Raw genomic sequence first — 114,161 nt, 5'->3', positions numbered from 1 at the left:
GAAGCTTCAGTTTCCGTTGATGGTTCTGTTGTTGTTTCACTTGGTGAGGATACGAATGTGGTTGTGGGGGTCACATCTATGTTTGTGGAAGCTTCAGTTTCCGTATATGGTTCTGTTGTTGTTTCACTTGGTGAAGATATGAGTGTGGTTGTAGGGGTCACATGTATGTTTGTGGAAGCTTCGGTTTCTGTTGATGGTGCTGTTATTGTTGAAGAAGCATTTGTTTCTGTTGAAGGTGCAAATGTATTTGGTGAAGATATGAGTGTGGTTGTGAGGGTCACATCTATGTTTGTGGAAGCTTCGGTTTCTGTTGATGGTTCTGTTGTTGTTGCACTTGGTGAGGGTATGAGTGTGGTTGTGCGGGTCACATCTATGTTTGTGGAAGCTTCGGTTTCTGTTGATGGTTCTGTTGATGTTTCACTTGGTGAGGGTATGAGTGTGGTTGTGGGGGTCACATCCATGTTTGTGGAAGCTTCGGTTTCTGTTGATGGTTCTGTTGTTGTTGCATTTGGTGAAGATATGAGTGTGGTTGTGGGGGTCACATCCATGTTTGTGAAAGCTTCAGTTTCTGTTGATGGTTCTGTTGTTGTTACACTTGGTGAAGATATGAGTGTGGTTGTGGGGGTCACATCCATGTTTGTGAAAGCTTCAGTTTCTGTTGATGGTTCTGTTGTTGCTTCACTTGGTGAGGATACGAGTGTGGTTGTGGGGGTCACATCCATGTTTGTGGAAGCTTCAGTTTCTGTTGATGGTGCTGTTATTGTTGAAGAAGCATTTGTTTCTGTTGAAGGTGCAAATGTACTTGGTGAAGATATGAGTGTGGTTGTGAGGGTCACATCTATGTTTGTGGAAGCTTTGGTTTCTGTTGATGGTTCTGTTGTTGTTTCACTTGGTGAGGATACGAGTGTGGTTGTGGGGGTCACATCCATGTTTGTGAAAGCTTCGGTTTCTGTTGATGGTTCTGTTGTTGTTGCATTTGGTGAGGATATGAGTGTGGTTGTGGGGGTCACATCTATGTTTGTGGAAGCTTCGGTTTCTGTTGATGGTTCTGTTGTTGTTGCACTTGGTGAAGATATGAGTGTGGTTGTGGGGGTCACATCTATGTTTGTGGAAGCTTCGGTTTCTGTTGATGGTTCTGTTGATGTTTCACTTGGTGAGGATATGAGTGTGGTTGTGGGGGTCACATCCATGTTTGTGAAAGCTTCGGTTTCTGTTGATGGTTCTGTTGTTGTTGCATTTGGTGAGGATATGAGTGTGGTTGTGGGGGTTACATCCATGTTTGTGGAAGCTTCGGTTTCTGTTGATGGTTCTGTTGATGTTTCACTTGGTGAAGATATGTGTGTGGTTGTGGGGCTCACATCCATGTTTGTGGAAGCTTCGGTTTCTGTTGATGGTTCTGTTGTTGTTTCACTTGGTGAAGATATGAATGTGGTTGTGGGGGTCACATCTATGTTTGTGGAAGCTGCAGTTTCTGTTGATGGTGCTGTTATTGTTGAAGAAGCATTTGTTTCTGTTGAAGGTGCAAATGTACTTGGTGAAGATATGAGTGTGGTTGTGAGGGTCACATCTATGTTTGTGGAAGCTTCGGTTTCTGTTGATGGTTCTGTTGTTGTTTCACTTGGTGAGGATATGAGTGTGGTTGTGGGGGTCACATCTATGTTTGTTGAAGCTTCGGTTTCTGTTGATGGTGCTGTTATTGTTGAAGAAGCATTTGTTTCTGTTGAAGGTGAAGTTGTACTTGGTGAAGATATGAGTGTGGTTGTGAGGGTCACATCTATGTTTGTGGAAGCTTCGGTTTCTGTTGATGGTTCTGTTGTTGTTTCACTTGGTGAGGATATGAGTGTGGTTGTGGGGGTCACATCTATGTTTGTGGAAGCTTCGGTTTCTGTTGATGGTTCTGTTGTTGTTTCACTTGGTGAGGATATGAGTGTGGTTGTGGGGGTCACATCTATGTTTGTGGAAGCTTCGGTTTCTGTTGATGGTGCTGTTATTGTTGAAGAAGCATTTGTTTCTGTTGAAGGTGAAGTTGTACTTGGTGAGGATATGAGTGTGGTTGTGGGGGTCACAACAATGTTTGTGGAAGCTTCAGTTTCTGTTGATGGTTCTGTTGTTGTTTCACTTGGTAAGGATATGAGTGTGGTTGTGGAGGTCACATCTATGTTTGTGGAAGCTTCCGTTTCTGTTGATGGTTCTGTTATTGCTGAGGAAGCATTTGTTTCTGTTGAAGGTGCAAATGTACTTGGTGAGTATATGAGGGTGATTGTGGGGGTCACCTCTATTGTTGTGGAAGCTTCGGTTTCTGATGTCATTGAAGATGACATTGCTGTTTGACTTGTAGCTGTTGTTGAAGGTACATCTTCTGTAGAAGTTTCAGTTGTTGCATTTGATATTGAATAAGTAGTTGTTGGAGATGTAGGTGTGAAAGTCACAGTTATGCATGTATTTTGTTTGAGGGCCATAGCTGTGGTAATTGATGCTTTAGTTCTTACTACACAAACTTCACTGGCTGTTGAAATTGGTGTTGTTGGTGTTATGGAGGATGTACCTCCACAAACAATGCACCATACATAAACTGTTAAGAAAAAAAATCATTACTGTATTAACTTTTGATCATTTTTAATTCAGATTAGAATATTATTAAATTGCTTGAACATTTTCATAGCATTTGATTACGTCACATTTTTATTGAACAATTTCTCAACACATAATATCCAGATTAAAAGTATACGTACATATGGTGAGGAATACGGTCGATTTGGCCTCATATTTTGAAATGAAACACCACCTAAAATAGAAGATAAATAATTTATATTATGTCTTTAATAAATTACAAAACATTCATGTATTCATGCTACTGAAAGCAACTACTAAATCATGGTATTGTGTTTGTTAAACAAAGACTGTAATTGTATATAAGGAGTATAATAATATGAATAAGCATTGTTGACAAAGCTCTCAGTCATTCCAGTTTAGATTATATGTTAGAGATCAGCTGGACACTGCATTCAAGGTATATACATTTCTATCATCTATCATTCCCTAGGAATCAAACTTGTGCACAGTGTCATTCACACAAACACTAAAGAACATCATGGTAACACACGTGAAACTGAAATAATGGAATAAACATTAATTTAACAACATTAGATGTAACATACAACCCTTATGTACAAAACTGATATGAAGAAACTAAGAAGAAATTTCAAATTTGAAATATAACACAGGGAATTCTGGGAATGTCAATTTATGGTTATTCATTGTAAATTACACATTCTTTTTTCTCACTTACAAAAATGGTATACTGTAAAATTACATGTAATATCCAATTCAGTTTTTCATCATATATTGTAGGGGAACCTTTAAACAGGGTTTTACTTTTACGTAGGTCTTTAACTGTTAAATTCATGGTCTTTTTTTACAGTGTTCTTTAAGGTTAGATGAAAGCTGCTCCTGATTAATACAGTGGAAAATGCTGATCCAGATGACTGTGAATTGTTTTGTAACTTTCTTTTGTCATGAATTTGCAGTTTTATCATCTCTAATCAATGCTCATGAAACATCTGATGTGTATTCATGGTTTTACTATGACCGCCACATGCTAATGCCTGTGAAGTCCACAACATTATAGGGCAGTGGTTCCCAATCCTGGTCCTAGAGAACCCCCAACACTGCATGTTTTGATGTCTCTCTTATCTAACACACATTTGAAGTCTTGGAGTTTATACCAATTAACTGATAAGTTCAATCAGGTGTGTTTGATTAGGGACACATTTAAAATATGCAGTATTGGGGGGTCTCCAGGGCCAGGATTTGGAACCACTGCCATAGGGTATCCTATTTGTCATCAATTAAAATTAATTTCATTTATTTTAATTTTAGATTTCAAAAGTCTGCTCATGAGCACCCGCTAGTGACTGAATATGTAGCCATCTATTAAGTGTACTACCCAGCAACCTATACAGCATTAGCTCACCAATGTATGAATGCGATGTCACCAGTAATTATTAAAAATTACTGGTTTAATTATTATCTATTAAAGCTCAAAATGAGTTTGACATAATTTCAAATTTAATAACTGGGTTTCTTCAATTTGCAAGATGGACTTTTAATTGAATCCAATTGGCATAAATTATATCTATCTATCTATCTCTCTATCTATCTATCTGTCTGTTTCTCAATTTTTTACTCTACTTTTCATCAAATGAAATACTTTTCATCTAGATGAAAATTACTGATTTACTTTTAATTCAGTTTAATTATACTATCTTACTTGGTACCTCATTTGAAATTCAACTTTAAGAATTTAATTGTAATTTACATTACATTTACATTTAGTCCTTTGGCAGACGATTTTTATCCAAAGCCACTTATAAATGAGGACAATGGAAGCAATCAAAATCAACAAAAAGAGCAAAGATATATGCAAATCCTATAACAAGTCTCAGTTAGGTTAATGCAGTACATGTAGCAAGTTTTTTTATCATATAATAAATAAATAAATAAAGATAGAATAGGAAAATAATAGAGCAAGCTAATGTTTATTTTTAAAGAAAACAGGCTGTCAGTAAATAAATAGAGTGAAAGTCTAAAAGTGGCATGCTTTTTTAAAGAATAAAATTAGAATTAAGAGTGCTAGAGTTAGAGGGTCAAATAAAGATGGAAGAGATGTGTTTTTAGCCAATTCTTGAAGATGGCTAAGGACTCATATTGAGTTGGGCAGGTTATTCCTCCAGGAGAGAATATTTTATTTAAAAGTCTGTGACTTTGTGCCTCTTTGAGATTGCACAATAAAGCAAGTAATGAATTTAAGTAAAGGGGTGCAAATTAAAATGTTTGCAATTTTAATAATTCTTAATAATAAGTCTTAATAAAATCTGTAATTGCCTTAAAGTTAATACAAGTTTACAACAAATCACAAAAGCAGACACAGGGGCTATTTTAAACATAGAACATTTATACATAATATAAATGTTGTTGTAATGAATATTATGTATTGTTTAGTGCTATAGTGTTATTTATTTAGTGTTATATGCTGTTTGATTTCAATCATTTTATATGTAATTATTCACTTACCTCGTTCTGCTGTTTAAAGTCATAACCATGTACACCAAACGGTAATGCAAAGCTCTGTGTGATTTGTCTTCTTGGTTCAAAAGTAACACACTGAAAAAAGTAATTTTGTGAGATACTATATCAAAGGTATGTTGACGTGTAGGGTGTGGTAAAAAGTGTAGTTCAGCGACCGAACCCTGAAGTACGCAAAACTGAAGCATGTATTATGGCAAGGTATTATTTCCTATCCACAATGAAGGGTGTAAATACAATGCTGATTACTGCTAACATGAATGTCAAGAATTAAATTTTGACAGAACAATAAAAGGTGCTTTGGTGACAACAATGTGCCTATTTTGATAAAGCATAAAGAAATAAAAGGTCAACTAAAACTAGCCTTATAAAAGACTTAATGAAATAGATAAGCAATAGAATAAATTTACATTCATAGTCAAAAGGCCTATCTAATTTAAATTAGCCCACAATCATTTCATGTTTCAAAACTTGCTCAGTTGTTGTTGTTGTTTTTTAAAGCTGTGTTGTCAGTAACATTATACAATGTACATTTAGAATTATTTAATTACAATTTATTATTAATATTTGATTTGATTAGTAAATTCATGGTAATACTATAACTATTATTTTATAAGTTGTGAAGTTTTTTAAGATATTATTAGAGTATGTTTAATAAGAAAATACAGTTTTTTATGTTTAATTCAATGTGTTACTTGCTGTTTCTTTCTAATTGTGTGAAAACTGTTTCTACAGCAAATGTTTCGTTACTGTATGTTATCACAGGATCTGGGATCCCATCCCCTTTTCTCTGCCAACTGACAACCTTCTCTGAACAAACTTATCATCTTGAAATCTCAGAATTAATAGTAGAGAGGAAGTGACATTTGGTGACGTGATAATCATCAAACGTTCAATGAAATCATGATTTTGACTATAATATGCTCTCCAGTCAAAATCCTTATTAGGCTAGTAAATTAAATGCATTGTGTGCACATAGCCTATATGCTGATAGTGTGAAAAAGCTGCACAGCAAAATACTTAAACTAATCTGAGTATTTTTTCTTATTATAATAGATTTAGGGTGTGAAGCTTAATGTCACAAAATCTCTTTGATGCATGTGCATGAATAATGTCCATCACATAAGAATGTGTTCGCTCTAATGTTTTATTGTCATACTGGTATTGGGTGTGTTTTGGAATGTTCAGCAACGTACAAAATAATGACAATACGCAGCAGCTTACGTAGACAAACCTTTTGAGGTTATTCAGAATGAATCACTACAATCTTAATTTAGGCTATGCAGCTTTTTCAACAATACAAGATCATATCTCATCTGACTTCTAACCCAAAGCCCTATTCACGGTTAGTTTTTTAGCACAAGATTAATTACCGAATTACTATTAATTACTTATCTTTAACTTTAATCACTTTCAAATCGACCATCTCAGTACAGCGTCTTGTAATAACTATCTACTGTATGAAATGTCTATAAAATGAAAAAAATAAACCCATTACTGATATGTCAGTAAAAGCCAGTGCCAAATATAGAATTGCCAATTCTGAGTTGTATTTTGATCCATGTTCATGTTTAATACATCACACGTAACTAATTGCATAAATATTATTATTATTATTATTTTATATGCAGGCAGTTTGCCGTGAGGGAACTTCTAAATATAGGCTAAAGGCTGGCACACCCATCCCTGTGATGCCTTATCTCATGCAAATTTTTTTAATTAGTTTGAACTGACATTTCTGACGTCAATAACACTTATTTGGTCACAGGATATTTGTCCCGAAAATGAACTCCTTTCAAATAGGAAAGGCTTTTATAAGCTTGGTGTGCCGTATCTTTCAAATTTTCAAAGTGATTCAACATAATGGCTATAATATAAAACACAAACAACTATATGCAATATTATTTAATTGAGAAACCATAAGAAAATGAGTAACTTAGGTTTTATTTGTTAATTTTAGACTACAGGATATTGCAGCATGAAAACGTACAGTAGTTCTTGTGCGACAATTCAATACAAAAATAATTTTCTACAATCTAAACATAAGTTAGTGTCACATATACTTTTTAGTTCTATACAAGGTGTACATCCACTTATTTCACTGCTGGTTCACTGTTTGAGCATATGCAGACTGATCATTCAGTTCACATGTTATTACTGTTTAATGTTCACACCATTCAACTATTATGGTCTAATAACAAAAATAATAATAAATAAATAAATAATAGTAATAATGACATAAAATAAGATATTTTACCTATGATATCAAATTCAAAAACTTTGCCTAGCTCTTGACATATGGATTGCACTGGGTAGACATATCTCACTTGGGATGGGTCATATAGTGTGAAGAAATAGTTGCTGGTTCAGTTCTAATTATAGCTCAAACCTCTGTAAATTTGGGTGGGTTTTTTTCCTTTTTGTTACTTAATTTTATAACTGTTTATTAATGCATGTTATAAGTAATATCATTTTATTAAATCATATATAAAACTATAATAAAGACACTGACTCAAAAACTAAATGAGGATGCAGCTCCTATTGAGTGAAGACTGATTGAGTGATGTTTTTGTTTTGTTTTTTAAGTTCTCAATAAATGAAACGAGTCTGACAAGCTTTTGTGGTTTGTGGCATTGACTGCTATGAATGCAGGACAATGCTGAAGAGCTGAAGAAGAACAGGCTATGAATCAAGAGTGAATTGCTGTCAACATTAATTACAAGTTGACAATGTGACTTGGTTACAAACTGACAATGAGACTCGCCTATACTTAAAAATGAGTGAACAATAATAAAATGAGTAAACAGTGTCCACTTTGAAAAGGTAATATAAAAAAATTAGCAAGTCCTTATTGACTGGAAATTAAACCACCACGGGTTGCCACTCAGCCTTGGTAATACCAAATATTCTCAAATACTTTTATTGATAGCATTTCACGATAGCTATATACCTACAGAATAAACAACATTAGGCCTATACCAACACGACAACAACAGTAAGAATAATTTACTTTGATTAGAGTACATCAGGAGGTAATGTGTTTAAAAACAAAGAAAGAAAAAATCTTTTTTAAAGTTAAAGGAGAGTAATTTGAGAAGGCGTAGCTGAGAAAACAAAAGCTCAGAATTGTTGAGTTGTTTCTCACTGAAAGAAAACCTTAAACATTTCAACTTCACATTGAATAACAGATATCAACATTCTTGAGCTGTTTCACAATTCCAAAGAACGCAAAGAACAGCCTTTCGTTCTCGACTACTGTTATGTAATATTCAGTTCTTGTGACAAACTGTTCCAGCGAGACAAACAAATGGAACTGAAATATGAGCACAAGTTCCTAAAATCGCAACTTGATTAATGTATTATTTAAAAAAGTTGATGAAGTTTCAATGTTAAGCAATGATTTCAGCATTATCAAAACAGTGCATAGTTTGTATAATATGATAAACAAAAATAACGATAACCCGTTTTGCATGATATATTACAGGTATGTATTACATTGATTACAGCAGTGCAAACAATGAGTGACTAACCTATGCTATCTGGCTAAAAAAATTTACATAATCTCGCCAGGTGTAGTATTCTGTTATTCATAATTTCTTGTATAACCAGTTTTTCTCTAGCTTCAAACTTACGGAGGATAATGTTTTCTTAATCTTGTAGTCTTTATAATAATAATAATAATTGATTGCACAGTGCAAAGGACTGTTCTGATGGCACACTCTTCTTGGACACGGTTTAGCAGCTACTTCAAGAATATTCTTTTTAAACTAGGACACAGGATATGTAATCGTCATAATATGGCTTTTGTTTTGCTTTTGTGATGTTTTCCACATATATTCATGATCATGTAAAGTTGCTTTCTGTTTGTTTCAGATTGGATGAGAGCTTAAGTTAATGGTAAATGATCACGGTGTGAACTGGACACATGGAGGGTTGAGTGTCAAGGCTCTGATTTATCATCTAAGTAACTTTTCTTGTGACTGATTATGTCTCAATTGTTCAGTTGGTCTAAATTAATTTCTGTGAACTGATCTGTATCAGTGACAGCAGTCTGTTAACATATCAGAAACAACATGCTGAGCCAATGGTGGAACAATTATCAAACAGTGTTGTTAGAAATTAAATATTCTAAATTATAGGCTCATAGCAATTGTTGATTTCTCACTGTTTATTAATACATAAACACCTTAGACCTAAACAAAATACAAAACACAGACAACTGAGTTGACATTTTATCACTTCACTTATTAAAAATAAATTAGGCCAGTAAAAATACCAGAATACATGTGAGAGATCTTCTGGAACACGATGCCTTGATGAAGAAACTGTTCAAGCACTGTTTAAGTTGAAAACCTAATAATAAAATAAATAAAATAAAAAAACTAACATGAAAGTTTCCGTGCATCACATTTGACAATTAAGTAAAGAACACAAATTATTCTACTTGATAAGCATTGAAAAGCGCCTCCTGAATTTCATCCATTCATCCATTTATTTCATTTCGCTCGTCTCAGTAATTTTAAGCTGTTCAGATCTTGATATATTTACATAGCCCACATCTAAATAAACAATAAAACAACCTATCTCTTATTGGTCTCACTTGCCATTAGATTTTTGCGCATATGTGCCCAGTTTAGGCTACCAGCAGATGATAAACTGCAATAATGGGGTAACCGGGAAAAACAGTAGGCCTACCATGAAACCACATGAACTTGCGATTCTTCAAATTGCTACCAGTTCCCAAAGCAAAACCTTAAGAGAATTATTTCAGTGATCAATACTCACCATAACGTTACGGAAGCCATGCACACCAAAGAAAGAAAGAAAGAAAAAAAACCTGCTGCAAAAAAAAAAAAAAAAAAAATGGGTCAAAACAGCGCGCCAAAGACTTCGCGCAACGCTGCTCTGTCGCGGATCAATCTCACGTGAACTAATCTCAGCAGCTCGCTGTTTATCAATTAAAACACCGCAGCACGTATTCATAGTGCTCCGCAGACGCTCATGTGTTTACACAAGCAAGATAATGAAGATCTGTGATACATTTACATTTCGTCTTTTAGCAGACGCTTTTATCCGAAGCCACTCACAAATGAGGACAATTGAAGCAATCAACAAAAGAGCAATGATATGAAGTACTATAACAAGTCTTCAGTTAGCTCAGAGCAGTACACGTAGCGAGGTTTATTTGCATTATTATTATTATTATTATATAATAAATAATAAGAAAACTGATATAATATTATAAGAATAGAGCTAGCTAGTGTTAGAGGTCATTTTAATTGTTATAATAAAAAGACTACAAATGGAATACAAAAAGATGAGAGAAGCTAGTGTTATAGCCTCGTTAAGTTATTATATATATTTTGCTTATTATCTTTCATATTAATGCATGTAAACAATAATTAAATAGCCACTTTGAAGAACTGCACCTATAGGCCTATAGATGTGTTCAGAACTATTGCAACCATTGAGAACCAGCCAGAACACAGCTGCATCTATATGAGTCTGAGAATCTTAGAACCTTCGAACTTTGAGTTTATATGCTTTAGATTTAAAACTGCTTTAAACCACATATTATATGATATCTAGCCTATCATCTGATCCCCTCTCTCTCTCTCACACACACACACACACACACTCCGCTGAAAGCCTGGACTGACTGTTTCATGAAAGCATTCCAAACTATTTTGATTAAATTTAATCACAATATAAGATCCTGTCTGTCCAGTCTAGTGTGTTATAAAAGCTCTATAATCATAATGGGAAGTTAAATGTAAACTTTAAAGAACCACCATCACAATTGGGATTAGTAATATAAGTGATTAGTCATTAGTGTTAGAAAATGTTTCTGATGTGTCTCGAGTTCTCTAGAAAATGCTGTTTGGAGTGGTGTGTTGTATGTATGTCTTCATGACTACAGTCTTCTTAATGCTGTACAGCAACCACAGAGCAAACATTGGGAACAGCGAGAGTCTAGTTAGACTGTAGTTAACCTTTGTGACATTCATAGGTTTCGGCTAAGTTATTACTATCAAATACATATCATATTCTTGTTATCACTAATCACTTCAATTTTAATATGCATATCTGTTATTAAATCTTTACACAACTTACACAAAGAAGAATCTAGTGAGGTACAAGGATGATGGCAATAGCACAAGGGACAATGATGGCCACAAGCCATGCTGCTCTAGTGCTGTTATTTGTGATTGTAGAACTGCACTGTGGAGGAAAAAGGTGGCTCTTGCTGAAACAGGTGTAGTTGTGGTAATAGACAAGGTGTAAAAACTCAAATAATTATAAAACTAATAACAGTAACATTTCTGTGCAGAAGAACCAAGTAGGCTCATTTTAGATGTAGTGAGAAGACAATAAGAGTCACAGATTTTATATAATAATGAAAAAATTAAACTGAAGGAGATAAATGTGTTAAATACACCCTCAAACAAAATCAAAAGCACCCTCACTTAAAGCTTGTTTTTATTGCAGATATGGCAAACTATCCAGTTCGTCATGGTTTGTGCTTAGGAGATCGATTTCTGTTTCAAACTTGTTTTTGCTATGTTGAGCAATGTAGCCAATCACAGCCATGGAGATCTGTTGACATCTTGAATCAGAGGCGCTTAAGTTAGAATCCACTCACTGCTCAAATCGCCAGAGGGTTTTTTTTTTCAGGTATAGTGTTCAGCATAAATCATCTCATTACAGGGGTGTAAATCACTCACTTTTTCGGGCAAGTGTTTTCACATTGAGGTTTTCAAAAGCCGGTGTGAATAATATAGATTTAAGTTCAAAGAGACAGGATGGTCTGTGCATGATCCGATGTTTTATTCGGACCATGAATAAATCAAGATTAACATCACGCACTAAACACTGTATCATTTCATACTCGGAGCCCGAGGTTACTCTCGTGCAGAAAGTCAAACCAGGAAATTCCTAATATGGGCAACAGTGTCAAGTTATCGCTGCATAAAAACAGTTGTTTTCACACAAAAAAAAGGGGAACCCCGGAAATTTTTGGACACATGAGCTTCCCTTTCATAGGTCACTTCGATGCTGCGGTGACGTTGTTGAAGGAAACCCTCTTGTGTTCTCAGCGACTTCTCATCAAATAGTGTTTAACTCCTCCTCTTGGACGCGATGAGTTTTTGGAAGTGTAAGGAGCCGGTTCATCACGTGGGGAGATACTCTTGAAAGGTGCGTAGTGTGCTTGGGCCTTAATCATGCACAGGCAGTGCTTAGTGGTCTTTCTTCTTGCCCTCATTGTGATATCCTATGACTTAAAAACTGCGCTCGAAGGTCGCCCCCGCCCTGCCGAGGCACCGCAGTAGGTGATGGCATGGGGAGACATATGTGACATGGTCGCTCACTCTCCCGACTTGAGTGTAGGAAATGCACAAAACTTTGTGGAACCCATCGTTTTTGCAAATGAGGATTTACAGCCCACCCCGGAGGCTCTGTTCAGTTTAAATAGTGTCTGTGCATTTATATGCAATCAAGTCAACAATATCGCTGTAGATGAAGTGACCCCAACTAAACAAGCAGTAGGCGACAGCGGCAAGGAACCGAAACTCCATCAGTGACAGAATGGGGAAAAAAACCTTGGGAGAAACCAGTCTCAGTTGGGGGGCCAGTTCTCCTCTGACCAGATGAACCAGCAGTTTAATTCCAGGCTGCAGCAAAGTCAGACTGTGCAAAAGAATCATCTGTTTCCTGTGGTCTTGTCCTGGTGGTCATCTGAGACAAGGTCTTTACAGGGGATCTGTATCTGGGGCTCTAGTTGTCCTGGTCTCCGCTGTCTTTCAGGGATGTAGAGGTCCTTTCTAACATTTCTGCAATTGACATTGAGAGCATAGGCTGTAATTTAGATATATTTTTGAGATGGAAAAATGCAGTTTTACAAATGCTAGAAACGTGGCTTTCTAAGGAAAGATTGCTATCAAATAGCACACCTAGGTTCCTAACTGATGACGAAGAATTGACAGAGTAGCCATCAAGTCTTAGACAATGTTCTAGGTTATTACATGCAGAGTTTTTAGGTCCTATAATTAACACCTCTGTTTTCTCAGAATTTAGCAGTAAGAAATTACTCGTCATCCAGTTTTTTATATCGACCACGCATTCCATTAGTTTTTCAAATTGGTGTGTTTCACGGGGCCACAAAGAAATATAGAGCTGAGTATCATCAGCATAACAGTGAAAGCTAACAACATGTTTCCTGATGATATCTCCCAAGGGTAACATATAAAGCGTGAAGAGTAGCAGCCCTAGTACTGAGCCTTGAGGTACTCAATACTGAACTTGTGATGATACCTCTTAGTTCATTGCTACGAATTGATGAAGGTCATATAAGTATGATTTAAACCATGCTAATGCACTCCCATTAATGCCAAAAAAGTGTTCAAGTCTATGCAAAAGAATGGTCAGCACTAATATCCAATAGAACTAATAGAGATATATAACCATGATCAGATGATAAGAGCAGGTCATTTGTAACTCTAAGGAGAGCAGTCTCAGTACTTCCTTCAAATGGTGTGTCGAGTCACGTCCAGCCTTGGTAAATCCTATCTGGCTGCAGGTCAGGCCGCCGCCTAGCTCCACTTGATGGCGGTTCTTCAAGCCTTCCAAGCGGAACTCTTAAGGGAACTCGATGAGGGAGATGGCAGATACTCACTCTCTCAAGAAAGAAACCTGTAGTCTTGAACGCAAATGGAGAAAAACTAACTTGGAAGTTTTTAGAATTGCATGGAAAAACAGTATGTCCAGCTATAGACGGGCTCTAAAAACTGCTAGGGCAGATCATATACACAAACTCATTGAAATAACCAAACCAATCCAAGGTTTTTATTTAGCACATTGGCTAAATTAACAAATTACCAGACGCCACCCGATTCAAATATTCCACCAACGTTAAATAGTAATGACTTTATGAATTTCTTCACTGATAAAATAGATAACATTAGAAATACAATAGCGAATGTAGATTCTACAGCGTCTAAAACACTTCCGTTTCATCCATCGCTTTACAACTATAGGACAGGAAGAGCTAAATAAACTTATCACTATATCTAAACCAACAACATGTTTATTAGATCCTGTACCCACTAAATTACTGAAAGAGTTGTTACCTGTAGCCGAAGAACCGCTTCTCAATATCATTAACTCGTCGTTATCTTTAGGTCACGTCCCAAAACCATTCAAGCTGGCGGTTATCAAGCCTCTTATTAGGAAACCAAAACTAGATCCTAGTGTACTGGCAAATTATAGGCCTATTTCAAATCTTCCATTTATGTCTAAAATTTTAGAAAAAGTTGTGTCTGCTCAATTGAGCACATTCCTGCATAAAAATGATCTGTATGAAGAATTTCAGTCAGGTTTCAAGCCCCATCAGAGCACAGAAACTACAATTGTTAAAATTACAAATGACCTGCTCCTTGTCAGATCAAGGCTGCATCTCATTTCTAGTCTTACTTGATCTTAGTGCTGCGTTCGACACCATAGATCATGACATACTCATAGATCGATTACAAAACTATACAGGTATTCAAGGGCAGGCTCTAAAATGGTTTAGATCCTACCTGTCCGCTCGCTACCATTTCGTTTACTTAAATGGGGTGTCATCTCATTTATCATCAGTAAAATATGGAGTGCCACAAGGATCCGTCCTAGGTCCCCTTCTATTTTCAATATACATGTTGCCCCTTGGTAATATTATTAGAAAATACAGAATTAGCTTACACTGTTATGCTGATGATACTCAGCTATATATCTCAATGAGACCAGATGAAACCTCTCAATTATCTAAGCTAACAGAGTGTGTTAAAAATGTAAAAGATTGGATGACAAATAATTTTCTCCAATTAAATTCGGATTTGACAGAGATACAAATTATTGGACCAAAAAACACTACACAGAATCTTGTAGATTACAATCTGCAACTAGACGGATGTACTGTTACTTCCTCTACAGTCAGAAATCTGGGTGTTATATTAGACAGCAATTTGTCTTTTGAAAATCATATTTCCAATATTACAAAAACTGCATTCTTCCATCTTAGAAACATTGCCAAGCTACGAAACATGTTATCTGTTTCTGATGCAGAAAAGCTAGTTCATGCATTTATGACCTCTAGACTGGACTATTGTAATGCACTTCTAGGTGGTTGTCCTGCTTCGTCAATAAACAAGCTACAGGCAGTCCAAAATGCAGAAGCTAGAGTCCTTACGAGGTCAAGAAAATATGATCATATTACCTCAATTTTACAGTCTCTGCACTGGTTACCTATTAAGTTCCGTATCAGTTACAAATTATCATTACTTACCTATAAGGCCATAAATGGTTTAGCTCCTGCATACCTAACTAGCCTTCTACCACGCTACAACCCATCACGCACCCTAAGGTCACAAAACACTGGACTTTTGGTAGTTCCTAGGATATCAAAGTCCACTAAAGGAGGTAGAGCTTTCTCACATTTGGCTCCCAAACTCTGGAATAGCCTTCCTGATAATGTTCGGGGTTCAGACACACTCTCTGTTTAAATCTTGATTAAAAATGCATCTCTTTTGCCAAGCATTCGAATGTATGTAGTCGTATCTGATCAAATGTGCATTTTTATTCATTAGCTTGGGTTAAACTAATTTTACTTTGTTGGATCAGCTGCTATGCTAATGATGCCTCTATTTTGTTTCTATGTTTTGCCACTAGGATTTACACAAGCTCCAGTCTGGATCCAGAACACCTGAGAAGAGATGATGCTGACCCTCAGAGGACCTCAGATGATGCTAACCCTGAATCAACAAACAGAACTAACAATTATTGCTACATGTGTGACTGCATCATATAATAACTATTAATTAATAATATTAATAATGTAATCATTGTCTAGCTGACTACGTCTTGTATTAATTTTTTCTAAAAATCCTGTCAACGTGCACAAACTGACATTCACCACCATAAGCTACTACTAAATATTGCAGGAACATAATTTTCTGTAAAAATGCTTTGTTGATTTGTATTGTAAAAAGCGCTATACAAATAAATTTGAATTGAAAACTTGAATTGAATTGAATCATACCTGAGGCTGTGAAAGAGCTGCGGAGAGAGGCACCTCGAGCAGCATTGGATCGAGCTACCACTTCGAGCATCCCCTAGACACTCTGCTCAATCCAGCCTTCAGAGTTCGAGGGACAGCCTAAGGTTCTGGCAAAGACGGCCCGTTTCTGACAGCTCACACAACTGCCACGTTTTCACTAGCGACGTGGGCCCGATGTTCATCTTTTTGGATTAACTCCTGCCGTGGACATGCTTCAGGATTATACACAAAGAAACACAGTGCCTTGGATGCTTGCCATGTTTTGGAATGCTTGCCTGGCATTTCACAATGGGTGTTATGGGTGTTTCCTCCTTTCCACGGAATTCTTCCCATGGTTGTTAAGCCAAAGGAAATCGTGGTGCTGTGGCAAGAGATGTCATCTCTGCTGAGGAAAGTGGCTATAGAAGAAATACATCCCTCTCTGATGGAGTCAGGTTTTTGCAGCTGCTATTTTGTTGAGCAAAAAAAAGGTGGCGGTTTACGACAGAAATTGAATTTACACTGTTTGAATCTTGCACTCAGGACGAGCAAATTCAAGATGTTAACGTTTAAAGTCTATTCTGTCTCAGATTCAACCAAACAATTTGTCATGATCGATCTGAAGGATGCTTATTTTCATATTCAGAGCATCAACAGACACAGGAAGTTCCTCAGATTCGCTTTAGAGGGCAGAGCATATCAATACGTGTTCTTCCCTTCAGAATAGCCTTGGCTCCTCGAACATTTACAAAATGCATGGACACAGTTCTGGCCCATTTGGCTCCAGGGCATTTGTGGGTTCATCGTGGAAATGATGACGATCGGCTGGTGTTAGCACAATCACAGACTTAAGCACACTCTCATTGGGATCTTGTGCTGAATAATCTAAACAGCCTGGGCTTACATACAAATTTCTAGAAGAGTATTTTAATTCCTTCTCAATGGATAATCTTTCTGGGAATAGACTTGGACTCTTGCAAGATGACAGCAAGATTGTCTCTCCCGCGCGTTCAGTCGCGTCATGCCTGCGCCACTTCAAAACAGGTCGCTCATTGACAGTGAGTTTGTGCCTCAGACTTTTGGGTCTAATGGCCGCAGCATCCCCTACAATCCATCTGGGATTGCTTCACATGCGCCCATTTCAGTGGTGGACAAAAAGCCAAAGATTTCACCCCGTTGTTTTCTGCATCAGATGACTTTTGGTGACATGGAGGTGTATGTCAATAAAACCTTGGATGTCAGCCAAATTCTTTCGAACTGGAGTTCAGTTGAGTATTTGTGTTTCCCGCGAGACTGTCTCAACGGACGCATTTTTGACCAGTTGGGGAGCTGTTTGTCAGGGACACCCAGCTCACAGAGTATGGACGGCCAGACAGCGTGGCTGGAATAAAAAACAGGTTGGAATTGCTGGCAGTTTTTCTAGCTTTCCAGTATTTCTCAAATTTGCTGATCGGCCATCATGTATTAATCAGGTCAGACAACATAACGGTTGTGTCGTGAATCATCAAGGAGGATTGGCCCAGGACCAGATTATATGCTTTTCCTCCAATTCGACTAATTCTAGCAATGCTGTCCAGAATATGGCTGGACAGAGTGGAGCAGCTGCTGTTGGTGGCTCCGTGGTGGCCCACTCAACCGCGGTTTGCAGAACTAGCCAATTGGCTAACGGGCTCTCAGTGGGAGATTCCCCTCAGACAGGAATTAGTATCGCAAGCACGAGGAATGATTTGGCACCCAAGGCCAGATCTATGGAAGCTGTGGGCTCTGGTGGGGTGTGGGGAGTGGCGTGAGTTAAAGCTGCAGTAGGTAACTTTTGTAAAAAATTATTTTTTTACATATTTGTTAAACCTGTCATTATGTCCTGACAGTACAATATGAGACAGATAATCTGTGAAAAAATCAAGCTCCTGCTTTGCAAAAGCAGATGCTTTCCTTGGATCCCAGCCATCTCAGGTACGTCAGGCATTATGGTATAGGGTTTCCCATACGGTGATGTCACTGCAGCTTCAAAGTGACCTATGAAAGGGAACATCTCGGTTAAGTATGTAACCATGGTTCCCTGAATAGGGAACAAGATGCTGCAGTCCTGGCCATTCCGTACCTTAATAGCATTTTTCTTCAGTTCATTAAAAATCTGAGAGAAATACTGGTATACTATGCATATGCATGTGTAGGGTATTTGGCCAATAAAATTGGCGGAATGGTATAGGTCTTCAGACATTCATCACACCGAAAGGTGTTCCCATACAGTGAAGTCACCACAGCATCTCATTTCCTATTCAGGGAACCGTGGTTTCCAAGTAATTTCCAACTGGTAATAAATAAAGTATATGAACAATGCAGTGCTAATAAAAAAAGGCAATTAAAAGCTAGAAATTACAGAATAATTAAAGTTGCAGTAGAAAATATACAGTACCAGTCAAAAGTTTGTCAATGTTTTTTAAAGAAGTCTCTTCTGTTTACCAAGCATGCATTTATTTGATCCAAAGTACACCAAAACAGTAAAAAAATTAAATATTTTTACTTGGCTATTGAAAATAACATATATATACAGTTAGAGCACCCTCATTAATTTAAGAAGCACCCTCAGTAATTTGATTCTGTAGCCAGGCCTGGGCTGAGCAACTATGTCAATGGTTTAAATAAATAAATAAAAAATAAATTTGGACACACACACACACACACACACACACACAGACACCTGTCAGTTTCAGAACTGACTGAACAGCTCTATCTGGTGGAAAAAAAGTGACAATACAAGTGGGGTAGAGCTGGGTAAATTGTCAAACTTTTCAAACTGTCTAACATTTAGTGAGCACCATACATGCTCAGTTGTATTCGTTTCATTTTCATATTTTATCTAATTACCGAGCTGTAGACTGTTGAAGAGAAAATGTGCACTTGTGACAATCAGATCTGGCAATATAAACAATCATGTCTAGAGAATTTGGAAAAACAATTATTTCAATCCAAACAATGTGGAATGTGTGGATTATTTCAATCCAAACAATGTGTTTATTTGTACTGGGGCAAATTGTCACACGTGACCACTTGCCCCAAAATCATTGAAATAACTTTCCCCGAAATAACATGTGTGCTAATGTTGGCAAAATCTCCAGGTTAGCTTAACATAGCACATCAGGTATCAAAAGAAACGTTATTGTCTCCTCTATTTTGTACAAAATAATAATTTTTTAACATTCATACCTAACAAAATTGTATTGCATTAAAAGTGCAAATTTCTTTACTTTTTAAGACACAAAAATAAGAAAATTGTTCTAACCTCAGATTAGAGCGATCTTAAGCCAATATGAACAGGAAATTGACTATAGAAGAAGTCACACAAAGTGACTATTTGATTTTTGAGATAGAGCCTCTAGTGTTGGAGTTATGAACAGTGTAACTACTTACCCATGTGACAACTTACCCCGCTCTCCCCCTACTTTAAGTTTTATACAGCGAAGTTCTTACTTCCAACTCGTCACATTTTGACGCTTGGTCAGGACAACTTTTTAGCACTCAGGGTAACCCTTTAGTGTCACTTATTATTTGTGTGTGTATATATATATATATATATATATATATATATATATATATATATATATATATATATATATATATATATATATATATATATATATATACTTCACTGCTTTCAGTCGTTTTGCCTTATGCATCAGATCAACACGCATTTTAATGGTTGGCATGCATTTGTAAAAATATAAATAATTGTATATACATTCATATTTTCATAGATATACAGTACCTTTTCCCAATTGTGTAGAACCATAACATGAACCCTATTCTTCTTCTTAAGAGTTTAGAAGTTACTCCACTTTCATACGTTTGCATGAGTGGGAATTTACTGCAATGGCAAAAGCTGATTTAAATCACTTTTATGCTGAAGAACCATTCTTGGCTAAACAGGCACTTAATACGTTTATTATTATTAAATATTTATGATCTACAACTTTTTTTCCCCCATTTATTTCAACTCAACTCATGCCTAAAGAGGTAAAAAAATGGGCTCTACTGAGTTTTTTGGCTTATCTATCTACCATAAATATTGTAGTGCACTTAGATTCAGAGATGTGAACATCTATTTGAAAAATGGATATGAAAAACATTTAAAAGTATTTCATTAAAAGGCTGAAACACAAACAATAGTTGCTGCAAGAATATCAATTTCATTAAAAAAGACAAAAAAAAGTTTCATATTTCGTTATGCATAAAAAACTGCAGAATCAGATTACCATAAAAATATCCTACAGTTTTTTATGAAAATTAAATGACGCATTGAAGCAAAAAGGATTTCTCACTGTCTCTTTTTTATTTTTATTTTCATGTACAGGTATTATCCATTTGTCAAAAAGTCCCCCCCCCCCCCCATCACAATTTTTTATTTATTTTTACTTGATAAGTTGGTCGACTTCAAAGCTACCCCCACCCACCCAACTTCATATGAACTAAAATAGCATTTGTTGTGTAGACAGGCAAAAATAAACCAATAAACAGTTGAGGCTCATTTTTAAGTATAACATTTCTCAGTATGAAACATTCTTGAAACAAAATAAACTAAGAAAATATAAGAAAACATTAATATAAAAAAGAAATACAAACAGAAATGCATGAAGACAATTATGCAGATGAGTAACACCGTACCTCTGTGTTGTGGATGCATAGCATACACTCTTATATTTAATCAAGCACAAATGCAAACATACACATGTTGCACGGGCTCACACATGCACAGTACACACATACCAAACAATGGCACATTCTTAGAAGTATATCATTATAAAACAGGTCAATAATTGACCTAACATACAGACTGGCCTAAAAACAGGATACAAGGACTGTAAAGAACAGTTGAAAAGAGCTTTTTATGCAAAATCCTGGAGTTTGCAAAAATCATTTTGGCAAACTATTACTAAACTGACCCTTAGGGATCATTAAACTACCCATCTTTCTAGCCATGAAGTGCTTGCTATTCCTTCTTCCATCTCACGGTCTAAATTCATCTGCTTATAGCTTTCTTCTGTGTTAAAACTGAAAATATTTAATGCTGAAAGTGGAGTAAAGCAGCACTTCTTAGCTTAAACCACCAAATTGGTTTTCTGTACCGTGAAAATGTGATATTCTTCAATCTATAACTATTAGATGCATTAGAGACATCTTTTACCTCAATGAGCAAATAAAGTACTCAAATTATCAGAGGAAGAACAATTAGTTTAGTTTTCTCATGCTTCATTTAAACCAGAATAAATGAATTCAATTCTTCCATAAAAGTGATTTTCAATTAATATTGAAATCCTGCTGATTAATCAAAACTCTGAATCTTATGCACACGATATCATCTGTACCAAAACATTATATATTCTCAATACATAAAAACAAGGAATGATGTTGTATGACAATACAAATCATAATACAAGCATTCATATGCACTAAACTATACTCTGGAGTTCTAGTAAACAGATTGAGAGTAAGTAAGCCAGTTAGAGGTACCAGAGTTGACCAAATACACCCACACTTACAACGGTTTAAACACAACTTAAACAAACTCACACAGCAACATCATTTTAGCAGTTAAAACACGTCAGTGCTGCTTCAATAACCTGCATTTCCTTAGTCTTTCCATTCCCTCAATGTTCTACCTCACAAGTCCTTTCCACCTCCCGTTCTTGCTTTTCACACTTTCCTTTTTCTTTCAAACCTACCTTTCTCCTTTTACCAAATATCGTTCTCATGTTAGTTGTGTTACTTCATGCCCTAATTTGTATTGAGATTAGGATACTTGCTGACTTTACCTTATTCACATAGTTATTTGTACCATTTGGCCACTTTGTTTTATATCAGAGTCCTTTTTTATATGAATTCATATGTATTTCTGAGCTCAAATGCACTCCTAGAACATCTAGTACCATTTTTTTTTTCACTGCCATCAAGCACATCCCGTCCTCTTCACAGTAGCTGTTCCTCATCTTCAGTGATGCCCTGGGCTTTAAGCTCGTCTAGTAAATTGTCAATATAGGCAGAATCTGGATAGCCATGTCCAGTAAGATTGGAGCCAAATTCTGTCTTGTGATGGATCTCGTTCCAGATGACAGTGTCTGACTCTCCTGTGGTGCTGGAGGTGCCCACTGAGAAGATCAGCCGTCGATCCCACGCCACCAATAACAGCCTTAATGCCTAAGAAACAGATAACATTGATATCAATTATTATTGCAACAATAATAATTAAAACTACATTAAATTTTTTTTCTTTTTTTTTTCGGACTATAAGTCGCATTACTGCGAAAATACCTCATGACAAGGAAAAGACATATAAATCGAACTGGACTAAGTTGCATTTATTTAGAACCAAGAACCAAGAGAAAACATTACCGTCTACAGCCGCGAGAGGGCGCTCTATGCTGCTCATTGTAGACTACAGGAGCGCTGAGCAGCATAGAGCACCCTCTCGCGGCTGGAGACGGTAATGTTTTCTCTTGGTTCATTTCAAATTAATTTTGATAAATATGTCGCAGGACCAGCCAAACTATGAAAAAAGTGTGACTTATAGTTTGGAAAATAAGGTATATATATCAAGGTTTCTAAAAAAAAATATTGAACAGCAAATCTGTTTTCACCATTAAAATTGGCATATTAGAATCATTTCTGAATAAACGTGACACACTGAAGACTAGAATAATGGCTTCTGAAAATTTAGCTTTGCCATTACAATAAAAAAACATAATATATATATATATATATATATATATATATTATATATTAAGTAGAAATGGTTTGTGCTAATATTTCTTGGTGATCATAAAATACTTTAAAAAAAAAAACTTTAGAGTAGTTTTGAACAGGCACTGTACGGTAGGAGGACTTACCTTGCGTCCTTTTTCACTGTCTGGAAGATAGCAGTGACGGGGAAATCCTCTTGCCGTAAAAGGCTTCTCTGGATTTGGATGCTCAGGACCCTTGAGAGAGACAGCAGAGGAGATACACTATTAAATATATTAATAATTGTGTGGAGTCCACGTGTAAACGCAACCAAGATGTGCTGAAAGTGCTGACTAGAATCTAAGCATCTTTAATAGAACACAACTTATAACGTATGATATATCTATACCTGTATCCCGGGCGGTATGTTGTAGATGATGCGAATGGTTTTGCAGTCTGGGTGTCCTGGAAGTGAGTGCGGGATGACATGGTACTCCATCTTACCGGGCGGCTGGTTGCCTGTCTTTACTCCATATATTGTCTTGCACGTGGGACACTGCAGGCTGCCATCTTTGTTGCCATTGTTGTACATGGCCACTAGGCACTGCAGGTGATAAAGATGCCCACATTGTGCCAGTCTTCCAACCGACTCTGCACGCAAAACACTTGCTACACCAGGACCCTTATACCCAGAGGGACCCCCTAGAGCCTCCATACAGATAGTACAATCCTAAAAGGAAATACACAGGTTTTAATGCAATATAAAATATTTAAATTCTTTGAAAATATAAATATAATGTATGCATGCAGGTGAAGTAGTATGTAATATAGATCTAACTTTCAATATATTGTTGAGCGATAATATATTTTCCATTTTTCAACAATATACTGTTGAGATTGCAATATAGTTTGTCTCTCGGTAAGGATGGATAAACTTAATAGTAGTTGTATCATTTGTTATTTAATTTGTTATCTGGTAATATTGAAAATTATGTAACGATTTTGTTACATTTTACATCATTTTGTATTAATCAATAACTTTTATTATCATATGTATTATTTGCTTTACTAAAAAGTGTTCTTTAAACTATCTAACTATCTGCTTCATCAGTATGATTGAGTTATTTTGATGTGCTAAAAGACCAACAGGAAATGTATGTGTAGCTGAAGTGAGACGAGAAGTGTTATTTCAAAGTTCCCACATGCTCGCTTATAAGAAAATTATTTGCATTAAATCCTTCAAAACACACCCAGGGGACATAGTTACAGTAGATACTTAGTAAGATACCTTAAATGGACACATACGTTGAGAATTTGTTATGATTGGACAGAAGCATCTGGATTTGATTTGGCTATAAACGCTGAGTCAACATATTTCTCCTGGTCACACTCTGCAGCCATGACTGTAACGACTGTATGACTTTTCTTGCAAGAAAATAAACTTTTAAGAGAGTTATGTCTCATAACTAGACTGAAATGGAAAATTGCCAAGACAATGACAAATGAATTTGCCAAATACTAATACCAAAATACTCCAGAAAAATCCAGAATTGCATGTTTATTTAATTCAACTTGAGAGAAATGTAGAAAGAAAAAGAAGTTATTTCTTTAAAAAAATGAATGTGCGTTTGAAAAAGACACCAACTTTTGATGTCTCTTCATGTTTTCCAGGACTATAGGATTGGTTAATACAGGTCTACAATGTTACTTGGCCTGTGTGTACACTTTACTGCCGGCATGGATTTGCTGCCAGGTTTCGATTACATAAAGATTTAGGAAACAATTTAACAACGATGTCTTACTTCTTCTGGTGGATTCCTGACCTTCTGAAAGTACCTTTTTACCACTTCCTCAGGTGTTCTGCCTGGAAAACAAATCACTTATGTTTAGTATGCAGAGATTTCAAAGTTCATTTGGTGTGTATATAAATCTGGTGAATGGCAATCGATGGTGACAGCTGGTAGTGATTGGTGGCTGCTGCATTCATATTTGAGTGGTTTCCTCGAGTATAAATCTGTTATACCACTTTCGCCACTATAGTAAATAGTTGGCATGAATTGATAAAGTGCAAATTTCTTTAAGGACTTTGGTGATCGCTTCTGCAGTAGCAACTTTCAGAAACAAAATCATGCATCATCAATACGTACAAATACTCATGCATTCTTACCTTTGCGTGCTTGTTTCTTGGTGGACTTGCGGCAACACTTCCCAATGCCAGGGATTGGTGTTATGTCACTCTTGCTGACAGGAGGGGGGTGGAGAACTAGTTTTGGTGGACGGGTCAAACATACAGGTAGTCCTGCTGCACTCATCAGAATACCCGTAATACCTGCAAAGCATCATGATGCGTATGTTTTAATAAAGAATGTGAATTATGTTAGGTACAATCAATTTGTCATTTCTGAAAATGTATTAGGAATGTGTCTTATTTTCCTACCAGCTAAAGCCGGATGGACAGGGCTGGAGCCATTAAGATTAAGAGTCACCGGTACTGTCGGTACCCTGAGAGAGAGAGAGAGAGAGAGAGAGAGAGAGAGAGAGAGAGAGAGAGAGAGAGAGAGAGAGAGAGAGAGAAAAGAAGCTCTATAAGGCCAATGGACACACTGTATTACTTAATGTTCTCCTATACTGAAATATCTGAAACTAAAAACTTAGAAACTGCAATATCTTTAGCTCTTGAATCTGAAGATTTTTTAATGCATGGGTGTTGCAATATACTGTGATATTTCTTGTGATATTGTGTTAACGCTACACATTTGATAATGTACAGCGCAAGTAACTGGTATCAGGTTGACGCTCCAACATAGTAGGTGGCAGTATTGCCTTATTGATTGCCACCCTGCATACATTTTTTTTTTTAATAATAATTAAAAATAAAAACTTACACACACTCATATTTTGAGTGCATTTCTTTGGCCGTACAAGAGAAAACACGAAATAAAGTTAAAGATGAATTTGACTTTTATTTAAATTTAAACTTTCTATAGATGATAATGCTGTGTAAAACTAGGACACAGATATTCCACCTATTTCTTTATTACCAAGAATTTTCCCAGCAAACTACTGAATTTCTAGAGTACGACATGCAGTTCTTTTTCAACGACAAATGTGCACATAAAGCACTGTTCTGCCTCCAACATCAACAGTTATATGATACTTAACTGAAAATGCATTTTGACACTTAGGGTTAGTATCAAATGACTATTTACTATGATATAAGCACATTTTTGGTCAAATCAGTGTGAAAAATGAGGAACAAAGTACCAAACACATCTCACAGCTCGTTCTGCTGTCAAAAAAAAAAAATTAGAAAGCAACTAATGTAAAGCCCTTTTACTTCCCTCTTTACACACTCAAGGTTCTTTTATGCAGTGTTTTCTCACGCTTATTATATCTCCTTTTACTGCAGTCTGTTAGTTGCTAGTCTTAAAAAAAATTGCATGAATATAGAAGCTGTTTCTGATAAACACTTTCAAATGCACATAGACACGCTTTAAAAGTCTGCTGTCAGAACACATCAAATATTTTGAGGTGAACAGTCAATGGTTCACTACTAAATCAACAGGCGATGAATCCCATTTCACTTTGACTTTACAATAGAATAAAAGAGATCGGGGAGAAACTTTAGCTAAAGATCTATAGAAGCAAATTCTACACAAAATTATTAATCGTCTTTGCAAAAAAATGCTAAATGCATTATTTGGAATTAAGTCAGAAATGCTACATTTCAAGTTTAACAGTCTATTTAGACATTTTCTGACATTTTATTGTCAACAGGTGCATAGATGACCTAAATAGAAATGCCTCCGTTTATGGTTACATTTCCTCATTGTCATGCTCCCTTCCTTCCGAAACTCAAATAACAATACTTTGCTGATCCCAACAAAGGATACTATGTCAGATGACATAGAAAAAAATAACTGTGATGTCACGATAGGGACGGGAGAATCTGAAATCAACAACTTCACACAGTACCATTTATGAAAGATGGCACTACAAAGGAAAAAAGAAACAGGCTTTTGACACTGATAATTTAATTTGTTAACTGCCACATTATTTCTCTAGAATAGAAGTTCTGTTTGCCACACTCTTTATTTGCAGCATGATGTTATTCACACGAAAGAGAAAACTGAACCAAATATACTGAAGTGGTTAAGCGGTTAAGGAAGGACTTGTTGCATGTTTGTTCAAAATGATGACAGATTAGCTAACAAATTATAATTGGCTAAAACCATTTCGGCCAATCATAAACACTGCAGCAGTAGTTGTTATTTATATGCCTGTTTTGTTTTCCATTGAAATAATATAAGTGCCTGGCATTGGTGGGGAGATGACTGTTTGGGTAAGGCCAATGGGGAAGCTTTTGACCTTCACTGACCCTTGATCCTTCCTTTACAACAGAATCGTTGCTTTGTTTCGCTCAAACACATGCTCAACAACTGCTGCTCTATGCCTCCAGATGGCTTTACGTCTTAAACAGAACAAACTATTAGAAAGAGCACCAGACTCACACCATGTTCTCACACATGAATGTAACGCCTGTGTTCGATGATTTAATTTGTATTTGATTTATAATCTAGCCTTGGTACCATTTTTAATAATATATGATCCAGCTGTCTTTAGCATTTAACATCATAATTAGCCACCTGGCTGTATTCACACAGTTTATTCTCAAACTTCAATCCACTCAAGCAACATCCCAAACCCCCATCACCAAGTGTCATGTCTACTAATGCTTCAAGAAACAATGGGACACAATGGTTACAACAGTCCATGTCGAAACCCTTTTCTCGTCACCCCAAATCCTTCCTAACATAGACATGCACACACACTCTGCTATGTCGAATGATTCAGTGAGAGAGCTTTGTGTTGCTAATACAGACCAGCCCATGTCTTGTCAACAAAGGTTGCTGCAGAAACCCAGTGAGAACATGAAATCTCGACTGAGAGCTGCGGGAAAAGCCAGAGAAACAGTTATAGACAAAAGGGGGAGAGGAGGGAACGAATAAGACCATTCTGTCCCCAGATGGTCATCAAACAGAGCAGACATGGATGATTTAGCAGTGTGAGAAATGTGAGAAACACACTCCCACACAGAGGAAGAGTATAACACAAGAACACACTAATACATGAGCTGAACTCACACCTATTAACACTATACTATATTATACATACTGGTTATTTTAGTCAGCAAAGTAAGTTTCCTAAAGTTCACATGTAAAGTAACCACAAGTTAATATTCTTTGGCTATTGTCTGGTTGTCAGTAGAACATGTCGATAGCATCTGGAAAGTGCTACATTTGTTAATTACGAACAGTTTATTGTTTTATTAGAAATAGTTTTTTATTAAACTGTGCTTGTATCTTTCTTTAAACTAGACACCACCCACATTTTATATTTGGTTATCTAATGCAGTGATTTATTTGAAATAGAAATCTTTCATGACATTGTAAAATGTCATAAAATTCACTCAAGATCAATTTAATGCAACCTAGCTAAATAATCATTTAAAAATACATTTGAAAGAATACAGTAAAAACAGAAACAATGTGAAATAGAATTAGAAAAAGTTATATGAACTTGTATTTAAATATATTTTAAAATGTAATTTATTTCTGTGAAGTAGAGCTGAATTTTCTACATTTCAGCAGCAATAACCAGTCTTCAGCATCACATGATTTTCAAGAGTCATTTTTATATGTTGATTTGATGTATGTTGACATTTCTTATTATTATTGAAAACCTATATGTCCACCTTGAAAATTGTTGTGCTGCTTAAAGTTTTTTGGAAACCATGATTTTTCAAGATTTGTTTTCATTAGAGCCTTTATTTGAAACTACTATTTTTTTATTTTTATTTTTTTTATAAATGTCACTTTTGATCAGTTTAATCCATTCTTGCTTAATGTAAGTATGAATTTCTTCAAAAAAATAAATAAATAAAAAAAGATGTACTGACCCTAACCTTTTGAACGATAATGCATAATAAAATAAACTATAATGTGTAATGGCTTTTCTCACCCAGAAGCAATAAGGGCCTGTGATTGTGCCACTGCAATTCTCTGCAAAGCAGGACGACTGAGCCCTGTCAGACTGGCACGAGTTGGCAGAGGGGCAGCACAGGCAGCAGAGCGTTGAGAAGGCAACGACGATGAAGATGATGTCAAATCTGTGGATGATGATGGACTGGTTGATGTGTTAATAAGCATGGCGGTTGGCACAAATGTTGCAGAAGACGAAGAGCTTGGAGCGGATGAAGGCTGCTGATTCGGCGCGGCGATGGCAGAGTTGGAGGCGGTGGGTGGTGGAGGAGACTGAGAGATTGGCCGTGCCCGATGTGAGAAGAGACAATGACTGATCAAAACCAGCAGATTTCTTGGCTACTTCCGAGCATTTTAAAGACGTGCCATGTGGTAGTGTAGAATAGGAGTTTAAAACAGACATGGACTCAGAGGAGGATGGAAGGGTCCCAAAGTTGGATTTAGGACTTTTTGGCTTTGTTGAACGTCCCAGTGTCTGTGATGAGGTGCCATTTGCCTTTACACTCAACACCAGCATGCACTGCTGGCAGGCACATGGCTGTCCAGAAGGAGCAAGGGATGATATCGAAAGCGTCCCGCTTGGGTAAACCGCACTTCCTTTTCTACTCAAGGTAGATCCAGAAACACCTACCCCAAGAAGTGCCCCGGTTGAGCCCCCACCTGAAGCAAGTCCTTTAGCAATGCCTCCAGACCCTGAGCCTGTACCCCAAGCCTGTGAGGTTTTAGGCAGTGGCCCAGAGACTAGTGGGTAAACCATGTCTGGGCGTTTTTGGATGCGCCGCTGCCGCTGTGTTTGCCTGTTAATCTGGGTCATGGTCTGGAAGTCCACAAAGTAGCAAAAGCCCATCGATGTCAGGTCCAGCCAGGGTTGCTGTCGATCCCATGCCACTTGCAAGGCAATGATCACCTCCATGTCATAGGTCGTCCAGGAACCTGCGTCATTTTCCCACTCCCATATCCAACCTTGGCCTGGTGCTGAGGTAGGGTCATAGAAACTCCGTCGAACTGGTCTTAATGTACCTGAGAAGGTAAAGTGGTAGGGTTATGAATCAATTATAATAAAGTATATGTAATAAACCAGTTATAGGCACTGTGTACTTGTTTTCATGTTAAGAAAGAAATTCATGAACATCTGGGACAGCATGAGGGTGAGTAATTGATGAGAGACTGTTCATTTTTGGGTGGAGTGGGCGATCCCTTTCAATAAAGTGTTTTCTTACAAGAGAGGCAGCCTGTCAACATGTTATGCATTTTATTTCTATTTGATCATCAGTAGCCTTAATTCTTCTTCTTTTATAAGTGTCAGAACAATACTGGATCAAAGACACCCAAGTGGTATTATAGAAGGGAACAGGAGGATAATAATTGCACAATGTCTTCAACGTAAGCATTCAATTCTCCATTATATGCAGTGAATGCCTATTGTTGTGTTTGTTGCATGATTACATTTAAACCCATTCATCGGAACAGAAATGGTTTTAAACTCTTTCTAGATCAGATCAGGATCTGGAGGGTTTAGTGTAAGAATCTAACTAGGGCAATATGTGCAACATCCAGTTAACTAATGCAGGAAACACTTTTAAAGGGATACTCCACCCCAAAATGAAAAATGTAATCATTTAACCTCTTGAATATTACATCTGCCATCAATGGTTAAACCATTACGTTATGAAGTGACGAAAATACTTGTTGTACACGAAGAAAAAAATAATAAACGACTATATATGGTGATGCATTATTTTTGTTTTCTTCGCATAGAAAAAGTATTCTCATCGCTTCATGAAATTCAGATTGAACCTCTGATGGCAGATGGACTATTCTGATGATGTCTTTCATACTTTTCTGGACCTTGACAGTGCAATTTACAGTCAATAGGAAAGTCATAAGCCTCCCGGTTTTCATCCAAAATATCATAAATAGTGTTGCAAAGACGAACAAAGCTTTTATGTGTTTGGAACGACATGGGGGTAAGTGATTAATGACAAAATTTTCATTTTGGGGCGGAGTATCCCTTTAAGAATTTATGACAAAGTGCCGGGACACACAAAGAGTAAGCAAAACCCCATCTGAATAAACAGATTGGAGCATAAAGCAAAGAGTCGCTGAACACAAAAGACCCACTGAGGCATTAACTTTAGCACAAGAGGAAAACTAGGAATATACTGAGTTTAAGAAGCAATAAAACTAGTAAAAGAACATTTTCTCTTTTTAACAACCAGGTACACTGATTAGATTTTAAAAAAGTACAAAACACTAATCAAGTACACATACTACATTTTAAAAAATCTGTCATCTTATGTCAGTTTTACTCATTGCAAGATTTTGCAGATCTAATGCAACTTTAGTCAAATTATAAAAGGCACGTTCCAGAAATGAGGTGGAGTACAGCAAGACATCAATATGCTTTGATCACCCTTCATTGTGTCTGAACTCACTTAACCAGCTCTTTGCCTCAATCACAGTCATTCCCTTTCAGCCATTGTACCTAAATGAAACAATGTCTTTTGGGATAACAGATGAATGCCATGCTTTTTTCTGTTGCTGTTTACGAGAAGTCATTTCACTGAATTACAGTCAAGCTAATGATAAACACATGCATTATGGGTTCATGTGGTATTTAACTGCATATGAGCAGCACATACGCCTCGCTGGGGCACTCAAATTATGTATCTCAGTGGCTGCTTTTAGAAAAAGTGTAAACATTTTTTTTTAAAGAAGTATCTTATGTTCACAAAGACTGCTTTTAATTAAATGCTTAAAAAAGAAAAAAAATTGTTCATCATTCGTTCAATGATGAATAGAAAATTAAAAACGGCTACATTTATTTGAAATAGAAATCTTTCATAAGATTATAAAATGTCTTAAAAGTCACTTAAGATCAATTTAATGCAACCTAGTTAAATAATCATTTAAATTTCTTGTAAAAAATAAAATAAAATAAAATAATCCCAAACTCTCTGCATGTGCTTTTGCATCAAATTTATTCCAAAAAAGGACTTAATGAAATGTAACAAATTTTGTGAATTAATCAGATTATGCTACTATTAATGTAATTTTAGTTTTTGAACCCCACCTGTGCTGTAAGCAACATGGCATGACACTCTCATAAGGCTCTCAACAAGGCGGTCCACAACGCATTATAAACGGACACTAGACCGTTGTCATATTTTTCTACAAAGACACATTTTACAATGCTATGGATAGGTTTTTTTTAAGTTCAATATTTCCAGTCTTATAACGCAAAAAAATAAAAAAACTCTCTAATCACATACATCAGTAAATTAAAAGAAATTATTCCATCAGTACTGATCGTGACAAATTGAAATCATGCTATTTAATACTACATGCTTCAGTTCAATAGAGTCCTGTGTCCTGTGCCTCCTCTCAGCACTGAAGTACAGCAACAGATGGCCACGTCCAGTTTCACATGCCAATCATACTCCCTGCACATAAAATGTGCAAGCTTGTGCTAGTATGTGAGTGGAGAAGGCTGTGCTACAGCAGATCATTAACTGTGACATAGGGTTAAAGACCCCAGGACCTTTTCAGCAGCACAAAGCCCTACAGCAGGTGTACAGGGACTGTCCATCTGTTCCATTGTTGCTGGCCAAGTGCCTCCATCAAGATCCCCATTTTTATTTCCCTACCATCTTCAAAAGTAACAACTTAATTCCCCTCTCTTTTAAAAAAAAGATACTAATAATAATTTAAAAGACGCAATAAATGCAATGAACTATAAATGCAAAATTATTTTTTAAAACCCCTGCTATATGTTTTATGTAGTTGACTATATAGTGATTATATACTATTTGTGTCGCATTGAAAATGAAGTTTGCCACTTGCCATTCCAACTAGCCACTTTAGTGGGTTGAATAATTGCCAGTGTGAGTTGGAGGCTAAGTATAAGTTTAGCACAGATATATTTTCACTCGCAAATAACTTTGACTCTGACTGAGGGCTTCAGATTTTCTCTCTCCGTCAAGCGATCTATGATATTTCTCAGTTGATCTCAATGGATGCGCAGTCACCTGTATTAAACTGTGAAGGCACACAAATCGCCGTCGCTTTCTTTCACACACACGCAGAGGCAGAGACAGAGAGAGAGAGAGAGAGAGAGAGAGAGAGAGAGAGAGTGCATGCATCCACCACTTTTACTATGCAATAAGAAGCCACTTTTTATGTCTTTATCTTAATACCTGTTTTTAATTAAAAAAGGAGCTTTACATACAAACTTATCAGAGCTAATGATAATGACCTGTATTGTTATACATTTATGTAGTCTTGATTTGGTTGTGTACAGTGGTTTTACATTTAAAAGGGTTGCAAATCTAGTTCAAGTAAATATTAGCACGACATAGTAAACTTTTATCAGGTAATTTCACAACAACAAAATGCGGCTAGTATAAATGCTGTATGGCTAGTAACTTTGGAAAACAACTAGCCACATTGGCTAGTGAGCAAAAAAGTTAATGCCAAGCCCTAAATATATACATATATTCTTTGTATTACAGCAAAGCAGTTAGACTGGAAAAGCCTCCTTTAGAGAGACTCATGTCAATCACAATCATTATGTTTTCGTCGTGGTACATGCAATTATTAAATAATATTCTAGAATGGGGAACATTGTTAACTGTGATTGTGGTGTAAAAATGTCTACTCTACTACATTCAAAATGCCTTGAGGAGGCCCACAGAAAGAATCGGGGTCACCTCGCACCACAGGGGGTGTCCCACAACCCATTGGGCTTAAGCAAAACTAAGGCACACAAAGGATCCTTATAGCATGAATCCAATGGAAAAAGAGAGTTAGAGTTGTAGATAAAGAGGCCATAAACTATTTATAAAATGATTTTCAGCACTGAAAATGATAAACTGTTGCTTGCAGCTCAAGCAACACAAGCAGAAAGCAAACTCAAGAACTGCATTTACATTTAATCAATTAGCAACGCTTTTATCCAAAGCGACTAACAATTGAGGAAATACAACAACAATTCATCATAAAGAGCAAATAAACACAGGAAGAGTTTGAAATGCAAAGTTGCAGACATGGTTCAGATTAGAAAAAGCAAGACAGGGAGGGATTACGAAAGAGAAAGCTTTTCAACACATTTTAAAACATGTTGAAAAGCTCACCAAGACTGCATTTAACTGTAATATTGTGAAATATTATGACAAATTTAAAACAAAACAACTGCTTTCTATTTTATGGTTTTTAAAATGAAATGTATTACTTGTGATTATGTTTGTTTTTTCTTCATAAATTGTCATTCAAAACTTTGGCGTATATAAAAAAAACATTTATTCAACAAGAATGCCTTAAATAGTTTACAAATAACAGTAAAGCTATTTCTAATGTTATAAAAGATTACTTTTTAAAATAAATGTTGTTATTTTAAACTGAAAAAATGTATCAGATTGTCTGTATTTAAAAAACAAATAAAAATAAAATTGATCACCAATCATCACTTATAAATAAATAAAACTAATGACACTGAATACTCAAGTAATGGCTGCTGAAAATTAATTTTGGTCAGCACAGAAATAAATAACATTTTATTTTACAATATTACACTTTTAATAATATATTATGTTGCCATTGCTGTTATTACTAAACAAAAAATGCAGCACTGGTAAGCATGAGACACTCCTTTCAAAAACATTTTTAAAAAATCTTTATTACCGGTATTATTTGACTGGTAGTGTATGTGTACGTGTGTTCATGGGAGGGAGTGATACCAACAGAAATGATTCACAGAATGGTCAGCCTGAAAGAAATTATTTCAGCTCAACCATGTGAGAGTCACTGGATGAGGAGAAACACAATCCTGCCCTGTGTGTGTGGGTGTGTGTGTGTGTGTGTTATACTAATCTCCAGTCTGCAATGGAAAACAGAATAACTGACGGCACCCCAGGGGCCCAGAGTCGATGAAACTACACACTAGCCTGTTGCACAATAACATCCACTCCCCTTTTCTTCCCCCCTCAATCAATCTTTATAGTTTCGTTCTTTCACATGGAAGTGCGCTCATTTCCCTGGGTAGTCCTTTAAGGAACTTCACTCTCTGTGTACGTGTGTCTGAGCAAGTTACTTTGCAGGTTTTTAAGGCAAGTCTTGACAAGCGATTAAGGTTGCAAATGTCACTAACCTCATCTTAGTTTGGTAGCACAAAAATTACATGAGAAAAACCTGTATTTCAAAACTAAAAAATTTTGTGGGAGCTCCCTGGGTGTGTGTATCTGTAAAGCATTGTTCCCATTAGGCTTGTGTGGTAATGAGAGTCCTTGTGCACTTGATTACCACCAATGCACTTTATCCAGAGGGATATTATTTAATGTCACACTTCGAAACTCAAATAAGTGCATACGTACAAGAGTGTTAAAAATATGGTGGTGAAGGTGTGAAAACAACACATCAAAACCACTGAATGCAGACTGCAAGAGTATGTTTACTACAGAGCTTAGATGTGCTTTTGAGTTATAAATCCTTAATGATATGTTTGTCACTCACTTTTTATCTGTTTTCAACAAATATATTAGACACTTAACTCTAAAGATTTTTTATCAATTATTCCATAAAATGAACAGTTATCTGTTACTTAATACATGCATTTTAAATTACTCAATGACTAGTCTTTTCTTTAGTTTCACCAAGAGATCCGAGCACTGATTCCTTTGCTACTAGTAATAGTTCCAAAAGAGTACATTCTTACCACTTGATTCAAATGAACAATGTATTACGACTGATGCTGGATGCTATTCAAATTATATTCTTACGATTCAATCACTTATGTATGGAAGCTTGGCTCCACCACGGAATTTAAAAAGTGACTATTTAACAATTCGGACTTCTTCGTTCTTGCAGTTCTGGTGTTACATCTCACAAGTCTGACCTTTTTTCTCTGACTCAGAATTGCATTAAAAAAGTCAGGATGTTAACTTGCAATTCTTAGAAGAAAAGTCTGAATTGTGAGATATAAACTCGCAACTGCCGTTGAGAAATATGAATAAATAAATCTCACAACTGCGAGAAACAAAATCCAAAATGTAAAATACAAAGTAGCAATTAGCCTACCTTGTTTTACTTTATTTTGTGTTAGAGACAGGCTTTTATATTTACAGCTTGGTTAGGTTACTAGTAACTATTTCAATAGTTATTAGTACTGAATCTAGCTTTCCTGGTACTTGCTACTAGTATCCACTCCTAAATGTTACTAACAACAGTTACAGGATCTTATTGGTTAATTCAAAATGCAAGGACGACTCATAATTACTCACTGTTCAATTAAAAATGTAAATGTAATACAATTAAAAATGTTACTAATAACAACAGTTTTTTTTACTTGCCAATGCTGGGATAGTGATTAGCAAGCACTAATATCTATTGAATGCTTAATGAAGGTATTTCAATAGTTTACTATATATTATAAATAAATATGTATATAAAATGTGACCCTGGACCACAAAATCTGTCTTAAGGGTCCATTTTTTGAAATTGAGATTTATGAATACATAGACTAAGCTTTCCATTGAAGTATGTTTTTTAGGATAGGACCAATTTGGCTGAGATACAACTATTTAAAAAATCTGTAATCTGAGGATGCATAACAAATACTCTATAAAGTTGTCCAAATTAAGTCCTTAGCAACACATATTACAAAATTAAGTTTTGATGTATACTGTAAAAAATTACTGTTAACGGTAAAAAAAAACTGTGAAAATGCTACAGTACAAACCTGTTAAATGGTTTACGGTAATTTCCTGTAAAATGTACAGGGGAAAACCATAAACTGACATTCCCAGACTTCTCTCCATTGCGTTTAAATTTTTGTTTGAATTTGATGTTATTTCTTTGAAATAAGTATGTTTCTTCTTATTTTTTTCTTATCTGTTATGTTTATTAGGGTTGTATGTTACATATAATGTTGTTAAATTTAGGGGTGCTCCGATCACGATAGGCCGATCGTTATGCGCATCTCGTCAGTAAAGCCGGTTCTCTAATCAGCGGTTAATTCCATCAGGTGCGTGATTTCACATAGAGCAGCTGTTACTACACTGAGCCATTGTTAACTGAGAAGATGCGCCAATAAACGCTGAAAATGAAGTGGATTTGCGCATCTTCTCTATTAACAACGGCTCTTGTGTAGTAACAGCTTCTCTATGTGAAATCACGCACCTGATGGAATTAACCGCTGATTAGAGAACCGGCTTTACTGACGAGATGCGCATAACGATCGGCCGATCGTGATCGGAGCACCTCTAGTTAAATTAATGTTTATTGCATATTTCAGTTGAATGATTCTCACCATGATGGTGTTTAGTTTTTGTGTGAATGAAACTGTGCACCTTCTATGTGTCTTATTATTAGAAAGCTGCCTGTGATTGGCTTTGTTTCATCACGTGACTTTCCCATCACCACCTGCTTTTGGTGGTTATCAGTGTGTTACAAAGGCAAAAAAACTGATTTCAGTACTTAAATAAGTTGGTATATTAACATTATATCAGTTACTTTACAGTATTAGACTGTAAATTTAAGGTAAAACCGCAAAACCTAGAACGGAGTTACCATATTTTTTACAGTATACCTCTGGCAACCAATGGCTGCCTTTTTTAGTTTTTTCAGTATATTTTACAGATTTTTTTTTACAGTGTAGAAAATTTACAAATTATCTTATGGAACATGATCTTTATAACATCCTAATGGCATAAAAGAGAAATCAATCATTTTGACCCATACCATGTATTTTGGGCTATTGATACAAATATACTAATACTACTTATAATAATAATAATAATAAAAATAACATAACACAATCCTCAATTAGATCGTTATAAAGAATCAATGTAAAAGTGGCTTGCCACAGGTAAGTTAAGGTTAGAGTGCTGCGCTGCTGATCTTCATCTTACCGGTGTCCTGTCTGAACTGATGCATGGAGTGCAGATCGATGATGTAGGGCGACAGGCGGCTGTCAGCTCGGCCTAAAACGACGCTGCCGCCGCGGGGATCGCTTCTTATCACCTCCTCGATGTGGTGAGACACGGCCGGGCTGTACGGCCGCCAGCGCCCGTGCTCGTTCAGCCATTCCCAGACGACCACGGCGGAGGCCAGCAACATCGTGTCCCTACAAGTACAATAGAAAAACTAGTTACGCATCACTTAGCGTTTTGAGAAGGCATGAGGACAAATTTGCTAATGTTAAGAGTTTTGAACTGGTATATTGTGATTCCATTCATATTAAGTCGCATGTGTACTCACATTTTGTATGGAACGCTTACGCGTGAGATCGCAGCATCAGGAAAGAAATCTCCGTATCACTTCTTCCATGGCTGGGCTTGATGTGTCCAACTCCTTACGAGCGTCAACAAATAGTCGACGGACCAATATTCTTCTTCCTTATTCAACACAACCGGCATTGACTGTGCCTTGGTTTATGTTCTTCTTCGAAAATCATTAACGTCAGAGTTCGAGTAGACGATTTCTGGTGAACCACTCGTGGTTTTGAGTGCAGCGAACTGAGTTGAAAAAGTGACACCCAACACCTCCCCAGCGTTACACACACCACTGTGAGAAAAAAAAAACCCCAACTCGTACTGGAAATCCGATTCATTTCCTTGAATCGGTTCCTTCGAACAGTTCTTTTGAAAGAACCGCTTGAAAAATAGTAACAGTCGTATGCTGGTTACTTCGTCACAGCGTGATTTAAATATGCGAATATGAAAGTAATGGCATGGTGGCATAATTGTTCTTAATCGTATTCCAAATTTGTTATATAGTTTGAAAGCTGCATGCAGCCACCGAGCCACGGTTCTCGGTCCAATAAATCGGTGAGTTGGATTGAGAACCGGTCGGACCGATTCAGTTTGGTTCGGGAACAAGGATCGACTCGTGAACATATCAGACGTTGCTAAACTTTTAACGCACCGCAGATGACCATTTGGAGGGATGAGGAAACCTGTCTGGTTGGTCATGTTTTTTTCATTTAGTTTGAAGGTGAGCAAGAATTATGATTGATTTGTGTTGTAATATATCGAAAAAAGCAATAATTCATATATATTATCTAGTAACTGTATAAATGGAAAGCTGACCTCATTTTTGCTGGTAGGTTGTAAACTGTTGATTTTTATGTATCACTAAATATAATAAAACATAAGACACAGAACATCACCAAAACATGCATTTTATACAGAGACTGAAAGAAATTAAAACGTTGGTTGTTAACCCAGGCCAGAGTTAGATTAGTGGCACCGCTGCTGGTAAATATGTTTTGTATCATTTTTTTTATTTTTTTTTTTTTTATTTTTTTTATAAACACAAGTACAGTATTTTGTTGCCCAGTAAATGTTTTAAAAAACTGAGAATTAAAAACTGGAAATCCTCTTAGCAAAAAAATTGCTATGAAATAATCTATTACATACAATAATAGGTTATTACAAAATAATATAAAAATTGGAATCTTTTTGTTAAGAACATGGTCACATTTTCAAACACAGGAGGGAAGTATTAAATTCACACGTGATACAGATGTAGCTATGTCAACTTATGCGCTTACAATGATCTTTGGTTCAAGACTTTAGCGCCATCTGTCGTTAATATAGACAACCTCACCAGGAATTTTCGCTACTGAAAATAGTCGGCAAAGGATCCTGTTAAACTCCTACAATTATTATAAATTATTATTAAAAAGAAAATTATTATTATTATTAAAATAAATAACACAGTGATGTAGGATACAGGATACAGAAATGTTCTGAAATTGCATGAAATAAGATGCTGCACAACTCCTTGTTCAAGCTCTTGTTCTGTCCAAGCTGGACTATTGCAATGCCCTCTTTGGCAGGTCTTCCAGCCAATTCTATCAAACCTTTACAATTAATTCAGAACGCGGCAGCAAGATTAATTTTTAATGAGCCAAAAAGAATACACGTCACACCTCTGTTTATCAATTTGCACTGGCTTCCAATAGCTGCTCGCATAAAATTCAAGGCATTGATGTTTGCCTACAAAACTACCACTGGCTCTGCACCCATTTACCTAAATTCGTTACTTCAGACTTATGTGCCCTCTAGAAGCTTGCGTTCTGCAAGTGAACGTCGCTTGATTGTGCCATCCCAAAGAAGCACAAAGTCACTTTTAGGCGGAACTCCAATCGAGCAGCTGAGTCCTAAGCCATCTTCAAGAATCGGCTTAAAACACATCTCTTCCATCTTTATTTTGACCCTCTAACTTTAACACTCACTATTCTAATTCATTCTTAAAAAAATCTAACTACCTTTCTAATCTTTTTGTATTCTATTTTCTTTTCATTTAGTATGCAATTGTATATGTATTGTGTGTGTGTGTGTGTGTGTGTGTAAAGACCTCTAACTAGCTTGCTCTATTCTTTTATTTTTTTTATTCTATCTGTTTTCTTTTATTTATTATATTAGTTAAAATCCCATGCTACGTGTTACTGTGTTAACCTAACTGAGACTTGTTATAGCACTTATATATCATTGCTCTTTTTGTTGTTTTTGATTGCTTCCACTGTCTTCATCTGTAAAGTCGCTTTGGATAAAAGCGTCTGCTAAATGAATAAATGTAATGTAAATGTAAATTAAAGATTCCAGAAGCATTGGTGGTAGGATATCCTTAAAACAAATAGCAATACCTAATTGATTAACATAAAATTGGGCTACATTTAATTCTTAACTGCGACGAATGATGTTTTTATTTCATGGGCTCTCAGAAAAGTCGGCTGTTCAAAATTGATGTAAGGCCCCAGCGAGATTTGAACTCGCGACCCCTGGTTTACAAGACCAGTGCTCTAACCCCTGAGCTATGGAGCCTGTCGAGATTAATGCAATGAATAGCCTTAGAATTTATACTATAAAATAAAAATTATCACATTATAAAACGGTCTTTTGAGAACCATTCATTCGGACATGAAACCTTCGGCTTTTCGCACCCTCGTTAGGAACGTTCCATATCGAAATTCGGATATATAAGCGTTAATCGATGTCACTTGGCCATCTCCTCAATAGATGTCGCTATAACAGCGTACTGAAAAGGAGCCCGGATAGCTCAGTCGGTAGAGCATCAGACTTTTAATCTGAGGGTCCAGGGTTCAAGTCCCTGTTCGGGCGAGCGATGTTTTTGCAATTATGTGAGTGTGGTTGCTACGTTTCATGGATTAATGTGATGAGATAACTTTAATGAATTCAAGAAACACGCAACACTACAGTAAAGTAAATTTTATTTTTGTATATTATTAGTGAATATGAAACTTAATTTGTGAACTAAGCGCTAGTGATTCATATAAGTAATACAGATGAAAGATCTGTCGACCAGGGAGAAAAAATGCTTATAAAATTATTTATAAAATTAGCTGCTGTGCTGTCGACGGAAACACGGTACTTAAACGGCTGCTCGTCATTGCCTGTCGTACGTCACTACGTACAGTAGGTGGCAGAAACAGGTCGCACTGCAGTCAAAGTTCAATAACGCTCCACAAGAAGAAGATGCAGAGCGCCGCTGGAAGATTCTGGAAGTCTCTTGTTTGGTGGTACACGGAGTCATAAGACGAGAAGGGATTTCACCATCTTTCACGGTACTTTACGATTTATAAAAATAAAATGCTATGGAGGATCACGTGGTTGTTTTCTCTGTTTTGTTTCTTTTCGGTTGTTTTGATCTCAAATGCCGCCATTTAGTAACAGACATCGTATGGCTTGATATTTAATTTAACGTTATTTTGAAATCCATTTACACAAACTGTTTTTAAAACGGTTGGTCTAATTAAATCTGAGTGCATTTTATTATGATATAATGTAATTGATTTCTACTAACCGTGCTATTATATAATGTGACTGAAAATATGGGCAAGCTTCAGAGTAATTCTAACACGGTTAACACACATGACATAATTATGCAACTGTCAATGTTTTTTTTTTCTTCTTTTGGTTAGATAAACCTGTTGAGAGGGCAACTATGGTGAAAGAGACAGTTTTTTATGATATGCTGGGTGTAAAGCCTAACGCCAGCCCTGAAGAGCTGAAGAAGGCTTATCGTAAACTGGCATTGAAATATCACCCAGATAAAAACCCAACAGAGGGGGAAAGGGTAAGACTGCCACTATTTTATAAATTATCAAAGTCTAGTATTAAGTATAAATTCCCTAATAGTTTCACTCAAATTTATGAGTGATTTTGTCATTTGGAAATGTATATAGAAGTTTATAGATCATCTGGGTGGTCTCAAAGTGTGGTCCTTGAGTTTATTTGTATGTCCCCTTCACTATTCTGTATTTCCAGTTCAAACAGATCTCCCAAGCATACGAGGTTCTGTCAGATGCCAAGAAGAGAGAAGTGTATGACCGAGGGGGTGAGAAGGCGATTAAGGAGGGAGGAAATGGAGGGCCAAGTTTTGGCTCCCCCATGGACATTTTTGACATGTTCTTTGGAGGAGGGGGACGCATGCACAGGGAGAGGAGAGGTAAGTAGCTACAGACTGCACAACTTGTGCAAAGCCCAATAATCCATGTTGTTCCTGGAAGATTTGTGAATGTTCCAAAGAACAGCTTGTTTTTCAAAGGACTCCGACCTCTTAGTAACCTAAAATAGTTATTTCCAGATATTCCCATCTTTAACATTTGTTACCTCTTTTCAAGTAGATCAAATGTTCTAATAGGATAACATAGATGCATTCCACTTTGAATAATTCATAAATTTGTTATAAATCTTACAGTGTAATTTTGTGGTTGCTCTACACAGGAAAGAACGTGGTGCATCAGTTGACTGTATCTTTGGAGGAGCTTTATAATGGAGCCACCAGGAAACTTGCTGTCCAGAAGAATGTCATCTGTGACAAGTGTGAAGGTAATAATTGACTGCAATGTCTATATTTGCATAAGGGGTCCTTTCTGAACTTTACTATATTGCTATATATTTTACACTACTATTGAAAAATTTGGGATCATAAGAATTACATTTTCTCTTATGCTCACCTAGGCTTCATTTATTTGCCTTACAACAGTAATAATACACTTTAAAAAAAAAAAAAAAAAAAAAAAACTATTTTTCTATTTCAATATATTTTAAAATGTAACTTATTCCAGTGAGGGCAAAGCTAAATTTTTTATCAGCTGTTCCTTCCGTTTTTTTAAGATCACAGTCATCTTATAATTTTAAAAATTCATAAAAGTTGTACTGCCTAATATTTTTGTTAAAAAAATAATAATGAAAATGTTTTCTATATATATATATATATATATATATATATATATATATATATATATATATATACACTTTTTTTAATGATTTTATGTATGTATATATTATGATTCTTTGATGAATAGAGAGCATTTACTATCACTTTTGGTAAATTTAATGCATCCTTGCTGAATAATAGTATGATTTTTTTTCTCTAAAAAGTATCCCAAATATTCAAATAGTAAAGCATTTTACTACTTATATACTGTTTTGAATTTTCTGGGAGGATTCAAAAGTTGGATCTTATTTTATTTTTTACTTCAGGTCGTGGGGGCCGTAAAGGAGTTATAGAAGTGTGTCCTTTGTGTCATGGGGTGGGTGTCCAGGTCAGGCTACATCACTTAGCCCCTGGCATGGTGCAGCAGATATCAACAGTCTGTGCCGGCTGTCAGGGCCAAGGTCAGCGACTGGGTCACCGTGACCGCTGCAAAACATGCGCTGGTCGAAAGATACTACGGCAGAAAAAGATTCTTGAGGTGCACATCGATAAAGGTTAGAAAGTGACAGGAAACGCACGGTTCAGTCCAAAACATCTGTTCTCTGCAGCTTGTTTCTTTTGTTTATGCTTGATTATGTGTTATTGCAGGTATGAAAGATGGACAGAAAATAGTGTTCCATGGGGAGGGCGACCAGGAGCCTGGCCTTGAACCTGGAGACATCATCATTGTCTTAGATCAGAAAGCACACCCGGTTTTCACCAGGTAAAACCACTCTGTAGACATCAGTAAGAAGTTGAACTGAATTAAAATGACTAGATAATGCTGGGAACACTGAAGTTTGTGCTGATTACATTGCTTGTGTTTTTTTTTTTTTTTTGGCGTGCTGATTCTTAAAATAGTGCCTAGCACATCATATTTTCTGCATTTCGTAGCATTTTTGCTTTCAAAAATCATTTGTAAGGTGAAGAAGTATTAAGTATAAGTGTCACCTGCCAGGAAACTGCATATGAAAACTGCCACGATTCCTGTCTTTCTCTGAGCCAGGTTATAACAATTTTATCAGTTCTCTACTGATTTTCACATGTATGATTGATTCTAAAGATATTATTTTATGTGTATTCCTGATTTCAAGGTTAGAATCATGGCCAGTGACAAAGTTCACGTCTGTCTGTTTTACACAGAGGAGCGACAGAAAACTTTTTTTGAAATGGGGGGGGGGGCAGTTTTATTTAAAAACCTGTCTCTATAAAGCTCTTTATCATGTACATAACTTTTATGTACCAGAGTGAAATGTAATGTTTTAAACTAAGTTTTCGACTATACAGATTCTAAGTTAAATTATACTTATTTTTAAACTTCATATGTGACCACTTTCATTTTGTTAAATGCATAATCTGACAAAAAAACAAAAAAAAATTAAGTCACAATCAACATTAAGTCATATTAGGCTTTGTTTTTCAAGATGCAGGGCTGTTATTTTCAGAGGTGGGTCATTGATGATAATGTGCTGGAGACGGCAGTAAAGATTAATTTATTTCAGGATTAGTGTCACACTTCCTCAAGGCAATTAGGGAACAGAACATAGAATATATGTATTATGTATGAAACATAATGGTTAACATAGCATTTCTCCTCTCAGACAAGGAGAGGATCTCATCATGAACATGGAGCTACAGTTGGTAGAGTCCTTATGTGGTTTTCAAAAACCTATTAATACACTGGACAACAGAACTCTACTCATCACATCCCATCCAGGTGAACCATCCTACATACATATTGGGGCACTGCATGCAGGTTTCTATAACATTAGCACCATCAGTGCTGGTGGATAAGCAAGTCATTGTGTACAGCCTGATGGAAGTTTATGTCATGAACCTGGAAGCATATCAACTCTTAATGATGATCTGGCTGAGGGAAAGTGGCAGGAGTGATATTAAATAACATCCAGGCATTTCTTGTAGGCTTATGTTGGTCTACCTGGATTTGGTGTAACTGGTTTTGATGTCTTTCTCAATTATCCATTAATAGAGTAAAAACTACAAATTATAAACTTGGCTATTTATTAAATCAAATCTTAATAATAGCAGAACTGGCATTACTCTTAAAGTGACAGTGACATACAGCCAAGTATGGTGACCCATACTCCGAATTCTTGCTCTGTATTTAACCCATCCAAAGTGCACACACACAGCAGTGAACACCCACAAACCATGAACACACACCCGGAGCAGTGGGCAGTTAATTATGCTGCGGCGCCCGGGGAGCAGTTTGGGAGCTCAGTGCCTCAGTTGTGGTATTGCCGGCCCGAGATTTGAACCCACAACTGTAGGGTTAGGAGTTAAACTCTCTAACCACTAGGCCATGACTTTCCCAGTTTATTTTTTATATAAACTGTAGATGTGTAAAGTAAATATAATGTCTTTCTTTGTTGCATTAATAGGGGAGTTGATCAGACCTGGAGATAAGAAGTGTGTTCAGAATGAGGGAATGCCTTTGCACCGTCGGCCATTTGAGAAAGGCAAACTCATCATCCTTTTCAGCGTGAGTAGTAATTATTGAAAAAACCTTTTCAGTGTGGCGATGCCACTAACCCATGAACATTTCCTGATTATCGTCAAACTATTTTGAAACTGTAACATGAGGTGTTTTAGTCATAACTAACGTTAGCATGGCTTTTATCAAAATATGGACCTTTCTGGATTCTCAGTAGTTCTGAAAATTAAGTGTAAAACATATTTATGAGCGTGCACACACAGAGAGAGAGAGAGAGAGAGAGCTGGGTATGATCTGATTACATGTAATCTGGATTACATAATCAGATTCCGAAAAGTACTCACAATCAGAGTGTTACACTTTATAATGCTCACAATCCGATCACGGTTCCTTTTTATAGATTACATATTGTCACAATGCCAGTAAATCTTTCATAATTTCATATAAAAAAAAAATATATATATATATATATATATATATATATATATATATATATATATATATATATATATATATATATATATATATATATATATATATATATATTAGTTTAAGGTGAAGAACTCAAATGACTAAAGCTAATAAACTAAAATGAAAACTTAATAAAAAGTACCGTATTTTTCAGACAATAAGTCTGAGTGTAAGTCAGTCTATGCTGCCAGCATAGAGCGCCCTCTCGTGGCTGTAGATGGTAATGTTTTCTCTTGGTTCATTTCTCTCGGTTCATGTCAAATTAATTTTGATAAGTCGCACCTGACTATAAGTCACAGGAACAGCCAAACTGTGGAAAAAAGTGTGACTTATAGTCCGGAAAATATGGTATACAGACATTTGTAATGGGAATTTTTTTATCCATTTCAGAGAAATATATAAACACTTGAGCTACATTTTCTTGCTCTTCTCACTTACAGTAATAAATTACATAAACTAATTGTGCTCATTTTCTTCTTAAGGTTGTCTTCCCTGAAGAGAACTTCCTTCCATTAAACAAACTCAAGGAGTTAGAAAGGTACTTACCTGAAAAACAGGCTAATAATGAGCCTGACAGCATGGATGATGACCTCTATATCTACGCTGACCTTGAAGACTGTGATCTGACCCATGAACGCCACCATTACCACTATATAGAGGAGGAAGACTTTTACCCCTCTGGAGGTGTGCAGTGCCAAACCTCGTAGAGATTCCTGTTCCCTTACCCTCCCTTCCACAAATGCCACCTCTGCTGGAACACAAAGAAAAAGGACCAAGAGGGAAAACGTTATTAACCTCTCAAATAGTTCTGTGCCAAGAATAAGACCTTTTAGTGCCGACCTCTTGTGTCATTTGTTTGGAAGTAACTTCTCATCCAAAATTTTGACTGAATAATTTGTGAAATAAACGTAAAATGAGCTGTGAGACTGGTGTCATAGAGGTTGAGCTGAAGGGAGAATCTATGGCTATTTATGTAGCAGTTACAGTGGAAACAGAATGGATGTTCAAGTTGGTTGTGCCATAATCCCAGAAAATTGATTTTTCTTCATCGGTTTGAGACATTACGATCTTTGTGGTGTTTTGTTTATTGCCAATTAATTGTGGATTACATGTAAGACTGATCTTGATATTGTTGGAAATTTGGTATGTGCCAGTTTTTTCTAGTACAGTTTGAACTAATAAGAGGGTTAAAGGGTTAATCCACCCCAAAATGAAAATGTTGTCATTTCTCACTCACCACCATGTCGTTCCAAACCCATAAAAGCCCTGTTCATCTTCAAAACACAATTTAAGATATTTTGGATGAAAACCTCGAGGGTTTAAATTTAAATTAAATTAAAAAAATTAATTTATGCATTTAGCAGACGCTTTTATCCAAAGCGACTTACAGTGCATTCAGGCTATCCATTTTTACATATCATGTGTTCCCGGGGAATCGAACCCCCAACCTTGCGCTTGATAACGCAGTGCTATACCAATTGAGCTAAAGGATTTGGGTTTGGAGTGATTAATGACAAAATTAGCATTTTAGGGTGAAGTATCCCTTTAATAACGAAGTTGAAAATACATTCACAAAGAACATCTTATGTTCATGATGGCAGACTGTGATCCATCTCTTAAAAGCCTTATTTTGTAGAAATTGATATTAGTTAGCTGCTTCATTGGCTGATATTATTTAGAGTCTAGTTCCTGGTAACTTTTTATGTTACTGTTTTCACGTAACTATGAAGTAATAGCCAAGGATTTTATCAAAATTAAATCACGTTGTTTTTGTTTGCTATTTAAGGAACGAAGAAGATATCCCTTCTAGAAGGAATTCGTTTGATCTAAATAACAAAAAAAATAATTAATTGAAAGAGCCTTAATTGATTAATTAATTGAATCTACATACCTCTGCATAAAACCAGTCTTAAGAGCTTCTTGAAACAATACTGAAACTTTTTTGCAAATTAATTAAATGTTTACTCCACATACATTTGGAAGACACTTTTTTTTCGATATTGCAAATGCACTTTTATCCCATTTGTTATTAATTTTTGCTAGCAGATAGTCTTATATTTGATTATCTGTGTTAACTAAAGATTAATTGAAAAATGTGGAATTTGAATTATGACCAATAACTGCCATTTGTAGTTGTATTTATAAAATAAATCTCACAATGTTATTTGTTTAGTCTGTTTTGTATTTTTGTGGTCTTGTGGATTGAATCTTATACCAAAAAAAAAAAAAAAAGAAAAGCCATCTTGATTATCAAGATGAGCCTACAGATTTATTGGAGATCTACTGCAAATATCAAGCAATCCTAAATCTAACCTGTTAATGATGCATCTTAAATTAATGACACATCTTCTTGAAAAGATTGTCATGAATGATTCATGCTTGAATTTTAATTAAACTGCAGCAATATCAGCACATTATTTATCAACACTAAGTTACTCAGACCCTGTAAAGCAGTGTTGTACCAATATTCAAAAACATTTTTGAATATCCTCGATAAAAAATAATCTGTAATTATCCGAAAAGAAATCATGCTGATTACTTCTTACTGTATAATATGTTCACCTGTATGCAGTACAAGTAGATGTGCTTGGTTGAGTGTTAAAACACACTAAACCATTATAATCAACACAATATTGTACCATAAGAATTCTAAATGTACACAAGTAAACGTGAAAATGTCCTCATTGAGTCCAAGGCTAGTGCGAGGTCACATTATGAGCAAGCACACACAAGTTATGTGTCTTAGGCCAAAATGATCAAAGAAATTGCATACATTCACATATGATGAAAGAATAGTCTGGGGGAAAAAAACTACATTTACCACATTAAAGCTGCAGGAGGTAACTTTTGTAAAAATATATTTTTTACTTATTTGTTAAACCTGTCATTATGTCCTGACAGTAGAATATGAGACAGATAATCTGTGAAAAAATCAAGCTCCTCTGGCTCCTCCCAGTGTCCTATTGCCATTGCAGAAATACTCGCTCCCGTTAAGAAACAACCAATCAGAGCTGCGGTCCGTAACTTTGTTTGTGTTCAAAATGTAGAAAAATTTATACAATAAGCAAGTACACCATAACCATGAATCCATTTTCCAAACCGTGTTTTTAGCTTGTCCTGAATCACTAGCGTGCACCTATAATAAGTGTTTATATTCAGACTATTTTAGATTGCTTCGGGGGTACCGCGGCGGAGTAACCCAGTACCTTTGTGATTCTTCATAGACATAAACAGAGAGAAGTAGCTCCGGCTACAATGTTCTTCCGCAAGACGCAAGCAGTTCTGTTTATTAACCGCTAGAGCGGCAAAAGTTAACGACTGCAGCTTTAATGTCGATCGGGCTAAAACTCTGCATGCAGATATTATCACAGACAATCCTATAAAGCCCTTAATAATAGTAAAAGACCAGTACATCCATGCAGTTTTTCCTTGTTTTCCATAAGAGGCTTCAGAGGAATGTTAGTATTTTGAAATTGGATGTAGTTAGTTTCAGATGTCGAAGAGGTCCTTCATCTCAGTGCATGATGCTAAGGTTCAACAGAAACAAGAATGTTTTTGAGCGCTTTAAATGGAAAACCAATGTCCTAGCATTCGTATAAAGGCAGAGACATATATGTGCATCTCAATAAATGAAAATGTTGTGGAAAAGTTCAATTTATTTCAGTAATTCAACTCAAATTGTGATTCAAATTCAGTGCACACAGACTGAAGTAGTTTAAGTATTTGGTTCTTTTAATTGTGAGGATTTTTTCTCACATTTAACAAAAACCCAGCTAATCAACTAAAAACACTTGCAAAGGTTTTCTGAGTCTTCAAAATTGCTTCAGTTTGGTTCACTATGCTACATAATCATGGGGAAGACTGCTGATCTGACAGTTGTCCAGAAGACAATCATTGACACCCTTCACAAGGAGCCACAAACATTCATGCCAAATAAGCTGGCTGTTCACAGAGTGCTGTATCCAAGCATGTTAAGAGAAAATTTAATGGAAGGAAAAAGTGTGGAAGAAAAATATGCACAACCAATCGAGAGAACCACAGCCTTATGAGGATTCTCAAGCAAAATTGTTTCAAGAATTTGAGTGAACTTCACAAGGAATGCACTGAGGCTGGGGTCAAGGCATCAAGAGCCTCCACACACAGACATGTCAAGGAATTTGGCTACAGTTGTCGTATTCCTCTTGTTAAGCCACTCCTGAACCACAGACAACATCAGAGGAGTCTTACCTGGGCTAAGGAGAAGAAGATTTTATTTCACGTTTTTGTGTTTCATTTGGAAACCAAGGTCCTAGAGTCTGGAGGAAGGGTGGAGAAGCGCATAGCCCAAGTTGATTGAAGTCCAGTGTTAAGTTCCCACAGTCTGTGATGATTTGGGGTGCAGTCATCTGCTGATGTTGGTCCATTGTGTTTTTTGAAAACCAAAGTCGCTGCACCCATTTACCAATACATTTCGGAGCTCTTAATGCTTCCTTCTGCTGACCAGCTTTTTGAAAATGCTGGTTTCATTTTCCAGCAGGATCTGGCACCTGCCCACACTGCCAAAAGCACCAAATGTTGGTTAAAAGACCATGGTGTTGGTGTGCTTGACTGTCCAGCAAACTCACCAGACCTGAACCCCACAGAGAATCTATGGGCTATTGTCAAGAGGAAAATAAGAAACAAGAGACCAAAAAATGCAGATGAGCTGAAGGCCACTGTCAAAGAAACCACCTCAGCAGTGCCACAAACTGATCACCTCCATGCCACACCGAATTGAGGCAGCAATTAATGCAAAAGGAGCCCCTACCAACTATTGAGTACATGTACAGCAAATGAACATACTTTCCAGAATGCCAACAATTCACTTAACTATTTATTTTTTACTTATGAAGTTTTTTTATTTGTTGAGATGAATTGGAGGGTCTTTGTTGAAAGTGAGCCAAAATCATCACAATTAAAAGAACCAAAGACTTAAACTACTTCAGTCTGTGTGCATTGAATTTAATAAACGAGTTTCAGAAACCACCTAAGGGAAGGTCATCTGCATGCTTGTCCTCCTCATCGGGGTCTTGACCTGATTGCAGTTCGTCATCGTAACTGACTTGAGTGGGCAAATGCTCACATTCGATGGCATCTGGCAGTTTGGAGATGGTGATCTCTTCATGGTTGAATCTTGGTTTTTACTGTACAGGACAGATGCCAGACAGGGTATATGGTGTCATGTTGGGTGAGTGGTGTGCTGATGTCAACTTTGTGGATTGAGTTGCCCATGGTGGGGGTGGGTTTATGGTATGGGCATATGTATGTTTTGGACAACGAACATCGGTGCATTTTATTGATGTCATTTTGAATGCACAGAGATACCGTGACAAGATCCTGAGGCCCATTGTTGTGCCATTCATCCACGACCATCACCTCATATTGCAGCATGATAATGCATGGCCCCATGTTGCAAGGATCTGCGCACAATTCCTGGAAGCTGAAAACATCCCAGTTCTTGCATGGCAGCCATACTCACCAGATATTTCACCCATTAAGCATGTTTGGGATGCTCTGGATCGGCGTATACGACAGCGTGTTCCGGTTCCTGTCAATATCCAGCAACTTCACACAGCCATTGAAGAGGAGTGGACCAACATTCCACAGTCCACAATCAACAACCTGATCAAATCTATGTGAAGGAGATGTATTGGACTGTGTGAGGCAAATGGTGGTCAAACCAGATACTGACAGGTTTTCGGACCCCCAGTACAGTAAAACTGCACATTTTAGAGTGGCCTTTTATTGTGGCCCAGCCTAAAGCACACCTGTGCAATAATCATGCTGTCTGATCAGCATTTTGATATGCCACACCTGTGAAGTGGATGGATTATCTCAGCAAAGGAGAAGTGCTCACTAACACAGATTTAGACAGATTTGTGAACAATATTTGTGAGAAAGAGGCCTTTTGTGTACATAGGAAAAGTCTTAGATCTTTGAGTTCAGCTCATGAAAAATGGGTTCAAAAACAAAAGTGTTGTGTTTATAATTATATGCAGTTTTTTAAAGCACAGTTCATTTTTATATCCAGTTCAGTTTTGATATATCTCCAACTAGTCCTAATTAGAGTTACAGCCAATGTTCTGAATATAAATACCAATTGTTCTGGAAGCTGTTCTGAAGACAGCTTTAGCTGCAAACCTATCAATCTTCACCCGACTAAAACAAATCTCGTGGATATGCAGCATGTGCTGTGAGGGCGGACCGTACTGTGGGGGTTCTCTCTAGCTTGCCAGTGATAGTGCTGAAGCAGTATAGAATATAGTCTTCTCCCACACAATAAATCCACTCTCCACGTGGAGACAATGTGCAGAAAACAAAGTCCGCCCCCTCTCGTGCCTGAACATCACCTGGGAAGGAACAGAGAGGGGGCAAGAGATTGAGAGCGAAAAGTGCAACGGAAATGGATAAGGCATGCTTCAGAGTACCAAAAAGCATGCGAGAGTGAGTCATTAAGTACATCAAGAAAAGAGTGGGAGAGACGGCTGAACAGGGTACACCTTATACACCATCAAACGGTTTGAATAATAATTGCGTAGCTATTTATAGCAAACCTCACAAACTGCATTTGCTGCTTTTTTTTTTTTTTTACTTCTGCTGCACAATCCAGACTTAAATCAAGGTTTCTGATTCATAAATGGTGTTAATATGTGCCATTTGAAAGCCAGTTACTGTAGTGTTCACTCTAGTGTATGCATTTTAGAATAATCCTGAGGAGTATACAGAGTATCTTGCTGGTTCATTTTTGTTCTCACCTGGCCATGAATGTTTGTAACAACAAACGTGTTTGTCCTATTGCACACTACAAAGTGCTCTGTAGTCTTTGGGACAAGCACAACGTTGTTAACAGTGATGTCTGTACCCTCAGGACTGTCAGGGGTTTTTATTGTGTGGGTGCAATCCATTGTCTTCATGCTCCAGACCTAAAAAAAAAAAAACACACACACAGTGAAGCACAAATATAAACCACAAAAATAAAAATACATAGGCTATTATATGTGGTTCACCACAGTACGAACACTTACCTTTACTATGCCATCTGCTGATGCACTGATGATACGCTGGCCATCGTGTGAGAAGGTGACGTCATTCATATGAGCTGTATGGCCTCTAAACTCCTTTAGCATCTTTCCTGATTTCAAACAATGAAGCCTAATCAAAGAAATCCAAGAGTTAGAAATGTAACCACAATTCACAAATTCAAAAGAATTATTTTGAAAGATATTTTCCATCACATGCCCAGAGTGAAAGAGAGAGAGGGAGAAACTTTCACTCAGGGCATGGGATGGAATATTCCTGACGACTCTGAACACCTAGACCTTGATTCATTTCAGTTTTGTCCAACTCATCTCGCTCTGTCCACAAAAGAAAACAAAACAAAGATACAGCATGTTCACTGAAATAGTTCTATACTGTCATTTGTTTTGTGCACTTATCAAATCCCTTAAAGGGGGGGTGAAATGCTATTTCATGCATACTGAGTTTTTTTACACTGTTAAAGAGTTGGATTCCCATGCTAAACATGGACAAAGTTTCAAAAATTAAGTTGTACGTTTGAAGGAGTATTTCTGTTCCAAAAATACTCCTTCCGGTTTGTCACAAGTTTCGGAAAGTTTTTTTTGAGTATGGCTCTGTGTGACGTTAGATGGAGCGGAATGTCCTAATATGGGTCCTAGGGCACGTCTGCCGGAAGAGCGCGCACTCCCGTAGAGCAGAGCACTGAGAGGCTGTGCACAGCCTGATCAGAGCGATTCACTGATCAGAACGAGGGTGTCGCGAAAAGTCACAAAAGAAGTGTATTTTTGGTTGCCAGGGCAAGACAACCCTGCACAGATTACCAAAAAAAAACAGCATTAAGGGACCAGTGGATGGAGTTTATTTTTACAGAGCATCAACTGAGTTGTGCAAGTGTTTTTGTTTGATATTAGACCACTGTAAATATACATGTTTTTAATCATTTTGTTTAAATAATATTCTATACATTTTTATGGACATCTGAGCAACCCTTTGCAATCCCCTGGGGTTCCCTGGATCCCAAATTGAAAAGCCCTGACAATGCCAGCCTGCCTGGAGACACTCTAAACTGGCCAATTTTTTTTTAAAGTTTATATTAATCCAAACGTGTGGTGTTAAAGCAGGCAAGGTAGAGCACAGAGAGTGGAAGATACAGATGAAAGCCTCAGGTAACAAAAGCAATTAAATTTGCATATGTTGAGCCCTGTGTAGCATAGGATATTCAGATAAGATGCCTTATAATGCAGAGAGGAATAGCATCCATCAATGATTACTTCTATTCTATCCTATATTAAAACAATTGGACCACCTTTTCCCAACAGTAAGAATAATCATTTATAATGCACTGTTGTGTTTACAACACCTTTTATGAGGTGACTGAGCTGAGTAGGGAAGCGCTCTTCTTCCATGTCCCTCAATGCACCTTTTCCCCCGGAAACAGTTCCAAAGACAGACCTGGAGGTAAGAGGCCCTGGTGCTGCTGCCACTTCAGTGACTTCAAAGACAAAGTGTGGGAAACAGAAAGTTGAAAAAGAAAAAAACAGGTAATACTGCTCTGTTAATAGATTTTTTTTCTTTTACTCACCAGCATTGCTAATGAGGCAAATTGCCTTAGAGCTTTGGTTTCCTGTAACCTGTATAAAGCCCCCTCACATATACGGCCCCTACAAAAACAAAGGGTATGTGATACATGCAGTACAATAGATACATAGAATCCAAAAGGATAGGCCAAAAGAAAAGCTGGCAAACCTGGCCCAGAAGAGCCATGAGATGAGAAGGTGGCACCAAACAGACTTCTCCTGCAAGAGCTTGAGCGATAGCCAGCCTGCGTTTCTCTTTACTGCTGCCCAATGGATATGCCTGTAGGCCAGTGGCAAGACAAATAAAAGGGTAAATCATTTTTACATAAAAATAATATCTTATATTTAATTTGTAAATGTAAATGTATATATTGCTTGTAAATGTTACCACACTTTGAGTGAAGTTAACCTGTGGCAAATTCAATAAATGGGTATGATTTGGAAAGGCACATGTCTTAGTAAAAGCTCTAACCATTGAAAACGCACTTTAGAGCAAAGACCAAGCCCTGAGGTAATAAATAAATACTGCCTTTAGAGCTCAGAGACAGGAATGCATCAAACCACATATACAGTATTGTTCAAAATAATAGCAGTACAATGTGACTAACCAGAATAATCAAGGTTTTTCGTATATTTTTTTATTGCTACGTGGCAAACAAGTTACCAGTAGGTTCAGTAGATTCTCAGAAAACAAATGAGACCCAGCATTCATGATATGCACGCTCTTAAGGCTGTGCAATTGGGCAATTAGTTGAATTAGTTGAAAGGGGTGTGTTCAAAAAAATAGCAGTGTGGCATTCAATCACTGAGGTCATCAATTTTGTGAAGAAACAGGTGTGAATCAGGTGGCCCCTATTTAAGGATGAAGCCAACACTTGTTGAACATGCATTTGAAAGCTGAGGAAAATGGGTCGTTCAAGACATTGTTCAGAAGAACAGCGTACTTTGATTAAAAAGTTGATTAGAGAGGGGAAAACCTATAAAGAGGTGCAAAAAATGATAGGCTGTTCAGCTAAAATGATCTCCAATGCCTTAAAATGGAGAGCAAAACCAGAGAGACGTGGAAGAAAACGGAAGACAACCATCAAAATGGATAGAAGAATAACCAGAATGGCAAAGGCTCAGCCAATGATCACCTCCAGGATGATCAAAGACAGTCTGGAGTTACCTGTAAGTACTGTGACAGTTAGAAGACGTCTGTGTGAAGCTAATCTATTTTCAAGAATCCCCCGCAAAGTCCCTCTGTTAAAAAAAAGGCATGTGCAGAAGAGGTTACAATTTGCCAAAGAACACATCAACTGGCCTAAAGAGAAATGGAGGAACATTTTGTGGACTGATGAGAGTAAAATTGTTCTTTTTGGGTCCAAGGGCCACAGGCAGTTTGTGAGACGACCCCCAAACTCTGAATTCAAGCCACAGTACACAGTGAAGACAGTGAAGCATGGAGGTGCAAGCATCATGATATGGGCATGTTTCTCCTACTATGGTGTTGGGCCTATTTATCGCATACCAGGGATCATGGATCAGTTTGCATATGTTAAAATACTTGAAGAGGTCATGTTGCCCTATGCTGAAGAGGACATGCCCTTGAAATGGTTGTTTCAACAAGACAATGACCCAAAACACACTAGTAAACGGGCAAAGTCTTGGTTCCAAACCAACAAAATTAATGTTATGGAGTGGCCAGCCCAATCTCCAGACCTTAATCCAATTGAGAACTTGTGGGGTGATATCAAAAATGCTGTTTCTGAAGCAAAACCAAGAAATGTGAATGAATTGTGGAATGTTGTTAAAGAATCATGGAGTGGAATAACAGCTGAGAGGTGCCACAAGTTGGTTGACTCCATGCCACACAGATGTCAAGCAGTTTTAAAAAACTGTGGTCATACAACTAAATATTAGTTTAGTGATTCACAGGATTGCTAAATCCCAGAAAAAAAAAATGTTTGTACAAAATAGTTTTGAGTTTGTACAGTCAAAGGTAGACACTGCTATTTTTTTGAACACACCCCTTTCAACTAATTGCCCAATTGCACAGCCTTAAGAGCGTGCATATCATGAATGCTGGGTCTTGTTTGTTTTCTGACAATCTACTGAACCTACTGGTAACTTGTTTGCCACGTAGCAATACAAAATATACTAAAAACCTTGATTATTCTGGTTAGTCACATTGTACTGCTATTATTTTGAACAATACTGTATGGGGAAATGTTCAGAAAATATTCTGCTGCATTGAAGGTTCATAGAAGCATGTAGCCTCTATTATCCATAATGGAAGATGTTTGAAACAACCAGGACTGCTCATCACCTGCAGAGTACCATCCCAAAAGTAAAGTGTGCTTGTAGCAGCCTCATGCTCTGAGACTGTTTTTCAGTGGCATGGACTGAGGGACACATCAGAGTATATGAGAAGCTCAATGAACCAAAACATTCAAAGATCCCTACTAAAAAAAACAGTCCAAAGCGTTCAGAACCTCAGACTGAGCAGAAGGTTTACCATCCATCAGGACAATGACAATAAGCACACAGCAGGAGTGGTTTATAGACATCTCTGTGAATGTCCTTGAGTGGCCCAGCAAAAGCCAATCATATATTTCTGGAGAAACCTGAAAATGTGTGTCTGCCCTCATCCAACCTGACAGAGCTTGAGGGATGAAGAGGCGAGGAGAAGAATAGCACATAATTGCCAAATGCTGACATGCAAAGCTTGTCACATCAAACACTTGAGACTGTAAAGATGCTTCAGCTAAGCAATGAGTTAAGGGGTTTGGATATGATGCAATGTACTTCAGTTTACAACAAAGTTGTGACAGTTCTGTTTTTGCTTTCCATTATGGTGTATGTAGATTTGATGTGGGGAAAAAAAGTAATAACTTAAAATCTCAAAGGGTAATTCAAGTAAATATTTTACATTTGGGGTAGGCTACAGCTGACCAAAAGGTGTGGCAAACCCTGCACTAGAGGGTAAATCACCAATATGTATTTCCCAGCCATTTATACATCTTAAACTCTCATTAATTCAGTTACTGAATTATACGATTTAAAACACCTACTTCTTCTGACTCAAAAAATGGTTTTATGAGAAGGCTATCCAGGTGTGAGTATACTGAGCGCTCAGGTTGAGTGTGCTCAGCATGATCATGGGATCAGTTTGCTTTAGTAAAGACTGAGCAGCTCCTAGCTCAACACCAGCACAATCTACACAGACAACCAGACTTCACTCAGTTCGTTAAGAAAGCAGTATGAACACAAATTGAATAGTATTATAGTCTGCACAAAGACAAATTCTGCACTTAAGATATGCATGACAGTATTTAATTGTAATGACACTTTTATGACAAACTTTACCTGTTCGTTAAGGTCAATGAGCAGCTTGTCAGGAAGTTTCAGATACTGGATTGCTAGCAGCACTATATCCCATTGCCAGTTGTTGATATCGGAGATGAAGCTTTCGATGCTGTCGACTGTGTGGAGAGAGACTGCTGTCTCCTCTTGAAGCATCGCCAGAGTGCGATGAAAATGATTTTCATTCAGGTATTGCATGATCAGACAAATCACGCTGCAAAAAGCCGTGAATAGCTACGAGATGTCACCTGAACTTCACAAAAACGTTATCTCTCTATTTCACTGCAGGGTTACATTACTTTTACAAGCTGCTTGGGTTGGCGACGAAAAGAGGCCGGTAGCTGTTTTAATTATTAAATTCTACTCGAAACTTTAGTTTAGCGCAGTGACTGATCAAATGTTTATTTTATTCCCGATCCAGTATGTGCTATTGAAAAATAATCATTCCAAACACAAACTTCGTTAGTTGTATCAGTCCTTGTATGTATGAATGTATGTATCAGTACATTTGAATTTTGCTTTCTTTTTCTAGATCTATAAGATCATTAAATGTAGTAAAGGTTAAAATTATATCCATTCCATTAGAGGTGACTAACGCTTTTTACTTACTCTGCGGATTCCACTTCAGGGTCCATAGTAATCGACGCCGCATTGTTTTGGTCCTCAGCCACGTGAACACCGTGTGGCCGTGACAGCCCAATCAATACACGTGCTATTGTATTTATTGCTCACATCTGAAACCACAGAAACCTCTCACAAATTGTTGCGGATTTTTGGGAGGGAGGGAGGGGGGTAATAACGCGTCTCGAGGAATTAATGGAATCTATTCAGAATACACAGGGCTCGCACCCCAGCATGGGTCTGATATGGCAAGCCGTATTAACATACTATCTGTTATGTTATTATTAATAACAGCCTACGTATTTTTCAGTCAATAAAACGTAAATCCATGACTTTTTCCACTTTAACTATTTATTAGAGCTACTAGTTATTCCAATTGTCTTATCTATTCAAGTAGATGTTACTACTTTTTGCTTTCTTTTCCAAAGAATTTAGGATTACTCACTTTTAGCTAATAGTTTTATTAAACACACCAGCAACACTTATCAAATACTGGATAACCATGCACTGAATTCAGTGGCTAAAATACCTACATGCTATTAATAAGGTTATGACTACTAGCATATACACACACACATACAGTGTGTGTGTGTGTGTGATTTTGAAAACTTATTTTTCTCTCCATAGGCGGAGGTGGACCCAACTCCAGAGTAAGGCTTTAAATTAACCTAATGTTAGTGTAATCTGTTGAAACACATCATTTAAACCTTTGAGGGACTTAAAGACCCTTAAAGTCTTTTTAGCAAGTACCAAATAATGGGTCATGAAATATTTTTACTACGACGGAAACTGTAGGCTAACTAATGTGATCACAATTTAATAAAAACATAAGGACCATTATTTAATTTCCACGGCTATTCTACCTGCGAATCATTTATATAGGTGAGCAAAGACAATTAACAGTATCAACAGAGCTTTTAGAAACTCTGAATCAGTTGTTTCCCCAGACACAACACAACCTGTGTGTACACATATATATGTGTGTGTGTATATATATATATATATATATATATATATATATATATATACACACACACACACACACACCCTTGTTAATCTTATTTCCCACTGATTTTAGGAATAAATTATGGTTAGGTATTGACTTAGTATACAGCATTACTTGTTAAATGGCCTTCCATTTAAACTTGCTGGTTAAAGACAGCTGACCAAACTACTAGACAGCTGACCAAAAGTCATCTTGATTGCCAAACCTCAGTGTCTTACCTCAAAGTTAGTGTTGCAAAATAAAATATAGAATGGCCAAAATAAACACTAACAAAATTCAACTTGTTACAAACGTACCACTTTACGGAGTAATGGAAAAACAATACACAATTAAGAACGTTCAACAAAATCATATTTTATTTGTGAGGCACATGTCTCACTTCTGGCTTGACTCGGACTTGGATGTGGAGGCTCTCAGAGAGGAGAGACGACGTCTCTTGGCAACCTTTTCTTGACGTTTCTCTTTGGCCTCCTATAAAAAAAAGCATAGAAAAAAGAACATTGATATTCAGCTTTTACAACACACTTTTCATTTACACAACATGTGCTATTTCTCTAATGAGGAATCAATTGATGCATTTCTTTTTCAGTAGTCAACAAAAAACTATTCATTCATATAGCCAGGTTAAATTGTAGGAAGACACCCTCATTTGGAATCATCACTAAACAGCCTCGTACCTTCATCCTCTTGGCCAGCAGTTTGGTGTATTCTGCGGCCTCCTCCTTGTTCTTCAGTGTGCGCTGCTTCTTGAGAGCAATACGTCTGCGCTTGTGCTGCAACACGCGAGGTGTAACCAGGCGCTGAATCTTAGGGGCCTTAGTTCTGGGCTTCTTACCTGTCAGAAAGAGCATGTTCAGTCTCTGGATACATTTAAAATAGAATACAAGCTGAGAAGCCACTTGTGACAGTACAAATGGCAAAAAATAAGCAATTGTTGCATTTATGTATAACAAACCTAAAAAGCCTGTATTTCCAAATGAAACATCACTCTAGAAAGTTTCCCTTCAGCTTTTATTATTTAGAATTAGAAAGCAGGATCACCAAAAGTTAACTCCAATCAATTTGGACAACTTTTAATGAATGTAAACCCAAAAGGACACTTGCATAAAGACTATATCCTAGTTCTGTTAATGCACTGCAGAAAGTCTGACAGACAAATTCAGTACGACCAGCCACTAATAACATGAATGGGGTTATCTGGTTAGCAGTGCTGCTGTTGCTGTTGGCACTACATTATCCCCTGCTTTAAGCAGCTGATCAGCCAAATAGGGCTTGTAGTTGTGCCTCAAAAATAATGCATACCTTCATTCTTTTTTTTCTTTTTTTTTTAATAACAAAATATATATCTCTTTAAGCAACCATAATAAATCTATTGACTAAATATACAAAAAAAACCGGGTTCAGTCTCATGATGAAATATTACCTTCTTTAGTGAGAGGTCTCCTGACCACATACTGCCTGACATCATCCTCTTTGGACAGGTTGAAGAGCTTACGGATCCTGCTAGCTCTTTTGGGTCCCAGGCGGCGGGGGACAGTGCTATCAGTCAGCCCAGGAATGTCCTTCTCACCTGAAGGAAAGGGGGAAAATCTATCAAACAGATGATGTGGAACAGGCCACTTGTGGTGTAGACTGTAAAGAAACCAGTTTCTAGGGACAGAATCATCTAGCATAAAGCTTTGTCTCACTTGTGCACAGAGTAATTACACTTCATTTGAAAACATGGCAGAAAGCTAGGTTTTAAAAGAGTGCTAAGGGAATTATAGATGAATGAGTTAATTATATAAATGTAACTAAAGTTTCTGTCTTCAGAAAAGATTTAATGGCATTTTGTTTTCATGTTCGCTCCATGTAATTAAGTGTTTATTAAATCACAATGCTGCTTTGTCCATGGAGGTTATGGGAAACAGCATTAACTGCTGTTCCAAAACTGCCACCTAGTGTCAGAGAGTGGATTTACAGAGCGTAACATTCAAATTCAGACGGTTTTTGTCTGGTAAAAAAAAAAAGAAAAAAGGGGGCACTATTTGCATGCCCTGCCAACCGGTTGACGAAAAACGAGCTTCTATGTCTTAATTGATTAATCATTATTAAACCGTTTAATTGACATAACCCTTTAAAGGCTGAAATGAAAGCTCTACCATTTTATGAAACCTTTTCACAGTTTTTTGAACATCTCAGATGTTATTAGATAAACCGTTGTTAGAATTTATTAGTAATCTATTAAGCGTTTATAAAAACAAAAACAATTTTATCAGTTGGTTTGATTTTAAATATAAAAAAGTGAGAATACTGATAACCGTAACCATTTTGGTCACTATAATCCGAATTAAGAGATTTTCATACGGTTACATCTCTACCGGTTTCATGATTTCTATGTAGTCCCTGCTCCCATTCACAAACAATATGCAAAGCAATAATTTTGGCAGAGCAATGCAGTACAACCAGCCACTAAGAACATGATCAGGTCGTTATCCGTTAGCAGCTCCACTGTTGCTGTAGGCACCACACTGTCCCCCCTTTGAGGTACCATTCAACCAGAAAGGGTCTGCTGGTGTGCCATCTATGAATCATAAGTCCACCATTTGCACTTTTAATGAAATAGTTCTTAAACGCGCTGTACGTAGGATTGATACAAAGTGGTTGAACTAGGTTATTGCAGTATAAACTTAAAATATTGGAGCATTTGTTTTTAAACCCGGTCACCCCTTATCAGAATTTACCCACACAGAGGTTGCCAGATTGACAATACTAATGACGATTCGGGTTCACAAACCAAAACAAAAGACCCACTTTCCAGTCCGGAACACTCATATTCAAAGGAGAATAACTGACTGTAGTATTGTTTTTCAGAAAACAAGCATGTTAATTTAAGCTTGTTTCTTAAATATCTGCAAACATATTATGGTATTTGTATGTACTTTTTAAAAATTGTATTACTTCAGTAGAGTCAAAAACATTTAAAATGACAATTCTGCCATTACTCATCCCAGGTTTGGATCCCACTGACTTCCATTATATTTTTTCACCATACATAAGTGTCAATGGGATCGAAACTGTTTGGTAACCACCATCTTGCTAAACATCTTCTATTGTGTTCTGTTGAAGTCAGTCAGTCATAGAGACTTGTAAATGAGGGCGAGTAAAGTACTTTCATTTTTACACTATAGAACTTCAAGTAGCTCAGAGTATACTCACCCTTTCTGATAATGACCAAGTTGAGAACGCTGAGGTTGGCATCAACGATGCAGCCGCGGACAGACTTGCGTTTACGCTCACCAGTACGGCGAGGGCGGTAACAGGAGTGACCCTTGCTGAGGAGGAGACGCACACGTCCTTGGGTCAGCACACCCTGCTTCATGGGGAAGCCTTGTTTGTCATTGCCTCCACTGATGCGGACAACATATCCCTACAACAAACACAGTTATGCCAATGTTCAGGTCAGTTTTAAGATTTTCAAGTTACAAGAGCAGCACTGTAAACACTGCCATTGTCAAGTCCACTTAAATCTGGAATACACTACAAGACTTTTGTCCCAAATTGCACTCTGGAGAAGATGAAGCTAGTTGCCAAAAGTCAGAACAAGTTGCAGATTCTGGGAATTCGGAGTTCACCAATTTCACAGGAAATCACACAGGGAGCACAGAGCTTCAGATTATCATTCCATTTAGTCAGAGGACATCAAAAACGTTTGATATTTTGAGATGATTTTAAGGCTGGACACTACACGACTTCTGCCAGAGTTGGAGTGTGGGGGCAGTTTGCAGATTTTGAACAGTCAGTCAGATTTGGAGTCAACAGATTTATAAAAAAAAATAAAAATAAAAAAGAGCATGATATAAAACTTAAAATTTGACCAATAGCCTGAACAATGCACTGAAGAACATTTGACAGAGCGATGCAATACAACCAGCCACTAATAATATGAACAGGTTGTTATCCGGATAGCAGCTCCACTGTTGCTTTTGGCACCACTGTCCCTCCCTTTAAGCTACTGATCAGCCAAAAAGGACTTGCTAAAGTGCCACAAAAATAAAGTGATTTCAATACACTGGACGACTTTAAGAGGTTTCATGTTTTGAATCAATCTTATTGATGGAATGCACTACACAACAAACTTGTGTCATTGAATCATTGCTAGTTTAGAATTTCAAGCATGTCTTCAGATTTTGACAATAAACTGCATAGCGTATTAACAGATTTTAGTTTCAAGTCTATGATTTCATCCAGTTAGAGCATAGCAAGCATGTTTGATATTTGAGCCGATTTTGGAATGCACAGTTCTCATCTGGCATGTTAATTTGATGCATTTGGAATGACTTGAAAGTGTGAGAGCCATCGTTTAGATTAGCCTTGTTTTCTAATATAATCGGTCTTAACCTGAAGCACTGGTCAAAAGGGAATCTAAACAATCAAGACTTAATCAAGTGTTAAGCCTTTCTGCTTTACATGAAACATTAAAGTGTTGGATATATACACACGATTAAGGCAGCTATTACTTACCTTCCACTCATCGCCCAGAGAGTCTGCAGCCACTTCTGTGGCCATGCGCTTCTCATAGAAGATCCTCAGTTTGCGCTCATCATCGACTTCTATCAGCTTTTGGCAGCCAGTGGCGGGGAACGAGATATTGAGCTAGGTGGAATAGTAAAAGAGATAGATAATTAAGCTGCATGCTGCAGTTTGATATAAAAAACTGGCCTCTTCATCTGACACGTATCTGCTAGCTAACAGGCGCTAATGCTACAGCAGCGGATGACAGTTTGACACTCAACACAGATCTGCTAGAACGTTTCCCAAAGTAGTAACTCAAGCTAGGACAATGGCGACTTATTTCCCCCAGCTCGCATGAATTTTCTCTTTCACTAATGTGTTCACTGCATGTCTGTTGCGGGCGCCGCCATGTTGCCTCACTTCCACCGCTGTGCTGCTAACCTAACAAAATCAACATCCATCCCTCATGCTGTTTGGGCCTAACCCGGTTACCAAAAGCTTATCGGTTTGAATGGAGACTGTAAAACTGAACTCTTTCGGTATTTCCAGCACAATGTGAAATATAAACTTATAATTTGACGTTGTCCAGTCCTCCTACCTTCATTATGGAGGACTTTCTCGCCTGGAGTCCGCCACCGAAAAGAGACCGGATATCCCACTCGTAGTCTCACATAGACTTCCAGGTTATCGCGAGAATAGACGATAGGCATGACGTCACGGCTCTAGCGCAACGGAGAAAAAAACAGAGATAGATATGATAATAAATTATAGTAAGGCGGAGGTTAAAAGTATAATCAAAGAAGAAATGAGGAAGAAGTGGCAGGAAAAGTGGAATATGGAAACAAAAGCGAGAATGTACTACAATATGCAGAAGAAGGTAGGAGGAATGAGAGAAAATAATAGGAATAAAAAAGAAGAGGACATTATATCGAGAATGAGATTTGGACATACTGGTTTAAATAGTACGCTTAAAATAATAGGGAAACATGAAAGTGGGATGTGTGAGGTCTGTAATATTAGTGAAACCATAGAACATGTAATTATAATTTGTGATAGGTATAAGGAGGAAAGGTTGAGGCTGAAAGAAAGGTTAAGTAAAGAAAAAATTAGATTTGAAATGAATGAAATTTTACAACTGAATTCAGGGCATGTGGGGTATAGTGCAATATTTGATTATTTGAATAAAACAGGGCTCATTAGGAAGATATGAATTTAGTTGTCTTAAAATATTGGAGTTAATAATATGTGAAGGGTAAGGTATTAAAATTAATATTTTTATTAGATATTATATATTTATGAATTTTATTTTTTATTTTTTTGGATTTATATTTTTATGTATTTATGTATTTCTTTATTTAAAGAGTAGTGAGTGAAGGCTATTAGGATCCACACTCCATTTCAGAAGGTGGCGGTAATGCACACTTAAAAGTTGTTTGCCAACCGCCAATTTAAAAAAAGAAGAAGAAGAAGAAGAAAAAGCGCAACGGAGGCTGATGGTAAAACATCTTTTTCATTCAGGTAAGTTAAGAGTAAAAAATTCACTAAGGAAATGATTATGTGTTCTCATTTTGTTCTGTTTCCGAGAGGGATATACTTAGGTTCCTTTTCTGTCGACATTGCGGCACAGTGATCAAGCTAAATTAGACTAACGTTAGTTCAAATAGAGTGCGCTAAACCAATGCGATCAAAACAAAGCAATCAGCTGAGCCTCCCAGAATTTCTGAGGTGTAACTTAACTCATCCAGAACTAGAGAGCTTTTTTTGATCAAGGTGACTGAAGCTCGAGAAATTCTATTAACACTTGTATGTTTGCCAACTGAGTTAAGTTGGAACTGGAGTACATAGTATTCCCACTGTTGATTGCAATATTTTGTTTTCAATTTGGATTATTTTGTCTCCCCAAAGGTAAACCAGCATATGAGATGGACGAGTCTCATCCAGACTGGGCTCCAGCCCTGCACCTGGGTCACTCTGAAGACACAGCCACAGTTTCAGATCGGCATGCCCTAACACAGCAGAGACATAATTTGAGGGAATCTGAGGGAGGAGGCCACAATGAACAAAACATCATGAACGAAGATCAGAGAGACGGCGTACAAGGAGTTGCAGCAGAAGAAGAGGGATATATGGATCAAACAGAGGCAGCTGTGGAAGAAGAGGAATACAGGGAAACGACAGAAACAGACAAACCAGCAGATAAGAGACTAAGAGCAGAATGCCAGTTCTGTGCGCAAAGCAGTGCAGAAGTAACCCGCCTTTTGCAGGAAAATAGGGAGCTTAGGTCTGAGTTAAACAAACAGAAGATGGATGAAGAGTTTTTCAAAGATAATACAGAAAAAGTACAATATTATACGGGACTTCAATGTTTTGCCGTTTTGTTTTCAATGTTTACTACTGTTAAGCCCTTCCTGCCAGTTGCAAAGAAGCTGTCACAATTTCAAATGGTTTTACTGACACTCATTCGTCTAAGGCTTGATCTTCCAATCCAGCATCTTTCACACATTTTTAATGTGTCACCTAGCACCCTTTCTGCTACCTTTGCTGACACCATAGATGTGCTGTATGCACGCCTTACTCCCTTGTTGTACTGGCCTGAGCGACATTGTTTACAAGCCACAATGCCACATAAATTTTTGGAAACTTTTGGAAAGCGTGTACCGATTATTGTTGACTGTTTTGAAATACATACAGAGAGGCAAAATTCAATGGCGTGTGCACAATCCTTTTCCCACTACAAAGGTACACACACAATTAAATATTTGATAGGAATTACACCCCAAGGCCTAATTTCATTTGTTTCAAAGGGATGGGAGGGGCGAGCATCTGACAAGCACATAACTGAAAATTGTGGGCTTCTTAACAAACTGTTGCCTGGTGATGTAGTGTTAGCGGACAGAGGCTTTGATATTAAAGACAGTGTGGGAATGATGTGCGCGGAAGTTACAATTCCTCCATTCAATAAACGGAGATGTCAACTCGATATTAAGGATGAGGAAGACACACGTGCTATAGCACACATTAGGATACATATAGAAAGGATAATAGGTAGCTTGCGCAGTAAGTACACACTAATACATAACACAATACCAATTAGTTTGTTGCTTCCCAGTAAGGATGAAGAATTTACCCTGCTTGATAAGATAGTTAATGTTTGTTGTATTCTAGTTAACATGTGTCCAAGTGTTGTTGTAAGGCCAGATGAAACAGAAAAGTGTGCATGTTAAATGCTAAAAAGACCCCTGGAGAAATGTGTGTGTAAATTTGTGGTACCCTCCTGATATTGAAAATGTTTGTATTTGGTGTGTGTATGTGTATGTGCTTTCTTTAGGATGAACATGGTATGCTATTTGTACATTAAATACTTCAGATGAAAATGGATGACTATTTGAACATTAAAAAATGTTTAATACAAAAAAAAAAATCCTGCGAAGTGCAGTGTTTAGTTTCTTGTGTTGAACTACTTTGAAACACTGAATTTCAAGTAAGACTGAAATACTGTAACAACAGCCACTTCTTTACTACTGCTCTCTCTCTGTATATATAGTGGTCAAATATTTGAAGAAAATAATAAATGGGTTGTGGTTATTATCTTTATAATATCCCTTTTAAGTTTTATTTAATGAAAAAGTATCCTTATTAATTTAACTATTATTTATAAGCTCCTTTTTTCCCTTCTTGGGCCTGAAATGGAGGAATTTTGGTCAATATATTGACAATTAAACAAGATTTAGCTAAATGTGCTTTTGCCTAAAACCTTGCCTAACGACCAGTAGGTGGAAGCAAGCCCGTTTTGATAAATGATTTATTGAACCATTCAAATCAAACCAAACGACTCATTTAAAATGGCTGATTCAATTATAAACGAAACAAGCCTGCGTCCCAATTTGCATTGTGTACAATCCATCCTAAATTCTATGTCATATTAGTAATTTCAATACTATTTAGGGCAGATAGGCTGGATAGTATGCACACTGGGAGGCAGGAAAAATGTCTGTCTAAATGGGCGATTGAATACTGGCTCATTCGTTTCTTTCAAAACCTTTTTCAATCAAGGAACGAGACTCCATGTTACTATGCACTTTTGAATATAATTTATTGGCCATTTGTGATAGCGCATATTTCACTAGTTAACGCTTACATATAATTAGCTGAGGTATGGTATGCGTATTTGGCGTGCTGTCCGGGGAAGGGCTCCGAGCTCGGGAATGGCCCGAACCTAGAGTACCCCCGTCTATTTATAAAGTGAACTTGAAGTGAGGAGATGGGGTGGAGGAGGGATGCTGATAAACTGTCAATGGATAGAGGGAAGTCAGCGATATTTATACTATGGGATTGATTACTTGATTATGGTCCACCTGTGTTGATTAGGCTAAGTATCTGACGCGCTCCTCCCGAATCTTATTAATAAATTACATTAAATATTGTGTAAAGATGTGAATGATTTTCCAGTGTTGAAAAACGGTTTACAACATGCAAAGACCTGATTCAGCATGTGCATGGACCCACACACAAAGGTGGACACACTCTGGATCTAATCATCAGTAGGGGTCTAAACATTTCATCCATTGTTATTAAGGACGTAGCACTATCTGATCACTTCTGTATTTTCTTTGATATATTGATCTCTGCTACCACTGAATCTAGATCTGTCTCTGTCAGAAGGAGATGCATAAATGAGAACACAAATGTACTATTTATGGAGGCTATATCTTTAACACCAAGCATTTCTGCAGACTCTTTTGATATTCTCCTTGATTCCTTCAACTCAAAAGTTAAGAATGTTATTGATGATATTGCTCCAATAATAGTCAGTAAGAAAACAAACAGACAGAAATCAGTTTGGAGAAGATCAACAGCAGTTCAGACTATGAAAAGACAATGCAGAAAAGCTGAGCGGATGTGGAGGAAGACGAAACTTGAAATTCACTATAACATCTATAAAGACATCCTTCATGCTTTTAATGTGAAACTAGCCACAGCTAGACAGAACTTCTTCTCAAACATTATAAACTGTCAGGGTTTGGTAAGGGAGGAACTCAAGTGCAGACAGGATTCTCAACACGAAGGGTTTATTTACACAAAGGGGAAAACAAAACCCACGAGGGGGAAAACACTGACTAAGGTAGCTACAAAATAACCAAACAGGACTGGGCTGACAAGCTAAAGACTCTAAACACTAACAATAAACAAACACTCAAGGTAATACAAAGACATCTCAAAGGGGGTTACAAGGATAAACTTCTCACAAGGCTGACCAGTAGGAACACATATGTGGAACAATGAACCGACAAAAAACAGAGCACACTAGGAGATCTAAATAGGGGAACTAATTAAGACAGGACAGGTGACACAGATAGGACAATCACGACAAGACTAGGATAACAAGGGGGGCGGGGCAAGGGAACGAGACAACACAAGCACATGGCCCAAAGACAAGGCCATGTGCTTGTACGCAAAACACGGGTCTGTCATTATACTGCCTCAAGACTAGGGAAAAATCAAGGACACGAGGGCAGAATCATGACATAAACAGTAACTTAAATATCACTCGTACTCTTTTTGCCACTGTTGAGAGACTGACAAACCCCCCAAGTCAGATTCCCACTGATATGCTATCAGACAGCAAATGCAATGAGTTTGCTTCTTTCTTTTCTGAGAAGATGGTGAATGCCTCACTTCTCTCTGGGACATTTCCAAACTCCCTAAAAACTGCAGTTGTAAAGCCCCTCCTGAAAAAGACTAATCTTGATAACACAATTTTGAGAAATTTTAGGCCAATATCTAATCTTCCTTTTATAGGCAAAATTATAGAAAAGGTAGTTTTTAATCAGCTGAACAAATACTTAAACTCAAATGGATACCTGGACAATTTTCAATCTGGTTTCTGACCACATCACAGCACAAAGACAGCACTCATTAAGATAATAAATGATATTCACTTAAATTGTGACTCTGGCAAAATATCGGTGCTGGTATTGCTAGATCTCAGTGCTGCGTTTGACACTGTCGATCATAACATACTACTAGAGAGACTGGAAAACTGGGTCGGGCTTTCTGAGATGGTACTCAAATGGTTCAGATCATACTTAGAAGGGAGAGGCTATTATGTGAGTCTAGGAGAGCATAAGTCTAAGTGGACGTCCATGACATGCAGAGTCCCACAAGGGTCAATTCTTGCACCACTCTTGTTTAGCCTGTATATGCTTCCACTGAGTCAAATAATGAGTGTGAGTGCGCGTTTAGTTTCGGTTTTGGTTTCACTCGCTCCGTGTCCAATAAAACAATCCACGTAATCCGTTTTCTGATTAAATATCTTCCTTTAATCTTGATTGTCAGTTCAATAAAAAAATAAAATTAAAAAAGCAAAATATGATCTTAAATCTTCAATATCACGGATGCGGTAAAGAAAACTGTGCAACTCCACTGTATTCCAAAGAGCGCACTGCCGCAAAGCTTCACAGTCGTGATTCTTAAAGAGCCAGTAAACAATTTTAACATATTACATATTTTTACAGAATATTTATCCAAATGGTAACATAAATAAAGTAAGATTACAAATGAAGCAAATTCAAACAAAAATATTCAAAAACTGAATCTAATCAAAATAGGCTCTTACATTACCGGCCCCTAATTGTTCTCAAACTCTTTGAAACAATTACTTAAATGTATACAGAAGGAGCCATATTATTTTAATATCCAATGTAAATTCTTAAAGTCCAAAGCAACACAAATTTAGGTTCCTATAGACATATTGCCTTCACTACTCATTCTGCCTCCTGCAACAGGCAAAGTTTTGTTATGGGTCTTTCCAAAATGTTGTTTTTTGTTTTAATGCGGACTTGTCGAACGAGACCCTTCTTGTCAGGAATAGTTTCAATAACTCTTGCTAACATCCAGGAATTTCTAGGGGCGGAGTCATCAACTACCAGAACAATGTCTCCAACAGAGAAGTTTCTTCTTGTGTTATTCCACTTTTGTCTCTGTTGTAGTTGTGGCAAATATTCACGACACCAACGTTTCCAAAACAAATCAGAAACATACTGCACCTGTTTCCATTTGCGTCTAGAATACAGGTTGTCTTTGTCAAACAGTCCTGGAGGCAACGATGGTTTTGTCTTGAGTAACAACAAGTGATTTGGAGTCAAAGCTTCCAGATCGTTTACGTCGCTTGATGTTGCTGTTATTGGACGACTGTTAATTATAGCCTCTGCCTCACAGAAAACAGTTTGAAGGCATTCCTCATCAAGAACTTGTTCTCTGATTGTAGCATTAAGGATTTTTCTTATTGAGCGTATCAATCTCTCCCATGCCCCGCCATGGTGAGACCCAGTGGGAGGATTGAAAACCCACTTAATTCCTTGCTGGCTGAGATGGTCCTGAATCTTTTCGTTGTTCCATTTTTCAATGGATTGTCTTAATTCACGCTCGGCAGCTACAAAATTGGTCCCATTGTCTGACCTGATAACTTTCACTTGTCCTCTTCTGGCTACAAATCGACGTATAGCATTTATACAGGAATCAGTATCCAATGAAGAAGCCACTTCGATATGCACTGCACGAATTGCTAAGCAAGTGAAGATAACACCATATTTCTTGACAATGCTTCTTCCACGTTTAACCATGAATGGTCCAAAGTAATCTACACCTACTCTTGTAAAAGGTGGATCATCTGGTAACACCCTGTCTGATGGTAAGTCTGCCATTATTTGCTTTCCTGTTGAGGAATGTAAACGACGACAAATAACACATTGTGCGAGAATTTTTCTGATTGCAGATTTGGCACCTGGTATCCAGTATTTCTGTTGCAGTGCAGAAGTCATGTGATTTCTGCCACTGTGTCCTGTTTTCTCATGAATATTCTGGAGGATTAAGTTGGTGACATGAAGATCCTTTGGAATAATCATAGGACGCTTGCTTTCTTCCGGCATAGCAGCATTGCTAAGTCTTCCACCAACGCGTAAAACTTCACTGTGCAACTGGGGGTTTAACCTGTAAATCGAACTGTTTCTCTTTATGGCTTGCCCACGTTGCAGAGCTGATATCTCCTCAGCAAACTTCTCTCTTTGACAGTACTTCACTATTTCAAGCTCAGCCTCCTCCAAATCATCAACTGAGATGTTACTTCCTTTCCATTTAGCTTTGATGTCTTCCATCCTTTTGTTCACTATCTGCTTGTCGTTACTTGAATTGACTAGAGTCTCTGCAGCAGTAAGTGTCTTTCTCTTTTGTACAAGATCCAACAGCATGGTCTTAAATTTTAGAATCCATGCTACAATGCGCCGAAGCTTTATCCAAGAGGAGGAATGATCCATCAGTTGTCTAACAGAACTGTTATTATGTTGGGTCTGTACTGAATTGACCAACACAGACTTCTTGATCTCTGGATCATCTGCAGATATTATAATTTCTTCCATGCTCTTTGGCCACTCATCTGTGGATTGGTAAAGAAATTTTGGACCTGAGATCCATTTTTCATTTTGCATGAAAGTGTTGACCTTTTGCCCTCTCGAGGCACAATCTGCTGGATTTGAGCCAGTTACAACATGGTTCCACTGTTCGATCTTTGAGGCCTTCAGAATTGTTGTGACTCTGTTCGCCACAAATGTTCTGAATCTTGTGCTTTCATTTCTGAGATATTTAAGTACAGCTGTGCTGTCCGTCCAGAAGACTGAAGGTTTAAGTTTCAGCTGTAACTCTCCTTTTAACATCAGATCCATTTTTGTGGCAACTGTCGCAGCTGTCAGTTCCATTCGTGGAATTGTAGGCCTTTTTAAAGGGGCAACTCTGGACTTCCCCATCATCAGTGCACAGTGCACCTGGTCCTGTTGATTACGTAGAAGAAGATAGCTTGCTGTACCATACGCATCTTCACTCGCATCTGCGAAGTGATGGAGCTGTGCCACAACAGTTTCTCCGAAATCTGCTGGTTTAATGCATCTGCTCACCTTGAACTCTTCAAGCTGATGAAGTCCACTGAGCCAGTCTGTCCACCTTTGTTTTGCTTGCTCTGGAAGATCATCATCCCATCCTATTTTCAGTCTGCATAAATCCTGCAGGATCATCTTTGCTGGTAACACTACAGGTGCAAGAAACCCCAATGGGTCATAGATAGAGCTGACGATTGAGAGCAGTCCTCGTCGAGTGAATGGACGATCTTTAATGACTATTTTGAATTGAAATGTGTCTGACTCGACATTCCAGTGGATGCCCAATGCTCTTTCCATTGGCAGTGTTTCCTGATCAAGATCCAAGTTTTTCACTCCATCAGCCCATTCATTCTTAGGGATAGCTGCCAGCACAGCACGACTGTTGCTTGTCCACTTGACCAGGCGAAAACCTCCTTTGGAACATATTGCTCGCAGACCATGATATAACTCTATGGCTTGTGTCTCAGTGGCTGTGGACTTTAAACAGTCATCTACATAAAAATTTCGAAGAACAGCATCAGCAACATCAGGTTTGAACAGTGTGCCGTGATCTTCAGCACACCTCCTCAAAGCAAAGCTGGCGCAGCTGGGCGAAGAAGTAGCGCCAAATAAGTGGACAACCATTTTATGTTCCACCAAGTCTCCATTATAATCTCCGTGAGGCCACCACAGGAACCTAAGAAGATTTGAATCCTCTTCATGCACGCGAACCTGGTGGAACATAGCTTCCACATCTGCCATAAAGGCGATCCTTTCTTGTCTGAATCTTGTAATGACACCAACAAGATTACTTGTGAGGTTGGGACCTTGTAAAAGTTGTTGGTTCAACGATATCCCTTGATACGATGCCCCACAGTCAAAAACAACCCTCAGTTTGTGCTTGACGGGATGGTACACCCCATGGTGAGGTATGTACCATATTTTGCCATCGGTTTTCTTGTGGTTGTCTTTTGTGAGCTCAACAGCATAATCATTTTGATGAGACTGTTCATGAAAGATGTATACTCTGTGTGGAAATCAGGATTTCTGATGAATTTTCTTTTCAAATTCAGAGCCCGTTGTTCAGCCACCACACGATTATTTGGCATCTGAATAGCCTTGTTCTTCAAAGGCAGGCACAAGCTGTAATGACCATCTACAAGCTTAGCTGACTCAGACATCATTTTCATAAATTGGAGGTCTTCCTTGGACATTTCCACTTGATCATCCTTTTCTGCTTCAGGGAAATCCTGCTTGAATTGCTGTTGCCACAAGTCTTCTAATCTGGCTACTGATATGCGATTCACCGATACTGGAGCACACCTTCCTTTTCTTGTGACATCATTACTATTCCTGAGAGGCCCATTGACTGTCCAGCCCAACTTGGTTCTAACAGCAAAAGGTCCATTGTCTTTACTACTAATAACTTGCCAAGGCTCCATGACTTCAGGCACATTAGCTCCTATTAGTAGTCCAATTTTTGCTTCAATACTAGGGAGACAAACCTCTTTAAGATACGGCCATCTCTCCAAATCCTTTTGCTGTGGAATGTTACTCTTGTGAACTGGAATTGTTTTCTGTGTGAAGACGTCTGGAAGTGGAACAAACTCGTCACCATCTAGACTACTAATCTCCAACCCAGACACTATGTGAGTTTTGACTTGTTTTTCATCTCCCATGGTTTTTAGAAGTATATCAGTCTTTCTTCCATTCACTTTCAGCTCAGACATCAACGCTTCTGTACAAAAAGTATCTGAACTTCCTGGGTCGAGAAAGGCATACGTTTTGACCAGTTGTGTACCTTTAGTAGTCTTAACTTGTACAGGAACAATTGACAAAGTACATTCAGTCTCACAGGTATCTTCCTCTCCACTTGCGTCCTTTTTTGCACAGACTAGTGCACTAGTAACAGACTGTCTTTCACAGCTATCCATTTTGTCTTCCTGAAGACAAGCAGTTTCCTTTGACTTCATATGCAGTATGGTTGGATGTGGCAAAGAACATTCACTGCAGCTCATTCTATCTTTGCATTGTTTGCTCATGTGACCATGCTTTAAACAGCCAAAACACAATCCTTTGGTTCGCAAAAAGTCAATTTTCTCTTGATGTGTCTTGCTTCTCAATCTTTTACAGGATTCCAGATTGTGTTGCAGTACTTTACAAAAAAGACATGGTTTCTTCTGGTTGCTGGCATGTTTATTTTGCGATCTTTGAACTGCAAGTGTGTCATCATCTTCAACCTTTTTGTCAACTGGTACAGCACTAGTCGTGAAGACCCTTTTTGTTACAGCCTTTTTATAAGCGCTTGCTTCTGCTTGTGACTTAGCATGTCCTTTAGCTGCTGAAATATCTTTTATGTCTCCAAACACTGGATGGAGAGAAATCCTTGCCTGCTTATTAATGAAATCAACTAAATCTTTGAACTTCACTCTAGCATTTTGCTTCTCTTGAATATCACATGCCACCGATCGCCATTTTTCTCTTAATTTGAATGGAAGTTTCACCACGATGGCTCTTAGATTTGCTGCATTATCCATCTCTTCCATGTAACTTATATCTGACATTGCATTGCAGCATCCTGACAGAAACAATGAAAAGGAGTGAAGTGCTTCTCCATCTTCAGGTTTGATGGAAGGCCAGTGTAGAGCTTTGCTCATGTATGCGTCTGCAATCTGATACTCATTTCCAAAATGCTCTCTCAGAAGCTGCTTTGCCTTAAGATAGCCTTCTGCTGGATTCATATGTAGACAGCTACGAACCAGTTCCTTAGGCTTTCCAGTCGTGTACTGTTCCATGAAGTACAAACGGTCTTTATCATTATCGGTACGTTCTTCAACGCCATGTTCGAAGGCCCGAATGAACAGCTTATAATCGAGAGGATCTCCTTTGAAAATAGGTATGTCAATTGAAGGAAGCATGGACATTTTTTGATGCTTCACTAAGCACTCAGTGATGCTGGCTTGTCGCTCCATAGCATTACATAATGTACCAACTACGTTTCCCTCTCTACCTGTAGAAGGCTCATTTGGGATGGAGTTATTAGTTGACTGTGGCCTAAGAGGTTGAAAAACATTATCAAGCAGACTTTCCTGTTTCAGTACATCTTCACGAGGTGTTATGCTACCTGTTTCCAGATCCATTCCCTTGTGACTTACTGCTGAAGACCGACAACTTTCATACTGCTTAATAACTTTAATCTTAGCATCTGACACTGCAAGGGCAACTTCTAGCTCAAATTCTTCCCTTTTTGCTTTTAGTTCAGCCTCTTGTCGTTCAATAGCTTGTTTCTTCTTCAATGCAGCATGTTTAACAAGCAGTGCAGCTCTTTCTGCTTCAGCAGATATTCGTGCAGAAGAAGTTGTAGAAGCTGTAGATCTGCCATCTACTGACCCATGTTTCTTATGTTTCTTACTGGAAGTCACTGACACAGAGGAAATGCTATCATCAGGATTCACTTCTAGATCACACTGTATTGCTTGCTCAGCATTTTCTGCAACCTGTTTCATCCACCTGTTGACTGCATTAATAAATCTTTCACATGAGCTGACTCTTGGTTCAAACCATGTATGCTGGTCCTTTGCATAATCTTCATCAGACATGTACTCCTCAACAGCATGATTCAGCTGACAGAAGTCTTTATACAAATGTTTGTACTCAGTTTCCAGTTTAGTTCGAACAATGTCAATATGTGCAGAATCATCCATAAGTTGTTCAATTTCCTTAGATTTACTTGTGAGCTGAGCAAGTTTAGCTTTCCTTGACTGCAAAAGCCTTTGCAATCTTTCTTCCTTTGCTTTCTCCGTCATTTTTATTGGCCTTTTAGCACTAGTGCAATCCTCATTAATCTTCGTATTTTCATCCATTCTTAGTTTAAAGCATCAAAACGAGTGATTAATTGCCCTTATATCATTTGCTGAACTGTGCAGTATCACGTTTAAATTTTTTTTTTTTTTTTTTTTTTTTTTACCTCAGAAATCTTCTCCGCAGAAACTGCGCCATTAGATTGCGGGTAGATAAGGCCGCGCTTCCGAGGTAATCCTATAACGTCCTTTTCCAACGAAACTCCACATAACATGTACTGCAAGATCCACTGTTCCGTAAAACATCCACATATCTTCGTGTCAAACACGTCCTTATCCTTCAGGAGTAAGTTTTCTTTACTAATTGTGAGTGCGCGTTTAGTTTCGGTTTTGGTTTCACTCGCTCCGTGTCCAATAAAACAATCCACGTAATCCGTTTTCTGATTAAATATCTTCCTTTAATCTTGATTGTCAGTTCAATAAAACAAATAAAATTAAAAAAGCAAAATATGATCTTAAATCTTCAATATCACGGATGCGGTAAAGAAAACTGTGCAACTCCACTGTATTCCAAAGAGCGCACTGCCGCAAAGCTTCACAGTCGTGATTCTTAAAGAGCCAGTAAACAATTTTAACATATTACATATTTTTACAGAATATTTATCCAAATGGTAACATAAATAAAGTAAGATTACAAATGAAGCAAATTCAAACAAAAATATTCAAAAACTGAATCTAATCAAAATAGGCTCTTACAATGAGAAAGAACCAAATTGCCTATCACAGCTATGCTGATGATACCCAGATTTACCTAGCCTTATCTCCAAATGACTACAGCCCCATTGACTCCCTCTGCCAATGCATTGATGAAATTAATAATTTGATGTGCCAGAACTTTCTTCAGTTAAACAAGGAAAAAACTGAAGTCATTGCATTTGGAAACAAAGATGAAGTGTTCAAGGTGAATGCATACCTTGACTCTAGGGGTCAAACAACTAAAAATCAAGTCAGGAATCTTGGTATGATTCTGGAGACAGACCTTAGTTTCAGTAGTCATGTCAAAGCAGTAACTAAATCAGCATACTATCATTTAAAAAACATCGCAAGAATTAGATGTTTTGTTTCCAGTCAAGACTTGGAGAAACTTGTTCATGCCTTTATCACCAGCAGGGTGGACTATTGTAATGGGCTCCTCACTGGCCTTCCCAAAAAGACCACTAGACAGCTGTAGGCTCATCCAGAACGCTGCTGCCAGGATTCTGACTAGAACCAGAAAATCTGAGCATATCACACCAGTCCTCAGGTCCTTACATTGGCTTCCAGTTACATTTAGGATTGATTTTAAAGTACTTTTACTCGTATATAAGTCACTAAATGACCTAGGAAGGAAATATATTGCATATATGTTCACTGAATATAAACAGAGCACTCAGATCACTAGGATCAAGTCAGTTAGAAATACCAAGGGTTCACACAAAACAAGGGGAGTCTGCCTTTAGTTACCATGCTGCCCGCAGTTGGAATCAGCTTCCAGAAGAGATCAGATGTGCTAAAACACTAGTCACATTTAAATCTAGACTCAAAACGCATGTTTTTAGCTGTTCATTTGTTGAATGAGCACTGTGCAATGTCCAAACTGATTGCACTGTATTTTCACTGTTTTGTTTTATTATTGTTTTATTATTATTATTTTTATGTAAAATCATTTTCTAACTGTTTTTAAATGTTTTACTTGTTTTATTTTTGTTATTATTTTTCTTCATGATTATTTTACTTTCTTTTATGTAAAGCACTTTGAATTACCATTGTGTACGAAATGTGCTATATAAATAAACTTGCCTTGCCTTGCCTTATGTAAAGATATGAGTCCTACAGCAAACATTTACTATTCAACAATACTTATGAATGAAACAATCAAAAAACTTCTGATCTTATTAATTTTTTTTGTCAGTCATTCTTAGAAATGAGAAGCAAAAATTACTTTCTATTTTCATATTTTTTTGTCACCTACAGTGATATCACACAATGAACTCATATTATGAGACAGCATGTGTTAAAAAAGTATGTGAAAAAATCTTAAAAGCCTTAAAATCTCTAATAATAATAATAATAATAATAATAATAATGATAATAAAGATCTGCACTTTACTGACTGGTTGGATCAGCAACCAGGGGTGTGCTTGGCCTGTTGGTATGCAAACATACCTGTTTCCAGGAGGTCTCCACTTCATAGTGAACGTATGTGCCACATCGTGAGTGGAACAGAAGAGAAGAGCAAAGGACAGACAAGAGGTTTGTTTTTAAATGAGTATGTATGTAGGTGAATTTATCTTTTAGATTGTATTTCCATATACTCATATACTGTACTGAGTGTATATGAAGGTGTTTATGTAAGTTTGGGATCTACTTTATGTAACTGTCCTTTCTGTAGAAGTGATGACATGTTATTTACTGAGATCGTGAGATTCTAGCTATTTTAATAAACACAACATAGTGGTATTATTCATATTTTTGTTAACTTGCTTCTTATAAGAGACATTTGTCAGAAGATTATGGGTGTGTTCACACCTGTCTTGTTTGTTTCGACTGAATCAAACTTGAGATCGTTTCCCTCTTTGGTGTGGATCTTTTAGCCAGGTATGAAAACAGCAATTGCACTCTGGTGCGGACCACACAACCGTACCGAGACCCAGCTGAAGAGGTGGTCTCGGTCCGCTTCCAAACAAAATCTGGTACGGTAAAATGGATGAACAAATGAATGGATCACCTTAAGGATGTGTGGTTTTGTTTACGGTTTCTGGTTCACTTGCAAAAAGGGCTGTGTGAGAGTGAACCACACCCAAAAAATTTATAATATTTGGTCCAGACCAAAGTAAGGGAACTACTGGGCTTTCCTGGTGTGAATACACCCATAATATAAGCATGTGGTTGTACTTTACTGCAAATTTTCCTTTAAGAAGAACTAATTTTTAATGATAAACTAAGAAGATTTCAGAGTATTTTCCAGCTCTTGGTTTTCTTAGAACAGTTTTTACATTATGTTAGGGTAAGAAGGCTGCACCTATACCAGCTTTTTGTATCTGTGTAGCTGGTCTGACTTCATTCCAACATTGTAGTTACTACTTTAGAATAACTGTTCCCTTTTAACGCCAGTTTTAATAGTTGCATTAGGCCATGACTGGGGCAGTCGTGGCCTAATAGATAGAGAGTCAGACTTGTAAGTTCAAGTTCACAGGTTTGAGTTACAGGTCCGGCAGAAATTGTAGGTGGGATGGAATGAATGCACAGTACTCTCTTCCACCATGACTGAAGTGAGACCTTTGAGCAAGGCACCGAACCCCCAACCGTTCTGAGGGTGCCGCAGCAATATGGCTGCCCACTGCTCCATGTGTGTGTGTTCACTGCTGGATGGGTTAAATGCAGAATACAAATTCTGAGTATGGGTCACCATACTTGGCCACTTCACTTACTTGAAATTATTATATACACCACTAGTTACAATTTGGGAATAGTTTTTGAATGATGTCTCTTATGCTCACTGTGGATTATAAAATCTATTTTCAAATTTTATTTATTCCTGTGATGGCAAAGCTGAATTTTCAGAAGTCATTACTTCAATCTTCAGTGTCACACTGTTCCATCGGAAATGTGGTGCTCAAGAAACATTTAGTAGTAGTAGTAGTGGCAGTAGTATAAATGTTGTTTTAACTGTTTAATATTTGTATCACTTGACCACAAACCCAGTCTTAAAATCGCATGGGTATATTTTTAGCAATACCCAACAAAACATTGTATGGGTCAAAATCAACGATTCTTCTTTCATGCCAAAAATCATTAGGATATTAAGCACTGGTGTGGGCTACAAATCAGGAAACTGGTGCAAGTTAATCGCCATTGTCAGTCACAACATTTATTAAAAAAATATATAAAAAATAAATAAAATAAAATAGGCTTTTAAAAATTCATCTTTGTGAGGAAGACTGGCAATAGCTGATCATAAATTCTTTAGACACTGCATAGTACCAAACGACTTTAAACACAGACTGAAAACACTGAGCTCAAATGACATTCAGTAGTGTACGTCACGGGTTGGAAGTCACGGGTTTGACTGCCGTTCCAGAGCACTTTCACGGGTTTAAGGTTGGAAAAACACGGGTTACGGATTGGCTGGAACGCGGCATCATACTAGGCTGAGGCTACCTTTCCTCCACTTCTCCCCAACATGACGTCATTACCAAGTTGCATAAAAAACCCTGTTAATTCCAAAAACGTAAAAAAAAAAGGTCTTTAAGACCATGTTTGAGACATTATAAAAATGATATACATATCTTGAGTGATTTATGTACCCATTAATCGAAAGTGGTGGTTAACCTGCAACATGGCCTTTAATAGCTACAATACTATTTAATACAAATTGAACATCAAATCAGTATATCAGAATGATTTTTTTAAGGATCATATGACATTGAAGACTGGAGTAATGATGCTTTAAACTCTGCTTTGCCATCACAGGAATAAATAACATTTTAAAATATAAGATATTTTGGATCAAATAACTACAGTCTTGGTTAACATAAGAGACATCTTTCATTCTTTAAAATCACAATTATTCCAAATTATATATAATACTAATAATACTACTAATAATAATCCATATAGTGGTTAAGTGGCTGATGTGTTTGAGTGCACCTGTGTATTTTGCGTTTTTCAATCAGTCTGTTTCCTTTCAGATACACAATGTCAGTTCCTGGTGAATTTCTGTCAGAGAAGCAGTTTACCTGTTCTATTTGCTTAGATGTCTTCACCAATCCTGTCTCCATACCCTGCGGCCACAGCTTCTGCTCATCATGCATCACGTCCTACTGGGAGGGTCAGGGGAAAAGCTGCTTCTGTCCTATGTGCAAGGAAAGCTTCCGCAAGCGTCCTGAGCTCCACATCAATCACACGCTCAAAGAGATCACAGAGAAGTTTAAACGGATGGCGGACACTACGATAAGCGCACCTGCAGATTCACCATCCAACTCTCTTTCTGCAGTGAACCCTTTAGCGCAGAACAGACCAGTAGAGCTGCCCAGAGGCCTCCTACCAGAAATGAGAACCCGCTTCCAAAGTACATCATCCACCCATGATGCTCATTCTCTCCCTCCTGCCAAGACACCTAAGCAAAACTTAAGTGTGAGTGGAACAGGTTCCAATGGGCCACAGTGTCCCATACATGGGCATAGTTTGGAGCTACTCTGCAGGACTGACCAGACATGCATTTGTATAACATGTGCAGAGAAGGAACATTATGGGCATTCTGTGATAGATGCCAAAAGAGAGATGAATATTAAGAAGGTTAGTGTACGTATAATGCACATGAATAAGAAGTAAATTCAATGTAGGACTAAAGGAAAATGTTTATGTATGTGTTGCATCTGTATTAACAATTTGTATCTCTGCTTAAGTCCCAGTTGCGCATCTTGGAGGTGGAGGTACAAGGATTGATTACAGTCAGAGAGAGGAAGATAGAGGAGATCCAAACATCACTTGCAGAAATTCAAGTATGTATTTAACATTTTAAAGGAATAGCTCCAACACACTCACCTGATAATTAGTAGCTATTTTATGTTTGAGTAAATTGATAGCTAAGTTGACTGAATTCATTCAATCTCATTTGTATGTTTTCATACAATCTGCTTTCAAGCCCCACTGATGAGTGTATAGGGTTGGGGTTACCGGTAGACCTTCATGCTTACTTTTAAATGTTAATAAACTGTTATGATTCACAGTATATGAATTCATACAAAATCACGTTTTCTCATGAGCTTGGGTTGGTATTTCACACAAAATAAAAATAAAAATTAATTTAATTGTAATTTAATTGGAATTTTTGAAGAATCTTCATACAGCTATTATTGTTATTAAGCTCTACAAATTGGGGGGGGGGGATAAAAAAAAATTTTTGTTCACCCAAAAATGAAAATTCTGGCATTATTTACTTACCCTCAAATCTGTTGATCCTAGCCATTGACTTCCATTATATATATTTTTCCCTTTAGCAAAATGCACAAAATTGGCAAAACAGTTCTATTGAATAGTGTAGCAATGTATGAAGAAGCTCAGATTACACAGAAGAAAATGACAAATCCCAAACTTCCCAACTGAGCAGGTGACTGGGGCTTGCAGGGGACTGCTGTGGCAGCTGTGGCCTAATTGTTAGAGAGTTGGACCTGTGACCTTCAGTGCTACCAGGAGTTGTAGGTGGAGGGAGTAAATGAACAGCGGTCTCTTCCACCCTCAATACCCATGGCTGAAGTACCCTTGAGCAATGCACTGAACCCCCAGTTGCTCCCTAGGCACTGTATATGTAGCTGCCCACTGCTCCGGGTGTGTGTTCATGGTTTGTTCATTTCTCACTGCAGTGTGTGTGCACTTGGATGGGTTAAATGCAAAGCACCAATTCCATGTATGGGTTACAATACTTAGTAAATGTCACGACTTTCACTTTCAGTCGCTACCACACCAAGAAGTGAAAAGTTTCCACTTCAAGGTCTACAATTTTCTCGTGGCGGGAGCTCTGGACTAGAGTATGGTCTCAACAACCTCAGTTAAGAGACCAGATGCTAATAGCTATGCCCCCTCAGGGGCCACACCCACAGCTTCCATAACTCTGGGCGGGGGTGAATTATGGTGCCCCCCACCTGAGAGAGGAGGTCTCTCCTGACCGGAATCTCCAGCGGAGAGCTGTCAAGACGAGACACAAGGTCCGAGAACCATACTCAAGCTGGCCAGAACAGGGCTACTAGCAGAAGACAGACCCAATCTCAGTGTACTCTCTCCAGAACTCCTGGGAGCAGAATGATGGGCATCTATGGCATCCAACAGAAGCAGAGCTGAATGCATGAGGGAGAACCAGAGTTGACAGTGTGTACTATCCTGCAATGCAAACAGATCCACTCCATTCCCCGGGCTTCAGCTGCTGTCTTGACAGGACGTCTGCTCCGTGATTGAGGTGCCCAGGGATGTACACTCAGGGAGAGGAGTTTTTCCTAGGCCCACATGAGGATCTGTGTTCCCCCTTAGAGGAAATCCATTGGTCCTGAACCACCACTCCAAGGGATTCATGTAAAGCAGGCCAAAAGGTATCATGTTGGACGCAGCTGCCATCAGACCAAACAGTCTCTGAAATGGTTTGACAGTAAACCTTGAGTGACCTTCTCGAGTGAGAGTGACAGGCTGAACGGAAGAACCCAATACTGGTATGCTTCACCCCTGAAAGAAAGCAATAGTATAGAGAGAGAGAGAGAGAGAGAGAGAGAGAGAGAGAGGGAGAGAGAGAGAGAGAGATTAGGAACACATTCTATGGCCTCCTTCCTCAAGAGAATGTTCACTTCTTACTCCAATACCAGATCCTGCTCGGTGCCCACTAGTGTGGACATGATCCATTGAAATGAGGCAGGCAAGAACCACTTCTGGCATCGCCCCATATCCCTTCACACTCAGCCCCACTCAGAATAATTTGTGGCTGTCGGGCTGAAGAGTCAGGATGAATATGGTTTATCCCACAATCTCTACTATTTGTGTGGATATTGGGGAAAAACAGAAGGCCCCGCATGTAGCGCTCATCCAGTTTGGTCTTGGGATGAGTGTCTTGCTTCTTGGCTGGCAATTCGAAGTTTAATTTGGCTACAGTGCAAGTCACAACCTCCACAAGCTTCTCCCATGCGAAAGACTGTGGTGGCGAGTCCATAGTCTCCTCCGTGTCGACTTTCATCACAGTAAATTCCTTGTAGGTAGATAGATGAAGCACCTGGCACTCTCTCTGGGGAGAAGAAACCGCATTGCGTGCTTCCGAGCCCTGAGGGAGGGAGCCATGGATCTAATGGGTGAGGACTGAGAAAAGGACAAGCCCGTTTCGGATCCCTCTGCTAAATCCACTTGCGATCCTCACAGTAGCCTCTGCTGTGCCTTGGCTGCAGAAAGACCGGGCTTAGTGGGATTCCATCTCCTAGAGGGCGTATTTGGCCAATTTCATCAAAGACGGCCAGGCGGGAGTGGAGCACTCGGAGTAGGACAAGCTCACAATCAAGCTGATTTGAAATGTGGTCCACTCACCACTGAGTTTTATTTACACTTTGGCATTTTTCTCGCTCTCTATACAGAGGAATACTGACTGACCGAGTGCTTTTGCAGACACACACACACACACACCACAGATACACCTTAGTTGCTCACATCATACCTTTTATTTCCATAGAAAAATGGGTTTGAAAAAACGTGGTTTCCTCATTCCCTTAATTATCCTAATTATTTGCTATATTTTGTCCATCGTCTCATTTGTATGCTTTAAGGTAAAAGCAGACCAAGAGAAAGCAGGTACTGTGAGTATGTTTGCTGAGTTAATGAAAGCTGTTGAGAAGTCCCAGGCTGAACTTCTGGAGGTGGTGGAGATGGGACAGCGTGCTGCAGAACTTCGCTCTCAGGCCTTCATACGTGACCTGCAGATGGAGATCTCTGAACTTAGAAATAGATTTAGCAACATCAATCAGTTGGCCCAGTCCAAAGATCATGTTTCCTTCTTCAAGGTAAAGCCAGACTTAAACTGTTTTAATTATTGATATTTGAGAAATTGTCCCATGTATTCACCTTAAATAACTTAACTTGTCAAAAGCCAATTGTTTGTTTTATATTTATTACCCTGAAATATACTGTATACAGTATTTAATTAATGTATCGCTGTTTTTTTAGACATATCCAGCCTACAGTACTTTACCTGAGACAAAGAGCTGGGCAGAAGTGGTCTTGACCCCTGACCCCAGTGCAGGAGTAGTGCTGAGAAATGTCACTCAGATGGCGGAGGAGGTTCAGGAAGCATTAAGAAAACTATCTGCGATCTGTAAGACAATGTTCCTTCATAAACTGCTATTTAACCGATCATTTACCTATACACTTTCATTGCAGTTCCAAACCCAAATGACTTTTATTTTTCTTTAGACTGTAAAGTGCATAACAATTGAATTTTATTTTTCATATATTCCTTAAAATTTATGATTATTTTTTAATGTGTTTGAAAATTGTAAATGTAAACAAAATGACATCATCCTTGACTGAAGAGCATTTCAGAAACGTTTTTGTATTAGTATTGATACGTATTATTTGTTTAAAATCAAGGAGATTTGATATTTATTATTATTATTATTATTATTGGTTTGGTACTATTTTCAATTCTCTTAGTACAAAACTATATACTGATCACATTTGTAATACCACTAGTCATTCTTTTAAAACCTGATCTCATGATTTCATTGTAGTTGCACATATTTTCATTCCACATAATAATTGTGATATGTATTGCGAAAACACAACACTCTTCTTTTAATTTAGTACTTTTAACAATCAATTGCAATTGAAATTGAAATCAAAAGACCGTAGGATTATGTTTTATACAGCTAAAGCATAATAGGAGGGTTACATTACAGTAACATGCCCTTACACACCAAATGTCTGTCTTTATACACTATATCCTCCTGAGACACACAAAAAAGTTTTTTGAATTTAGTTTTTTTATTTCATGTCATCACGTTGTTTAGAGCATAAGAAACAAAATTTTTTTTTTTTTTATCGCGGCAGTGGTGCAGAGCATTATTATTTTTATTTTTTAACTGTTCGTGATGCCCCCCTATCTATCATGAAAAAATGCTGGCCCAGGCGGTTGCCCGGTTCGCCCGTGCCAAAAACAGCTACTGGTGACATTCCATAGGGCTAATGGGTTTTATACTGTACAAACTGTATATTCTAGCCTACTACACTACTCCTAAACCTACCCTTCAAAAATTCTGGGTTTTTCTCATAGAAAATTTTAAAATCTCCCACAAGAACAAGGATTTCAGATATTGCCATTTTTGTGGGGACTTTTGTCCCCAATAACATAGGGTTTACCTGAACCACTCAGTCACACAGACTTTCAAAATAGTGGTTATCATCTATAATAAATCACGTATAGTGTAAGAAAAAAAACAAAAAAACATTACATTTCTTTATCCCTAAATTGCAAACAAGTTCATTAGAAGGTATATCTATTGAATCTATATCTGTACCAAATGATTCACTGATTAACCATTAAGATGAGTCAGATTAAATAATAGAAAAATTTATTAAACTGAAGACAAAGACGACATGCAAATTAAGTTTGATAGTAAGAGCTTTATGAAAAGTAGTTATTAAGAATTATACATTTATATAGATGACAAAAATTATTTTGTGTAGTGAAAATGATATTTTGTGATTGTGTGTATTGTACTAAGACAATTGAAAATACGCTAAAATATTTTGAGGGAAAAACTGCACTTTTGATGATCTGTTGTGATATTAGTACTACGAGTTTTGAAAATGTAACAGCTGCTTGTGAAAATAGTACAAAACCAAAAAAAAAAAAAAAACTCGAAAAAAACTGTAACACTTTAGTATAGGGTTAAATTCTCACTAATAACTAGTTGCTTATTAGCATGCCTATTATTAACATATTGGTTGTTTATTAGTGCTTATAAAGTACATATACTGCATGACATCCACAATCCTACCCAATACCCTAAACTTAACAACTATCTTATAAACTATTAATAAGCAGCAAATTAGCAGTTAATTGAGGCAAAAGTCAAAGGTAATGGTTAGTTAATAGTGAGAACTGGATCTTAAAACTAAATCTGTAAAAGACTTGAAAGATTTGTGAAAAACTCTGTTAAGACCAGATTTTTGATCTTTACATGTCACTGTGTTCTCAGTCATGTTTATGGTATGTATTGTTTTGCTGTCAGGTTTGCGCCCTTCCACAGGAAACCCACAGGAAATATATCAACAAAGTACGTTTTTTATCCTCCTTTTTTCCGACTAGTACAGTTTTAGCTTCCCAACAGTTTCAGTGCTGGGGGCACAGTGCTTTTTTCTTTTGACTGGTATTGTGTATGATTGGAGTGACTCTATACAGTCTTGTACAAAGCCATTTAATTCTGCATTTTTGTTAATTTATTATTATTATTATTATTTTCATTTTAAAAGTAATATTTTTTTCTGCTTTCTTATACCTGTAGAAGTATGGAAAGTGCAGGAATATGCAAGTATGAGATCATTTTACATTATTAGATATTTCAAATATTTGTTATGTCACCTTTTTCATTTGTATGTTTGCAAACATATTGTTTTCAATTCTGTCCTGTTTCTCTCCTCAGTGGACGTGACCCTAGATCGAGACTCAGCCCATCCGCGTCTGATTATCTCTGATGATGGTAAACAGGTGCACTGCAGTGACCGCTACCAGACGGTGCCAGACACAATTGAACGGTTTGACCGTGTTGTGTGTGTACTTGGCCACCAAGGTATTAGCTCTGGCTGCCATTACTGGGAGGTTGTTGTGGGTGAGAAGACGGACTGGGATTTGGGCATTGCTAGGTGCTCCATCGGCAGGAAAGGAAAAATAGTTGCAAACCCAGCTAATGGATTTTGGTTTCTAAGTCTACGAGACAAGCATGAATATGTCTTCCGCACAGAACCATCAATGCCTATAGTTGTAAACCCAAAACCACAGCACATTGGCGTGTATGTGGACTATGAAAAAGGTCAATTGTCCTTTTATAATGCAGATACAAAGTCACTGATATTTACATTCACAGACTCCTTTGCAGAGACTTTATATCCTTTTTTCAGCCCATGCACAAACAAATCTGGCAAAAATGAGGCCCCGCTTATCATATGTCCTGCCTATCCAGCGAACCCAAGCTGGCATACTGAAAAATGAAATAATACTGGGATAGAACCAAAAATAAAGCTCACAGGGTTTGTTTACTTTATTATTTAATTCCAAAGGATGAAAAGTAATATGGTTTTAAATACAATCTATGAGATCATTCATTGGCTAAATGTTTTTTATATATATATTCAACAAAACATAAACAGCTAATCCTTATAGACTATACCTTATAGAATATATTATGATATACCTAAAACAATAAGACTTATATAGGGGAAATTATTAGCAAGGTTTGAAAGTTGGGATTTAATTTGACAATGAACACAAGATTGGATGGTGATGGAGATCTGATTGTAAAACAAATAACCTCTCATTAGTATTAAGCTTGACCAAGCATAAAAATGTATAATGTTCAAATATGTGTTCTGTACATTATAGTAAAACAAAAATAAATGTGAATACAAAATACTGAGTCCATATTATGAGATTATGGTCCTTTAAGTCAAACCAGAGACCAAAAGGTCTTTAAAAGAATTTGCACTGCAACTTTTGTAAGTTAGGGACTAGGGAGTAACTGTTGCTTTAAAGGTACAGCTCACCCATGAAGGTTCAGAAAGCTCTCAGATTTCTTAAAAAATATCTTCATTAGTTTTCCAGAGATGAACGAAGGTCTAATGGATTTGGAAAGACAAGATTACATATGCAATTGTGACTAATAATAATTATAATAACAATAAAATAATTTGACCTTTTACCATAATTGCAACTTTACATTTCTAAATATTTTTTTGTAAAGGCAGCTATATTTCAAAACTGCAACTTCTTTGTTGGCTTATAAAAACTGAACTGATGTATGTGTGCAGTGTGATAGCATGAACAGCTCTCTCTCCACCTTCAATACCACGACTTAGGTGCCCTTGAGCAAGGCATCGAACCCCCAACTGCTCCCTGGGGGCCGCAGCATAAATGGCTGCCCACTGCTCCGGGTGTGTGCTCACTGTGTGTGTGTGTGTTCACTGCTCTGTGTGTGTACATTTCGGATGGGTTAAATGCAGAGCACAAATTCTGAGTATGGGTCACCATACTTGGCTGAATGTCACTTCACTTCACTTCACTATAATAAAAGCAGTTACAGCATTTTATCCATTGCATATTTGATTTCCAGTTGACCATTTTTTGTTGTTCATTCTATTTTCGTTCATCTATATAAGTTTTACATTTGCAGTGCTAGGTGAGGCCAATGTGGTCACCAGCACAGCTCAGCCCCTGCTAAAAGCCAATGATAGTCAGAGAATGAGATTCTGCTGGGCTATGGAAAGCCATTTTAACATTTAATCTATAAGCTGTATGAGTATATATTTTCATGGTAATAGTACTTATTTTTTAGATACTAGTATCTTTTCCATTAAGTACTAGTACTTATTCATTGAGTACTATTGCTTGTTATTTAGCTACTAGTTCTTATTCTTTAGGTAGTGCTTATTCTTTAGGTAGTAGTGTCTTTCTATACAGTTAATCATTAGATACAAGTACTTATTCCAATAGTGACTAGTAATTAATTATACTCTTCTTGTTAAGAAAATAGAACTAGTACTTTATTTGTACACAAGCACATAGAAAACATATTTTTATCAGTTTTGTAAATACTGTAATTTCATAAACATAATAGCCTAATGTGTTTGTTGACCTCTGGTGGCAGGATGAGATAAGAAACCAATTGTATTATCTTTTATTTCCTTGTTTTCCTCCAGTTAAAACAATTAATATCATACCAGGGCTGTACACTAACTTATTATTATTATTATTATTGCATATATATGCTACAGACATTGAATGTTTTTACATGAATGTTCTGTACAGCACACACAATCCAAACCTTATGGTTTTCACACAAATATTTTCTTTATTTAGAAAAAAGGGCAAAAATTATTATTATAAAAAAAAATTGCTATACTTGTTGGGCTTCACAAATCCCTTATATGGACAAAGACATTCAGCTTTAGCTGTAGATGCCTAGTAGCTGAATAACATGTAGATAGATGTTTTACTGATTGAACATGAAGAAAATAAACAATAATTGCAACAATAAATGGTTTTATCTCTGCCCTTCAAGCCATCTCTGGTATTTTTATAAGAACTAATTATACTTATAATGCAATGCTAATCGACATAGCCTTTATCACTCTATAGAATAATATAAAGTGGCATGATTTCTCCCAAATTCTGTTTAATGAAACCACGTCAGATTATAAATAATACGTTATTTCAAAGGCTTGTTGTTGTGAAGTGAATTTGGACTAAAACATATCATTATACTTTTGTTGGACAACAGGTTTTAAATTTTTTCTTGTTTTTCATGCTTACCAATAAGCAAATGGGCTAACATACAAAGCCAGTTAGCCTTACTTAACAATCTAATTAATTCTGCATATTAATGTATTGAATTATCATGTGGACTCTGATTAGATGGCTGAGATGGACTCATGTTTATTTCATGAGTTCACATTTACTTTTAATTAAATAAAGGTTATGCGTATTTGGTGTGCTGTCCGGGTAGAGAGCTGCGAGCGCGGCTAAATTCCCGAGCATGCGTTCAAATAGAGGAACATTTACTACACAAAGCTTGTCTTAAGTTATGACTAGTCCAAATGGCTACAGTTCAATTTAAAAACAAATCGTACTAGTAACATTAAGAAATAAGTACTAGTATGTAATAAATGTGTAGTATCTATTTAATAGGCACTAGTACTAGTATCTAATACATAAGTAGTGTCTAAATAATAGGCACTAGTATCTAATTAACGAGAACTAGTAAATGAAAATTAAGTACTAGTCACTAGTGGAATACATATTAGTCAAAACAGAAAAGTTGATATCACATTGACGGATCACCACCAGAAGTCAATGGCAAAAATGTAAAATCTGTTACTAGTAACAAGTAATAGTAATCTAATGAAAACGAAGGCTAGTTACTTTACAAAAGACACTAGTACCTGGATAAGTAGTTATTAGTACTTAATAGAAAGATAGTATAAATACTAGTATCTAAAAAAATAATTACTAGTAACGTTAAAATAGATACTAGTGCGGATTATAGATTAAATGTTAAAGCGGCTTGCCATAGCTGGGGCACGGGCCCGGACCTCTTGTCTTGACTCCACATTTCGTGCATGTACAATGATGGAGAGGTAGAAAAGCATAGCTAGACGTTAAGTAACCAACAGTAACCAATGGCTGTAGCTCCTTTTTAGTGACCGCGCACAGCGTCAGACCTCCACACGCTGCGTTCGAGGGGACTGATAGCACAGGCACAGCGCTTCAGGCAACGCCACAAACCTGATCCACTGTACAGTAGCTACAGTACATGTAAGACAGGTAAGTTTGATTTCAGTGAATTTTTGATTAAAATTATTTTGATTTTCAACTAGTCTATGTCCACGTGCACATTTAAGCTACCCTCACTGCACAATTTCAGGTGTTTTTTTTTTCCTTAAATGGGTGCTAGAAGCTTATATTTAATGTGATTAAAAAAATAAGCGCCTTGCAGTCTTCAGAAGACTTTTTTTTCACCAGGTGTATTTATGATTTTAGACGACAAGTCAAACATAAGCTGCATGATTATTATACAAAATGTGCACATTTTGGTCAAACCACTTACGCTTTTAATGTCGAATTGTTGATTTTTTTTTCTCGCTGTGCCAAACGGGACACTGGCACGCGACGCAATATTGTCCCATTTTAACACCGCTATACTTTAATAAATTATGAACGATACGTCAGGCGTTGCCTTCGAAGGGTTTGTTTGACTGTCAAAGGCGGACTACTAAGGACTGCCTATATCTAATGTAGACATCTCTATAACTTGCATCGTCCATCTCAGCGATTATTGTTGCATAAGCCGCCTTTTTCTTATCGTCATGTTTGACGTGATTTTGCAGGGGTGCTTTGGAAGAATATATGGAAATAAGTCAGTCGGGATGAGCTCGGTATCATAAGCCTCTTTGGTTTGAATGTGAGTGTCATTCTCTGAAATAACCTTGACTAAACTGGTGTAATGACACCGATTAAAGTCAAAGGTTTTCACGTGAAATTGTTGTTTATGGCACTATTAATCAGGATGGGCCTGGAGTCCCATCTGCGTGCATGATCTACAAATAAATCTACTGGGGGAAAAAAATCAGGGTTTACCTCTCTGCAGGTCTGTACAGTACACAGAGTCCTACATCATTTATAGTACAAAAACTCAGTGTGCTGTGTGATGACAACAACAGCTTGCAAGTTGAAAATTTTGGGGATCCATTTAATGATTCGCCAAAACAATTTTAACTGCTATTTAAAGGTGCACACATTTTAAAATTCATAGCCATTTTGAGAAAAATTATATATATATATGTATATTCTAGAATAATGTTTTTTATTTATAATTTTTTTTACATGGAGCGGGTCCACCCATCACGAGTTCACATGACCAGCTGTATCTTGCAGTTCTCACTTAAATAATAACAATAATAATATGTTTACTTTATAGCCTATAACCTTATATCTTATATATGTTATATGTGTTATGTGCATCTTTTCTTCCATGCAGCATATGGTTAGGGGACTGATTTGAAAAAAATCCATTATGTGGATTTGTGTAGTATGAGGAAGAGAGAAGCATAATTCAAAATGAATAAAATAAAACATAAACATATTTGATATGAAACAAAAGAAGTACAATTCATGTACCTATGCTGAATGGTGTCAGTATAAAGCCTAAAACCGATTGGGGGCAAACAAGCAAGCATCCAAACCTAATTACAGGCCTCATAAATGATAACTCAGATGATTCGCCATATTAAGCTCAGTTACTACTGTGGGGGACCTCCATCCTGTGGCATTGAACCCAGCAGGACTATGCTGCAAAGCCAATGAAATGCAAATCAAGAATGCTCATGGGATGCCCATTTAATAATTTAGAAGTTGAGGAAATAACCTGCATGCAGCTTAATATCTTTAAATCTCTCTTACTCTCACTCTCTCGCTGTCTCTCTCTCTCTCTCTCTCTCTATAGGGAATAGGACAGTACAGAACATTACAAACTGATCATAGATTACATAATTCACAGCATTTTCTGTTCTTCTGCAGGGATCATTTTCACTAGAGATGATATCAAATTGACGCAATCATCATCCCTGGATTTCCCTGGCCTTATGTTGAAATGGCAACAGGAAGGAAAAGTCAGTGTCTTTTCTGGGTTCATAACGTCTATCTGAATGTGTATAAATTGTTTTTTAAATAATATTTAGATTTTTCTTTACAACATCTAAATGTGCATTATATATTTATCCTTTCTCATTGTATTTTAACACTTCCAGTGTGTGTTTGTTCTGACAGCTCTCCCACTCTGGGTTCAGCCTGCATTAATCATTGCAGCATGTATCTTCTGGTCCAGTATCCATCTCTGTGTTCTCAACTCCACCCTTGTTTTCTCTTCGCCAGGCTCCACTTCAAAAGGTGGAGTACATTTCACCGATGACAATGAAGACATTCCCATTAACAAAAGCTGTGATGAAAAGCTTCAGGATAAAGTCATTGCAGCGCTACTAGAACCTGATGGTGCATATCTTGTTAAGGTGAAAAAAATTGCTTTGCAAAAAAAAAAAAAATAAACAAAAAAATGAAATAAGTAAATTAAAAAACTATATAAGATGTTGCATCCTGAAATTGTTGACCTCTAAATTCTGTATCTAGGTGGGATTTTTAAGGATCCATCACAAATATGAAATCATCTTTTCTTTGCCGCAAATCCCAACACTAGGCAAAGATGTCTGCCTTTCTCCCGCACTCCGCAGTACTGCAAAACCACGACTACGTGCAACACGCATTACACCACGCCCTGAGGGTATGTTTTTATAGTGTTCTCATGGCTTATAATGGTCATGTCAGAAACGTTGTGTTTAGTTGCACACACATGAAATTTGTACATGCAACTTATTTACTTTTTTTTTTTCATTTACAATGATTTGCATGCACAAAATACCATAGTACTGTACATTTACAATAGAATATGGAATATATAACAATTCACAGCACCTTAATAAATGAAAAGCTTTACGAAATACATGTTGCACTTGTAGGAGGAATGTTAAAAATGCATACAGAAAATAACCCATAAATATGTTATCATTTATTATATTTATGTAATGTATTTGATATGTCCAGAAACATTAGATCATGTTTCGAAACATAGATTATATTTCTAACCAATATTTGAAATAATTTATAGATATTTCCTTATATTTAATAAACACAAAGAGCACTTTATTTCTCAGAATGTTGTCAAAAATAATACAAATACCATAAAATACCATATTGTACAATGACGATAGAATTCTCATTCTCATTTATTAACATGAGCTCTATTAAAAGGTGTTCATTAGTTGAACAGACACCTTTTATACTGAAGCTACATACAGGAACCTGGGTTAAGTGCTCTGCTCCGGGGCACAAGATTAATGAGCAATGCTTGTGATCTTGAAACCATCTTAGTCTTGCTAGGGATTAAACAAGAACCCTTTAAGAAAACAGTCCAGATTAATATCCATTAGGCTTCCCTGACTCCATAAATGATGAGAAGTTTCAGAAAACTAGATACATATAGCTTAAACTAAGCAATTACAATTAAAAACAATTTAAACAAGATTGTAAGCGCGATCAGAGCCGTTAATGTAGATCTAAGAATGCTTGTACACCTGACTGGTAATAAAACATCAAGAGCAAGACATCACGATACGATCAATAGTCACACTCATATTTCAGTCTGTCATCGATCTCTCCATTAGCTTGAAACTCACTTAACGTGTTTATAGTAGTATCATTTTTGCCACAGTTGAATCGCTAGGGAAATCAAAGCACGTTTGCTGTATCTGAGCATACAATTTATATTCTAAAAGAAGCTGCAAGCTCTTTGCAGTTAGGTGATAATTTCTCTATGATGTTTTCCGTCTTCCAATCTTATTCTATTTCTTTTACCCATCTTTTTTATTGCCCTTGTCATATTATGTTATCTTTGTACTCTACTGTATCTGTACTGACTTCACACATTGCCATTCATCTTCCTGTGCTCTCTTAAGGGGGAGTGAGGGTGGTTTGTGAGTACATCTCCCAGCAGGAGGGAGTGGTGCAAGAGGAACTCACCCTGCTCAACAGAAGCAGAAGGGACAGCAGTGTCCGAGTTCGATTACAGGCCAGAGTCATGGGTGAGATACTGTACACTCACCAACTGGTGACAGATCTCTAGTTATTCATAACAAAGCCTTCATGAAGTGATGTGTGTAGTTTCTGGACCAGTATATTCGCCTCTGCCGTTTCAGTTCATTTCAATTGTTTCAAAGCAATTTTACAGAAATATTAAGATGGGATGGGAGAAATAATTAATTTTTTTAATGAAATCCTTTCAAATCTCTTTTCATTTATCCACCCTCATGCTGTTCCAGCTGTATTTTTTTTTTTTTTTTTAAAGAACACAAACAGAATTTTAGAAGAATAATCCATCTCTGTGAGTCCATATAGTTCAAGTGCATAGATAAAAACTATTTGAAAACGATGCAGTTTTGATGCAAATAGAGAATCACCTCCACTAAAATAACTTTTTTTTATACAGATCGTCACCACGGAACACCAATGTTGCTCGAAGGAGTGCATTGTGTTGGTGAAGAAAAACACAGAAAATAATGACAGAGAAGATGTGATCAAAAAGGTTTGCTTGTGTAAATGATGAAAATAAACCAAACGATTGAATGCACATATGAATGTGCCTCCAAATTTAAACAACGCACATCACAACCATGGAGGATCACTGCATTTTTCCCGCACTAAAGCAAAAATAGAGCCATTGTTCTAGAGTCTACGCATCACAGGTCTGCTAATGACATCACAAATTCAACTTGAGTTTTTAACAGAATTATAAAGGTTATGCGTTTAATAACAGTAGAACTGAACCAAAAACATTTTTTTAAAGAAAAGCAATACTAGTGCATCTGGCCAAGGACAAGAAGGAAATAGTCATTAATTCACTAAATATTGAGCTTCTCAGATGCCACAAACTGCAAAGAAAAATAGTTTAGCTTAGCTGGTCGTTATTAAATTTAGAATGTCTTTTAAGAACACTCAACCTACTTTTTTGAATTTAATTTATTTTTCAAGTACTTCCTGAACGTAATGCCTAAATGTGGAATGTATGTATAATCATGTACTTAGAATACACTGTATATAGATGATTATATAAAAATCATGTAATCCTTTTGCTTAACCATAATCAATAATTCCAACTTCTGTGTTACAATTCTCAAATATTATGTGTTTTGTTAATAAATAAAAAAAAGTAAGCTGTATAAAATACTTGCTGAATGCTTCATGCACAAATAATTTTGGGATATGCATTGTAGTGCATTGGCCTACCCAAACATAACTTGGCAACTGACATTATTGTCATACCCAGAGAGAATGAAGCAGTTTGAGGACGGTGCTATCTAGTGGTCAAAAGAAATTAGGCAATAAACCTTCTAGAATCTTCTCAATAATTTAGAGATTTATAATTTTGATATCCTTGTTATATTCCTTTAGGATTCCAGTGTTTTGGTCTAACATATTTCCTGTACGTTTAAGAGGATTCTTGTAACTCTTACTGTACAATTCATCTTCACCACACAGCTGCTCTTTGAACCAACACAACAGATAAACTTCCAAATAAATAAAAAACAATACTTATAAGAAAGCCCACTGAAATACAGCCTAACATCTGATGCCTCTCAGCTTTTCAATTTGAGATCTTTTATGGACCAATAAGCTTCCGAAACCTTTTATGTATATTTTTATAACGTGGTTGCTTTACAGCATTTTTTTGCTGTGGGCAGTAACACACACACACACACACACACACACACAAAGTGTAAAAAAAATAAAAATAACAACACTTCCTCTAACAACACTAGATGGTGTTGCTGCCTGTGATTTTCTACAACAGAAAAAGGGGATTTGAAATCAAATGGCTGGTGTGCATATTCACATAATTTACTGATGTGAAAACCACTTAAAATGATCTGAATCAACCAAAAAGGCACTCTAAACACACACACACAAACACACACACACAATCACAAAACTGCACTTAGTAATAATTACTATTAATTAATTACATTTACTGGCTCTATTGACCTGAAGTCGTGTGTTCAGAATGTTCTTGAGAAAAGGTATAAGGAAGTGCATAGCAGAAGTGACATACCACCACAAGAAAACAAAAAGCTAGGAACATCAACTGAATTAATTAAATTAATCAGAGCAGTTGAGTTTTGTTTGAGGTCTGCAAATATAATTGTTAAAAGCTTCTTCTTGCTGACTAAGTCCTAGGTTAACAATCACACATTCTCGGATTTGTGCTATTTGCTACAGTTATTTGAGCACTGTATTGCAGTAAATACAGCTTATAAAATCTGTTTCTGCTATATATATATATATATAATTAAAATAAATGGTTCTGCATCACTAAAACATAATTCTTTAAATCTAGGAGAGGTGCAGTTCAGTGTCAAAAGGGCAGCGTTTTAGAAGATGTTTTTATGACACATATTGAATCTTTTAATCTGACCATGAATTTTAATGCACATAAGCATTTAATACATTCCTACATTACTTTTAAATAGTTGATATATTTGATTGAATTAATATATTTATCAAAGGCATGGGAATACAGTGGCCCCAAAAAGCACTGTGTACATATAAAAATGTATGTCATTGCATTATATAAAAAATATCAAACCAATTAGTACATGTAAAGAAATGTTGAAGGACAAAAAATTAAATAAAATCCTTAATCTTAAAAATAATCTTATTGTACATAATGTTGAATTAAAGTATTTATTGTCACAAACAATATTATCTAAATATATTGTTTGTAACAGAGCACTTTTCTAATGACAAAACCGCCATCACTTCTACTTCGAAGTTCCTTGAGGAACCTGTTTATCTCTTTTTAGGATGACTAATGGAAAGAATGCATCCCCTTCAGTTCAACCAGTTAAATCACCTCCAATTCGCCTGACAGTCAGCAACAGGATCATTCTCATTGGCTGTGCTGCTGCTGTTCATGTTTGAACATCATGCTCACTTGCATGACAGACGCATGTTTTGGATGTAGGAGGTAGCTGATAAACCTGATTGGAAATATCTAGCTGTTACTTTCCCAGATGATGTCAGAAGCAAGTGTTCAAAGTCACGTTGCATGAGAGGGACTGGAAGATAAAATCAAAGTGTGATTACGTAAGCTATCTAGCTATCTAGGAATATTGAATAGACTTCTATTCTATTGTCTTTATATATAGCTCGGACGAATTTCCACAAAGTATTAAGTACACACACACACACACACACACACACACACACACACACACACACACACACACACACACAACTCACGTCTATATACACACAAACAGAATGAAAAAGCCAGTGCCTCCCATTACTGATTGGAGAAAAATAATAAGATAATAATAAATAATAAACGTTTTAATAATAATATGTAAATTGTTTATTTTGGTGTCTAGACTCCATATAGGGTCTTTCGATGTCCACTTAACCAGAGGTCTCTGTCTAAATGTTTTGTATTTTATCGTCTTTTTTATTTTTTATTTGTATTTTTTTGGTGAAGGAAATACATTATGGTTGAATAAAAAAATTACGTACATTTCAGACATTACACTTTGTATCATACTGCTATACTACTAAACAACTGCTATAGGAGTTACAATAAATTAAAGAGCCAGTAAGATGAAAATTCTAAGCTTCCTACACTGTAAACCCTGATAAGCTCACAGAACTCAAAAAATATTTTGTAACAGATTACACAAAAACATTTAAGTGATGTTTTTAAATGTTTTAAGTTTACATAAACTTAAAAAATTGAATTCCAGTTGCCTTAAATTATCTCAGAGTTATCTTAAATAATTATATTTCTGAACTTATAATTAGGGAGTAATTCACTCATAATTTTATCTATTTTTCAACTCCTATAATGTGGGAAATACACTCAAAATTAGGCTTTTGCTGTCCATCCTCAGTCTAACCACAGGCTCTACTCTTCACCACAACGGTAACACTACAAATCCAACATAACATAAACCTTTGTAAAATCTAATATAACACAACATTTATGTATTAACTTATGTCCCTCTGTTAATCTTGTGTAAAAACACACAAAATAACACTTAATTTCTAAATTTATTTTCCTTGTTTTCTCATGCAAAGCATGCTGGGAACTAGAAAACACAATCATTTAAAGTTCACCTCACTACAACAAATTTTTGAGTTAACAGAACTTATTTAAATTAAGTCCAATGAACTTCCGTTATTATTTGAGTGCAATTAACTAATTTCATTTGATTAATTTCACTGTTCGGTTTTACAGTGTATCACTGTTTATAAGTCCTGTAAATTAGGTTTAAATCCATCCAATAAAAAACATTGTCATTTTGTCAAAATATCATTTTAAAATTACCTCAATTCTCAGAGATCCCCAAACAGTTCGCGCGAAGCTGTTCAAAAGATTCAGTTTCCTTAAACCCCACCTTTTGGTTGCTTACTGTGTTCTGATTGGTCAACTGACATAGTTTTGATTGGTTGTTCCGCACACAACTTCACGGTAAACAATGCGTTAGCATCTGTTTGGGGTGAATTATGTCTTATTCCTCTTACCGCGAAGCAAACAGTAAAATAAAAAACTTGAACAGTCTCGCTGCTTTTTCTTCTGTCTGGGTGTATTCAAGCCGCGCACTTCAGTTTGAATCTGAATAGCGCTTTCAACGCGGGGGTGTGGTCGCATTAGATATAACGAAGGGAGACATGAAAAACAGACATCGTGTTGTTTTTCGCGTTGCACTTGTTTAGTTTTAAAGTAGACATGTCAAGTTTTCTATAGATATCTCTCTCATGTCTCTTCGTTGAGTATTCACGGAGTTACAGTTCATTTTAATGACGTTTTTGTAAATGAAGATCAGCGCAAACAGCACACATACTGATAAGACGCTCGGGAGAAAACAAACACATAACTTCATAATCATACTTCGCGTTGTGATTCGGAGATGCTCGTTGGTCTAAATAAAGTTGGTAATGAACCCTCTTTTATGGCCAAACGCTTTGAAAATCCTGCCTTGTACTCACTGAGATTAGAAAAGCAGTCATCAGTGAAAAGTTGTGAACATAACAAGGATTTATTGTACTGCTCTGGTATTGTGGTAAAAATGAATTTTAGCCATTGGTTCTTCTGATCTTCATTCTTTGGCATTGAAAATAAAACAAACTTGCCTTTACAATGAAAAACACACTGTCTCCTCGACATGATGCTATCACACCAACCAGAGCGTCTTTGTGGGGGGTGGGGCAGGTCAGAGTTCAGTTTCTCCAACACGGTAGGCGGAGATTATTATGCAAAGTGCTCCTAGTGACGTACATAGAGATGGGCAAAAGATTTGAAATCTATAACGAATCGTTTCAGCGATTCAGAGTCGACTCCTTACTTTAGAAGCCAATAACTTTATAAATCGTGTACTTTTTGGTTTAATTACTTTGCACATTGTTTACACTGATGGACAGCTACATCATACACTGTAATACAGGTAATTTTTGATTTCCCATCTATGTGGCTCTTTAATTATCTCTTCTAACTGCCACTACCAATCTCTCTGTATTTTAAAAAAAAAGAATAAAAATAATTAAAATCAGGTTGTCAGACTCTGTTCGATATACCAACGCTACTTTGGCGTCATCGAAGGTTAACGCCCCTTTTTGGGGGAAAAACAAACGGATTCCTGATACAGAACTCGCTCCAGGGACCTTTTATTTTTCATTGTTTCTGATGTGTACAGCCCTGTCAGACACAATTACAAACAGATATTGTATAATAGTTATATTGTTTAGTCCTAGCCTGCGAATATTTGAAACTTAAAATCAGTTAACAGCCAAGGTAGCATGCCTAATGAGACCTAACGTTAATCACGTAGCTACTAGCAGCTTCGTATTTCTAACGAGTATCAAGTGAAATATGATCAAGTAAATCACCGACTCCTCTTGACATGGCCTAATCGTCTAGTTTATCATACTGTGAGTATGTTAATGACAAAAGTAGGTTACTTGGTGATTCCACGAGATAATGGTAACATTAGATGTCCATATTTGGCCACTGCGTGGGGTTATTAATCCAGTTTTCGACCATTTCAAAGGGAAACCTCTGTAAACACTGTATCCAGTAGCTTCATTAAATACCTCTCACGGTCCTCGGCCGGCAAAGAGAGTGTGTATGTTTCTGCCATTTTTGCTATCAAGAAATTAGAGCGAGTTCTGTATCAGGGGAATCCGTTTGTTTTCCCCCAAAAAGGGGCGTTAACCTTCGATGACGCAAAAGTAGCGTTGGTCTATATCTGTGTGTGTTTTCTAACCTCCACGTGCTACATGTTTGCTTCCATGCCCTTATTTGGTTCTCCTGTTCCTGTCCTCAGTTCTATCAGTTCCAGGTGTCCAATAGTGTAGTTAATTTGGTTCCAAGTGTTCCCAATCAGTGTCTGTGTATTTATAGTGAGCTCTGCCCCATATTTCCCATCTGCTGTCTTGAGTATGTCTTCAGTGAGTTTCTGTGTTTTCCATGTATTTGAATTAAATTTCATGTTGATGAAATCTCCAGCATCTCCTTGCTGGTCGATCCAGTGTAGAGTGACTCATGTAGTTTTTCTTTTGTTATTTGACCAAATAGGATTATACAGTGCCCTCCACTAATATTGGCATGCTTGGCAAATATGAGCAAAGGCAGCTGTGAAAATAAATCTACATTGTTTATCCTTTTAATCTTTCATTCAAAAAAAATTCACAAAATTCTGACTTATCATAGAAGTAAAACAATTGAAAGTGTGTGGAAAATCTTATTGTGAAATGGATACTTTCTCTAGTTTAATGTTGGCCTCAATTATTGGCACCCAAATATTGCAACATCCTTTTCCAAAGTAACAGCTCTGAGTTTTCTCCTATAATGCCTAAAGAGTTTGGAGAACACCTGATAAAATATCACAGACCATACATTCATGCAGAATCTCTGGATTGGGATGGCCATGGCAGAAGCTTCATTTTGTGCTCAGTTACTAATTTTTGTGTTGCTTTTGATATTTGTTTTGGATACTCTTCTGATAGAAGATCCAAACATGGCCCATTATAAGATTTCTAACAAAGGGCAGTCAAGTTTAGATTTTTTTGTCTGTTGATATTTTATAGAACAATGATGCCATGTATCTGAATAAGATGTCCAGAACCTCTGGCAGTAAAACAAACCCACAACATTAAAGGTCCAGCAGTATATTAAATTGTGGGCATGGGGTACTTTTTATACCTTTTTGTACTAAGCCATCTGGTGGGGCTTCCTGCCAAAAAGGTTTTTTTATTTTATTTTTTATTTTTCATCTGACCATAGAAGCCAGTCCTATTTGAAGTTCCAATGGTGTCTGACAAATTAATATGCTGGAGTTCATTTTTGGATGAGCGAGGAGAATTTTTCTTGAAACCCTCCTGAACAACATGTGGTGATGTAGGGGCTCTTTGATTATTTTTTTATGCTTTCTGACCCCAAGACTCACCTAATCTCTGCAATTCTCCAGCTGTGAGTTTTTAGCCACTCCACCTCTCCTCCTCACTCTGCATTAGAACTATATAGACAAACATCCTCTTCCAGGCAGATTTGTAACATCTTTAGTTGATTGGAACCTCTTAATTATTGCCCTGAAATTGGTGGAAATGGAGATTTTCAATGCTTTAACTCTTTTCTTAAAGCCATTTTTATTTAATTTTTTTGAAGCTCAACAGTCTTGTTCTGCAGATCAGAACTATATTCTTTAGTTTTACTAAAGGTAAAACCTTGTGGTGGATGATTAAGGGGTACTTGGCCTTTGTATTCCTCATATTTATAATCCTGTGAGACATGAAGTCATGGCTGGACAATTTACATGCTCCTAGTCACCCTGGTGTTCTAAATCAAAGAATTAAAAAAAAAAAGACACATGATTGGGAATATACTTCAGAGATCTTTTCTCAATTGTTTTACTTCAATGAAAGGTTAGAATTTTGTGAATTTTTTGAATGAAAGATCAAAAGGATAAACAATGCAGATTTATTTTTTCCAACCACCTTTGCTCATATATATATATATACGTATATGTATGTATATGTACAGTCTTGTTCAAAATAATAGCAGTACAATGTGACTAACCAGAATAATCAAGGTTTTTAGTATATTTTTTATTGTTACGTGGCAAACAAGTTACCAGTAGGTTCAGTAGATTCTCAGAAAACAAATGAGACCCAGCATTCATGATATGCACGCTCTTAAGGCTGTGCAATTGGGCAATTAGTTGAAAGGGGTGTGTTCAAAAAAATAGCAGTGTCTACCTTTGACTGTACAAACTCAAAACTATTTTGTACAAAAAAAAAATTTCTGGGATTTAGCAATCCTGTGAATCACTAAACTAATATTTAGTTGTATGACCACAGTTTTTTAAAACTGCTTGACATCTGTGTGGCATGGAGTCAACCAACTTGTGGCACCTCTCAGCTGTTATTCCACTCCATGATTCTTTAACAACATTCCACAATTCATTCACATTTCTTGGTTTTGCTTCAGAAACAGCATTTTTGATATCACCCCACAAGTTCTCAATTGGATTAAGGTCTGGAGATTGGGCTGGCCACTCCATAACATTCATTTTGTTGGTTTGGAACCAAGACTTTGCCCGTTTACTAGTGTGTTTTGGGTCATTGTCTTGTTGAAACAACCATTTCAAGGGCATGTCCTCTTCAGCATAGGGCAACATGACCTCTTCAAGTATTTTAACATATGCAAACTGATCCATGATCCCTGGTATGCGATAAATAGCCCCAACACCATAGTAGGAGAAACATGCCCATATCATGATGCTTGCACCTCCATGCTTCACTGTCTTCACTGTGTACTGTGGCTTGAATTCAGAGTTTGGGGGTCGTCTCACAAACTGCCTGTGGCCCTTGGACCCAAAAAGAACAATTTTACTCTCATCAGTCCACAAAATGTTCCTCCATTTCTCTTTAGGCCAGTTGATGTGTTCTTTGGCAAATTGTAACCTCTTCTGCACATGCCTTTTTTTTAACAGAGGGACTTTGCGGGGGATTCTTGTAAATAGATTAGCTTCACACAGACGTCTTCTAACTGTCACAGTACTTACAGGTAACTCCAGACTGTCTTTGATCATCCTGGAGGTGATCATTGGCTGAGCCTTTGCCATTCTGGTTATTCTTCTATCCATTTTGATGGTTGTCTTCCGTTTTCTTCCACGTCTCTCTGGTTTTGCTCTCCATTTTAAGGCATTGGAGATCATTTTAGCTGAACAGCCTATCATTTTTTGCACCTCTTTAGAGGTTTTCCCCTCTCTAATCAACTTTTTATTCAAAGTACGCTGTTCTTCTGAACAATGTCTTGAACGACCCATTTTCCTCAGCTTTCAAATGCATGTTCAACAAGTGTTGGCTTCATCCTTAAATAGGGGCCACCTGATTCACACCTGTTTCTTCACAAAATTGATGACCTCAGTGATTGAATGCCACACTGCTATTTTTTTGAACACACACCTTTCAACTAATTCAACTAATTGCCCAATTGCACAGCCTTAAGAGCGTGCATATCATGAATGCTGGGTCTCATTTGTTTTCTGAGAATCTACTGAACCTACTGGTAACTTGTTTGCCACGTAGCAATAAAAAATATACTAAAAACCTTGATTATTCTGGTTAGTCACATTGTACTGCTATTATTTTGAACAAGACTGTATATATTTTGTTTTCCTCTATCAAAACAACTGCATGGAACATACCTGTCTAAGTGCCAAACTATGCATGCCTGTTATTCAAGTCCCAAAGTTTGCATGCACACATCTGGTATATATCGTCTTTAAAGAAGAATTTGTTTGAACTAGAAATGTATCTTTTTTTTTCTCTTTATTGATTACATAGAACGTACCTGTGTAAGTGCTAAAAATATTCTTATCCAACAGTTTCTGTGCCTGTAACGGACATATCTTAGTATTATTTTATATTCTAGCTCCTATATTATTTTGGAATCTTAATTTTTAAGACCCTTTATTTCAACCCCAGAGATATGGAGAACTCAAGGCTCCATGTCAAAATTGTTTAATTTTACCCATTTTCAATGGTTAAAAACCAAATGAGATTTTGTTTATCCAATCATGACTGATGACACACCAAATGAGAATGTTAACCTTGGTTTTAGGAATGTAGAACATGGCACACAGTATTGATGGTTAAAAACAGAATCAGTTAAATTGAACAAAATCCCTTCTTCCAAATATCCCTGAAACAGATTCAGATATAGAATCTTATAATTGCACTACTGAGAGCAAGTGTGCCTCAGTCTGACAATTTCAGTGTGTTCTTGGCACTCAGACAGGAATGTTCTGTGCATTTTTTTTTTTTTTGATAGAAGGAAACAAGATAAATTTCTACTTTCAGTATTATTTGTTCTTCAGATATTCCATTAGTATTAGCTGTGTGCAAGGTGACACACATTTGGTTTTCGACTGCATGGGTTGAAAAATGTAAAATATAACAATTTATCAAATTGATCTATATTTCTGTTTACTCAGCGTGAATATACATGCATGCCATTAAATATTTTGAGGTTTCCTCTCTATTTATATTTGTTTTTCTTCAGAAAACAAAATCTTGTGTTGTTTTTAGGGGAAGTTTAGAAATTTGGTTGATTTGACATGAAATGACCCCATAGACAAACCAATCCAACCAGTTTCAGTTAAACTTTATCTGTCAGTGTCATTTATTACCTTAGTTCTTAACAAGTATTTGTCTGTCAACAGCTTGTCTGTAAGACCTTTGCACATTTATCCACTCTTTTTAAGTCTGTTTATCCAACCTCCCACATCAGTAAAGAGCAAGTTAATATCACCTCTTATTCATTTCATTTCTGTAAAAGTGCTGACCTTTAAGAGCGCCACACCCTTCAGCATCTGTCACTATGACAGAATTTACTGTTATACAGTTTTATGAGAATTTACTCAATTTACTTCAGAAAAGAAAAATACCAAGCCAAATATTTTTTTTTACATTTGTGTAGGTTGTATCTTTTGGCGATAGATGGCGTCAGTGTTTACCTGCAAGTGGAATCTTCCAAACAGAACTTTATGTGTGTGTGAGTGTGTGTGTGTGTAGGTTTCATATATCCTGGTGGGGACTTAAACCTGAATACACACAGACTCATGGGAACTCTAAACACTAAATTCTTAAATCTAAATTGCACTAAAGCTATTTTGACCAGGAAGCATTGCTTTTATATTTACATGCATTTTTGAACACAAGCCTGAAATTACATGCTTAGAATACTTTCAGTTTATGAATATTTTGTATACATCACAATTATAGTCCTGCAAATTATATTGAAATGAAAATGAAAATGTATTTAAATTTAAAGATTTAAAGAAATTGATGCTTGGTAAAACATGGCTGGAAGAAGACCCCTCTCTAATGTTTCATTAAAAACTTCTAGAAGGAATATGAAAATGAAATTTTCATTCAAATCAAATTTCATTCATATTCATTTATCGATCTTCAGCTGATATGCAACTTAAAATAAAGGCAACCTGAGTATTTATCATTATTATTATCATAACAGCAACATTTAACATTGTATATCACTATAAAAACACAACTTACTGTAATAATACATCTGAAGATCCTGTTTAAATATACCATTGGTAGTTGGGATAAAGGTCTTTGTATAATTGGCCTTTTACACTAAAGGCACTTTATACTTTATACTGCCAGATGAAAGTATGCAGGGCATGAGAAGAGTCTCCGATGATAATAGAGGATTTCTTTTGATGCCCTAGTATAGAGATCAGTGAGAGGTATTTGTCTCTAACCAATTATTTTACTCGCCACATTTATAATCCTTAAAAGATCAGAGAGGGAGGTTGACATCTTCAACTCCATGCCCAACTCTGTAAGCAAACAGCAAAGGATCAAGTTTCCCAGTAATTTTACAAGATGTTCCTTGCTGACATCACCCCATCATTCTACTTGTTTTTATTGAAACATTATGGGATCTTCTTTCAGCCATATTTTACCAAGCATCCATTTCTTTACTGCATAACAAAGGAACGGACCCACTTGTTCCAGCATCATAAAGGCCAGTGATTTCACTAAATGGTGACAACAAAATATTAGCAAAAATAATGGAAATTAGGTTAGAAGATATATTCCCAAAAATAATAAATGAAGATCATAGAGGTTTCATCAAAAATAGACGGTTCACAACATTCGCTGATTATTTGATATAATATACTCTTCTCACGCAAGATCTTATTCAGAAATCCTTATTTCATTGGATGCTGAAAGGCTTTTGATAGGGTTGAGTGGGATTATCTCTTCTCGGCCCTGTCAAGCTTTGGTTTTAGAACTACATTTATTTCATGGATAAGGCTTCTTTATGCATCCCCAATGTCATCAGTACAGACTAATAAATTAAGGTCTGATTGCTTTATGTTTGAACATTCTTATTAGACTAGGCTGCCCATCATCGCCGATGCTTTTTTGCGTTAGCAATTGAACCTCTGGCAATCTCTTTACGAAATGTAAAAGTCTACAGTGGGATCTTTCGAGATGTGGGGGAGCATTTATTAATTTTTTATTTTTTTTATTTTACAGTTTTGAAATTATATGCTGGATAGTTATATGTGAGTGAATATTTGAGTTAATTTGAGTGCTTTTTTGTAATTTGAGTATTCTTTTTGATAGTTCAGCGATTTACTGATGGACTGTTCTTAACTCTTAGATATTCTGCCATAGCTAAATTAAATGGCAAATTGTACATAATAGAGAACAGAAATCAAATTAAATTGGTTTCTTCTGAAACATTTCAACATTACAAATGAGTTAATCTGCTTCAAAAGCAATAGATGTGTTAGGCCAACTATGCGTCAACTTTACTATGGCATTTTACTAACTGCACCTGAATAAACATGCTTCTTGTCTTTGTTCAGAAACTGTGAAAAAGTAACTATTTAGGTCACATTGGTCATTATTTCTTTAGTAAACAAATGAAAAAGAAAAGAAAAGAAAAATTTGTGTCCTCAAATATTTGTTCACCTTATTTTATTTAGAAGATGTCATTGTCGAGTGTCGGGAAAACAAACTTCAAAGTCTTAACAAAGGCACTCAAAGGCAAAAAATTGTGTAAATAAACCAGCTTGCCTGTTAGGGAAGCTTAGAATTTTAGATTTGCTTATTGAAATAGAAGTTCAGCAGACTATTTTCAAGTTATCGATCTTTAATTTAAATGGGCCTATAAATTATATATTTTACACTGATTGGCCAAAAAGTTGCCATTTAGATTTAAGAATTTAGGATTGGATCATAATTGCAGTGATTAACACATCTATCTTTTTGCCCACAGGCAATGTATTATACCGCTTTAACAAGAATTGTCTTTCCGCATTAAAAGAATGTTCTTTGCGCATAATAAGAATGGTATGTAAAATGTCCTTGATTGCTTAAACATCTGATTCTGCCAGTCCAAACATTACTTGTTACTTTTGCTTTAATGTTTTCTGCAAATGGCTGTAGAAATCTATCCTCATAAAGCATAGATTTAGCCATGTTCTCATTCAAAACACACATGCATTCATTCTAATTAACTCAAGCTAAAGTTAATATGTTATTATTTGCATTTCAAGGCAGAAACTCACAATGAGCAATTTTTCTATGAATAATAAATGGTTTGTAGTGTTGGTATATGATATGTAGATGATTTGAATGATTATGAAGACTGTTAGCAATTCAGACATTGACAATATTAGCACTAATTCAGTCAGAAGAGAAAACAAAATCGAGACAATTTTCTTTGCACGCACCACAAAAACAGGTTTTGCATGTTATGCAGCTGACAGGGTTTAAATGCCCAGCAATGAGGATATTATTTCAGGATATAATAATATTTAGACAGCACATTCATACAAGTATGAGTCTCACAAGAGGTGATGTGTTGGCCTTTGACCAGTACAGAACATGATAGGCTATATTATAGTTTACACATGATATCATCCGAACAATTTCGGTATTAATATAGATTTTTTTGTTGATTTAATTTTATTTGCGCTTACCTGTAATTACAGTGTTCTTACCTAAGACAGTATAAGATAATATGTGGTAATTAGTTCAAGGTTCAAGGTTCAAGGTTAGTATTGTCATTACTAGAGCATGTAGATGTCGAACAGGATTGTAAAATAAAGTACTACCCAAATAACAATACAATTGAATTCCTAATAGTCTCCAAATAAAGGTTAATGCTTTCAAAACCATTAACACAAATAGCTAAAGTAAAACCATATTCTGAAATCCACAAGCTGTCACATTGATATAATAATTAATATTGTATTAATATCTCCTGGGTTAATAATACACACACAAGGTGCTACCTGTTTTTCCGCCATGAAGCTAAGAGGGTTACCTTCCTGAATGAGATCATGTCTTGTATATGAAACTGCTTATGTATTTCAATATTACTATTGTATCATGTTATCTTTATCAGGTGTTGCTACCACAAAAGAATTCACGAGTTTGCCTCACAGATAATAAAGCAGAATGAATGGTATGCCTATATGGTGTGCTGTCTCAGAGCGCTCCTCCCAAGTGCATATACAGAGATATGATCTCACCATCATCCAGTCTGTCAGGAATAACATGAAGAAACAGAACACTCAATCCACAAAAACTGTCTCCAATTTCAACCAATATTAAAATGATTTGTGGATTTCATTGCAGTCGTGTGACACAGTCCATCCTTTCATAATTTTAAAGGTAGTTATGAAGAAAGAAAAACGGGGAAGAAAGAATTCAGTTTGAATATGGCTGTTGGGTAAAAGCTGTTTCTGAATCTGGAGGTGTGAGTCTTTAATGCTCTGTAGTGTCTTCCAGATGGCACTAGTGCAAACAGATTGTGAAAAGAGTGAGTGCTGTCCTTGATAATAGTACAGGCTCTGCTCTGACAGCGAAGCCTGTAGAAGTCTTCAAGAGGGGTAGTGAAAGTCTGATAATCTTTTTTAATAACCCTTTCCAGTGCAGCTCTTTCAGCCATTGAATAATATTCCGTACCAGACTTTAATGCAGTATGTTAGTATACTATCTGCTGTAGATTGGTATAACGACTTCTATGGTCTGGCAGAGAGATGGGCCTTTCTTCAAGTAAAGTAAAGTCTCTGTTAGGCCTTTTTGACAAGAGCAGCAGTGTTAACAGTCCACTTAAGGTCCTCACTAACACAGATGCCCAAGAACTTAAAACTGGACACTCTTTGCACCTCCTCTCCCTTTATTTCCAAGGGCTGATGTTACACTCGATGTATCTTGAAGTCTATTACTAGCTCCTTTGTTTTTTTGGATGTTAAGAAACAAATTGTTGTCCAATCTATTCACTTCATCTCCATAGGCAACCTTGTTGCCATTTGATTGTCTAACTAAATTACTTAAATTTCAAAAAGAATAACAGGAAAATGGGTGTACGTGTCTTAGTTAATTGAAAATATGTATATTTAGGGGTTCAAACACGTAGTGCTGAAACCCTATTGTAATTGTACGGATTTTTTTTACTATTATTATTATTCTTTGCCACTTATCTAGGTTTTTCGCCCGGAACCCGACGACTGCAGAAATATTCTCCGGACAGTGAATATCAGTTATGACATATAAAAAAGTTGAAATATCAACTCGCTGTCACATACTGTACGAACTCCTAAACATTCGATGCTAATTTTAGCTAATTGTTCAATTTAGCTATCTTCGGTACACATGTATGACCTGAACCGTTTGTCCAATAAACTTGAAAATTGGTATGCAGTGTCTATAAGGACAAACAAGGCCGCCATTGACCAAAGAAGATTAAACACCTATTAGACATGGTTAACAGAGGTTGACCAGAACGAAACGTGGTGGGCATGTTCAACTCCTGGCTCTGAAGGTCTGTAAGAATTTTTTAAGAATTCGGCCACTGGGGGGCTGATTTGAACCAATCAAATGGTTCATTAGTTATTCTCAATTATGTTAAAAACCTACTTTAATTAGGATTTTTGCACAGTCTCGATCAAACCACGGCAACATGATTCTCTAGACTCTCTAGATCAATAATTACAGATTTTTTTATTTTATTTTGTACTTTAGCTACCTATAACAGGGTCATTTAGAAAAGGGGTGTGGCTAAACATACCAAAAAAGCCTATTAAACCTAAACAAAAACTCAAAACTTTACGAAACTTGGTGAAAACATGTGTCAGATGACTCTTAACAAGCATGCAAAGTTTCATGGAGACTGAACGATGTGTGGCACTATAACAGTTAAAAATGGCCTCAAAAACACAATATTTCTATTGAAAATGACATCAGATTGTAGGACATGTTCATATATTCTGAACAACTTTGCCTCTAGGATCACTGCTAACAATCCAACTGTTCTTTAAATATTAGATATTAGACTCAGTGCCTTATTCTAGCACTTATATAGTTATTTTCTCATGTTTTACTTCAGATAGTTTAAAAATATTTTTTGGTATATTTAAAATCACATTTAGTCAAGAACTACCACTTAAATTATACAGACATTGTAATTGTAAGGATTTTTATTTTTTTTTACTATTTTTATTATTCTTTGCCAGTAAAACTAATCGTGCAGCCCAAACCATAAGTCTTAGAGAACTGAAACTTGGTCTGATCATAGTAGTATTGCTCACTTTATCACATATCTCTTTTGACAATTATGCTACATTATGATTAAATTTAAACCTGAAAAAATAATAATAGTATAAACAGGACAATTCTAGTAAGTATTTTATTACCTAAACATCTATATCTATAACAAATATCTATACCTATCACATAACGTGTGTCCAGGTGTGTGTGAGCCTGCTTAGTGTGTATTGTGTATTACAGTTTTGCTCAGTCACTTCCAATTCTGGTACATTCTCAGATCAGAATTGGAATTCTCAAAACTACCTGTTCAATTATCACATCAGTGTCACTTGTGCACATCAAAAAAGCAGTTTCTCATTTCTTTGAACAAGTTGCAAATGCTTTGGTACATCCATGCAAATGATTATGTACAATTTTCTGTTGTTTCGTACATTATCAGTTGCTAATGTCATGTTGCTCAAAGTGTATTATATAGTTTTCTGTGCAATAGTCCTACCCCTCAAAACATCTAGTCTTTAGTTCATCGTATAAGTCATTAAATGCAAAATGGTTAATCTAGTTGTCATAAACTGCCAAGCACACTTTTTTTTTTTTTTACACATTATTATTATTGACTTTTTGTCAATTTGGCATGAATTGTGCAAGTGGATATTTACTAATGAAGAGAATGTAGATGATAAACCAATGATAAACCATTTCTCTGAAATAGCTCAAAGGTTATTCTCATGAATCTTCAGTTGGAAAGCTTATACTGTATAGACAGAGGACAACTTTTTTTTGGCCAGACCACTAGTAAAAGTGTGACTGGGAATTTACAGTTTTTCTCAGTCGCCTTGGTACATTTCTCGAATCATTCTTGAGATTTGCAAAATAGTAAGTGCAATTATCAAAACAACTCGTACAAATAGCAAAACACCATGGATTACCTGCAAAAGCCAGTCTCTTGCTCTAAATCCTGAGTTCATCTCTCAAAAATAAATATCTGTGTCAATGAACATATCAGTGCCATCAGAATGACAAGTCCTTGTGTCATAGTTTATGGATAAGACAGTCAAATTGCTTAGTCATATTGTCAATATAACAGTGTACTCTTGAGGGATGTTCTGATGTAAACTACTGAACAGTATGCCATATGCTTATGTATGCCATATATCCCTTTCAAACGTACACATTTACACATTACTGTATGTGGGATATTGACTGAAAGAGACTGGATAGAATTCACAGTTACACTTTTACTAGTGGTCTGAAAAAAAAAACAACAACAACCTTTACAATGTCATTGTGATATAGAAAAGGAAAAAGAAATGTGGACACAAAGATGAAAATAAGTCAATTGTCAGAATTTGTAACTCTTGTGTTGTCCTCTGTCTATACAGTAAGCTTTCTAACTGAAGATTCATGAGATGAACCTTTGAGCTATTTCAGAGAAATGGTTTATCATTGGTTTATCATCTACATTTTCTTCATTAGTCAAGATTCACTTGCACACTTCATGCCAAATTGACAAAAGTATAATAATAATGTGTAAAAATAAAAATAAAAAGTGTGCTTGGCAGTTTTTGACAACTAGATTAACCATTTTGCATTTAATGACTTATACGATGAACTAAAGACTAGATGTTTTGAGGGGTAAGACTGATGCACAGAAAACTATATAATACATTTTGAGCAACATGACATTAGCAACTGATAATGTAGGAAACAACAGATAAATGTGCGTAATCAATTGCATGAATGTACAAAAGCAATCGCAACTTGTTCAAAAGAATGAGAAACTGGTTTTATGA

At 36.8% G+C, this 114,161-nt stretch overlaps 6 protein-coding genes, 2 non-coding genes and 1 pseudogene across 9 annotated transcripts; 5 read left to right on the top strand and 4 right to left on the bottom strand.

Annotated features, from left to right (window-relative positions):
- Positions 1 to 22,082: 22,082 nt before the first annotated feature.
- On the bottom strand, positions 22,083 to 38,493 carry LOC113098174 (E3 ubiquitin-protein ligase DTX4-like). The gene is given in 10 exon segments (XM_026263128.1): positions 22,083 to 22,348; positions 23,038 to 23,127; positions 23,280 to 23,600; positions 24,673 to 24,734; positions 25,038 to 25,199; positions 25,308 to 25,372; positions 28,892 to 29,191; positions 29,193 to 29,931; positions 37,815 to 38,029; positions 38,164 to 38,493. Coding segments are annotated over 10 exon segments (2,184 nt in total). The 5' UTR covers positions 38,166 to 38,493; the 3' UTR covers positions 22,083 to 22,120.
- Positions 38,494 to 40,660: 2,167 nt separating this feature from the next.
- Positions 40,661 to 40,733, bottom strand: trnat-ugu (transfer RNA threonine (anticodon UGU)). Its single transcript has one exon. It is a non-coding gene; the product is annotated as a tRNA-Thr (tRNA).
- Positions 40,734 to 40,957: 224 nt separating this feature from the next.
- On the top strand, positions 40,958 to 41,030 carry trnak-uuu (transfer RNA lysine (anticodon UUU)). The gene has a single exon. It is a non-coding gene; the product is annotated as a tRNA-Lys (tRNA).
- A 282-nt stretch (positions 41,031 to 41,312) lies between these two features.
- On the top strand, positions 41,313 to 48,221 carry LOC113098187 (dnaJ homolog subfamily A member 1-like). The gene is made up of 9 exons (XM_026263167.1): positions 41,313 to 41,494; positions 41,852 to 42,006; positions 42,198 to 42,378; positions 42,657 to 42,761; positions 43,419 to 43,646; positions 43,741 to 43,855; positions 44,733 to 44,848; positions 45,534 to 45,634; positions 46,540 to 48,221. Exons 2-9 carry the CDS (start codon positions 41,875 to 41,877, stop codon positions 46,762 to 46,764), a joined length of 1,203 nt encoding a protein of 400 aa, XP_026118952.1. The 5' UTR covers positions 41,313 to 41,494; positions 41,852 to 41,874; the 3' UTR covers positions 46,765 to 48,221.
- Positions 48,222 to 52,029: 3,808 nt separating this feature from the next.
- Positions 52,030 to 59,817, bottom strand: LOC113098196 (WD40 repeat-containing protein SMU1-like; annotated as a pseudogene).
- Positions 59,818 to 59,975: 158 nt separating this feature from the next.
- LOC113098229 (40S ribosomal protein S6) lies at positions 59,976 to 64,866 on the bottom strand. Its single transcript, XM_026263232.1, has 6 exons — positions 64,734 to 64,866; positions 64,145 to 64,276; positions 62,840 to 63,050; positions 61,065 to 61,211; positions 60,319 to 60,476; positions 59,976 to 60,112 (listed from the first exon to the last, which is right to left on the bottom strand). The coding sequence occupies exons 1-6, from the start codon at positions 64,737 to 64,739 to the stop codon at positions 60,017 to 60,019; spliced, it is 750 nt and encodes a 249-aa protein (XP_026119017.1). The 5' UTR covers positions 64,740 to 64,866; the 3' UTR covers positions 59,976 to 60,016.
- A 617-nt stretch (positions 64,867 to 65,483) lies between these two features.
- On the top strand, positions 65,484 to 67,584 carry LOC113098228 (uncharacterized). The gene is made up of 2 exons (XM_026263231.1): positions 65,484 to 65,653; positions 66,041 to 67,584. Exons 1-2 carry the CDS (start codon positions 65,629 to 65,631, stop codon positions 67,357 to 67,359), a joined length of 1,344 nt encoding a protein of 447 aa, XP_026119016.1. The 5' UTR covers positions 65,484 to 65,628; the 3' UTR covers positions 67,360 to 67,584.
- Positions 67,585 to 68,580: 996 nt separating this feature from the next.
- LOC113098195 (E3 ubiquitin-protein ligase TRIM21-like) lies at positions 68,581 to 89,290 on the top strand. 2 transcript variants are annotated; one of them, XM_026263181.1, is made up of 8 exons: positions 68,581 to 68,649; positions 81,572 to 82,178; positions 82,289 to 82,384; positions 85,175 to 85,408; positions 85,572 to 85,719; positions 87,638 to 87,682; positions 87,911 to 87,937; positions 88,049 to 89,290. In XM_026263181.1, exons 1-8 carry the CDS (start codon positions 68,606 to 68,608, stop codon positions 88,612 to 88,614), a joined length of 1,767 nt encoding a protein of 588 aa, XP_026118966.1. In that variant the 5' UTR covers positions 68,581 to 68,605; the 3' UTR covers positions 88,615 to 89,290. The 2 variants fall into 2 exon arrangements, with proteins under 2 accessions (XP_026118966.1, XP_026118967.1); XM_026263182.1 differs by lacking the exon at positions 68,581 to 68,649 and adding an exon at positions 79,059 to 79,133.
- Positions 89,291 to 91,717: 2,427 nt separating this feature from the next.
- On the top strand, positions 91,718 to 96,931 carry LOC113098197 (UPF0687 protein C20orf27 homolog). The gene is made up of 6 exons (XM_026263183.1): positions 91,718 to 91,941; positions 93,694 to 93,785; positions 94,048 to 94,181; positions 94,300 to 94,450; positions 95,682 to 95,807; positions 96,212 to 96,931. Exons 2-6 carry the CDS (start codon positions 93,767 to 93,769, stop codon positions 96,280 to 96,282), a joined length of 501 nt encoding a protein of 166 aa, XP_026118968.1. The 5' UTR covers positions 91,718 to 91,941; positions 93,694 to 93,766; the 3' UTR covers positions 96,283 to 96,931.
- The last annotated feature ends 17,230 nt before the right edge of the window (positions 96,932 to 114,161 follow it).

This window comes from Carassius auratus, unplaced genomic scaffold, assembly GCF_003368295.1.
Source record: "Carassius auratus strain Wakin unplaced genomic scaffold, ASM336829v1 scaf_tig00216437, whole genome shotgun sequence".
Classification (NCBI taxonomy): domain Eukaryota; kingdom Metazoa; phylum Chordata; class Actinopteri; order Cypriniformes; family Cyprinidae; genus Carassius; species Carassius auratus.
Note: the sequence above shows the minus strand (reverse complement) of the source record. Positions and strands in the feature narration are given on the sequence as shown.

Coding starts and splice junctions, on each gene's coding strand:
- LOC113098228 (XM_026263231.1), top strand. CDS start 65,629: ATGGTAAAACATCTTTTTCATTCAG. Junction 65,654..66,040: donor AAAACATCTTTTTCATTCAG/GTAAGTTAAGAG, acceptor GTCTCCCCAAAG/GTAAACCAGCATATGAGATG.
- LOC113098195 (XM_026263181.1), top strand. CDS start 68,606: ATGCAAAGACCTGATTCAGCATGTGCATGGACCCACACACAAAG. Junction 82,179..82,288: donor GAGAGATGAATATTAAGAAG/GTTAGTGTACGT, acceptor TCTCTGCTTAAG/TCCCAGTTGCGCATCTTGGA. Junction 87,683..87,910: donor ACAGGAAATATATCAACAAA/GTACGTTTTTTA, acceptor TTATACCTGTAG/AAGTATGGAAAGTGCAGGAA.
- LOC113098197 (XM_026263183.1), top strand. Junction 94,451..95,681: donor CATTACACCACGCCCTGAGG/GTATGTTTTTAT, acceptor TGCTCTCTTAAG/GGGGAGTGAGGGTGGTTTGT. Junction 95,808..96,211: donor ATTACAGGCCAGAGTCATGG/GTGAGATACTGT, acceptor TTTTTTATACAG/ATCGTCACCACGGAACACCA.
- LOC113098229 (XM_026263232.1), bottom strand. Junction 63,051..64,144: donor CTCTGGGCGATGAGTGGAAG/GTAAGTAATAGC, acceptor TGTTTGTTGTAG/GGATATGTTGTCCGCATCAG. Junction 60,477..61,064: donor GAGACCTCTCACTAAAGAAG/GTAATATTTCAT, acceptor TCTTTCTGACAG/GTAAGAAGCCCAGAACTAAG.
- LOC113098187 (XM_026263167.1), top strand. CDS start 41,875: ATGGTGAAAGAGACAGTTTTTTATGATATGCTGGGTGTAAAGCCTAAC. Junction 43,647..43,740: donor TGAGGTGCACATCGATAAAG/GTTAGAAAGTGA, acceptor GTGTTATTGCAG/GTATGAAAGATGGACAGAAA. Junction 44,849..45,533: donor ACTCATCACATCCCATCCAG/GTGAACCATCCT, acceptor TTGCATTAATAG/GGGAGTTGATCAGACCTGGA.